The sequence below is a fragment of the Podarcis raffonei genome, chromosome 7 (assembly GCF_027172205.1).
Source record: "Podarcis raffonei isolate rPodRaf1 chromosome 7, rPodRaf1.pri, whole genome shotgun sequence".
NCBI classification, from domain to species: domain Eukaryota; kingdom Metazoa; phylum Chordata; class Lepidosauria; order Squamata; family Lacertidae; genus Podarcis; species Podarcis raffonei.
In genome coordinates, this window is record NC_070608.1 from 9,374,639 (window position 1) to 9,518,817 (window position 144,179).

The 144,179-nt window shown below is 44.0% G+C and overlaps 1 protein-coding gene across 4 annotated transcripts; it reads right to left on the minus strand.

Moving 5' to 3' along the window:
- Window positions 1-4,642: 4,642 nt before the first annotated feature.
- On the minus strand, window positions 4,643-116,241 carry KHDRBS3 (KH RNA binding domain containing, signal transduction associated 3). Of its 4 annotated transcripts, none has more exons than XM_053395252.1 (11): window positions 115,928-116,241; window positions 67,389-67,510; window positions 57,659-57,775; window positions 51,895-52,041; window positions 48,255-48,394; window positions 36,659-36,851; window positions 33,377-33,459; window positions 18,749-18,807; window positions 11,469-11,618; window positions 9,880-9,939; window positions 4,643-4,880 (listed from the first exon to the last, which is right to left on the minus strand). In XM_053395252.1, exons 1-9 carry the CDS (start codon window positions 116,013-116,015, stop codon window positions 11,527-11,529), a joined length of 1,041 nt encoding a protein of 346 aa, XP_053251227.1. In that variant the 5' UTR covers window positions 116,016-116,241; the 3' UTR covers window positions 4,643-4,880; window positions 9,880-9,939; window positions 11,469-11,526. The 4 variants fall into 4 exon arrangements, with proteins under 4 accessions (XP_053251227.1, XP_053251228.1, XP_053251230.1 ...); XM_053395253.1 differs by having other exon boundaries at window positions 10,386-11,618; XM_053395255.1 differs by lacking the exon at window positions 57,659-57,775.
- Window positions 116,242-144,179: the final 27,938 nt, after the last annotated feature.

Here is a 144,179-nt window from a genome sequence, read left to right on the forward strand (position 1 = left end):
CACCATCAGGGACTAATAGCTTTAGGAGGCAAGGGTTCTATAATCCTCTCTGAGCCAGATTAGAAGCATTTGCCTGAAGGAAAAATGGCTTGAGTTCCTTAACTAGCCTTACTGCAGGCACTTGGGAGGCCCAGCTGAGGACAAGATTCTCAGGCCTGACAAGCTGCCTTTTAAGAACTTCTTTCTTCCAGAGTATCACGAATCCAGTGGTGATAATAAGAGACAGCCGGACTTATTTCTGAACACAGTGCCTCCATAGATCTCTATAGGGCCGTGCTTGCAGACACAAGTTATTTCAGCTTAACAAATTCCTTAACAGTGCTTTAAAGGAAAAAACTATTTCCGATCTGTTCTCCCCAAGGTCCTTTTCTCACTTTGCATTTTCTACTTTGGGGTGGATAGCAGAGAACAAACTGCTAGGCATGCCTTGCTGAACGGTGGAAAAGGGGCAGCACAAATCTTTCCAGCTTGCCCACCAATAAAAATATAAAAGGCTGCGTTTGCAGCACAGAAGAGACCTTCTCAGGGGCGCAAGCCAGGGCAATGTGTCTGGAGGTCCTGGACTGCCCAGACGACGAGACCTTCCTCTTTGCCTTGCTGATGTGGTCCAAAGGAAATCAGAGCAATGCACTTTGCACCAGCTTGGCTGCAAAAGTTGCTGGAAGAAAATGTACAAGGTGCCATCCAACTGTCTTAGGGACTCCACTCTGGATTTGTGTAGAGTTTACTCCTGAGCCTTGCCTTCTCCCGATTGCCATTCTAGAGAAACCAAAGGTGTAAATATTTTGTGGTCTGGTACACAGTCACTCACAGGGACACTGGTGGTGCTGTGGTTTAAACCACAGAGCCTAGGGCTTGCCGATCAGAAGGTCAGCGGTTTGAATCCCCGCGACGGGGTGAGCTCCCGTTGCTCGGTCCCAGCTCCTGCCTACCTAGCAGTTCGAAAGCACGTCAGGTGCAAGTAGATAAATAGGTACCACTCCGGCGGGAAGGTAAACGGCGTTTCCGTGCGCTGCTCTGGTTCGCCATGCTGGCCACATGAGCCAGAAGCTGTCTGCGGACAAACGCCAGCTCCCTTGGCCTATAGAGCGAGATGAGAGCTGCAACCCCAGAGTCGTCCATGACTGGACCTAATGGTCAGGGGTAGCTTTACCTTTACCGTACACAGTCATTGAACACGTAGGCTTTATTTAACTACTTTGGTTAATAGCCTGCCAATAAGTTGCAGGCCTGCTGTAACCTTTTCTCCAAACATTGTACAAATGAAAAAAGAGCATGTGCATTTTTTACGGGTGTCAGAGAAAACATATCCCAGCCATTCTTGCCCACCTAATTGCTTGTTGCATTCAAAGAGGTGCACACAGCAATTGTGATTGCTTTTGGGAAACTGTGGGGGACCAACAGCAAACAGTGTAAATCAGGCATGGCCAAACTTGGCCCTCTAGATGTTTTGGGACTACAATTCCCATCATCCCTGACCACTGGTCCTGTTAGCTAGGGATGATGGGAGTTGTAGTCCCAAAACATCTAGAGGGCCAAGTTTGGCCATGCCTGGTGTAAATGAAGGCATACAGGCTTAAACACTCATGTTTATTAGCTCCCTTCTGCATCTATTTGGATGTGCTAAGGATGTGTGTCTGTTCACACTTCACACGTTTGCACGGCTGCCATAAATACAATCATTTAGCACAGCCTGGAACTGCTTTGTGTATATTGAAGTGCTGCAGCAAATCAGCTTATATTCCTTCAGAGAATTAGGGCTGCCTTAAGCTTTGCCTCCCACATAGTTTAAAAGCTACTGACGTAGGTCGAGTTGTGGTCTAAACATGTGGAATGGTCAACCACAAATACTTCGTCGGTCAAAGCTCTATTGGTGCTGGTGTATGATTGGGCCAGGGAACCTGTGGCCTGTCAGATGTTGCTGCTGGCTCCAACCTCCATCACCTCTGATCATTGGACATGCAGTTTGGGCTGGTGGAAATTGGCTTCCCAACAAGACCTGGAGAACCACAGGTCCCTCCTGCCTGGTCTATGACCTTAGAATGGTCCTCACAGGAGATGTGGGGCTCCAATCCTGTATGGTTACCTGGGGCCTAAGCTCCATTGAACTCAACAGGACTTACTTTTGAGTAGACTGCACTGCTAAAACATTCCGTTACATGGATTCTCCGTATGAGGAAAGACTTTTCAGCACTAACCACAGATGAACATCTAAAGTGGTTCTTAAAACTTGAGTGAGCCGCTAGGAGGTTGCAATCATTAGGGCTGTCACCAAATTGCATACATTTGCATGATTAAAATAATCATTCTAATTATTTTTCGCGTCTGGATGATGCATGTGCGTGTTGCAGCCGACACATTATAGGAGGCGTATTTCCCCCTTCTATGTGAGAAAAGAGTAAAGGACTCTTTTAATAACTGCTTGCATTAAAAATACATGCACGTTGCAGCCTGAGTAATCGAGGAACCTGTTGGGTGATCCTCCCCCCTTTTTGAAAGAAATCAATTAAATGTTACAGGCCTATTAATTATTATTTAGATTGTACCATCAAGGTGCATGCTATTTAGAACAATGGGGGAAAATGTATCTGCCCCAAGGAGCTTACAATTTAAAATTCAAACGCTGGAGAGGTCATTCAAAAAAGCGAAGGGCAAATAGAAGGGTAATGTGCATCCTATTCAAGTTAAGCACACTTAGGCCTAGCTTCAAAACACCAATGCAAGGCTACACCTGGAGACACGATTCTGACACTGTGGAAACATCACCCCTACGATGAATGAGATGCTAAAATCAGCAAGAGGCATGGGCAGTTCCCATACTTTCTTCTTCATACTTTTCTTCTCCAGAAAGCTGTTCCTGAGGGCTGGAAAATCCTCAAGATTGCTTGCACCCACTGGATTAACGGAATCAAATAATTATCTCTCTCTGCTATGCCACCGCGCTTTCGTTCTGGCTGCCCTGAAGTAGCTTAGCACAACCAAGTGGATTGGGGTATGTGTTTGTGTCCCCTTTACAACACGGAGGGCAGAAGGGTGGTGGCGTGGCTGACTCAAAAGTAAAAGGGGTAGATCGCTCAAGAATCTGATGCAGGAAGGTGGACTGTTGGTGTTATGTACTGAGTTGAATAGGATCCAAACTGCAGCAGTCTGATTGGTCCTAGAACAATAGGATCCAAAAGGCAGCAGTCTGATTGGTCCTAGAACAATAGGATTCAGAATGCAGCAGTCTGATTGGTCCTAGAACAATAGGATCCAAAAGGCAGCAGTCTGATTGGTCCTAGAACAATAGGATTCAGAATGCAGCAGTCTGATTGGTCCTAGAACAATGCAGCAGTATGATTGGTTGGCAGGAACTACCCAATCATGCTCCAGATAGAAGTGAATCCACAACCTGATTGGCTTACAGTAGAATTCCGGAATTAGCCAATCATGTGCCCATTGTGTAAATAATGTATATAAAGCAGATACTTTGAGGGGACTTTCATTCATTCCTCCTCACCACTATGAGCTGAATAAAGAGCATGAAATCACTTTGCGACTCTGAGTATATTTCAGTTGCAAAGTCAACTCTGCACCCCTGGAGTCCAACTATGAGTAGTATGTTGTGTAGAAGTTGCAATACACCCTTCAGCTTTTCAGCTTTAAGAAATTAACGTTGACATGTTGTCTGCTGTGCCAAAGATACCAAAGGGCCTGCCGAGAAGGTCTGCATTATGGGGAAGAGAAATACAGTGGTACCTCGGGTTACATAAGCTTCAGGTTACATACACTTCAGCTTACAGACTCCGCTAACCCAGAAATAGTACCTTGGGTTAAGAACTTTACTTCAGGGTGAGAACAGAAATCATGCTCCGGCGGCGCTGCGGCAGGAGGCCCCATTAGCTAAAGTGGTGCTTCAGGTTAAGAACAGTTTTAGGTTAAGAACGGACCTCTGGAACGAATTAAGTACGTAACCAGAGGCACCACTGTATCGGAACTGGCTTCAGAGAATAAAAAGCGGAATGGGCACTGGAGGAGCCACAGTGAAACTAGGCAACTTTGCCCATGTGGAGAGAGGTTGGAACGAGAAGGAAGATTGGCAGAGGAGTTTGGCAAAGGGAGATGACAGCTTGCAGGAAGAGTAAGGCACGTTACAGCACGAGTGAGGTCTGCCGCTGAATGAGAGAGCAGGAAGAAAGCCTGTGCATGTGAATTGCAGTTATGCAGGCTTAGCGTATGGCAGAGATTTCTCGCAAACTGCTCACCTTGAGTTAGGAACTGTCATGTCCTTATGTTTTGCAGGGAGCAGCATGCACTCATATTTCGGGCACATTTTGCATGCATAATGCGTAAATCAGAAGAATTTTAGGTCACCTGGTTGCAAGGAAATCAGGTGTGGCTCCCCTTCCCATTCCAAAATCCTTCTCCCTTAGCCAGCTTGTGCTCTGGGCATGTATGTTTACATTTAGACAAGTGCTTCTGCAACATTCTTCGGTTTACTTGTCTTATCAGCAGCTGCTGCGTGAACACACACACACACACAGCTGATAAGCCCTTTTTAGTAATGGGCTAGTTTGAAAGAGACTCCCCCAAGCTTTCTCTCACACTGTGCAAAAGCTTACAAGCGTCTGATAAAGAATCAATATTTCTTTGCGCGGGACAATGAAACGGAAAAAATCTTTTATTAATGTCTTCACAAAGTTACAGCGGTAAATGAATAAACATTATTATAGAGTTAAAACTGAGGTCTGAAAAACTATACATCTTGTCAAGTCTAGGGTACAGCAGGTAGCATTAAAAAGGAAGTCCAAGTGGAGTTTCAAAGAGCTGCTGGCTATTGTTTCTGAGGCACGTCGGTGAGGGGGGTGTTTCGAATCTGTCCGTAAGAGCGTGCAAAGTCCCTGGAAAACAGCAGAACAAAAGACACACATATGTATATATTCTTGGAACCAATAATTATTGGTGACGCTCTGGGGACGATCACGTTGCAGGTGGCGGAAAGCACCAATTAGAAATGTTACTGATTTATGCGGGGAAAACCTTTTATATCCGAGAACAAAACAATTGAGTGGGTGTCCTGTTAAGCAGAGATGACCAATCGCAAAGGGCAGGCTAAAGATAAATTTCGAGAAGAACAACACACCCTTTTCACACCCCGCTTGGGAGATGAAAACTAGCAGCGATATCCCACAGACAGGCCTATCTTTGCTCCAGCTGTCACACATTCAGCTGTGGCATAAATCAGCACATGCAAAACCTACAAATGCTACAGAGAGGTGTTTAACGCCATCAGCTCAGGCCTGACCTGCATATGCAACAGGATGAAACAGCAGAGGGGAACCTTTCACTTTGGGCTGCAGGTGGAAGGTGACATTTCTCCTTGCGTAAACTAATTCCCTGGACACGTAAGAAAAACAAAGGCCTAGCAACTCAGGAAGAAAGCTCAGCGGGGTTTGAGATGTACAAGTTTTCTACAAGATGGGTGACACCTGGCTTGAGAGCAGTACATGTGAAAAGGATCTAGGAGCCTTGGTTGACCACAAACTTGACATGAGCCAACAGTGTGACGCGGCAGGTAAAAAAGCCAATGCAATTCTGGGCTGCGTCAATAGGAGTATAGCATCTAGATCAAGGGAAGTAATAGTGCCACTGTATTCTGCTCTGGTCAGACCTCACCTGGAGTACTGTGTCCAGTTCTGGGCACCACAGTTCAAGAAGGACACTGACAAACTGGAACGTGTCCAGAGGAGGGCAACCAAAATGGTCAAAGGCCTGGAAATGATGCCTTATGAGGAACGGCTAAGGGAGCTGGGCATGTTTAGCCTGGAGAAGAGGAGGTTAAGGGGTGATATGATAGCCATGTTCAAATATATAAAAGGATGTCACATAGAGGAGGGAGAAAGGTTGTTTTCTGCTGCTCCAGAGAAGCGGACACGGAGCAATGGATCCAAACTACAAGAAAGAAGATTCCACCTAAACATTAGGAAGAACTTCCTGACAGTAAGAGCTGTTCGACAGTGGAATTTGCTGCCAAGGAGTGTGGTGGAGTCTCCTTCTTTGGAGGTCTTTAAGCAGAGGCTTGACAACCATATGTCAGGAGTGCTCTGGTGGTGTTTCCTGCTTGGCAGGGGGTTGGACTCGATGACCCTTGTGGTCTCTTCCAACTCTATGATTCTATGATTCCATGATTCTACTTGCAGTGAGACATCATTCTGCTCTGTGCACAGAAAGTGTCAGAGCGCTTTTGGGAAAAGCAAATCTTAATGTTCAAGAAGCAGTGTTAATGCCTTTGAGACACAGACACCAGGGAATTAAAGACCCAGTTCTTACTGAGGTTGTGGGAAGTGGTGCAGCCCTGGCACAGGTTTACCAATCCCATGCGAGCCAGGCTTTGGGGGAAAGACTGCAATGATCAGGCCCTGCTTGGGAACCTGTAACTGGACGGATAAAAACCTGAGCATCTCCAGATGTTGCTAAACGCCAGCTCCCATCAGCCCCAAGTCCCAGCGTCACCAATGGATGATGGGAGATTCACTCTAGCAACATCTGGAGGGCCCATAGTTCTTCTAGAGGTTTTTTTACTAGAAAATAGGATGCTGGACTTGAATCAGGGCAGGCAAGGCAATTATTGTGCTCCTGTGATTATGTGTTGACTGAACAAAGTCCTGGAGCATTAAACTTAGACCTGGATTGGCTTTCTGTTGTGCCAAAACAGAGTAATTGTTTTCACATGCTCCTTTCAAGCTCTTAAGTCTCGAAGAGTTGCTATATTCCTACTTTGAGGAAATGGAGATTTGCTGAACATCGAGTCTGATCTTCTGACTGTTTCCATCACAAGTGATGCTGCAATATCTTGTTTGGGGTGTACAAATACATAAAAAATCTTTTTCAAGGAAGGAGGAAAAGAAACCTGCTTTCTTTAATGCTAGACTTTTCCCCACAAGGGTTTGCTTATATTTAAAGTTTGCTTATATGTAATTCTTCCACACACTTAAGGTTTCAGAAACAGATCACACCCTGCAAGACTAAAAAACGTTTCTTAGGTTGGGGAGCAATGTCTGGTTCAAGTGATTGCCAGCACTTTTAAGGTTATGGGGGTGAATTTAGGCCAAGTTATCACATGCTAGCATTATTTCATGTCTTCAACCTCAAGTGATGGCTTTCATGTGCAAACAGCCATCCCAGGTGAAACACCAAATGTCAATTTGTCTTATCATTTTGCTTCTTCTTTAAATATCTATAGGGCTGTCACGAGGAAGAAGGAGCAAACTTCTTGTCCCCTGTTCCAGAGGCTCTGGAGACCAATGGCTTCTGGTTACAAGAAAGGAGATTCTGACTAAACATCAGGAAGAACTGTCTGACAGTAAGAGCTGTTTGACAGTGGAACAGACTCCCCGAAGAGGAGGACTCTCCCTTCCTAGAGGTTTTTAAGCAGAGGGTGGATAGCCATCTGTCATGTATGATCTAGCTGAGATTCCTGCATTGCAGGGGGGTCGGACTAGATACTACAATTCTATGATTCTCGAACAGACACAGAGACAGTTCACGTGTTCTACTGCAATATGGAAAGTATGCATGCATGGGTGAATCCATTCTTATTCAAAGGACTTGAGTCTCCCAAGTGAGATCTGAACCTTGGCTTAGAATCGTAGAATTGTAAATTTGGAAGGGACCACAAGGGTCATCCAGCCCAAACCCCCTGCAATGAAGGAATATTTTGCCCAACATGGGGCTCAAACCCAGAACTCTGAGATCAAGAGTTTCGTGCTCTCCCGACTCAGCTTCTTAGGATGTTTCCACATAGCAATGCTCTCTGGGGATTAGTCTGCTTTGACTATTAAAAAAGGTAAAGGTAAAGGACCCCTGACAGTTAAGTCCAGTTGCAGACAGCTCTGGGGTTGTGGCGCTCATCTCACTTTACTGGATGAGGGAGCCGACTTTTGTCCGCAGACAGGTTTTCTGGGTCATGTGGCCAACATGACTAAGCCGCTTCTGGAGAACCAGAGCAGCACATGGAAACGCCATTTACCTTCCCGCTGGAGCGGTACCTATTTATCTACTTGCACTTTGACGTGCTTTCGAACTGCTAGGTTGGCAGGAGCAGGGACCAAGCAACGGGAACTCACCCCGTCGCGGGGATTTGAACTGCCAATGTTCCAATCGGCAAGCCCTAGGCTCAGTGGTTTAGACCACAGCGTCACCCACGTCTCTGCTTTGACTATTAGACTAACACCAATCCAAGGTGTTTGGCAAACACCACATATATTGGCTGTGCCAACTGCTGCCAGTTCAAAATGCACTAGCAGCGGTTAGCACTGCAGCTGTCTCTCCAAAGTGTCAATGGTAACGCTGCCTTTTACCTACAGCTTCCAGAGAAATTCTGGTGATGCACATATTTACCCTGGCTTTTGACACCTGAAGTCGGGACCCATTTTTATTATTATATTTTGTTTTGAGCTGTTCTTTTAATAGCACACTTTAAGGTTGTAAACCATCTCTAGGATGAAGGGTGGGAAATAAATAAATTAATAGTTCCTTCCCCGCAGATACCCAAGGAAGAAACAGCATACGTAAAAGGAAGAGGTAGCAGAATTGATACAAGCCACAGAACTGAGCTTTCCTTGGTGCGTAAATTTTTAAAGCACAGCACAAACACAGAGATAGGATGTGAAAACAGGGAGTTAGATGGCCTGGCTAGCTGGTTAACAGCAACCTATTTTTATGGAATGAGATGAGTGCATTTCTACCAAGTGTGCTTGGCTAGATGGATTGCCCAAAACAGGGGTCGGCAAATTTGTCTGACCAGTGAGCCAGACTGTTATCTCCCCTACCTGTTGGGGGCCAAATTTGACACACTGGAAGGTACCTTTTTTGCAGAGTGCTATCTGGCAGGGTGGCTCTGTGGGTTAAATCACAGAGCCTAGGGCTTGTCAATCAGCAGGTTGGCGGTTCGAATCCCCGCGACGGGGTAAGCTCCCGTCGCTCGGTCCCTGCTCCTGCCAACCTAGCAGTTCGAAAGCACGTCAAAGTGCAAGTAGATAAATAGGTACCACTCCGGCGGGAAGGTAAACGGCGTTTCCGTGCGCTGCTCTGGTTCGCCAGAAGCGGATTAGTCATGCTGGCCACGTGACCCGGAAGCTGTACGCCGGCTCCCTCGGCCAATAAAGCAAGATGAGCGCCGCAACCTCAGAGTCGTCTGCGACTGGACTTAGCGGTCAGGGGTCCCTTTACCTTATCTTGCAGGGTGCATTTCAGGAGCCTGGACAAGACCCAACAACCAGCTGATGGTTCTGCCTTGCACAGGGCTATGTGGGCACTGCTGAGCAGTGGATCGGCAGTGCCTGGAAACCCCACTTTGGCTGACTCAGGTCATTACTTGCCCCATGCCAAGCATCAAATCACACACTTTATTGGCTTTCTTACCCTCCCTTTCCCCAAAAGGCCGCAGGGTGGATTGGAACAATCAACAATAAAAAACAGCCACTAACCATAAAACAAGGGTAAACACAAATAAAAAAAACAGTTCCATCTGTACAGACAACTTCACAAATTCAGTTCCCACTTGCACAAATTTTGGAGGCGGAGCAATCACCGTAACGATGGTTTGCAAACCAGCTCTAATATGTCATGTGGTGTTTTCGGTTGCCGTTCCCTCCCAAACCATGGCTTACAATAGACTCAGGTGAAGAATGACAGTTTGGCATATTATCCAAAAACAGGATACCAATGCAGTATCTCACCCGAGCCCTGAATAACAGAATTTGGTATGTAGGCTTACTCCATTTCCATTGTAAGGGTGGGTAAAAAGATGCAAAACAGATTGAAATGTTGTTTACTCGTTATAGATATTTTCCCCCAGCATACCATTAATCAAGTTTAAAAATAAGCACAGGTACCTACCAATGCGTCAACAGAAACATGTTTTTAATCTTCTTGGCTTCCCCTGGCATTCAGTGTTTCCTGACAAGAGAAAAGATTTCTTTTTACTAACTAAAACACCCCACAATTCTAAAATCTAAAATAGGTAGCAGTTCATAGTTATCATTATTAAAAGACATCAAACCAACAATTACAAAAAAGCTTTAGGGGGGAAAAACACACATTTGTAATGTTTTAAGTTCTTAGTTACATTAGTTGTCCATAAATTCTAGGATTACAAGTTACTAGTTATGAGGTTTTACATTTGTTTAATAGGGAATAATTTCCTCCAATTAAACTGACCGAACTAAGGCTTTTTAGATGACTAGAACAAATTAAGCTTTTTAATATGAAATTTTAGGTGGTGATCTTAAAGCCTCCCTTTTCTATAATCTAAAATAGAACTTGCTAATTTGTACCCTTCCCTGCTTTTATTGGTTATATTAAGATAAATTAAGTGAGATTAAAATCTTATTTGATTTATTTACCTTTGCAAATGAAGACCGTTTTAAGGGTTACACATCCTCTGCCTCTGACGAAAGCGACCTCAATTAGTCAAGTCAGAAAGTCTTTAAAAGCTTTGTGTTTATTGCTTCCAGCACGGAGTGAGGTGGTCATTAAGGTACCAAAATTCTCAAAAAACAAACAAAAATTCCGAAGTTGCACTAAGTGAAGAAATGCTCAACAAGATGAAAACTAAGTCACAGGTGTTTTGTTTTTTTAATTTTTTTTGTTTCAGAAAAAACATTAACTATTTTAAACCAATAATTTGTTTTTTAAAAAATGTGGAAATCCAGTAGATCGATACCATTTGGATAACTCCTTTAAAAGCCTTTAAGTCTATATTGTGTGTATAGGTGAATAAATATATGTATATCTATATATCTATAATATAATGAAATGCACCTTTAGGTTTATACCATTTTATTAAAAAAGCAAATAGTTGTACAGTGTTTTAGTAGGAGCAATTTAATATTGATCGCTGTTAAAAATCACTCCCTCCCTGGTTACTACTATTTATGAAGGTTTTTAAATAAATAATGCATACTCTCACACACACTGATTTTTCTTTCAAAAGTTTATTTAGTATCAAGCAAGAGTAATCTTTGCTTAACACTACAGAACATTTCAAGACTCAAGTTACAAAATACCACATTATTTGCATCTGTGATCTGCCTCCCTTTTTACGTAGGTTTGCAAAGAGAAAGACTAGCAAAATGGTTGAAAGATAAAAACTAGAAGAACTAAATTGTCGAAAACCTTTAAAATAAAAGGTTACGCTTAGGTTAAAATCATGGATTAACATATTTAATAAACCTAGCTGTTTTTAACACTAGTTAATCAAAGGTTATATTTTCTCTCTCTCTCTTTTTGTTTGTTTTGATCACCTATCGGTTCTCCCCCCACCCCCGCCCACCCAAATACAATCTGGAAATAACAAAGTTCCGCGTTTCAACGTGTCTTCCTGTCCAGGCTTTTCATTCAGCAAAAAATAGATTAAGCTCAGTCCGTCCATTCAGATTAAGCACTTTGATTTTAATAAAAAGGGATTGTTCATAGAAAAAAATTACTTTGAACAGTATACAGGACTGGTGGAGATTGGGCATTTCACAACATCAGACAGTGTAATCAGTATCTGGCATATGGCTGTTCTCTGTAGCCTCCTTTTGCTGTCCTTGCTGAAGGTGCCTTCTGTCTTGAACTGGTCCATTCTTCCTGTCCTGAAATAAGGAAGCGTAAACATGGTTCAGGCTTCTCCTAAATGGATCTGCGGCTTATTTTGGGGGGGAGGAAAAGGGTGGCAAAGGGGCATAGCTCAGTGGCACAACTCTAGACAGGGGAGCAGGCAGAGAGGAGGAATAAACAGACAGATGTGTGACGCGGCAGCTAAAAAAGCCAATGCAATTCTGGGCTGCATCAATAGGAGTATAGCATCTAGATCAAGGGAAGTAATAGTGCCACTGTATTCTGCTCTGGTCAGACCTCACCTGGAGTACTGTGTCCAGTTCTGGGCACCACAGTTCAAGAAGGACACTGACAAACTGGAACGTATCCAGAGGAGGGCAACCAAAATGGTCAAAGGCCTGGAAACGATGCCTTATGAGGAACGGCTAAGGGAGCTGGGCATGTTTAGCCTGGAGAAGAGGAGGTTAAGGGGTGATATGATAGCCATGTTCAAATATATAAAAGGATGTCACCTAGAGGAGGGAGAAAGGTTGTTTTCTGCTGCTCCAGAGAAGCGGACACGGAGCAATGGATCCAAACTACAAGAAAGAAGATTCCACCTAAACATTAGGAAGAACTTCCTGACAGTAAGAGCTGTTTGACAGTGGAATTTGCTGCCAAGGAGTGTGGTGGAGTCTCCTTCTTTGGAGGTCTTTAAGCAGAGGCTTGACAACCATATGTCAGGAGTGCTCTGATGGTGTTTCCTGCTTGGCAGGGGGTTGGACTCGATGGCCCTTGTGGTCTCTTCCAACTCTATGATTCTATGATTCTATGATTCTAGATCTCCTGAAGGAGGGGTGCAGAAAGTAGAGCCCTCCCCCCCCCAAAAAAAAAATCAGTATTGGGACCTGTGCTTTTAAAGTTGTTCATAAACCTTCTAGACTAGGGTTTCCCAAACTTGGGAGTCTCCAGCTTCTTTTGCACTACGATTCCTATCATCCATAGCTAGCGGGTCCAGTGGTCAGGGATAATAATGATAATGATAATAATTTATTAATTATACCCCGCCCATCTGGCTGAGTTTCCCCAGCCACTCTGGGCAGCTTCCAACAAAACACTAAAATACAATAACCTATTAAACATTAAAAGCTTCCCTAAACAGATGTCTTATAAAAGTTTGGTAGTTATTTTTCTCTTTGACATCTGGTGGGAGGGCGTTCCACAGGGTGGGTGCCACTACCGAGAAGGCCCTCTGCCTGGTTCCCTGTAACTTGGCTTCTCGCAATGAGGGAACCGCCAGAAGGCCCTCATCGTAGTGCAAAAACAGCTGGAGACTCCCAAGTTTCGGAAACCCTGGTCTAGAGTTAGGGGTCAGCAGGGAGCTGGCAATGTTTGCTAATGATACTAAACTGCTTAGCCTCTTTGAAACGAAAGGACCTATCCAAAGTGTGTGAGCGGGCAGCAAAACCAGAGCCGTCTTTCCCATACAGCTTAGTGGTGCGTCGCGCGAGGGCGCCGGCCTCTCAGGGGTGCGACAGCAAGTGGGGGAGTTGCACGGCTTTGCCGGTGGCCTCCCCTTTCCCTGCATGCCCGCCAGCTGTTCCCCATCAACCATAAGGCTGGCAGGAGTGCAGCTTCCCTCCCAAGCCTCCTCGGGAGAAGAGCGATCCTCACAGAGGCTTGGAAGGGAAGCTGCGCTCTCCTCCCATGGAGGCTTGGGAGGGGTGCAACTTCACCCCCAAACCTCTGGGGGAATCGCTGTCCTGCAGCGGCATGGGGGAGAGTTGCGCCCCCCCAGATGGCTAGAAGTGCGCAGCTACGGCCACCCCGACACTATCCATGGTAATCTGGGGGTGCTGGGTGGATATTTGCACCCCAGCGCCACATCTGCTAAAGACGGCCCTGAGCAAAACAGCAAACATTACACAAATCCAAGGTGTGCTCACACTGGTCGCTTCACCTTAAAAAGGTTATTGCAGAGTGGGAAAAGGGTTCGGAAAGGGCAACCCAAAAGATCCGAGGAGGTGGATCGACTCCCCCAAAGAGTTTGCAGCGTTGGGGACTTTGTAGTTTTGAGAAAAGCTGAAAGAGGGAATTTTACAAAATTATGCATGACATGGAGGAAGCTGGCAGAGAAAAGCTTTCCTTCCTCTCTCATAACACTAGAACTTCCAGGCATCCAACAAAGTTGAATGTTGGGAGATTCAGGGACAGATGAAAGAAAGTACTTCACACATTCACCCCCCCCCCGGCAGTGATGGCCACCAATGTGGATGGGATTTAAAAGAGGATTAGACAAACTCATGGAAGAAAAGGCTATCAATGGCCTTAGCTATACTCTGTGTCCATGACTGAGGCCAGTACAGGTGAAACTCGAAAAATTAAAGGCTCAGGAACCCATTGCAGGTGTTATGGATTGAATGGCTACTGCATCTTTTCACAATATTCTAATTGTCAGAGATTGTTAATTTGGGGTTTTCATCAGCTGTACGCCATAATCATCACAATTATAACAAATAAAGGCTTGACATATCTCGCTTTGCATGTCATGAGTCTATCTCATATATTAGTTTCACCTTTTAAGTTGAATTACTGAAATAAATGAACTTTTCCACGATATTCTAATTTTTCGAGTTTCACCTGTAGGATTCTGAATACTAGTTTCCAGAAAGCACAGCAGGGGTGTCTATCTTTGTAAGGCAATGTCCTGTTCCATTCAGTATGAAGGAGTAGGTGGGGGCTATGGGACCTCAGGTCTAGGGGTTGAAATATAGCCTTCCAGGCCTTCAAACCCTCATCAGGACATGCCCCTCACCATTGCAGGGGGTTGGTCTAGATGACCCTCGGGGCCCTTCCAACTCAATGATTCTAACCCTGCTTCACACCGCCAGTGTTTTTCCTGTCTTGAATGTGCCCTTGACCTTTTGGGGAGCTACATAAAAACCTTAGAGATAGCGTGTAGCTTTCAGGCGGGTTGTTTTTGGTGTGTGTGTGTGTTTGTGTGTGTGTTTCTTGAGATTCTCTGGTCCCAGACCATTTAAAGGTCAAAACCATCACTTTGAATTGAGCCCGGAGACGAACTGGCAACTAATGAAACTGGTGGAGGATTAATGAGTGTACCAAGATCCATTCTATCAGCCTCAGATCAAAGCTGGCAGCTACGACGACTGCATTAACAAAGAGGCAGTCGCTATAATTAAACAAAAACATCCTATGCACATAGCCTGAGCTTTCTCTCTCCACTCCTCCCTTATTGAAAAAGGGAAATGAATCGCAGCATGGCTGGGCTTAGCCTTATGCATTAAGATGCACACAGTTTCTCTCCATGCTCTGGGTTCAGACGTATTCTGTGGTTTGGTTCCCTGCTTGGCTAAGGCAGCAGCAAAATGGGCTGTGTGCCCATACTGAATATGCTTAACTCCTGCTAAGGCAACCTTCTCAAGCTTGCGCCTTCCAGGCCTGTTTCTTCCATCAGCCCCAGCCATGGTGGCAGGGGCTGCTGAAAGTTATGGTCAAAAAGATCTGGAGGACACGAGACTGGGCAAGGTTGGTTAAAGTCTTTCGATTACATGCTTTGGACTATCTTCCGCTTGGACTACTGCAATGCACTCTCTGTGGGGCTACCTTTGAAGGTGACTCAGAAACTAGAACTAATCCAGAAGGCGGGAGCTAGACTGGTGACTGGGAGTGGCCGCCAGGACCATATTAACACTGGTCTTAAAAGTCCTACATTGGATCCCAGTACATTTCCAAGTACAATTCAAAGTGTTGGTGTTGACCTTTAAAGCCCTAAACAGACTTGGCCCAGTATAGCTGAAGGAGCATCTCCACCCCCATCTTTCAGCCCGGACACTGAGGTCCAGCTCCAAAGGCCTTCTGGTGGTTCCCTGACTGTGAGATGTGAAGCTACATGGAACCAGGCAGAGGGCCTTCTCAGCAGTGGCACCCATGCTGTGGAAAGCCATCCCATCAGATGTCAAGGAGATAAATAGCTGTACAGTGGTATCTCTGGTTACGTCCTTAATTAGTTCCGGAGGTCCATTCTTAACCTGAAACCGTTCTAAACCTGAAACACCACTTTAGCTAATGGGGCCTCCCTCTGCTGCCGTGCGATTTCTGTTCTCATCCTGAAGCAAAGTTCTTAACCCGAGGTACTATATGTGGGTTAGCGGAGTCTGTAACCTGAAGTGTATGTAACCCGAGGTACCACTGTACAACTTTTAGAAGACATCTGAAGGCAGCCCTGTGTCAGGAGGCTTTGAATGTTTGGTGTTTTATTATGCTTTTATATGTGTTGGAAGACTCACTGGGGCAACCCAGCCAGATGGGCAGGGTCTAAATAATAAAATTATTATTATTATTATTACATCTGAATGCAGACATTCTGAAACAATGGGAGCTTCCAGACCACCTTGTTCCGTTCATTTAGATATCACTTCGGAAGCAAGGAGAGACCGCAAATCTTGCTTTGTGTGTGTTGCATTAAAGCCCATTGCAGGCCTCTTTGCTGAAACGTTTCGCCATCGCGAGGCAAGCTGAAGCCAGGCCTCCCGCTGCCAGGCAGCTCATTTTAATGCCGAAGCATGAAAACGATCAAAGCTATGCAAGTCCGTGGAGACCAATTTAGCATGTTGCGAGGGGGGTAAGAAGGAGGCTTAAAGCAGTCTTTCCCTTTTGATACTATCGTGTAATCGGCTGCTCCCCCTCAAGGTGACTTGCGGACATTTAAGCCTGTGACACGCAGGCAGCCTGTGTGGTAGAACGATTTATTATGACAAACAAACCCAAGCGGGGGGCCCGGTTGCTTCAGGTGGGAGGTGTGGTGGATATTATTTATTTATTTATTTATTTTAAGCATCAACAAGCATACTTCAAAGGTGTCCCCAGAAATGGTTTCCAGACTTGCCGCTGAAGAAGTGTCGCAACATCCATTAAGCGGGGGAAATTGTGAGTCACCTGCTCTGACAGCAGGCAAGTCGTGAGGGTGTTATTTGCGGCAAGACGGGGAGGGGTGCCCAGCCTCATGACAGGTCGGATCCTGAGCCCCTCTGATCTCCAGCCAAAGGTTTAACGTTATCCCCAAAGCAAAGGTGTCTCTTAACATGCTTTGTGTGTCTAATCCGACACAGATTTCTTTAATTAAACCTGTCACCTCTGCACTCCGGCGTGTGTGCGTGTGTGTTTTTAATTAATCTCCATCGAGTAGCATGTGGATTCTGCTCTGGAAATTATTCTTTATCAACAAGAACCCCAGCTCCTCTTTTCCCCTTCTGCCTACCTAAAGGACTTTTTTTAAATATATAACCTCTGTTTAATGACCTACCTCCTTGAATTCGTTCAAGTGGCGCAGAAAAGCAAAGCTAAAGCATTGGGGGTTGGGAGAAACCCCGCAGGCCAAGTGAGAAGCGTTAAAAATATTCAGCAAGGAACTTGAGTTAAGAATGAGGTCAAGGGCGCGTTCATACATCCAGACACACCAGCTCGAGCCAAGGACACACAGGCAGCGGCCTGGTATACCCAGAAGCTAGAGGGCAGGTTCTCAGACATCATGACACACCTGTTCTATAAAGGTAAAGGGTAAAGGGACCCCTGACCATTAGGTCCAGTCGTGGCCGACTCTGGGGTTGCGGCGCTCATTTCGCTTTACTGGCCGAGGGAGCCAGCATACAGCTTCCGGGTCATGTGGCCAGCATGACTAAGCCACTTCTGGCCAACCAGAGCAGCGCACGGAAACGCCATTTACCTTCCCGCCGGAGAGGTACCTATTTATCTACTTCCACTTTGACGTGCTTTAGAACTGCTAGGTTGGCAGGAGCTGGGACTGTGAAATGGGAGCTCACCCCGTCGTGGGGATTTGAACCGCCGACCTTCTGATCGGCAAGTCCTAGGCTCTGTGGTTTAACACACAGCGCCACCCACGTCCCATTCTATGCCCATGGCCAATTCATTCCACAACTGGGAGAATTCAGCTACTCTCTGTTAATCCCTACCTTTAATGGCTCCTCTTACGTGTATCCTTTAGCTTACGTCCTCCTCTCTCAACTGAAATGAAGCGTAAATCTGTGAAACTGAATTTGCACATTTTCATCTCTCCTTACGCTTTGCCCTCTATCAGGATTTAGAACGGTGTTCCCAAAACTTGGGTCTCCAGCTGTTTTTGAACTACAATTCCCATCATCCCTTGACCACTGGTCCTGCTACCTAAGAATCATGGGAGTTGTAGCCCAAAAAAGGAGCTGGAGACCCAAGTTTGGGAAACCCTGATGATAAAAAACTCCTTGAGGCTTCTCTCCCCTGCGCACTTCTTTAAAGCTTGTACTACTTTAAAAACATTATTATATACAGGGTATGGGTGTATGGGTGGGTATTAATAACATTATTTGCATTAGCACATGTTTGCAGTCTTCCAAGGAGATCAAAAGGAGGTGAATAGTAGCAGCAACATGGAAGGAGAAACCAGTAAGCTGAGCTCTGTTAAACTCTTTGTTGGGGACGTTCAGAGATACCTGACTTGGCTCAGTGCTACTCGTGAAAGGAAACACAGCACCGTAGGCTATGCGGGAGGCACCTGTTGGCTATGCTAAAGTTTGTCCAGCCGACATTGTGAACAGGCCAGACTGTTTGCCATGTGTGTGTGTGTGTGTGTGTGTGTGTGTGTGTGTGTTCATGCACGAGTGGGAAACTACCATGTGGGGGGGGGGGCAGTTGGCAAATGGCAACAAGGGAAAGTGAAAGAAGCATTTGCAAGGCAGGAAAACTCCAGATAGCAAGAACATAAAAATGCCCTGCTGGATCAGACCAAGGCCTGTCTGGTCCTGCATTCTGTTCTCACACTGATCGGCCAGATGTTGACAAGAAGCGAACTAACAGGACAAGAAGGCAAAAGACCTCTCACGCTCATACTCTGCAGCAACTGGAGTGCTGCCTGCGATTCTGAATGTTCAGCTTCTTTGGCCTATCCTGGGATGGGTTCTAGTATTATGAAAGACGGAGAAAAACGTTCTCTACCCACTTCCTCCATGGCATGCACAATGAAACCTGCCGCTTCAGTGGAAATGGTGTCTTGTAGTGTGCAGATGTGAGAGCAGATGTTTCTTTTTCATGCAAGGCGGCAAATTCAAAATGCCTGAGAACCATTCTCTTTTTACATGAAATTCGCTTCTCCCAGAACATTAAAGTTACTCACTGTAAGAATCGTATGTGTCGTCACTCAGGCCATGGGCGTAATCATAGTAATCGCCACCACTGTTTGGAAAGAGAAAAACAATCCAGCTGTTAATAAAAGAATTGCGATACAGCAGGAACACAGCTCACAAGAGCTTGGGAAAATGTGCTTTTTGCAGCCGGGCTCCCCCTGCCCACTCAAAAACCAATGACGAACCTGCTACCTGGGCAGGGGTCACCTATGTGGTGCCCTCCATATGTGGATGGACTACAACTCCCATCATCACTGACCAATGGCTATCTGCAAGACACCATGCTGGCTATCCTTGCACAGAGGTGACTAATAAAAAAAACCATAAAATTTTATCAACGCTTTTCGTAATACAATTAAAAATGAACTAATCTAAATAAAAACAGAATGCTCTTAAGCCTTATCTCACACAGAGAGTGGTGGACCATCCTAGCTCCCACCTGGGAGCTTTCCCTTCCTCTCTTCCCTTTCCTGCCTATCACCAATTTTTAAATAATTGCTTAGATCCTTCCTCCCACCCTCCAACCTCCACTTCCCCAGCAGAATTGTAAACACAGAAATTATTTATGCAACTAAAATATACATTGCCCTGGGTCTACTGAATTATATTACTAGCCACACATTTTTTTAAAAAAAATGTTTGGGATGTTCCTTGACCCAAACTTGGTCCACCGCTCAGGAATAAGGGCCATCGCATTGTATGCAGAAAGTCCCAGGTTCCATTCCCTACATCTCCAGCCCAAATTGGGAGTCTCATTGAACAGGGCTTGGGAATATTTTACCCTTTGAGATCCATTTCCCAGCTGATCAGACAGTTCTGGGCTGGGTGGAGTGATTATGTGGCTCAGCGTAAAACAGCTCTACAGTCATACCTCGGCTTAAAGTCGCTTCAGGTTGAGCATTTTCAGGTTACGCTCTGTGGCGACCCGGAAGTAATGGAACGCGTTACTTCTGGGTTTCGCCGCTCACGCATACGCTCAAAATGACGTCACGTGAATGCGCAGAAGCGGCAAATCGTGACCCGCGCAGGTTGCGTTCTGCTCTGGATGCAAATGGGGATCCAGAATGGATCCCGTTCACATCTAGAGGTACCACTGTATTATGTTCATAAGGGGTTCAAGATGTTTTACACGAAGCCAGGTCAGCTGAAATATGTTTGTGTGTTTTGATGTTTTTTTTACCAGAATTGGGTCCAAAGCAGTTCACAAATTTAATCCATCAACTCACAATAATAACAAAATACGCACGATAAAAACCACCGGCAGATGAAACAGAAGCGATCAGGCTACGTTTTGCAATACTCGAAAAGCCTGGGAGAATGAAAAGGCTTTCATCTGGCACATAATGGGAAGCAGCCAGACAAACCACCACGGGAGGATGGTGCCATTGATGGGAGGTCACAGCACAAAAGTCCTCCATCTCTGGCCTCTTAATGAGGGAAAGAGAAAGGCCTTTTTATACCTGCTTTGCTGATCTGAATTATTCTGCAATTAGCGGACAAATTGGTTCACAAAGGCAAGTTGTTCCAAGCACATTAGAAAGAAACAGAGGGGCTCTTGCATGCTGTTGGGTCAACGGCTAACTGGTCTATTATGACTTGGCCTTGACTGGCAACATTTTCTGTCTCTTCACCCAGCTAATTGAGATAAGAGAGCAGGGCCGTCCAACAGGTAGATTGCGATCTACTGGTGGATCACGGGACCTTCTCGCCCCGCAAAGAAAAGCTGTTGACTTCCTAAAAAAAGCCCAACAACTTTGGTAGATCACTGCCAGTTTTTTTTATAGTGGGAGTAGATCTCAAGTTGGACATGCCTCCTCTAGAGGATGCGCATTAAATGGAGGGTGATTGATAATTGTGGACAATCTTTCCTCCAAGCCATCTCCTCACTGAGGAAACCCAAAGAAGGTTTCAAGGATCATAGCCAGATCAAAAGGACCACCAAAAATCTTTATAGGAGGGCACGTTGCAGCATCACTTTTTAATTCCACGAAAGCAAACCGCCCCCCCCCCCCGCCCAATGCACACTCATATTTTGATAAGAGAATTTTATACTGACATTTGCTATCGTTCCATACAGTATCCGATTACTTATTGTACGACTCATCAAGTCTGCAGGCCTGAAAGCAGCTGAGCCCCCGTCCCTTTACCTGTCAATCCTGTCAGAATTACTTTGGCTGGGCTTCATTTTACAAACCTAAGTGCCTGTTAAACCGAAAGCGACTTGCCTTTCATGGCATGTAAACAGCAAAACCAATAATCCTTGGTGGGAAGGAAAAATTCGCTTATTTACATTGAAGGTATCTGGAGGGCGGGGGGAAATCCTCAAAACTTTATTAGCAGGCAGACCCTTCAGCACCAATAACCACATCAGAAAGTTATAACGCAAGGTGGCTGGAGCTGTTTGCTTGAGTGCGGCCTGCATTTACCCTTCTCAGCCCACCCAACATGTAATTGAATTGTGCTCCTGTAAGCCTCCATTTTGCAGGCAGATTGAAATGAACCTGGCTACTTCTTAAATATGGGAACTTTACGGAAGGTGGCAAGAGCAAGTGAGGCACAACCGAAATATATCTAGCTGGCCACAGGGGAAATTTAAGGGGTGCATCCTGGCCAGGAGTTCACCTACCAGGCCTAGGGGAAAAAATGGATGTTCAATGAGTGTATCATTCTCCTGAGGTATGTTTTCAAGATGGTGTTTATCACAAGGAAATGCATTCTGCATTGCACTTTAAAATGCATTCTTAATAGCAAATGTAGGTGCTATAAAAGTTTTTAGGGTTTGTTTTTTTTAAGCCTTCTGTCAGAAGGGGAAAAAACACACTCTGCACAAGCTAACATTAGGTCCCTTAAAACGTCTGGCACTCAGAAACTCAGATATAATTAGATTAGATTAGATTAGATATAAACTCTAATCACTAAATGGCACCTTAAACTTAGGTTATGGTTGCCAGAATGGAATGTCTAGGCACCTTTTTTTCTTTTTACATTGAGGTTTGTATGGTTGTTGTAGTTAATTTCATTTCTATACCGCTTTATATTTTAAAGAACAAATCTCAAATGCCGGCACATCAAATAAAAACATCCAGAATAAAACGAATTCAAGCTTCAAGGAAAATATTACAGATCCTTCTCTAAGGGATATTCTGCTTTCCCCAGTTGCCAGTCTGGAATCCAGAGATCTCCACACGGTCGCCATTGGACCCGTGCCAGTTCCAAAATGCGCCTGGCTAATTTCTAACATTGCTGGCACTCTGCACATGCTAAGAGGCACGGCTCCAGAACACAGAAGTGGGCAGCTTCAGGAAAACTTGTTGTGTAGGCTGCCAATCTTGAGAGTCACACAATGTGTAGCACTTGCACAATGGGGACTGTGCTGGACTGAGGACAAGCTCCAAGTTTTACTGAAAGCATGCAGACACCATGCATTCTAGACATCAGGCATGGAATATCATCTATCCCAAGCTAACCTGCCAGGAAACATTCACTGGGAAGAGAGTGCAATGTGATGTCCAGCTAGCTCGCAGCCACTCTTTCTGGGCACCAATAATCCTTTGGGGCACAAGGCTTAAAAGTGCTCAGAGACTTGCTGAAGACAACAAGGGACCTTCACCGGTTCCCTTCTACCCCACAACAAGTTCCTGTCCTTGGACCTCAAGAAATAATAGCAAGTTTTATACAGTGAGGAAAAGCTATTAGGCGGGGAAGAAAAACCAAGTCCCGCAATCATTCATGAGCCAAAGAGGGAGAACGATTGCTTGTTAAAAAAATTGCACAGGCCTAAACAACTTGCAACCTGCCAAGCTGAACATGCCCCACTAGCTGTGTACTTGCTTGGTGTTGAATTTTGCAATCCAGGGCTCATTTGTTTATTTAAATAACATATAGGGTTTCAGCCTCGGAGCAAGTGCCCGAGCAGAAATAGCGGTGAAGTACGGGAATTCAGAATGCGTCCACCCTAATCAGAAGCCTCTGTATAAAAATAATAAATATGCTAAAAACCACTTTGGAAACAAGCTGTCAGAATCAATGAGGTTTTATTTGTTCGTGCTCCTCGCGTTCTGCCTTTCCAACACATCGCCCAGGGTGGCAGACAAATCAAAATAAAAACAGTGCCGCAAAAAGCAAAGCCACCTCGGAGGAGAAGGCAAGCTTTAGAGGGGAGTGCAGTGCTACAGGGCTGAAATGGGCCGGTTTTCTCCATGGATCAGTCAACGTTCTCCCCTCAATCAATCCACAGGAAGAGTTGAATGAACAATGCTTAAGAGAAGATGAGCGCTGGGAGCACAGATTGGTTGCCTTAACTATGGAAGGGCTGTGACGGCTATCCAACCCAATATTAGGCAAATACATTCCAACTAGAGATTGCACTCATCAAGAGAGGCATGCTCTAAGGCACCTGTCCCAGTGTGGCACTCCCCTGATGTTTCACACTACAATGTCCATCATCCCACAATGTCCAGGACAAGGTGTGCAACCTGGGAGTTATTTTGGACTCACAGCTGTCCATGGAGGCACATGTCAATTCTGTGTCCAGGGTGGCTGTCTACCACCTCCATCTGGTATGCAGGATGAGACCCGACCTGACTGCACACTGTCTTGCCAGAGTGGTTATCTCCCACTTGGACTACTGCAATGCGCTCTACGTGGGGCTACCTTTGAAGGTGACCCAGAAACGATAGCTAATCCAGAATGCAGCAGCTACACTGGTGACTGGGAGCGGCCGCCAGGACCATATTAACACTGATTCTTAAGGATCTACATTGGCTCCCAGTACTTTTCTGAGCACAATTCAAAGTGTTGGCCCTAAAGGGTCTTGGCCCTGTATACCTGAAGGAGCGTCTCCACCCTCATCGTTCAGCCTGGACACTGAGGTCCAGCTCCGAGGGCCTTCTGGTGGTTCTTTCACTGTGAGAAGTGAAGCTACAGGGAACCAGGCAGAGCACCTTCTCAGTAGTGGTGCCCTCCCTATGGAACACCCTCCCATCAGGTGTCAAGAAGACGAGTAACTACTTAACCTTTAGAAGACATCTGAAAGCAGCCCTGTATTTAATGTGTAATGTTTTTGTATATGTTGGAAGCCACAAAGTGTGGTTAGGGCAACCCACACAGATGGCAGGGTATAAATAATAAATTCTTATTCTTATCCCTGACTACTGGTTTGCCAGCTGGGGACCATGGGAGCTGCAGTTCAATACTTAAAGCACTCTTCCTCTGAAGAGGAACGAAAACCATTTTCCCGGGGTGGGTGGGAAGCAAGCTGTGCTGCAGTGATTTTAGAATATGCTAAGTGAGGACAATGGACGCGGGTGGCGCTGTGGGTAAAACCTCAGCGCCTAGGACTTGCCGATCGCATGGTCGGTGGTTCGAATCCCTGCGGCGGAGTGAGCTCCCGTCGTTCGGTCCCAGCTCCTGCCCACCTAGCAGTTCGAAAGCACCCTTAAGTGCAAGTAGATAAATAGGTACCGCTTTATAGCGGGAAGGTAAACGGCGTTTCCGTGTGCTGCTCTGGTGCCGGTTCGCCAGAGCAGCTTCATCACGCTGGCCACGTGACCCGGAAGTGTCTGCGGACAGCGCTGGCTCCCGGCCTCTAGAGTGAGATGAGCGCACAACCCTAGAGTCTGTCAAGACTGGCCCGTAAGGGCAGGGGTACCTTTACCTTTTTAAGTGAGGACAATGCAACACTGCTTATGTATTATCAGAAAGAAACGGCCTGCATCTTCTGTACAGCTGCTAATCCAGCTGTTGGTAAGAGTACCTTGCTATTATACCAAGTTCAGCTCCTTGGGTCAACTGCTCTAGCTGTTTAGCTACTGTGGATCTGCTTGACCTTTGCAAAGGCCTCTGTGCAGTGCTTAACATGAGAGCTTGTGTGGTACTACTGGGAAGCTCAAGGTAAAAATATTCAGAGTTCTGGCTGAATAGAGCCTCAAGTCCAAAGCATCCAGTCACATAGAAAGAGAACTGCCTATTCATGTTACATCAAGAGCCACTGAGATGTAAACCAGGAAAAGTACTGGCTGCCCAATGGAATTCTGCTAAACCTGAAAACACACATTTTTCTAACACAACCCAAGGGCTTTTTCGTTTGATCTCATTCTACGTTTAATCTGTATACCGCCTTTCTATACACAAGGCCGTCTACAACAAGCTGGAGAACCAACAAAAATATGCAGCAAAGTTCTTGTAACAATCCGATCCAGTACAAATTAAGTCATAATAAAAATATGACTTTTAAAGAAGCAACTTTATATCAGATAAAGTAATATTCAACAACCCACTGCACTTCTGCAAAGACAAGTCTGTCTTCACTAGAACTTTGCATTTTTTTCAAGTACGCACTTATAATATTTTAGGTATACGCCTAAATAAAAGTGATGCACGAGGCAGCCGAAGTTGTTCAAATGAAGAGATATTTCAGTCTCCCCTGCCCTTAAACATGGCAACTTCCACCTAACAGTCACAGAGATCGTCCCATTAATTCAGCTTGCTGCCTTTTATGCTTGTGTAGTATTAATGATGCTCTTGTCTGGCACCAGAGATAACATCAACCTTGATCTTCGATTCTTCTCTGTGTTGGCAGTTCTACCAAACCCCAATTCCCCATGGTGGTTCTTCCACAAGCTATGAACATGAATGCGATTAGGACAGCCGCCAACCGAGTATTCTACTCCTCCCCCCCCTTTTTCCTCTGAGAACTGCAAGCCTCAGCCCCCTCCGCGATACGGCTTCATCAACGTGGATAATTCTTTGGATTGTTCGTTCTAAATCTTATTTTAGTTAAACACCCAAAATGCTCTGTCTATATCAAGTGTGAGGAAGGGGGCTTGAATACACTGTCCAGTACACCTGTCAGGCTTGAATACGACACAATGAAATGACAAAATTCTGTGCCAGTTGCCTGCTTTATTATGAATTAATTACTGCGGATTGGTGCCAAGGTACAGGAAGAGTGGGAGGCCGTAGGTCTTGATGGGCAGTGAATTTTTCTTTATTTCTATTATGTTTCTATTCCACCTTTCCTCCAAGGAACTAAAGGCAGTGTACACAATTCTTTCCTCTCCCCATTTTATCCCCACAATGACCCTGGGAGATAGGTTAGGCTGAGAGACAGTGACAGCCCTAGATCAACCAATGAGCCTCATGGCTGAGGCAGGATTTGAACTCTTGTCCCCCATGTCTTAATCAGACACTTCAACCGCTATACCACACTGGCAACTGGAAAGTTCTTCTCTCCTGAAAAGCAGAATCTCACACACTTCTTCAATCCAGAATGTGCGAGAATCATAGAATCGTTGAGTTGGAAGGGGCTCCAAAAGTCATCCAGTCCAACCCCTTGCAATGCAAGAATCTCAACTGAAGCATCCATGGCAGGTTCAACCTCTGCTTATAAACCCCCAAGGAAGAAGAGTCCATCCCTTCCAGAGGGAGTCCATTCCACTATCGAACAGCTCTTACTGTGAGAAAGTTCTTCCTGATGTTCAGTTGGAATCTCATTCCTTGTAACTTGACGCCACTGGCTCGAGTTCTACTGTTTGGAGAAGGGCTGGTTTTTCTATTGCAGTGGCGGGGAACTTGAGGTCCGGGAGACGTTGTCAGACACCCAACTCCCATCATCCCCAACAAGTGGCCATGCTAGCTTTGTTTAATGGGAGTTGGAGACCAGTAAAACCCGGAGGTGGTGGTGGGTGGTACTCATTGGGACTGGTAGGGTGGAAGGCAAAGAGAACAACAGCAGTTGGAGTCAGTGGCACCTAATTCTAGTTATGACACTTGTCCTCTTCCCTGCTGAATTCTACAAGGGGAAGGTGAGGGCTGCATGAGAATGCTAGGGCAGTTCCTCAGTTGCCCTAATGTACCAATTTCTGCTGTATGGGAGGGGCCACAGGCTTCTCAGCCTCAGTCAGTAGAGCACAAGACTTAATCTCAGCGTTGTGGATTCAAACACCATGTCAGACAAAAAGATTCCTGCATTACAGGCGGTTGGACTAGATGACCCTTATAGTCCCCTTCAACTCTACAATTCTACTAATGAAATACTTCCTTATATGACATGGAACAGTATTTACATATTGCTTTTTAAATGATCAAAATGCTTCACAAACATTGCCGCAATGGTTTCTACAAAGACTGTGTGATGTTGTAGCAGTTTTGTTATCCCTACAGTATATTGCATTGAGGGAGAGAGGGAATAAGGCTAAAAGAGTGGACAGTGGCTTGCTAAGAGACAGTATCTGCTGATACGGCAGCAGAGGAGATGCTCTTACTTAGACCACTACATCAAACTAAGTTTCTGCTGAGAGAAAGTGAGTCTGCAATTCCCAAACTTCTCCCTCACTACTGCAGAGGCTGGAATCTTTTTTGACCATTGAAAGGAAAGCTTCCGTTTTGTGTGAATGTTGTTGCATCTCATGCACAATGTTTCTAAGGAAGTAAGTCTTGTAAGCATCAGCCTTTCGGGTGTCAGAAGGGGATTAGATCTCAAGTCTTTCTTCCTCGCATGCCTAGCCAGGAAGGACATGTGAAGACCTGCATTGCTCCCCTGAGCCTCCTGTGATCATGAAAGAAGAAGCCCAAGCGTACTTCTTGTGACTCAAGCCTTCCAGATTCTGCTTATATCCACAGGACAGCATCTGCCGTGTGGAGCTGAGGAAGTCAAAATGCATATTTTGGTTTTAATATAGCACTGCTTTATTGGGAACAGAACATTTTCAAAGGATAGAGAAGGCAGATGGCTCAATGAGGCCAGCTCTTACCTCCATTACTTACTTTTCTGGTAAAAAGAAAAAGGCAACCAATAACCTAGGCCCAAGAACTAGATTTTCAAAGGCACATCTACACCTGTTTGCATACACATGTCAACTAAATCTTTACAGCCCCATCTCGCAAACACCTAAATTCATACATAGGGAAAAGAAAATACATCGTCTTTGAATGTTGTGGTTTTACATACCAGTACATAATAACAATCTGTTCCTCAGCAGGTCTCAAAATTAGGAAAATGCAACCTTGGGTGAACAACGCATGACATATGACACAGTGTCATGATTTATTGAACAGACAGCTAGGAGCTAAGCCATTAGCTATTCCCGACAGGGAAATCAGAGGAGGTAGAAAAGAGTCTTCCATTTCATGCTGAGTGGGTGAGAAAGGAGTGTGTGGAATAGATCAGAGATGGCTGGAGGTCTCATACTGGTTTCAGGGGTACTTGGAGCGACCAAACGTTTTGCCGTTTCCTGCTCCAAAACTCAGTACGAAGCCAGAGAAGAAACACCATCAATTCCCTAGTCTTCTATACATGCCAACAGCTACCCCAACTATGGCAGGCCTTGGTAGTCTTAACTGTTTGCTATGCTGACTGCCCACAGGGAAATGGCTCTTTCAGCAGCAAACTCGTCTGGCTGGCAACATCCAAATCAAATACCTACATCCAGAAAGCTCTCTCATTCATACAGGCGTATACTGAATCAGGTGCTTGGTCATCACATCATTTATATTGTCTCTCAGGAACAATCTTAGAAGGTTATTATTTCCAAGTACCAGGCGTTTCAGGAGTGATGCGTACAGATTTGTGATGACCAGAATGCCAACAAAATGCCTGTGTGTTGTGTCAAGTTTCAGTCCCGGTACTTTTTGCTCTACAACCAATTCTACAGTACATTCTGCTCAGTTGGAGGCCATCAACTATAATTTTGGATGTGATAGCAAGCAAGAGGAGCAGAAATTGCAACCGGCTTATGAGTCCTATTCCTTGCTGTACTCTATTTTGTCCCAAACCTATCTCGCACATTAATGGCAAGGCACAGAAAAGAGAAGTGTCAGTTGCACTGCCTCCCCACACCCTCAAAAGTCACTGCTGAAATGTCTAATGGCTTAAGGAATTGGTGTGGGATGTTGTTGCTTGCATGACATTATTCCCCCTGCAACAGTTCTATGCACAGTTAAGATGTGCTTGAGTCTCATTGAAGTTAGAATTAGGATTCAGCCCGAAAATGAAAGCAATATATCTAGTCATGTCCAGTGGGCCCTTCCATCATCACACAGATCTGGGAAAGGAGATTAGATCCTTTGGGTCAGAGAACTTAAGTTTCTTCTGATAGGATTGAGCCTCAACATCTCTCTTCTTAGGCAACCAAGGCTCTGGGACTTGTAACCGCATGCAAGATTGCAGCTTTAGTGCAGTAAGTATTTGGGTATGCCCTGAAGGTGCACAGTCGACTTAAATATAATTCAGCACACTGGAAGCACAATGCAAGCAATTAAATTTTAGTACAACTTTTAAATCTCAACACTACCACTTCTAAACATCTGCCTCCAATGAGTATCTCCAAAGTTGAATTTTCTAATTAAACACAGAGTAAAACAAAACAAGAAGAATGCTGCAGGTTGCCTCTGCAGCAGCACGAGGCCATTCAGACTGTGATTGATAACTGCAGGGTAGAACACCACAGCTTTGGTGCTCTCAGCCTCTCAGAAAGGTACTACGGCTTTCATGTGTGAAATCATTTCTCTGCAACACACTTGTTTTGCTTTAGACTACCGTCATTCTTTATTGGTCTCAGGTGCTTAATTTAGCCTTCAACTGTATGAGCCACCGTGGCTTCGAAACTTCTCCAGAATCACATCATTTGCTTATAGGTGCATTTGCAGAAAAAGATGATTCTGTACACATTCCTCCTACTACAAACAAACGAATAAAACCCACAGCCCTATTCGCCATTTGCAAAGAGTGGGTGATAATTAAGAGAAGGGCTTTATACCCCAGAGCATAGGTTGTATGGCACCAAGCAAGCTGTTGAGACCAAATTTTGTGATATGTATGTGTGTATAAGAGGTACATCTACAGGCAAATTTACAGGAGGGCAAATGGGGCACTTGCTCAGGGCAGCAAATCTGAGGAGGTGGTGACGATGCCCCAGTTTTCCCTACTGTAAATATGTCTCTTACTGGAAGTTCCCTTCCCACACAACAGGAAGGTGAAGATGCTTTGTGATGCTCAGTGCCATGCTGTGAGTTTGCCCTAGTCACTCTCTTTCTCCCGGCTCAACTTTGTCTCTGCATCAGAGTCACCTGGACTCCCTTGAAGGAATCCTCAATGCCCGTCTGAACTCCAGAGCAGGACAAACTCTGGACCGGAGAGAGGGAAGGAGAAGGGGAGCATTTTGTGCCCTGGCTGGGAGTGTGATCTGTTGGTCTCCTTTGGGCAAATTGCCTTGGGAGAGTGTGCTGGAGAAAACAGTGCTGGCCTCTTGTAGGCACCCTTTCGCCCTCGCCACTTGGGTGATATGCATTCCAGCCAAATGCCCAGTTTCCATTTACAGTTAAGGAACAGCAACCATCCCTAAAGCTACACTAATCACACACAAATATTAATTCTAGCAAACCATGAGGTCCAAAATTGTTCTTTGGAGACAGCGCCACCCAGTCATTTGGACCAGACCTTAAAATGGTTCCAAAACTGCCTTAGTATCCTGCAGCCATCATGAGTTGAGATCCCAGACTCTACAAAGCCAGCTAGCTGTTGCTCCATCAGTAACTGACCTGGCTTGAAGCAACAGTGTTAGCACAATCCTACCATGTTGAGTTTACTCAGGCAGCTCGTGTGAATACAAATCAACCTCAAAGTCAACATATCTGTACATTCCTTTAGATCAGTAAGCATTTGTGCAAAATGACTAACTCAATATCAACCAGTTTTGTAAAATCTGTTAAGCCTTTTCTCATATGGGATCAGATTGAGAACCTGGAGGGCAGCCAACAGTCAGGTGATAATGCAGTGAAAAGGAAGCCTTTCAGTGGCAATGGGCAGGTACGTAGCCACTCCTTCCCCTCCCTTTTTCTGTAACCTTGTCACATAATCCAAATTTTAGTAACAAAGCTCATTCTCTGCCATGTTAACTCTCTGCAGCATCTGTCACTGCTATGAATGGTTGATCATAAGTACCTCGGTAGTCATCTCAGTGCTATTAAGCAGATGGCAGTGCTAAATCCAAATGATGTAGTACATCTCCCCGGTGGACTTTGTTTCCATACTCTACCATTATTCCACAATTCCTCTGTGATAAATCTTATGTATTCTGGAGAACATTAAATAGTGAGCAGACATAGGCAATTGATTTATTAGCAGCAGTCTGCATTTGCCCCGTTACCAGTCTTTGGAAACACTTGTGTGGAAAACGTGGGAAGCCCTCAAGGCGCATAGACCGCTGGCCTCATTTTGTGTAACGTAATGTTTCTAAACAGATTCCACGTTTCAGCACAATTTGTCTTTGCAAAGTGCTAAATTGCAGTTTGCAGGGGTTTTTTAAACATATATATATATATATATATATATATATATATATATATATATATGTATAAAACAAGCCAAAGAGACCCAGACTTTCCATTTGGTTCTAGGAGGGATTTGGTGATTAAATTGCTCTAGTATGGTTACTAGACCAATTGAAGAACAGAATTCTTGTGGCTCTAAATCTTAGTAACATTACTGGGATCAAGGAGTATTACGGTGTCCCAATAAATATACTGAGCACAGGGAAGTGATCAAAGCAAGTGTAAAGGCATTCGGGATGCGTGCATCAACATAGGGAGGAGGCTAGGGTTTACAGGGCGTTTAAACTTCTCCAGTTCAATGGCCAGCTAAATTTTGCAGAAAACCAAGTCACCCATCTATATACAACAGTTTAAGATGAGACTTGCTCAACCCATCACACAAAACGTAACTGCCAATCTCTAATATAGCCATCTGGCTGTTTTGCTTTTCTTAACCTGGTATTGAAAACATAGCTTTCGACAGTCTGGAAATCAAACAGCTTGTCCCAAATCACCAGAGAGCAATGTAAACAAGTGCCTGGTAGTGTACAGCCTTCGAAATCTACACCAATATTGTTGTTCTCTCCTCTTTCATTGTGGCACACTGGACTGGCTTAGCACCGGCTTGTCTCATTAAACATGTGTAAATTGTTGCGGCTAATTTCCACTGAACGTTATCCCTCAACATTAAAGAGTTACGTCATCTTTCTCACTTTAGTCAATGGAGCTGAGTGACTACAGCCAGCACAAATCACAGCAGGCCCAATTTGCATTCTAATCAGCTGCCAAAAGTAATTCCTTCAGAAGTCCACTACAGTTGCCATGAATTATGTTGCTGGGAATCTACTTCCTTAGGGCCAGTGAAAAGGCGTACTGATAGCTACACTGCAGGAACCCAAAATGATGCTTACTTTGCAAGCCATCCCAATCTAACCAATGTGGGATCTCCATAGCTAAAAATACATGAATGGATTTTTAACAAAAGAGTCTTTCAGCTGAGTTGTACAAGGAAGCTTGCGATTAACTTGAAAATCCAGAGACTACCCCAAATTTAACAGCTATCCACCAGCACAAAATCCATGCAAGGTTGAAGATTTACGTATAATAAGGTGTCACATCTATTTATTTAGTTCACTTTAAAATAGTGTAAATTTTTTGCTTTTGCTGAAAATAAACCGCATGCAGGCTGGTTTAGTTACGTAATAGGGTGTCTACTATCACACTCCTGTCCAAAGGTGTGGTCACTAGTGGTTGCGGGGATGGGGGTTCCCATCTGACGTCCAGTCACCTGCACCACTGCTGCAAGCCACAACAGAGAGAGAGAGGTGGGGCAGGGGCAAGCCTGACATGGGGCAAATGCACTTGTGAGAGCTCTGAATTGGTTCAAATGGTGCATTTTCATCTTGCTGACTTCCCTGCTGCCTTGCCCCTCTTGTGTGCATCAGTGCTGTGGGCGAAAAGAGGTCAAGTGAGTGCCACGCACCCTCAGCCCCCGCACGGCCATCTGCTCTTCAATATGGTCTGCTCATATCAACCAGTGGGAGAGGTATGTTGGAAATGGAATATTTGCTTCTGTTGCATGTTACATTTGTCAAAAACAAATGGCAACCAAGACCACGCAGAGGTGGGCAGGATGTGACCTAGAGAGGAAGCACTTCATCTCATGAAGGTATCACAGCATCTCTTGTGTGGAAAAGGACCTAGATTCCGTTTTTCACATCCCCTGCTGAAAGGGCCAGATAGCAGGTGACAGGGATGGACAGATCAGCTGATTTCCACTTCATTTCAGTTTTGCATGTGTTGGCATGGAAAGGGGGAACCCACAAATATTCACATTGTGTGCCTCTTTCTAAAAAATAAGTTTTTTTAATGCTTTCATATGCATCCCCCCAATTAAAATGTAAACATTTTTTGAGCTTGAACTGCACCATAAAATTATGAGAACTGTGTAGTCCAGCTAACAACTGCATTCCAATTAGTGTTTAAGTGCGGGGACTGCAAATTGGATCTGTTTGCTTTAAAATGTGGACCGAATAAAATTATCCTCCATCCGTAGCTGGCGAAGGGGAAGACCTGAAATCCTGAACAGCCACTGCCAGAGGCAGCAGACAATATTAAGCTGTGATATAGTACTGAATGGACAGTCTTGAGTGGCTTAAACAGTTGTTCCACTCCTACACCAGGGATGAATCTTCTGTCTGTTATCAAAGATGGCTATTTCAAGACTGATCACAAATCAAAACCACTTACCCCAGTAATATATGGTGACTCATGCAACCATTCTAAATGAATTAAGCCATCTTCCTTACCTTTGTGCTGAAGTACTATAGCTGTTATCATAGGAATCGTAGCTCTGTTCATCGTATGAAGTGCCATATCCATCGTCATAGTCCTGGGAAAACAATTTCAATACAAAGGCGGCATTACAATTCAAGGAACTACTACAGAACTCAAAACACCACCTATTTTTCTCCAGTCAAAATGACATCTCCAGGAATATAAATTTACTGAAGGTGTTCTGGACCTTGGTTAAACAGGCCCTGAGCACAAGTAGGTCCACAACTGGTTCTGTGTACCAAAGGAGTCTCTGGACTTCTGTTTCTTCAACAGCAATCCCTCATGCAACACAGTAAACAGATAAGTTGGTGACATGAATTTCCATTCCAAGAAAAAGACAACATGAACTTGTCTGGGCAAGCCAAATAGTTCTTTGGCTCAACAATGGAAGGCTCTTGAACAGATAGTGGACCGCAAACTTTCTCACCATGGGCAACCGTCCTGTTTAATCTGGTGAGTAATCTGAAGATACGTACTTACTGCTCTCCCTGAAAACACCTTTTAATGGAGACACCGAAGTCACTGTAGCTGATCTCAGTCAAGAGTAGTGAAGTGTTCTGCTTAATCCTTTAGAGGAAAGGGCCAAACTGAGGTGGTTACACTAAACTTTGGGGTTGGGGATTATCAGAGGATTTACTGCAAGAACAGTAAGTAACCGTCTCTATAAGAGGGTGATTTAACTTAATGGTATTCTTGAACACAGCACCAAAACAGAATGTAAGAAACTCATCTCTCACGTTATCTTGCAACTCACAGACTCCCTTTAAATAGCAATCAAGTAGAGCTCAAGGATGCTTTAAAGTTTGCCCTTAATTAGATTTGACATCTTCCTGTTAATGTTTTCTGTGTTTGAGGTTTCAAGTGCAGCACGTTTATTCCTATTTGGCCAGTTCTGCATATAAATTGATATACTTTGATTTCTTTTTTTTTAAAAAAAATGTATCCCAGAGATATGAATCTGAGGAGAAATTAGACCCGCCACTGGGTTTCTGAAATGCAAAACAACCTGCAGTCCTAGAGAATTATGTCTACTTAGGTGTGTGTGTTGGAAGAAGGGAGAGTTGTATAATTCTGTTGCTGTGATGCCTTAGAAAAACTGAAGTGAAAATGTTTGGCTGTGTTACGAAAGGTCACCTAATAGCAATGAAGCTGGAATTCTGTGTTTATGGAGTGCCACACTGGTTCCCTCCTATCCTGCTGCTGCTCTCAATAGGAAATCTCTTTCTGTTTTTAGCTGAGTTAGTGGAGCTATGGGGAAAACAGGTTTTCAGGTTCCTTAGAAAGCCTCCTGTGGGACAGCCACCTCACACATTCCATTTTTAAACATACACTTAATGTAAAGTTACAGATAGGTAGCCGTGTTGGTCTGCCATAGTCAAAACCAACATTTTTTCCTTCCAGTAGCACCTTAAAGACCAACTAAGTTAGTTCTTGGTATGAGCTTGGTATGAGCTTTCGTGTGCATGCATGTGTATCTGAAGAAGTGTGCATGCACACGAAAGCTCATACCAAGAACTAACTTAGTTGGTCTTTAAGGTGCTACTGGAAGGAAAAAATTTTTTGGTTTTAATGTAAAGTGTGATGGTGATAAGCAGGTGCTCAGAAATGCATTACGCCACTGTATACAGGAAACTCAGGTTTAATGCTGCACGATGTGTGACAGCAGCCCTGGAAATTGCACATTAGGAACCCCTAATGACTGCCTGGGCTTGCAGAAGTGAAGGGAAGCATACTTGGGCTTCTGCCACCAGGCTAGGGGACCTAAGGCCACTTGAAGGGCTACTTCCCCAGTGTTGCAAGACGAATACCATGACCAGAGGAAGTCCGGCGTGATCCCATCTGTTGGTGAGAGGAGCAGGGAACTGGTTTTCTTCTTCCCTGCTAGGAAGAATACTATTCCTATGCTTGCTTTCTACTTCCTTACCCTGTTGCTTTTGCATCATGTCTATTTGACTGTGTACGTTTGGCCTCTGTGCAGCACTCAGAAAATGTTAGCCACTTTGTATGAGATAAATATAAATAGCAACCACCATCTCAGCTGATGGAGAGCTATAAACAGAAGAAACCCGCCCTCCAATCAGAATATGAGGTGGTTGGCTCCTTTCTCTTATTAACCACACCTAGAACGACCCATGTTCCTGTTGCATAAATGCTCAGGTTTCTATGAGTCACCTGACCGGGTTCCCACCAACTACCGGAGAGCTGAACTGGCCTGAGCAGATCTGAGGACCAGAACACCATTGCTGCATTTTTTACTATTGTGTCCTTTTTTATATATAGCTTTGCTACGTTGGGTCCTCATTAGCTGCTGTAAAATAATCATGTTTATTATAATAATTAATCATGCACTCTTATGAGTCAATTTACTTCTGCAAACTGCAGGTGGCTGTGCCATTTTCTAAGGGGAGCCATTCCTGGAACTGCCCACCATTTTAATTTGCCCAAAATGCAATGCCTATGCTTGTTTCCCATTCAAAAATGGTGCCATACACTGGGGGGGGGGGGCGACAAACCAAACCAAAAAACAAATAATAATTATAATAAACAGCCCGGCAAGGAGGGTGGTAACAGGATCTGTGTGTGTCATTGTTTTGCAAAGGCTCTCTTGTGTCAGGTTATTTCCTTTATGCGTCTAAGAAAGTCTTAATTTGGCTAATAACACAGTGAGGTATATGCTCAGTCTTAATGTTCAGTCCTAACAGGTTTGTTTTCCAACAGATGTTGCTAACAGTGAGGCAGAGTGTGCCATGGGAGCACTTTGTAAAAAATGGATCTAATGAGAAACAGTTGGTTTGAGCATCGTTAATAAACATCCAAATATATTCATCGATCACCTTGACACAGTATGTTAAGGCAGGTTAGATTTATGGTATGGGGATATATCCTGAAAATCACTTCCCTGGGGGGAACAGCCATGGGCTTCCCTGAAGCATCATGCTTCCCCGGAGTCTTCTAGCAGAGTAGGTACGATATAATCACTACGATATAATCCCATGGAAAAGTTGCCCCTAACAAACTTCTTAGGGAAGTGGAACTAATAAGAGGACCCCTTCCGTTGATTGTAACATCGAAGGGGGTGTGGAGGGAAAGAGGTTTGTCTTTCAGATATTTGGGGCCCAAGCCACGTAGGGCTTTAAACCTCAATGTGAGCACCTTGAATTGGGTCAGAAAACGAACCGGAGACCAGTTAGATGGACCACTGGTCTGTTTCAGTATAGGACAGCTTCCTGCAGTTTAAGGTGGGTTCTACTTACGTATTCTCCATAGGTATCTTGTGCTGGAGGAGGAGGAAGGGGTCGGTAGCCTGCAGATGGTGGAACCCCTCTTGCTCTGGGTGTTAGAAGACCCCGGCCACGAGTGATGGGACCTCTACCAGGGGGTATTCCTCTGGGTGCGGGTGCCCCTCTTGGGATGCCTGCAGGTGGGGGTGGCACACCCCCGCGAGTTCTAAGAACAAGAGAGTAACTTATATTAAAATGGCACGTTCCAATTCTTCCCTATCATAAAAAACAAAAACATTACGTGACTATCAGAACCAGACAAAGCCCCCTAAACTGGGAGCCGGCTTAAAGAACTTTTCTGGAGATGAAATTTGAAGCAGGAAATGAGAGTAAATTCAACACTTATTTGAAAGGAGAAGTAAGTGAACGGTGCTAAGTGGGCAAGCCTGTGCCCATGTTGCAACCAAGTGAAGGTGCCACTAGGGTAAGTAGGTCTGCTTTTAGGTAGCCGATGCCTCTGTTTGAGAATTGCTCATCATCATGAAGTTCTCCTTACGCTGTTTCCAGAGACTTGGGTACATCCTGTAGCTAGGATGGGCACATTCTGGAGCTTCCTCCCCCTGTGAAATCCTACTGGCCAGTAATGAACTAAAGTAAGTCCACAAGTTATATGGAGGTTACATTCCAGGGACTGCGCCCAAAACCAAAATTGTGTAGTCAAGACTTGTTGGGTTCAATGGTGGGTGGGACTGCCAAAGTCATCTTCCCAAGAACGCTGCCTCCTTTTTAATTTTTTGCCATGTGTGCAAATCTGGATGCAAGCTGAATGCACACTAGCTGCATGCACATAAGTTATGGGTTTACTGTAGCAGCAGAGTTCCCCCTTTCCATGTCATGCATGGAACAGAAGTCACAAAGTCATTGTTTTTGGTTTTTGCAATGCACACACCTACCCAGCCACCCACAAAAACACACTTAGGTGTCATGTGCATGCCCACAGGGCAATTATGTATTATTTTCTGCACAAAGGTTCTTCCCACTTAGGAATTCAAAATGCAAACAAAGGGTAGTACATATATTCAGATACAAAACACACATTCCTCCAACAGGGAAGCCACACAAGTGGTGACCTGTGCAACTGCTCAACAAGCAAGACACGGATAGATTTAATGGCAGGGAGCCAACCTTCATGTTCTTTCCTTGTCTTCAGAGTGCTTATTCTCCCTCCTCCCATTACAGAGTATATTCAATCACTTCCAAGTATCTGTTATGTGTTCTAATTCAAACCAGCATAATATTAAGTGTGTTTTGTGGGAGGGAGAGTTATTGGTTGGTTTTGGGGGTTTTTTAATGATGTATTTTGTGTTTTTATGTTGTGAATCTCCCTGCAATCTTCGGATGAAGGTCGGTATACAAATTTAATAAATAATCAACAGCAATTATGTAAGTCAGCAAGAGGTACTCATCTGTATGGCCATTTCTCCCGTTTTGACTGCTAACCTCATTTGTGAAACAGATGCAAGTGTCCAGCAGATAAATCGGCCACTTTATAATGAGATGCTGCTTGGAATTAGTATGCAAATACGCTAGTGATGGGCTCGTGAAATGTCCCCCTAATCTCAATAAGCAATCATCATCAAAACCCTTTTGGGGAGTTGAAAGCCTCCAGCTTCATCAGCCCTCAAGCATGCAACGTACATCAATATGAATACAAGATGTTTCGCAGATTTCAAATAATGTTTTATGTGTGTGCCACTTGCAACCATATGGTTCCCTCTCTTGAGCGCAATGGCACAGATGACCAAGAGTTAATTTTAATTCTAGTTTGAGATTTAAGCATTTCCACCTTATCAAGCGTGTTTCTGTAGGAGAACGTTGGAACAGTTGATCAGCAGCAGTTGCGGTTACCTTCTTTTAACTTTGACAGGTTCAAACCCCCTGAACATCATTATGACATCAGGTGAACTGCAGGTAGATGGATTGGCCTACGGATGGGCTGAGGGAGATCCAGTTCCCTATGCTTGCATCAATCTATACAATGACATTGGCCAGAGGACTACTTTAGTAAAAGGTAAAGGGACCCCTGACCATTAGGTCCAGTCGTGGCTGACTCTGGGGTTGCGGTGCTCATCTCGCTTTATTAGCCAAGGGAGCTTCCGGGTCATGTGGCCAGCATGACTAAGCCGCTTCTGGCGTACCAGAGCAGCACACGGAAACACCATTTACTTTCCCGCTGGAGCGGTACCCATTTATCTACTTGCACTTTGATGTGCTTTCAAACTGCTAGGTTGGCAGGAGCAGGGACTGAGCAACGGGAGCTCACCCCGTCGCGGGGATTCGAACTGCCGACCTTCTGATCGGCAAGTCCTAGGCTCTGTGGTTTAACCCACAGCGCCACCCGCGTCCCCGAAAACTACTGTATCACAAAGGCTGCTTCTCCATGGGCAACAATCAGATGTTAAAAATAGCATGCATGAGGATTTGAGCCTTGTGTGTGAAAATGCCCTGGTTTGCTGGTCTATAGCACACTCTATTCCTTTGCTCAGCTTCTTAGATGGCTCTAACTCTAATAGATGAAGACAACTTTGGGAACCAATCCAATTTGTTTCAACCACTTCAGCTGATTGGATCAATTGCTGATGCCTCTTTCATTCCCCTATTTTCTCCCTCCTTAACCTTTAACCAGAAAGGAAATCTGCCCTTTTTGCTTTTGGTTGTAAATAAATGCAGCACGGGGGGGGGGAATCCCCAAACTGAACTGAACCTAAACAATTTGTCCTAATTAATATGCACATCAGCATTATCTGTTCTATTTTTATATTGTTTCCTTTGATGTTCAAATCCAACTTCCAGTTACCTGTAATCTTATATTTTGTTCAAGGTTTCCGATGCATGCTTATGCAAGTTATGATACAGCTGTTCAAAATCTCCTTTGTTTTAGATACATTCCAGAAAGATTCACAGGTCGAGTATGGAGCCTTGTCATCATTGTATTATATTCTGCAAATTCGCCTCTCTCTTCCCAAACAAACCAAAACAAGTTCCTAGATCTCACAGTGACAAAAAGAAAGATGAAGTGTACCTGGCAAAGGCTCAGATGACTGAAGTGACATGGTCAGGATTTTGTGATACGTGTAGAGCATCTGTGGCATAATCCCCTCCTCCACATTGTAAGTTTTCACAGATGTACAATTTTGAGGGTGGGGGAATATCTATACAGATTTAGCATGAGCTATACATCCTGTGCAGTCTGGTGTTCCACTGACTTGAACATTCAAGCTTTCCTTTAAGCAACAGCAATGGCCTCCAGCTGCACATACTAAAATCCTGTGACGTTAACATCTGTGATGTTATCCTTTCATTCCTGTGAATGCATCAGGATTACAAAAAACAACAATAGCATCCTACCATTCATTTTATGTTCTACTTATTACTACTGATCGCTGCTTGCATAACTATCAAAACAGAGACAAACAAGCAGGTAGTCTTGACAATTCATGTGTATGTGTGTGTGTTTGTTTGTATGTATGTATGTGTGTATTTTGTGGACACAGAGGAAAAATCAGACAACCTCCCCAACATCTTTGAAATGGTGAAATGAGAAGGGCCCAGTTGCTGCTCTGAGGATCTTTTGGAAGGGTAGAGAGCTCCACTTCCTCGCCATCAGATTCAGGACTGAAGTGGGGAGGAGAAAGGTCACTCATTCTTTTTGTAGTTTTGGATGTGATCATGGGGCTTTGTGCCCAGCAAAATGGAGGCAAGCGGCAGGTTACTTGTTTATGATCACCTACCCAAACGCCCAGAACTGACTGGCTGAGAGCAGTTGGCCATACACATGGGGCCCTGCTCCACCTTGAGGAAGAAAGTGGGCTGTTGTTCTCTACCACCATTATTTTCCTGCAAGGGTAAAGGGTCTTCTTCATTGTTATAGACCCTCACCTAACCTTACTCTTCTGCTGCTCTCCATCGTTTAGGCTCAAGGGACATCCAACCACAGACAAACCACTTGACCAACATATTTTGACATCAATGTACCGTTAAAAAGGCGTTTGTTATGCTTCTGAGTGACCTTTATCACGCAGTGACGCAGCTAGAGTGCTCAACTTGCACTAGAGGCCTAATCATCCCTCCAGGTTTTTTGGAGTGCAACTAATACCAGTCCCAGCCAACACAGCTGGCTGGACCTGATGTGAGTTGTGGTCCAAGGTACCAGATCAGGGTCACCAGGCTGGCAAAGGCTGCAAGTACGCATGCAGGGTGCTTCTGGCCCCACAAACAAGGTGTTGGCACCTTGCAAAAGTGGCTTGGGTCAATGAGAAAGCTCTCGACGCTCTCTTGAGTTTGTGACTCATCTGACGTCCCCCAAGGCTCTTGTATTGTTTTTCCTAGGTGCTCTTGGAACTTTTGTCTGCGTCCAAGTTTGCTGTCAGGGTTGCCAGGCAAGCTGTGCCCCATCTGTTCAGGGCGGTCCTTTGTTCTCAAGACTGTGTTTTCAAGAACCAAGCTGAACAACAGGATGAGGTCACAGAGCCTGAAGGAGCAGCAGCAGCAACAACAACAAAGGTGTCTGTGAACCCCTGAAGACATGCAAATCTATCTGCTTCGCATTCAGGACCCAGATTCAATCTCTAGCATTTCCACGCAGGGGTGGGAAGACCTCCTGTGTGAAACCCTTGAGAGCTGCTATCAGTCACTATAAACAATACTGAACTAGATGGAACAACGGTCTGACCCTCAGGCAGCTTCCTATATGCCTGCTGTTCAGGCTGGTGTAAATAAAAAGGGATTGTAAGAAACTCCAAAACGGTCTCCAAACTGGGTGAACAAAATGGTAACGTGATTCAGTGCAAGCAAGCATAAAGTGATGTGCATTGGGATTAAAAATAAATAAATGCCCAGGTTCCTTTCTGTGATGGTTCCTGGTTTCTGGAGCTCTCAAATGGATTGATGGGACTAGGATTTGTGGGCCGCTGCCTTATAAGAATGCAAGGGAGCATTTTGATTTTATGAAGCAGCTGTCAAGTGGCCCAATACCACAGTCTCTATCAATCAAATCCTCAAACTATGCCCTAAGGGCATTAGTGGGGAATAATAAAACCGGAGAATATTTGAATGGTTCCAAAATGAGAAGCTCATATTGCCTCACGGAAGTCCAAGTAGCAAGTACATCTATTCATCATACCCAACGAAGGGTTCTGCCAAACTCAAAACGCTTGCAAGTGCTGGAAAAATCCCGGTTTTAGATCTATCACGCAAGATGTTGGTCAAGGGTTCCTCAAATATGACATATTCCTCTAGGAATTTATGGTGTTTCTCCCCCCCCCCAACACAGCTCCTGTGCTAATAAAACCTAGACCTATTAAAGAATTGTGTCCACCTCCATTCACATCCCCACTGCTAAAATGCGGCAAAGCTCTCCTCAATATAACTACGCTATCTGGGAAAGCATATGCAGTGGTACCTCGGGTTACATACGCTTCAGGTTACATACACTTCAGGTTACAGACTCTGCTAACCCAGAAATATTACCTTGGGTTAAGAACTTTGCTTCAGGATGAGAAAAGAAATCGTGCTCCGGCAGCGCAGCGGCAGCAGGAGGCCCCATTAGCTAAAGTGGTGCTACAGGTTAAGAACAGTTTCAGGTTAAGAACAGACCTCCGGAACAAATTAAGTACTTAACCTGAGGTACCACTGTATGGATGCAGCCATGAACAATGAAACCTGGACATATAACCCAAATTTCAAAATGTACCAAAAGTTGAAGTGCAATTAAAGCCAGTAATGGAAACTTGTGAAGAGAGATTATCTGCCACACATTTCTTACACTAAATTTAAAAGATCTTACAAATTCTAATTTGTTAAAGCACCAGAAAAAATAATTAAGTTTCCTCACATCCCCCCACCCCCGAGGTTGCAAAGGCAGCTGAAGTATTAAGAGAACATTTATTTTATCTAAGGGAAGGTGTGTGTTTGTTGGGGAGGGAAGTATGTTTTGATGGGCATGTTTTAAGTCCACGTTTTCCTCAAATTTAACAAATGGAAGATACGCGCTCCCTTCGCTCTGTTCCTGGCCCTAAAATGTAGTTTTCTCTACCATTTTGGCAATGGTATTAATTGTGCTCCAAAACACTCCTTATACCTCTCACCTCGTAAACAGCTGTTAAGCCTTTGCAAACAGGCAATACACTTTTCAAGGTGAGCATGCTATGTATGTACACATACACACCACAAAATCAAACAAAAACCATGCACCATAATGGAAACACTTATGTCGTCAGGGATTCAGTACACCTTTCACTGCCATTGGTCCATGAGGCTCAGTACTGTCTGCACTGACTGCAGCACACTGGAGACATTCCCAACCTTATCTAACTGGAGATAGAACCAGAGACTTTCCTTTTGCAAAGCAGATGCTCTACTACTGAATGAAGGCTGCTCGTGGTTTCTTCATAGAAAGCTCTATGTGGGGCTGCCCTTGAAGCTCTCCCAGAAACTCCAGCGGGTGCAGAATGCTGCAGTGAGGCTCCTCACAGGGTCTCTGCCATGGGAGCATATTCACCTAGTGCTTTTCCAGCTGCATTGGCTCCCGGTGGAGTACAGGGTCAGATTTAAGGTGCTGGTTTTGACTTTTAAAGCCCTTCCCGGCCTAGGACCCTCGTACCTACAGGACCGCCTCTCCCGGTATGCCCCACGGAGGACCTTAAGGTCCATAAATAGCAACACCCTAGTGGTCCCGGCCCTAAGGAAGTTAGATTAGCCTCAACCAGAGCCAGGGCCTTCTCAACACTGGCTCCAGCCTGGTGGAACGCTCTGACTCTTGAGACCAGGGCCCTGCGGGATCTGATCTCTTTCCGCAGGGCCTGTAATACAGAGTTGTTCCGCCTGGCCTTTGGCTTAGAATCAGTTTGATTCCCTCCCCGTCTTTCTTTTTCCTTTCTCCTCCTATGAAGAGATTGCTCCTTAATTGTTTTAATGTTGTATCTTAATCTTTTAAATTGTATTTTAATCAACTTGTTTTTATTATTGGTTGTTAGCCGCCCTGAGCCCGGTCTTGGCTGGGTAGGGCGGGGTATTAGTAATAATAATAATAATAATAATAATAATAATAATAATAATAATAATTGGCATCTGATAGACAAGGATGCTAGACTAGATGGGCATTTGATCAAACCCAGCAGAGTGATTCCTGTCTTCTTACAGCGACAGCTAATGCGTGTGTTGCTGCTGCACAAGGTTATGAATATGGTTGCAAATCGCGACTTGATATCGACTACGGTTAGTGAAACTGCTTGTGTGATCATGGAAGCAAGAAGAACTACCGACAAAAGAAGAATGGAGGACGAAATTGATGCACTATGCAGAATTAGATAAATTAACAGGAAGGATTCGAAACCTGCGGGACCAGAGATTCTTAGAAGACTGGAGTAAATATATGAACTATTTGAAAAGTAATAGTAATGAACAGATGACGCTAGTAGGATTGCAAGAAGTTTTGTAAGGATGACTATTTGAAATATTACAAGAAAGACTATGATGAGAATTATTAATGATAATTAAGAGTAATAGAGAACTTAACAAATGCAGAATAAGTGATAAGAACGGAAAATCATCAGAGGTGTTGACAGAAGTCAAAATATTGTATAAGAAGTTATGCTGTATGACTGTTGGAAATGATATGTCAAAAAAACTAATATAGATATAGATAGATAAACTGCTTGTGTGATGTAATGCTAATCAATAATAAGTGTGAAACTGAAAGATGGGCAGAACATGCTGTGTGAAGAGGGCGGTGAGAGGCTTCATGGTGCTCCCAATTACGTAGCCATCATTAGGAGAGAAGCATTACATCTGCCAAGAGTTCTAAACAAGTTAGCAGAGAAGTATCTCGGAGACGAGGAGTAGATATAAACAGACACACAGTGCAGAGAGATCCCTGCATTCTCAACAGGTGTTGACAACGCTTCTAATCTCAAATGCCCAATTGCAGCCCTTCCCACTTTATTTCATCATGCAAACCTCTGCATAAACAGTGAGGCTATAGTCTGTTTCTGGGTTCTTGCTGGGAAGCTGGGGGGCGGGGGTAAGAAAAGGGAGAGAGTTCAGCATCAGAAGTTCCAATAAAGGCAAAGCCAGGAGCTGCATGCATGCTGACTGGCGTGTGTTTTGCATGATGAAATGCATCGGGGAAAGCTGCAATCTTTTGTTTCAGAGAAGCATTTCTGATTAGCAATTTAAACAGAGATGGTGTTAAAATAAAATTGGTTTTCCTTCTCCAGTAAGGCATTTTGAACACACACATGCACATATTGAATTTCAAAATTTCTTCCTCTTGCAGAAGCACATGTGCAAAAAAAAAAACCCCTGCTACATCAGGCAAAGACTCATCTGGTCTAGTCCAGCATCAACAATTTTGACAACCCTGACATTCATTTAATGAAAAAGGCCTAAATGCCTTCAATGCAAGATATAGTACATTTATACATATATACATATATGTATAATGTATATGTGTGTGTGTATAATCTTTAGAGCAACCTTGTATGGGTAGGTGTTATAAGAATTGTAAGGTGTCAAATATAGAATATTCATAAATGCACACATATCTAAATATATAAACCATGTGTCTGAAATAGTACAGGAGAGCAATCCTGAAGCCATTTTGACTCACCAAATGACCTCAAATATTCCTCTGCACAATGGGAGGCAAATGGAGAAAACCTTCCTGTCAGGACTGGTCGTTGTCCTCTTCAGATCACCACACAAATGCTTCTTGTTCTTTTATAAAACTTTTTATTGCGTATTAACAAAACATTCTTATAAACGGTTCTTAAATATTATTCCTCAGAGTCACTTCTTTCAGATACCTTCTGAGCTCTGCTTCTCCATGACCAGCCACTCTCAAAATGGCGAAGGCGCCTTTCCCTTCGTTTGCCCGCTCTTTTTTCTAGCCTCCTGGCTAGAGCTGGCTTGTATCTCCCCTCCTCCGAATCTGAGCTCGAACTGAACCCTTGCCTTTCCTGGGAACAGCCGGTCCCTCCCTGTTGTTCCTCTTGCTCCCTTCTATTAGATTCACTGCTCTCCTTCCCCCCTTGGGGAATGCTTTCTCCCTCTGGGAAACTGGAATCTTCTAACTCTAACTCTTCCCTGACACTTCCCATTGTCTTTTACATTACAAATCCTGTCTTAAAGGCATGTTTGTGTATGAACAGGGTGAGTCTGTGACCTGGATTCGGGAACTAAAGTATTAACCATCACAAGAGAATGGCCAGGCTGCCCAAGTAATGCAATCAACGACCATTATCAGAGTATCCTGGCAGACAGGATTTCTGCTATGGACCACCTCCTACGATGTTTGTATAAAGACGTTGGGGTGGTCTTTGGCTAAGGGGGTTGGGCAATGTCCAAAGTCTTTAAAAGTCCCTGCACACTTTTGTTCAGGGTCTCTCCCTCCTTGGAAGTAGAGGAAGGAACTCTGTTGCAACAGAAAAATAAACATCTTTCTTGCTTTCCAGTCTCCATCCATTTTTCTCTGACCGATCATGGACTTAGGGGACTCAGAATCCCATGGGAGTTGGGCAGCAATCTACATCAGTAGGTTAACATTATCGCTCATGTCACAGATGGAAAGAGACACTGAGTTTCCTAAGGACATTTTAAAAAGTTTGTGGCAAAGCTAAGATTGGAACTGGGATTGTTTCAGCTAAAACCTCATGTTCCAACGAGTGACGTCCACACCAGATGGGCCATACTGAATGGTAAACTAGGGCAGTCACAGACCATGACAAGATGCTGACAGTACACCAGGAGGAGAAGTCAGACCGAAAAAGCCAGCCTGCTTTTTCAGCTTGTGAAGGAGTTGATTTAAATAATCTGCCTATACAGAATGTTACTTTGGGCAGCCTTTTTTGGCACCGTGCACTGTGCCAATTGGCCACTTTCAAAGAAGCATGTTTAAACTCACAGAAATCAATGGATCTAGGCATCCCTAATTCATGCGGGATTACGGTCCATGGATGGGCATAAAATGGGTCAGATGAAAGGCCTAAGTCCAGCATTCTCTTTCCTACGTGGTCAAACCAGATGTTCCTTTCCTATGGGGTCAACAAGAACACAAGCAGAACGAGAGCATGTTCTCACTGCTGCTCCAGCAAACAATATTCAGGCGCACGTTACCTCTGATCCTGAAGGCAGCATAAAGAATCAGGACCAGTAGCCACTAATCCCCTGATCCCCAATGAATTTGTCCAATCCTGCTTGAAAGGGATCTAAGTTGGCGACCATAGCTATATTTTATGAGAGCGAATTTCACCGTTTATCTGTGTGCCATCTGACGTTGTTCAAAGTATCACTGGGGGGGCTTCTCTACTTCGATTTTCTGAACACCCTGCATAATACCGTACACCCGTATTGTGTCCTTTCCCTTAAACTAGAGAGCCCCAAACATAGTTGCAACCTTTTGTTGTAAAAGATGTTGCTCCGGTTATTCCGGCTGCCCTTTTCTGCACGTTTTACCAGCTCTACAGTATTCCTTTTTGGAATGCAGCAAAAAGAACTCGAGAAACACAAGATTCCAAGTATAGTTGTCCCACAGATTTGTATACAGGCATTATGACACTGGTAGTTTCCTTTACAACCCCTTTCCTCATGACTCCTACCACGAAGTTTGCATTTCTCACAACTGTTGCAACCTGGCTTGATATTTCCACCACAAATCCCAAATCTCCTTCAGAGAGTCCAGCCCAGACCCCTTCCATAATAATAAAATAAATAATAACATTTTTTTATTTATACCCTGCCCTTCCCAGTTCAGCAAACCAGGCTGAGGGCTGCTAACAACAAATATAAAACACTTAATTGATGCTACAAAAAAACAGCATGCTGTTTTTGGACTGCAACTCCCATCATCCCTTGCTTGCTGGACCAGTGGCCAGGGATGATGGGAACTGTAGTCCAAAAACTGCTGGAGACCCAAGTTTGGGAAACTCAGCTCTAAATCATTTACGAACAGGAAGAGCACAGGTCCCAATACAGATCTTTGGAAGACTCTACTTCTTGCATTCCTCCATTGTGAGAACTGTCCATTTCCCCCCTCCACAGCTGGCACTTCCTCCCAAAATTAACATACGCAAAGTGCTGGTAAAGAGGTAAACACTTTGTAGGGAAGGTATGACCCCGTTCATTCCATGCTTTTTTCTAGTATATATCAACCAGCAAACCTGGTTTCTTTCTGCAAAAGCCTTACAGAGAGGCTGTTTCACATGTGTGGCTAAACGTGTAGGGCAGGGGCAGGCAACCTCATGCCTTCCAAGAGTTTTTGGACGATGCGAATTTTGGAAGATCCCCATGTTGGTTACCGCTGACTTTTTTTTTAAGACAGTTTTTAATTGTTTCTTTAAACAAATACAAATACAAAAACTAATGACTTATGGGTTTACCTGGGTTCAAGCCTGCATCTACCCCAAACTCACCAAGTGGCAATGCATTAAAGACAGGGTCACACAGCCACAGTTCCCCATCTGCAAGAATATAAATATGCCTGGAAGTGTGGCTTGAGTGAGTGGCATGAGGAGACTTGAAAAATGGAGCTGCTTAAACATTTGTGCAGAAGCAAAAAAGTGCAGCCCGCTACCTTGCCAATGCTGGAGCTGGCACTCCCCGTGCCCGCAAAGGAGGCTTTCCGCGAACTACTGGAACGTCTGCGTTTTCTGAGCCACCATTCAAATAAGTTAATTCCTGCAATTGTGCCTGTCTGATTTCATCGTTGTAGTCCTAGACAGGAAAGAAAAAATACGGTATTCAGTCGTGTCTGCAGATACTTATACCACATACCTAAGACATTTTAGATTTGTTCCTGCTACAAATTTTCCATACACAGTCTTAAAGACAGGGGCAAAGGACTGGCACAGACTTACTTTTACTGAGCTGATTTAATGGGAAAGTTTGAAATACATTCCTCGTAGGATGTAAGAAGTCACTTAAATTATTTTATCTCTGGCCTTATTAAACTGATGCCAAGATTGAGACGCACTATCTTCTCTTGAATCTTGGTCAGGGAGCTGAGGCAAGTGTCAGGAACTTAAGAAATGTATTGATGAATCAAATCAAAGTCTATCCAGCACAACATTGTATTTTCCATATGCCTTTGAGAATTCACAGGCTAGGCGTGACAGAGACGGGTTTCTCCTTTTTTGCAGAAGTGGTTAAACCACAGAGCCTAGGACTTGCCGATCAGAAGGTCGGCGGTTCGAATCTCCGCGACGGGGTGAGCGCCTGTTGCTCGGTCCCTGCTCCTGCCAACCTAGCAGTTCAAAAGCACGTCAAAGTGCAAGTAGATAAATAGGTACCGCTCCGGTGGGAAGGTAAACGGCGTTTCTGTGTGCTGCTCTGGTTCGCCAGAAGTGGCTTAGTCATGCTGGCCACATGACCCGGAAGCTGCACGTTGGCTCCCTTGGCCAGTAAAGCGAGATGAGCGCCACAACCCCTGAGTCGGCCACGACTGGACCTAATGGTCTGGGGGTCCCCTTTACCCTTTTACTGCTTCTACCAATGGATTGATTTTCCAATTACTTGTCATCGTTGATTGCTATTGATGGAATCGTTAATTCCAATACCCCTACACACAAACACCCCCCAAGAAAAAATACCCTTGTATGAGGAAAAGCACAGTTATGTCAACAGAATCTGGAACCCTCATGAATCTATGGGTTTGACATAATGTCTATGCATCAACGGATTTACAAATTAAACATGCACATATGCAGACCAAGTTAAAAGAAGTCCCAAACTGTATCACAAATCTACCCAAAAGAAGATATAATATGGTAGTAGTCATGTTTAGCATAAGGTTAAATATTATTATTATTATTATTATTATTATTATTATTATTATTATTATTATTATTACTGCTACTACTACTATTATTATTATCACTATAACTATTTCTAGATGGATAACCTGCCTGAATTCCTTACTCATATTCCTCTGAACTGTCAGTTTGAGAGTGGTTTGACTTAAAAATACCCAATACTCAAAAGATTCCCAGCCGGGAGCTCTAAGTCATAAATAAGATTCTGGCAGTAAACTTTCCTACTCTCCACAGAATTCCCTTTTCAAAGAGTATTACAAAATCCAAAACAAAGTTATTTCATAGTTCACAGGATTCCTCTCAACCGTATGGAGGACTTCAAAGCAATGAGCACTCTTCCATGTTCAAAGAGGACACACTCTTCCTTGCCCAGGACACACAAAAAAAGATAAGCAAGCTAATGTTAGCACTTCAGAGTTCAATTTCTATTCCAGGGGATTCTATAATTGAGTTAGATAGCGCTGTGTGAAGGAGTAACAGGGATGACAGAGTCCAATATAGCTCCTTTCATCTTACTCCAAACCTTGCTCTGTGTGGGTTTCCTTTCCCACTGAAGAGATTTATTCAAAATGCTAGTAATCCTGGCAGAATTTAGGGTTTTAAACAGTTCATTAACCAAACAACTGGAACAGACTGGATTTTTCTCCCTTCTTCTTAAAACAAATGTCTTCAAAGACTATTGGGTGAAGCTGAGAGAGAAGGAAATGCAGAGATCTAAAATAATCTCCCTAGTTTCCTATATATGGCTGCATACACATTGTTTACTGTGCATTTTTAAATAAAAAATGAGCAAACGCAGGTCTGTGTGAACCTCCTCTTTACTTGCTACCAAATGGATTATCTGAAGTGCAGCTAATTACCAGATAATTACCAGAAATTCTGGTGATGGGTTTGTGACCTAACACAAATCTCCTATGAACAACTTCATCAGCGCATCCTAGTCTAATAATAATTTTTAATAAAACAAAAACATTTTCACACCTTCAATACTGTATTCACTGAATGCGCTGGGGGAGGGATTATAACTGTGCCAACCCCATCGTAAGCTCTTAGCTATTTTCACCAGGTGTTAAAATGACTTGAAGTAGACACTCATATATCATAAACACAAACCACAACAACACAATAATTGCATTAATACAACAGCAAGTACTGAAGCACAGCTATTGCTTGCCAAAATATACTGATGCACACATGCTGGCTATTAATAACTGTTGCCCAATAGTACCTAGGAGTATGAATTTTAAAGGGGAACAAAGCTCTTAAGGATGCCACATAACAGATACCCAATGAGCAAAATTTCTGTGAAATTTCTTTAAGCAGAGGCTTGGGGCTACAGCTGGTCCATGTTTCGTAACAGGTTTGCTCAGATGGTCAGCTTTCCCAAACCATCATTTTAATGTGATTTTAGTATTTTGTTGAGAACAGCCCAGAGTGGCTGGGGAAACCCAGCCAGATGGGTGGGGTATAAATAATAAAAATTATTTTTTATTATCATCATCATCATCATCATCATCATGGCAGTTTACAGGAACTTCCTAATGAAAAACTGGTTAACCTATAAATCATTTCAAAATCAGAAAGACAAACTCTAGTGAAACATAAATCTTATTCCAACAAAGTGGGTAGCTCCAACAAGACTGTAAGCCTGGCAGTAAACACTGTTGTTTAGTCGTTTAGTCGTGTCCGACTCTTCGTGACCCCATGGACCAGAGCACGCCAGGCAGTAAACACTACTTAGTAGCAAATAAATTTCTTATCTGGAAGCTGACGCATTGATGGTAAAGTCCTGGTCCAATCTTTTTACGAGCAGGAAATTCCACCCAATGTGGGTAGACATTATTAAGCAAAATCCACGGAACCCCCACTAGTATGTTCCATCACTGAACTGACAGGGGCATAGATGGAGCACTGTGACATGTGGATGCGAAGTCCCCCAAAACTGCAATGGGATGAGGCACATTGTCTACTGCAAAGAGAACAGTAGCACGTGCAGAAATTTCAAGGGATGCTTTTGATTTCGCACAGGACAGTATCTTCTGCTCTTTGTCTTCCATGATGGCAGAACAGCTCTAATATGTTTCTAGCCATGAGCAGATGGTGCACAACACGCATGCCTGAATTCGTCCTGGTGACAGCTTAGGGCTTTGTGGGTTTGGTGGGGAAAATATTGTTATGCTATTGCAATGGAAGAAAATCACGTTTCTACCAGGAGTGTCTTGCGGAAATACAACGTCCAAGATGTTCACCAAAGTTTTGGCCAAGTGAGTCCTTTAAATTGAAATTTACATTCCAACCAGAAAATTTTATGGGGTGGGTGGGGGAGGAAAAATTCATGAAAGCTAAGGTGATTCTTCATGTGCAGTAAATATTGACATAAAAGAGGTTCCAATATGTACTAACAGGAATGAGGAACTTCTTGATTTCTTCCAGCGCATGCCCCATTCTGGCATATGCTTCTGCGGGTGGGGCAAATACTTCAATTAACACATGCAGGTCATCGTTTAGGTGGAAGTATTTTGCTTCTCCGCTTTTTCTCAACTCTTCTTCCTGGGAAGACAGAAAAGTTACATATAAACTCATCATATGGGGGAAAGAAAGCAAAAAGAGAGAGCAAGCCTTTCATTAATGGTTTCCATTTTCAAGACAGTTCATTTTTTATTTATTGTAAACGTACAACCGAAACGAGGCTGGAAATAAATTTACAGTATGGATTGGCACCTTATGGTTTAATCAAAGGATTGTCCCTGGGCCTGTTAATGATCTGTTTTATTCAAGACAAAGGGAAAGGCACATGTGAAAAACTATTTTCTAAAACATTTGCGACCTCTTGTCAGTACAGACTATACTGAGCTATATGGTCCAGTGGTCTGACTTCGTATAAGGCAGTTTCTTTTGTTCTTAACAAGTCCACAGACTAGCAGGTGTGGAAATTCCATTTGGTCCTAACACAACAACTATCAGAAAAGGCATTTCAGCACTACAGTTTATCTACCGTATTAATTGTTGTATGACTCTTCTAATTCAGTTCTGCATTGACTGTTTGAAGTCTGTCTATCACCGTACACGGTCACACATTATACATTACAGTGCATGCATCTGCATGACTGATGCAACCAAACACACATGTCTTACCCTAAATATGTACATCTAGTAGGAACCACAGTCAAGACACTCTAATCCACAATATGTGAAGGAGCTTCAGGTAATCTTTCAGATCAAGTCCAATGTGGTGAGTCTACAATGACTTTCGACCAACATGCAGCAGACATTAGAAAATAAATATCGAGCAACCTCCTTGATCTCTAAAGCAAAACAACAGGCCCCAAACAAGCGGAATCCTGCATTTATTTGCTCAAGCTGGCCAATGAAAATCATTAATGAGTATACATTGAGCTACTGTATCTATTACATCAACTGTGGGTTTCCCTACCTCCAAGCAGTTTTCTTGGAAAATAACTATTTGACAAGGTGGAAGGCTTTGATTAAATACAAGGAGAATGGGTCAGCGTGAGGATTCCCTTGTTTGGGAACTATTATTAACTGCTTACAATCCAGCTCAATAAGAAAAAACAACAACACATTAGACTAACTTTGCCAACCTGGTACCCTCCCAATGTACTGGACTGCAATGCCAATCAGCCGCAGTCAGTACGGTTGCGCTGGCTACAGCTGACGGCAGTTGTAGCCCAAAGCTTCTGGAGGAGCACCGGGTTAGCGAAAGCCGACTTTAATTATGTGCATATGTGAGTTACTGGATTTTTCTAAAGCTGTATTGTTTGTTTTCCCCCATATCAATGCAAGCTGCCTTATGAAGGCTTCCTCTAGTCTAAATCAATGATGGGTAAGTTGTGGCCCTCAAGATGCTGCTGGCCTTCCAACTCCCATCAGCATGGCAAATAATCGGAGGTGATGGAAGATGTAGTTCACCTACACCTGGAGGGATATAGCTTATTAGCCATCCCAGCTCTGAAAGGTAGGGGGTGGTACATAAAACAAAACAACCAGAACAAATGGAATCGATACACTCCAGAAGCAACCAAGGATTAGGGTTTAGACCAGCGGTTCTCAACCTGTGGGTCCCCAGATGTTGTTGGACTACAACTCCCATCATTCTTGAGCTCTGGCCTTGCTAGCTAGGGGTGATGGGAGTTGTAGTTCAACATCTGGGGACCCACAGGTTGTTTGACCAAACTGCGGGAGGCAGTGGAAGACAGAAGTGCCTGGCGTGCTTTGCTCCATGGGGTCACGAAGAGTCGGACACGACAAAACGACTAAACAACAACAACAATTTAGCACTGTAAGGGAAAGTTTTAAATAACTCAACCCAATCTATACTTTTTATATATATATATACTCTACTTTTAACACCAGTAATTCTGTTTTTCTTGAAACCAGAAATGGAAGTTAAATTTCTCTTCTGCCCTGCTGCCCAGTAAAGTTGCCAACCAGCCAAGCGTCTTACTCTTCTGGCAGTTCAACTAGAATGAAATACAGGCTTTACCACCCAAGACAAGATTGCAACACGCTTCACCCATGACCTGTCAGCTTGTATCTTGGCTCTGCTGCTAACTTGCCAGACTCTACCTGCTGATCCACCAGGTTCTGCCCTCTGCTTGATCCACAAGGAATGGAGCTTTTAAAACCAGAAGCTGGCAGCTCTGGGGAACTCTTTTTCCTATTTTTCTCCTGGGCTGCCGACGACTCCCCACCCAGCAGCTTTCATTCTGCTCCAACTTCTTCTTCCACCTTCCATTTTGCCAAGTACCTTACTTCCGCCCTGCTTCATCTTTCTTGCCTCTGTTGCTTGGCAACGGAGATGCACAGATGCTTTGTAGATGCCCCTGAGCCTCAGAATCCATATTGGTTAAGCAAAAGGTGAACCATGGAGAACTGAAAGGGTGGTGGCGGCAAGATTAAGTCTGTTAGGGTCCTACGTCCCTGTCTGTTCCACAGGAAGGGAAGAGAGGCAAAATAAGCAACCTCAGAACCAGGGGGGAAATGCTCCTGTGGACCTAGAAATCACCATCAGATAACTGAAGTTAGATGGGCTGGTCCATCTTTTTACAATCAAGTGTCTTATTTTGCTGTACCCATTGGTCAGAACAGTGTTTCCCAAACTTGGGTCTCCAGCTGTTTTTTGACTACAACTCCCATCATCCCTAGCTAGCAAGACCAGGGGTCAGGGATGATGGGAATTGTAGTCCAAGAGCAGCTGGAGACCGAAGTTAGGGAAACATTGGGTCAGAACAAGGTAAGGCAACAATAGCGTTTATTTCTTTACTGGGAACGGCAGTAACATACTGCCTGTAGATTTTTCCTTTCAACACTAACAAAAATGGATATAGATTTTAAGAAATAAAACTGAGAGAAGTGGGAAAGGGGTCTTGAACACTGTTCCAGAGTAGGGTCAAGGCTGCAGCCCTGTGCATAAAACCATGTACAACTCCAGACATACTAAGCAGAGCATATTTCACTATGCGCTGTGGCTCTCCAACTTACAACGAAATGGCATGTTTGTCTTTGCCATGTTAAGGTATCATAACAGTATCCCTTATTCTATTTAGCAAGTGTTAAAAATACTCTTGAGCTGGCATCTCTCACTTTGAATAGGTCCACAAATAGAAGTTTTGACTGACTGACTTTTAAAAAGCTCTTGTGTTTGCTCTCGGTGTGTCGTAATTATGAGTTACTTAGAAATGACAATCAGCACCAGCTTATTGCCACTAATCTTTTTGTTGTAAAATTTAGAGCATTCAGGCTGCCTAAATTGGATGGAAAAGCAAAGCAATCTGATTAGTTGATTAGCAAATTCAGAGCAGGGGGAATTAACACGCCATAATTAGCTGTCTGAAACTTGTCAAAGCTGGTAATAAAAGGAACAGCAAAACATATATAAATGAAAGCCTCCCTCAATATTACCCTTTTTTTGGCTGCTCCCCACTCCTGTTTATAGAATAAAGTTGCAAATTCTTCAGGCTCAATATTTGTATTCAACAGTTTTAGCAGCGGGTTGTCTTGTTTGCATATAATGACGTAAGCTTTTGAAAGATGAAGATAATTCTTTGCTTATGAGTAATTTAAGGACGTCCGGAGGCAGAAGAGGTAAGGCCAGCAAGAAGAAATTTAAAATTGAGAAATCTAAGGCAGCTATCACAAAATCCTTCTTAACGGTGAGATCTGTTAGACTCTAATAATCTCCCTTGGGAAGCTGTACAAGCTCCGATCTCCTGAATAATTTAAGACTAAACAAAGCGCTGGAAAAAGATAAGTCTAGTGAACGATCCTGCATGTCCCAATATTATCTGAAAGCAGCACTCAGAATTCAAAACAAAACTGCACATTAAAAAGATAATAAAGTCTTGGTAATGTGCATAGGCCAAGTAAATTGAAAAAAGAGTGGTTTTGTTTGTTTGTTTTTTGCAAAGACACTTGGCTTATTCATATGAAGGATAAGCATAACTATCGCTGAAAAGCATTGTATTTGAAATGTCCAGCCAATGAAGTGGGATTTAGACATCCGGTTCTATAATTGTGGCAAACCAGTAATAGATACAAGAGAGAACTTTCCAAGCATTGCTCTACTCGGGATTTTCAACCAATCCAACCAGGAGCTCTTCCATGAGAAGCAAATGAGTAGTAGGACTTAACACGATCGAGAGCTTAAGACACTCTCACACTCTAATAATCATAATGGCAATTCACTATATAGTGGTACCTCGGGTTACAGATGCTTCAGGTTACAGACTCCGCTAACCCGGAAGTAGTACCTCAGGTTAAGAACTTTGCTTCAGGATGAGAACAGAAATCATGCGGTGGCAGCGGGAGGCCCCATTAGCTGAAGTGGTACCTCAGGTTAAGAACAGATTCAGGTTAAGAATGGACCTCCAGAATGAATTAAGTTCTTAACCCGAGGTACCACTGCACTTCTGATATATACTTCTGCGAGCATGGAGCCTCTATAATTTGAATCAGTGCAGAATTCAAGCACATAGTATGGACACTAACAAGGCAGATCTCAGAAGGCATTGAACAATTATTCAAATTAAGCAAACTTGTACAGATGCTGCATAATTTCACTCCTGGTTGTAGATTGTAAGCCTGATAAGCCACTCTTAAGATCCCTTTTGGCTGAAGGGTGGGGTGTAAATGCTTTCAACACACCTGAGAGCGTCTTAGGACAATCACAAGAAATCAAGAATGCCCATTTTATGGTACAAAATGGTAGTGGGTGGGTGAGACTGAGATTGATAGGTTCCTAATGAACAGAGTGGATATAGGAACCTAGGAAGCTGCCTTATACAGAGTCAGACCATGGATCCAGCCAGCCAGCAGCTCCCCAAGGTTTTAGACAGAGGACAGTCCCACTTCTACTTTGTAGATGCTGGGGACTGAACCTGGGACCACATGCATATGGAAATGTTGCTCTACTATTAAGCTATAGCCCTTTCTCCTACTAACACTTTCTGCTACGGAATAGTAGTGGTGTTTTCACATCCGCTGGACATCTGTATTTTGCTACAAGCTGTAGCTCTGGATTTCTTGAACTGTGCAGGGGGGCTGGACTAGAATGGCCTCCGTGGACCCTCCAACTCTTCTCCCCAATACTCCGCGGAATAAACTTATGGGCTTCCCCACTCCTGGATACAGGAAGGAGTAACGTGCCTCAAACTGAAAGTAGCAGTCTTTCATTTCCTCTCTGCCAACCCCACTCACTCCCTTGGTAAAGCTTGCTAATACAACGTGTGCGATGTGGCATCACTGCAACGCAACTGTCTCCACCCTTCGCAAGTGGCAGACCTCGAAGTGGAGTAGACAGGAAAGAATGCAGCACAGTGACATCACATCACCTACTTCATTGCTAGATGTGATCAGGTAAAGAGGGCGGCTGCTGGTTTCAGAGACCACCATGAGCCTGCCATTATACTCCAGCGATACAGCTGCCTGAATCCATAAGAAAGGTATTGCCACAGGGGATTTCCTCTGAAGTGAGGAATATATACCATAGACGGAGGACCAGCATGTAGGAAGAACTCAAGAGAAGGGGTTATAATATACACCTTGATTTGTGTTTGCTTTGAATCTCCCCAGACTATACTAGAAACAGTGAAGAAAGGCACACACAGCAGTACAGTGCACACTAATGATCTTCAGCTAGCAATTTTACCTTTGCCTTGTCCCTCATGGATCCTTTTCCCAATATTGACATTTTTGTCAATGTCTCTTCTTGCAAGCGCTTCAGAGAATTGCCACGTGGGCCCAAAAGTTTCCCCACAAAGTTGAACTGAAAGACAAAACAAGCAACAACAAAAAAAGGCAATAAAAAACTACCCACAGTGCTGAGGAGCTGTAAGAGTGACTTAAGATTCATGCCAGGTATGAAAAATGTTGCTGAAAACAGCATTTGGCTGTTTCTGCAAAATAAAGAAGGGTATTGGGTTGTAAATTTTAGAGCCACTGGAAAAAGAGAAAAGGGGAGGGGGGAACAAGACGCAGAAAACAAAGCTACCATCATTTCTGAGGTTATTCCACGCTGAGCAGTAACTGTGTTAAAAAGTTTTGGGAGAGGAGAAGACTGCATAAGAGTACAGTTGACACAGGCAAGAAGAAGAAAAATGCAGGGACGTAAAAGCAGCAGCATCCATACAAGACCACAGCCCCCAATCCAGACAGCATTAGTCAATTCACACCCCTTTGCTTCATGGATTTCTATGGAAGTTGGACAGACATAGTCTTGGGATCATGAGAATTGGGATCATGAGAACTGGTGAGCTGGAACGTGCAGGGCTGCTGATATAGCTCACAGGTGGGCTTTGCTTTCGCAAGCTGCCTCCAGCTGATGTGGGAAAATTCCATGAGCTCCCTTCTACTTGTGGTTAAGGTTCCAAACCATTATGTTCTTCTCCAGCTTCCTTCCAGCTTTGAACTTTGGCAAACGTACGAAGCAGTAAACTTAAAACTGGCTCAGCAGTCAGCCTTGCTCCTACGCTCATTCCTTAAGTGTGAAACCAACAACAGGGCTATCAAGTGCGTCTGCATTTGTTTGGCAAAAGCAACATGTGCGTTTCTGTTCTTACATTTTTAAATTAAGAAACGAAAACACAAAAAAATTAAGCACGTTTGTGAAGCTTCTCTAGGGACTGGAAGGAGCTGCGGGAGGAACGGGCTGTGGGCACCACAGTGTGAACCAAGAAATACCTTTCACAGAAGGCTCTTCCTCATTCCAAGGGAAGCTTGCAGAACAGTTTTTAAGAGTTCACATTGGGGCTGAAGTACGTGTGTTTACAGCAGCCCCAAATAGCCTCAATTACCCTCAAACTAGTGTGCTAAGTTTAAGGAGATTGGAATTGAATGGATGCTGTGGCACTCGTTCCAACCCATTCTGCCAGATGACATTTCCCCACTAAATCAATGCACACATGCTCAACTGTGAAGTGCTTCAGTGCTAAGCGTAATTCAAAAATGCCCAACTCAGGCTGGGTACATGTGTGCATGCTCAAAACACAAAAGCATGAAACTTTGGAGGTCGGTGCCATCACTATAATGAAGCAATCTTAACCACAGCCCTCTCTGCTTCCAAAACTTAATCTTGTCCTTCCCTTAAGCTTGTTAAAGGTTAGCACATAACTTGACCACTAAGGGGACCAGGGTAACTTTTGTGTTAGTCCCTCACTCCTTTGTCACTGGCAAGAAATCCAGCCCTGAAACTTCTTAACAACTGATACAGGATTAGAACTAGCCTCTTCAAATTGTTCCCCACATCCAAGCAGCTGCTGGAAGCGCTCCATCAGGTTTAAAAGATTAGGAGATATCTTGCAATGAAGCTACTCTGCTGTTTTGTACACCAAGCCTTTAAGAGTGACTGATTGAGTTCAACTCCTTTCAATATCTGAGTAGATTGGAAGAGGAAAAGCCTCTGTGGATAATAGAAGTCAGTAAAGAGATCTCTGCAGATACTATACACTTAATCCCTGGAGGCTTCCTAGAGGAAGCAGGCTCAAAAAGGCTAGCACTGAGAGAGCTCTGCTCCCTTAACACATCAGGCCAATTTAGGCATGCAGAATTAAGGGGAAACGTCCATTAACTGCAGACACACATGCAATGGTTGGTAGCAACATTAACTGGTAACCGAATTACCGTGGAAAGAACATTATTGAAATGGGAGGTCATCTCTGCCAAGACAAGTATCAACCAGTTTATACTGCGTTGCACTTGCAGTGCATAAGCCTCTGACACCAGGGTGGTTGAGCTGGTGTGGTATTTGCCCAACTTACCTCCTCCCTCAATCCAAATAAGGTAACAGCAAGTACATGATCTTCACACTGGTTGACTTTCCCCCCCAAACTGAGAATATTTTAAACCATCCTTCAAGACAAGACCGTGAAAATATATACCCATCTGGGAGTAAACAGTCTGAAACAGGCTCAAAATGTATTGAAGAAAAAGGAGTCTCCAACATATAGAAAAACAAGTCTTGATGAATAGGAATTTGCATAGTTTCTGCAAAGGTCAATGCCATCTCACCAACATTTTAAGAGTTGTTTTTGGAAGGATGGGTTGTTTTGCTGTTCTGCTTTTCGGAATATCAAAATGCATTTAGATAGTGGTGACCTGGTAGACACTATATACTTGGACTTTGAAAGAAGTGGTTCAGAAAGTCCGTCACTCAAAATTATAACAAAAGAAGAAGACGGATCCTTTTGTGTATTGTTGTTGTCGTCGTTTAGTTGTGTCCGACTCTTCGTGACCCCATGGACCAGAGTACGCCAAGCACTTCTGTCTTCCACTGCCTCCCGCAGTTTGGTCAGACTCATGTTTAGTATTAGTAACTGGTTAAAGAACAAGAATCACTACTAAATGGAGAGTTCTGAGAATGGATCATTAACAGATAGTGCTCCCGCAAGAGACTTGTACTAGGACCAGTGCAGATGAGTCACTTTATTCAAGGGGGTAAAAAACAAAAAGGGACCGTGAAGATCTCCTAAAGGATCTCTCCGAAATGGGTGCATGAGCACTAAAATAGGAAATGTGGCTCAATGTTGTGAAAGTTAAAGTGATGCTTGATAAGACCAATAATAATAATAAATAAATAAATCCTAACTTCACATGCACCATTATGGGGCTTCAGCTAGGAAAGAATGGGAATGTTAAGAGTTGGAGGGAAAACAAGGCAATTAATGGACATCAGTTCCTTTGGTGCAAGCCCTGGTTCAGATGTCCATGCCCATATAAATATCAGCAGCTAATGAATCGGGGGAATGCTCAACTAAGGTAAACTGAAACAGGAGGGAGTGTAAACAGAGAAAGAGTGGTGTAAAATCGATGCCGAAACAGTATTCTCATGACCTATCACGACATACCAACAGGCAGTAAGTGAGGGGAAAGATTTGCAAGACGTCACCTGACTGACACAATACCTCTTAACAGAAAAGCTTACTTGAAACTGTGTCAATATAAGTCTGGTTATCAGTAATCGTTACGGTGAGAAATGCACCTGTGCATTTATGTTAAGAAACATGCATTCCTGTTAAGACTCTATGCATATGGAAGAACTCTCTTCTGCGTGCAGGTCTAGGATATTCTCTGCAGCCTCTCCACCCACACCCTAGTTTCCATTTTAAGCAGAATATTAAAAAAGGAAAAGGGGGAAAAACTGTTTGTGCCTATTCTCTTGCTCATGTTCTTCAACCAGTTCCTGGCCTCGTAGGTTAAAACAACTGGTTAAGGGACAGAGAGAAGGACAAACAGTTCTCACAGTGGTAATCAAAGGAATCCCCCCAAGATTCTGTACTGGGGCCAATAATATAAACAATGTGAAGTCAAGGGCGAGTAGTAGAATGGCCAAATTTTCTGACGCCAGCAAATAAATCATGAAATCCAAAGCAGTCTGCGAGACTCCAGAAGTGTGTATTCAAAGTGGGTGAAGATGCAAGAAGAATTGAGGTTCAAGAAGTGTAAAATGATGCATAGTGGGGTGGGGGGAATTGAACTTTATAGATGTAATGATGTTATCTAAACTGGCTGTGACTACCTAAGAAGATCTTTGAGGCACAGTAGAGAGAGCAATGAAAGTGTCAACTCCAACAGCGTTCCAGCAGTGAAAGATGTAATGAAACAGGTTTTTATTTCTACAGATTTCATATCTACAGTGTGACTGCATTTGGAATACAATATATAGCCCTGGCCACCCCCTCTCTTATTGTCCTGTTCCATTCAGGGTGGGTTTAATTATTGCAGGGGTTTTAGCTGGTTTTCATAATTGTATATTTTACTGTTGTTACTCTCCTTGGAACCTTACACAGTGAAGGTTGGGTAAGAAATCTTTTAAATGAATAAATCTCCAAGGGAGGATCACAGCACCAGAAGATATATAGAAAAGAGCAACAAAAACAAAGGGCTAGAGAACCTTCCCTATAAAGGATAAAGCGTTTGAAGCTTTTTAGGTTAGAAGATATGACTGTTGGGTTGGCATAATTAAGGTATAAAAATAACAATTGCTTGAAGAGAATTGATGCCAGGGAATCCCCTTCTTATATAATACTTGAAATTTGAATGAAGTTGATCAGATGTCTCTTCAGAACAGACAAAAGGAAAGTATTTTATTCACCCTATGGATTGTTGACCCTTCCACAGGATAATGCCACGTTTCAAGAAGAATGGGACAAAATTCACAGGTGACAAGAGGGAGATCTTTCATGGCCATTAGCTGAGATAACTGAATGAACACCCAGATTCAGAGGGGCAATGCCCAATTCAGGAAATGGAACACTAGACTTTGTGGATCTTCAGTTGAATCCAGAAGGACCTTTATGTTCTTACTAAGCTCTTTTAATCAGTAAACATTATGGAAGATCGATAGGAAGTCCCCTTGTATCCAAGCTTCTTGAGGAACTCAGACTATTATCCATCAACACACTGAACTAGCATCCACTGTTATGTAAAGAATCACATCCAACTGAGCTATCTAGGCTGCATAAGAATCCCTCTTTTGAGATTTCATGAAAAGGGGAATCGATTGTCACCATGTAGGAACAAGCTGTAAGAAAGGCTCACCAGGATAGTAAAGAAGTAAAGACTTTTACTGTGTCAAAAATGACCTGCGGAATTTACTTTCAGCCGCTTTTATAATATAAACCTAAACTAGTTTTAAGCTCATAAGAGGCTGACGCAGATGTAATTCTAGCATAGCCATTAAGCGACCATGAACATGTTGTAGGATCATGGGCTCCTTCCCCTAATTCCTTCCTGCTCACTCACAAGTTCCCCTTCTTCCTGTTTCATCAGTACTGCATGTGTCCAACATTAATCCTTGGCCAATGAAACTACAGGGTCACTCAATGCTAGCTTCTTCTTTTTAAAGAAGTTTTGACATTAACACCAGATGCCCTACTGACACAGGGTAAAGGGGAGTTAGGGCTGCAGTTTGGTCCTGCATCACTCCCACATTCCTCTTCCCTGCTAGCAAGCAGGAACAAACAAAATCCTTTGTTTAGCCAAGACCCAGCCTTGACTTCAAGTGTTTTTGGAGCAAAACAAACCATGATCCCTGGTTTGAATCCAACTTCAAGCCAAGGGTTGTGGTTTGTTTGCTCCTGTTCACTTCTCATAAGCCTAATAATTAATTATTATTATTATACCCCACCCATTTGGCTGGTTTCCCCAGCCACTCTGGGCAGCTTACCGCATATATAAAAACATAGTAAAACATGAAGCATTAAAAACTCCCTGATACAGGGCCGCCTTCAGGTGTCTTCTAAAAGTTGTGTAGTTCTTTTATCTCCTTGACAACTGACGGGAGGGTGTTCCACAGGGTGGGCACCACTACTGGTTCCCTGTAACTTTGCTTCTTGCAGTGAAAGAACCAGGAGAAGGCCCCTGGAGGAGGACCTCAGTGTCCGGGCTGAGCGTTTGGGGTGGAGATGTTCCTTCAGGTACACTGGGCCAAGGCTGTTTAGGGCTTTAAAGGTCAGCACCAACACTTTGAATTGTGCTCAGAAACGTACTGGGAGCCAATGAAGATCTTTTAGAACTGGTGTTAAATGGTCCCGGCGACCAGACCCAGTCATCAGTCTAGCTGCCGCATTCTGGATTAGTTAGTTTCAAAGGTAGCCCCACGGAGAGCACGTTGCAGTAGTCCAAGCGGGAGATAACCAGAGCGTGCACCACTCTGGTGACCCAGTCTGTGGGTAGGTAGGGTCTCAGCCTGCATACCCGACGGAGCTGGTAAACAGCTGCCCTGGACACAGAATTGATCTGAGCCTCCATGGACAGCTCCAAAATGACTCCCAGGCTGTGCACCTGATCCTTCAGGGGGAGTGATGAGGGAACGATCTGAATGATCATGATAAACCATTAACCATGGCCCACCATGGTGTGGGAATATGCCCAGTAAGTGAGCAAGGAGCAGTTAGTGGAGGGAATGGCGCGATCCCACAGTGTACTCTATTTGCACAGGCTCTTAACTATCATGACCTCTCCATGGGATTTTAGAAATTACAGGGGAGCCAACAAAACTTCAAGATTAGGAAGCTTCATGTCCAGGATTCTTTGAGGGAAGTAATGACAATTTGGTGAGGGCAGCTGCTGTTGGGTTTTATTTTTGGTAGGTGTAGCCTCAAACAATTAGTAAAAAGCACCGAAGCGGGGGGGGGAGGGGGGAGAACCCTCCAGACATCAGTATTGCCTTGTCAACAATTCCCACATTTTATTAGAAAACAATCATAGCTTAAAATGGTGCTCCATAGTTAACTTACATAAAGATCTGCTTTTTAGTTTAATGGAACAGTGGTCAATATATTTCAAACCCTGTCATGATTTAATGATTACAAGGCTTCTTTTGCAGTAATAGAGCCGTCTGAAATACACAGCCAGGTATGCTATTAAGGGAAAGCAATATAAATAAATCTTCAATGCATTCCTAAATGAGGAATTATTCATTTACAGTAAACCATGCAAGAAATCTATATCACAATGTCAAGTAGCTACTTTAAGATATAAATCTAAAGGCAGAACATTCATACAGACCCAAAATATCAATTAGGAAATATTAAACTTCAGCTCTGTTACTGATGCAAGCAATTTGGAAAGCCAAGACTTTTTCTTTTTCATTTTTGAAGATACACAGCAATAATGATGCTGCTCTTTGCAGTCTTCCCACATAACCACAGCCCTGTGAATAGTGTTTACAATCTAAAATATAGATTTCAATGCATAATTAATTGCAGTTGTTGAACTTGCATTCCCTTTGATATCAATAGAGATATCCTGTTCATGTTGCTCACTTGATACTTATTACTAGGATACATCAGATGCTACAGAAGCTGGAACTCTTCTTCAAAGAATGATGGAGAGCCATAGTACACATAACACTAAAACAATGAACAGTCATCTTGTGTACTCATCTCTTCAGGTGTCAGCAATATTCCTAAGAAATAACTGGCACAAAGGAAACCTGAAATAAGCTTCTGGGGTGGCTCAATTACAACATGTCTAAAGACCTAACAACTCTTAGGGTGTATCTGTACCATAGACCAAGCTTCCCCACCTGATGCCCTGTAAATGTTTTGAACTTTCAACTCCCATACTCTCTTATCATTTGGTAATGCTGGCTCGGGGCTGAAGGAAGTGGAGTCCAAAACATCTGGAAGCCAAGTTGGAGAAGGTTGCCAAAGACTTAAAACTGGCTTAATGTGAACTCTGGGAACTGCAGTTCTGTGATGTTGGCTAAGCATCCCCAACAGAGAATATTCTATGGGCCCTCACCAAAACTGCAAATGCTAGTTAAAACCAACATGAAAAGGATATAACTGTTCAGCATAGATGTTTCAGTTACTGGGCTGCCTCGCTGCTTAGTACTGACTCCAGTTAGTTAATGAATAAGTAAATAGTCTCCGGTCTCAATATTTAATGTATGTCCCATATTGCTATTATAAAAATGTGCTACACAGATCCTTGGGACACCCTAGTTCTTTGCTTTCCTGTACTGTGAAAACCATCCATTTATTCCAGCATCCTCAAGAGAGACTAAAAATGCAAGCACGAGGAATGACATGAATCACTGAAGGAAACTGAGGGAGCCCCTTAGATAGCAGGAGAATTGCTCCCGAATAATTCTTCAGCAAATGGGGAGGTTGTTTCCTCATTATGAGAGATTCTCTTGAGAGATCTGTTCCCTGAACCAAGGAGAGCCAAGGGACAGGCCTTCAACTCATATACTCAATCACCAGGAAAGAACAACCAAATCAGGAAACTCTACTGCCATGCAGAAGAATCAGTGTGGTGCATTGGTTAGAGCGTTGGACGAGAACCTGGGAGACCAGGGTTCAAATAGCTACTCAGGCATAAGCTCACTGGGTGCCCTTGGGCCAGCCACTCACTCTCAACCTAACCTACCTCACAAGGTTGTTATGTGGATAAAATGGGGAGAAGGAGAATTATGTATGCCACCTAGAGCTCCGGGGAGGAAACGTAGGCTACAAATGGGATGAATGAGTTTCATTTAATGATGGGGAAAGAGAATTTCTAAGGCTGGTTTAGGTACAAACCACTCTCTGATCTAACAACTCTTAGGTCTGCTGGATCCTAACCCGCTGCTCCTTGCTGACCTCGCTATAGGACTGCTCCCATATTAATTCCAACTGCATAATTCATCTGCAGTGTTCACTCGTCAACAGAAGTGAGCTTGCAAACAGCCTGGCACAGACACTCATTTCTGAAGCAGAGTCACTGTCCGCAAAAAGGGTCCCAAAGGCTGGTTTGTTTTTTTAATAAAACTAATATTCACACAAAAAATTATTTGTTACAAAGGAATCAGTACTTTAAACAGCTTGATACAACAAAATAGCTCTGTAAAAAAAAAAAGTGACCTATTAGGTTGTATAAGATAAAATAGCCTCATTTTGTTGTATCAAGATGTACATGTTATAATTTCACCTTAATTTTATTTTTATTGTAAACTGCCCTGTGATCCTTGGATAAAGGGTGGTATAGAAATTTAAATAGTAATAATAATAGTATTTTTAATGAGGTAGTAGCAAAAGAATACATGTGGCCTTACAAGTTTACTCTACCAAAGTGATTCCATCCAGCCCTTTGCCTAATGTCATTAAGAGTGGATAAATTGGGGGGTTTTTTTGGGGGGTGGCATAAAAAGCCAAAAAGGAACTGGGTGGGGGTGAAAGAGCTCTTTGCAAGCAATCAGTTCAGACCTGCCCCTTCCCAGTAGGGAATGGGAGAAAGAAAGAGGGGTGGGCCTCAACATAAGGAGGTTCCCCACTCTTGGGTTTAGATTACAGAACTCCCATAATCATGTAGTGAGTTGGATCTTAACGTTGCAAGTTTTTACACACCCAAAATCAGGCTCGCCTTTTCCTCCTGCCTACAGAACTTGAGGATTTCTCCCACAGTTTTGAGGGGCCTGGAAATGAACCTGTGCGTTTCGGACGAGGACAGACCTGTCTAATGGCCAGCTTTTGTATTTGCAAAGATCCAGGTGCAGCCATTGTAGTTTTGTGCGTCCCAAGAGGCGTCGGTGCAACCTGACACTTGAGCTGCACCTAACCCTGCTTCCTTTCTCACACCATCTTATTAAATAAGATGCAGACAGGGAGGGTTTCACTATCAGCAAAGCATGTTTTCTCTTTCTTGCTCTGTTTTCTCACACACCCACACCCATAACAGTTCTGCAAAAGTTGAACGTTCGCACAAGTTTGTGGCCAAATAAAGAAAATGGTGGATTTTTCTTCTTCTTGTGGGTCCACTTGGATGCTGCTGCTTTAATTAAATGAATGAATGAATGAATGAATGAATAAAAAAATAAAAAAATAAATAGCAAACTGCCTGTAACATCCAAAGTGATCAGAAGCAAAACAGGTGGTGTTTAATGACACTGAACTTACCTTGGGAAACTGTTTTACTGGAATTAATACTTTCTGTCCCAATTTCATATTTTTGTTAATCACTACATCAATGTACTTTTCTTCTTCCTTGCCTTCTTCTCCTTTTTGGAATTTTTCAATTTCTGCAACAGAGAGAACACAATTTGTTTTTAGAGTTAATTTTCCCCTAATCGCTTTGAACTTGTCTTCTGATTTACGTAAACGTTTTTCTTCAGGGCAATTTTGAAAAATCTCACAGTACGCAACACAGGAATCTGGTCTGTTTGTCTATCAAGTCAAGCGCTCTGTTCTGTGGCTGACAGAAGCACCTTCAGAAATCATTTAATACTTGGTCGTTTTAACAGGGGCTGCCGTGGATGTAATCTGCATGGACGCACCCTAGCACTTCGCTATGCTCCTTCCGCATATGTACATTGCCCTGATTTAAGCAATGGAGAGCAAAGTACAGCTGTTGAATCCCAGATTCCACTGCAATTTATGGTTGTCTGTCCTCATGGTTCCAGGTATACTTGGAAATCACATGAGCCAAAGATTTGAGGTTATATATATAAAAAAAAAGGAGGCGGAACTATGCCTTTATCTGGTTTGTTTCTTCACTGCTGCTCAAACTCGCATAATTTAATAGTCAGGGAGACGAATGAATCCTCTATCTTTCCTTTTTAAGAAGTCATCTAATCTAGCAGCTACCAAGTGGAACCTACAATGAAGCATAGCAATGCATTGTTCCTGTTAGGGGTTCAAGAATATTATATGCTGTAAAGGGCTCAAAATCAGGGCCTTCCAATCTCCAGCCCCCCATCCCCAATATCTGTTCTTTTCCAAGTGACCCTCAACATCCCATGGCTCCTAAAAAAAAGTCAGGATCTCACTGGGCTCTTGGAAGGGGTTGTCTGCTTAGGTCAGGGGTAGGCAACTGGATGTGGCCCAATCGCCTTCTCAATCTGGCCTGCGGACAGTCCGGGAATCAGCGTGTTTTTACATGAGTAGAATGTGCCCTTTTATTTAAACTGCATCTCTGGGTTATTTGTGGAGCCTGCCAGGTGTTTTTACAAGAGTAGAATGTGTGCTTTTATTTAAAATGCATCTCTGAGTTATTTGTGGGGCATAGGAATTCATTCATATTTTTTTCAAAATATAGTCCGGCCCCCCACAAGGTCTGAGGGACAGTGGACCGGCCCCCTGCTGAAAAAGGCTGCTGACTCCTGACTTAGGTTATGTGTTGTTGTTACTTCCTACAAAGCGCTGGGCCGGATCTGGGAGTAGCCTTCTATCATGGGAAGGGAACCTTTGGATTAAGCCCAACAAAGAAATTCTGGGACAGTTCCTTTCTTTTAGGTTTAACGCACGCTGTGTAAAACTACTTCCTTCCATACACTCTTCATCCTCCTAAGAGGAAAGTGTTCTATTCCTGGGCCTTAATCAGCTGCTGCCTAAAGACATTTAGGACTTCATACACCCTAAAAGAGGCAAGGAAAGTTGTCAGCACGTTCAGAACTTTGCAGTTCCAAATTAGAAGCAGGCGGATTTGAGAAAGGAAGGAATTAATCCTACACAACTCTTCAATTATTCTCAAATAGTTTTTTTCGCCATTTAACAAGGGCTAAACCTGAACACAGTATTCCTAAGTACCTCATTAATGACGCCGATACAATGAATATTCATTATCACGGAGAAGTATATTTAGCCATCATTTGTTCCGCTTTCTCCCAAACTCTTCATTAAACTCAAAAAGGCCTCTGTTGAGGCTTTGGTATCTTATCTAGAACGTAAAATATCCCATGTGAAGAGGGGCGGCCTTAAAATAAACCCATTCTGTACCTATGGAGGCACATTCATGATGACAGCACTTAGCATTTATAAGGCACATAGTCGTGATCAAAGTGCGACACATGCAATAATCCCTGCAACTGCTCTGTTAAGACAGATGGGTGTTATTATCCCCATATTGCAAACTGGGGGTTAGACACTGCTAACCTGCCTCAGGGCAATGAAGTACACAGCTGACAGCAACACACATATTCAGAATTTCCCCTCAAAACAGACGAGGCAGAGTAAATGGCCACAAATTTTTTATTGGCTACTTTATTTTAGTTAGGAATTTAACTTCGGTTTGGAACCCCACTGTCAAACTTGCAGGCAAGGCCGCTCTCCTAAAATGAAGTTAGGACTGCCAACCTCTGCAACTGCCAACGTAACTGTATTTGCCAGAAAACATTATTTTGGAAACAGGACCGAAATAGACACAAACGCACGCACACACACAAAAGCCATGTAATAAGCAAAAGTGCAAACATCTGCTGTTTTGCTTCATTATCAAGCTATTTCTCCCCCCAAGAATTCTTAAGCTGAAACCAGTTCCTAAATACGTTAAGGGTGAAACAGCTGCAGGTATGCAATTAAACTTAAAAAACCCCAAATCGTATCGGATCAGCATTCCCCCCCCCCCACAAAAAAAAGCAGCAGAAAAAATGTTTTCAAGAATATGATAGAAAACTGGGGGAGTTTGCATTTCCTTGGAAGAAGAGCAATCCTAAAATTGAGACAGCCCTACAGATACTAAAGAGAGAACAGTGTTAAACTGCAGTAAAAAATACTATAAGGAACAAACAATACTGGGAGCTGCTATAAACAGCTGCTATAGAACCTGTTCACTAGGTTAGGTTAGACTAAGGCTGCATACAAACCATTCCTTTAAAGCACATTCAAAGCACATTTCCCCCCTCAAAGAATTTTGGGTACTGTAGTAAAAGGGCTGCTGGAAACTAACTCCACAGTGTTAGAAACTGAGAAACAAAAGCTAGGAGTTAAATGGTATCTTTAAATCTAGGTTACGGGCGCAACAACTAGGCACGCTTTTCTAACAACAAGAATGCAAAGCTGAAAATGAATGAACTGCAGCTAAAATATTATGTTCATTTTTCACACGGTCTAGTCCTTCCCCTGCTCACCCCCCTCATATTCTTAAGAGGGTCTCTTTCATGGGTAGGCAAACTAAGGCCCGGGGGCTGGATCCGGCCCAATCGCCTTCTAAATCTGACCCGCAGACAATCCGGGAATCAGTGTGTTTTTACATGGGTAGAATGTGTGCTTTTATTTAAAATGCATCTCTGGGTTATTTGTGGGGCATAGAAATTCGTTCATCTGTTTCTTCAAAATATAGTCTGGCCCCCCACAAGCTCTGAGGGACAGTGAACCGGCCCCCTGCTGAAAAAGTCTGCTGCCCCCGGTCTCTTCTTTAGTCTTCGGAGAGTAGCCGGAAGTGAGGAAGCAGAAAAAGGTCCTCCTTTCCTTCCACTCTGAAGTTTTAATCTGAAATCTTAGGCGCAGTACTGCGCCCAGAGCTCAGAAACTGCTCGCGCTAATGAAATTCCCTGTCGCAAAATGCGCCTAGAACGATGGGAGTTTTGAACACTGTAACTCTGTGAAGGAGGGTAACCTACAGGGCCCAGAATTCTGTTTTTTTTTTACCATAATTTTTATTGAATTTTCCATGTTTCATTTAATTCAGTACACATATTCACAACTTATAATATTTGCTCAAAATGAGCTTAGACTTCCTTCTATCTCTCTTTCTGACATCCCTATAGTCTATAACTTTCCCTATAGTCTATAATTTTCCCAGTAGTGATGTATGGAAGTGAGAGCTGGACCATAAAGAAGGCTGATTGCCGAAGAATTGATGCTTTTGAATTATGGTGCTGGAGAAGACTCTTGAGAGTCCCATGGACTGCAAGAAGATCAAACGCATCCATTCTTAATGAAATCAGCCCTGAGTGCTCACTGGAAGGACAGATCGTGAAGCTGAGGCTCCAGTACTTTGGCCACCTCATGAGAAGAGAAGACTCCCTGGAGAAGACACTGATGCTGGGAAAGATGGAGGGCACAAGGAGAAGGGGGCGACAGAGGATGAGATGGTTGGATAGTGTTCTCGAAGCCACAAACATGAGTCTGACCAAACTGCGGGAGGTAGTGGAGGACAGAGGTGCCTGGCGTGCTCTGGTCCATGGGGTCACGAAGAGTCGGACACGACTAAACGACTAAACAAGAACAACATAGTCTATAACATATTTTTCGCATTCCCGTAATCATTTCTTTATCCTATAATCACCTTAAAATATCACATTCTTGTTTATAAATCAACATCTTAATTTCATATTGCAAAACATTTCACGTTAATGCTACAAACGTTTTTAAATGAGTACTATTTTCTTTCAGATAATTAATAAATTTGCTCCAGTCCTTTTGATATTTTTCTTTGGGCCGATTCCCGATTCTCCAACTCCACAAATTCTACCATTTTTATTCTCTGTGAAGGAGGGTAACCTACAGGGCCCAGAATTCTTTGAGGGGAAGAATGGGCTTCCAAGGTGTGATGTGTACACAGCCTAAGTTATGACTGGCTGAGCCTAGGTCAGTCTTTCTCAACCCAATGCCCTTTCCAGACATTTTGGGCTACTATTCCGGTCAGTCACAGCCAGCATGGTCAATAGGAGCCAAAATATCTGGAAGGTGGAGAAGGCTAGCCTAGGTAGACTTGGTCCAAATCAAATGGCACATACGCCTTCAGAATAGCCTGCACTTGTTTTGACTACAATGCCACACATGCATAGCTCCTGCCCAGCGCTTAGCCAGGCATGGACAAACTCAGCCTTCCAGATGTTTTGGGACTACAACTCCCATCATCCCTGACCGCTGGTCCTGTTAGCTAGGGATGATGGGAGTTGTAGTCCCAAAACATCTGGAGGGCCGAGTTTGCCTATGCCTGGCTTAGGCACTATGGCGACTCCTTCGAAGTATCTCAAAACACTTACAACGCAACACAACTTATGCAAACATCCCCATTTCTATCAGCTTGAGAATGGATATGATGCACCGCTCTTTATATTTGCTAGAGTGAAACAAAAATGAATATGCTTAGTTTAAGTTTGGGTTCCACGTGCAAGTTTGATATGAAGCAAGTATTTTAGCTTGGGTTTTTTATGTGAGCTGCACAACCAGTTCAATGAATCAAGACTTCAATTTGGATCGTTCTGTGCATCTGTTGTTTTGTTCTGTGCTCCTCGGGCTCTGCTTACAAATTAGTAAAACGTGTATGTATTCTCTCCTATATTTCCTATGGATGATAACCTGGATAAAGAATGTATTTTTTAAAAAAAAACTACCAAGCTTACATAACACTGTACTGGCATCCACCCACTGGTCCAACTGCATCAGCATTCATTGATTATGGCTAAAGAATCTAGCCTTTAAAAATGGAAAACTTTCCATGAATATATGAAGCACCGGGGGGGATTCATAGAAAATTTGCTATTCCCATTTTATGCTACTTAGCAGCATTCTTCTATGCAGCCATAGAGGGCTATCAAGATTACCATATTTTTCTGTGCATAAGACTATATTTTTTCCTAAATTTTTGAAGTTAAAAGTAAGGGGTCGTCTTATACACGGAGAGTGCATAGTGCATTTTCTTAATTTTGGGTTAAAAAAATAGGGGTTGTCTTATACATGGGGATGTCTTATACATGGAAAAATATGGAAACTCTTATAATTAATAATAATATTAATATTTACTTTTATTTGCTATTAACTGAGGACAAACTAGCATAGAATAGTAGAGTTGGAAGGGATTCAAGGGTCATCTATGATACAATGAAGTCTAAGAAGAGCCCATTGTAGACCCAGAAGTTGCAAGCTGCCTAATGTCACTTTGACCAGTTTTCCTGCTACCACAAAATAAATGTCAAAGGTGACCTTGTCCATTCTCCTTATTTCCGCTTCTGTTTTGAGGAAGCATGAAACCCAGGTGCTATCTAAGGAGCCCCAAAACTCACTTCAGGATTGTTTCCACTATATAGCATGCTAAATTAATAGTGGATAGCCAAGCCAGAGCAATGAGGAAATCCAATCAGATTTTCAAGGTCGAATGAGCAGGAGGATTTGCCTTCCCTTAATCCCTAGATTACATTCTGTACTACTAGTAGGCTTTGTGCGTCTCCTAGCTCAAATATAATAGATGAACATGTGATTAAGGTTTCTGATAATGCTAAGGATTAAAATCCCGTGTTCCCAAACCATGGACCCAAATGTTTATAGTAGCCCAGAAATTCATGTCAGTGGAGGAATTACTGGATTTTGTTCAGAGCAGAGTAGGCTAAGAAGGATTGCTTCCCACTGAACCCACATGGCAGACCATAATATAATTGAGTGCATTAGATAATGGAAAAGTAGACTTGTTTCACTTTAATCTCCAAGATAGAATTAAATCTTCCTCTGAGAGGACTATTATTGTCGGCTATGTTACTTCTATTAAAGTTGCGTGCAAAAGAATTTAGGGCCTTATTAAAGTGATGTGCTGCTGTTTTTTCCTGCCGCACGTACTTCCCACTCTATAGACTTCCATCAGTAGCCAAGGCCAAACAGGAAACACTTGGATCAAGTAGACACTTCTGCAAAACCAGGAGTCCTTCTGCTTTATCAAATACAATTTCCGTGAAAATGAGCTCCACATTCAAAACATTCTAACTGGTGGTGCCAGTGTCCTTGGTGAGGTGTGTCAGTCTCCATCACTAACTTTCAGGAGGACTTTGAAAACATTCCGGCTGACCCTGGCATTTGATGGCCGAAAGATACTCTTCCCAGCAATCTTGAAATGATTGGCTGTGAGGGTAATGTGGTTGTTTTACATCTTTTTAGACGTTTCAAGTATTTCAAGTTTCAAGTATGCTTCTACAATTAAGTGTTTTAAATTTGTGTGGGGTTTTTTTTGGGGGGGGGATATAAATTTTATTAGTATTTTCCACACAACAACATGAAAGATATCTTAAAATAACAATATGCCAAACACAAAAGTGTTTTAAATTTGTTGTTAGCCGCCCTGAGCCTGGTTTTCTGAACCGGGAAGGGCGGGGTATAAATAAAAAGTTATTATTAATAATAATTTATTATTATTACTATTCATTCTACCACTTATACATTTGTCACCCTGGGTTCCTTTCCGAGGAAAGCTGGGACAGAAATGTAAAATAAATCAATATTTATCGCCCTTTCGTTCTGACAGCATTCAAAGACTCTTCTCAGAACTCTGCCAGTGGGGTTTTATTTTAGCATGACAAATGCAAGCGGAGAGTTATGAGATGTCCCTCTGTTTGAAAACGAAGTTGTTCCAAGGAGTAGCTTAAGCTTTGCTTAGGACATTCATTTTGCCTAGTACATTATCAAGGTTATTATCACAAAATAAATCTGTAATGGGGTTCATAATGGTGCTTTAAATCACAACAGTGAGCTGTACCGCTTGATCTTAAAGTTTAACTTGTGATGGACTGCAATCGTAATGGGCTGGTTTCTACATACAACTACAGGCATACCTTGGAGATACTGTAAGTTTAGTTCCAGACTGCTACAGTAAAGCCAATCACACTTTTTTTGGTTTCCCAGTGCATATAAAAGTTATGTTCACACTATACTATAGTCTATTAAGCCAGCCCCTGCAAAACCCCAGCTCCAGCCCTTGCCAGGTCTACCCCTACGGCCAGAAGAGGGGTGGAGGTCCGTGTTAGAAACTCAGAAACATAAACAAGACAACAAATGGCTTCTTAAACCAAGGTTACAGTTGCCAAAACCGAGTGTCTAGTTGCCATTTTGGGGCAAGACCACTCTAAAGTCTTATTTTTCAAATGATGGGCTGACTGTGATTGATTCCCAGTTAAACATCTGGCTAGCTCAGATGACAACCTTGAGCTCGGTTAAGAACTTTTGAGAATTTAAAGAAGCAAAGTCACTCGATCCAGGGACAGTCCACATATACCGTATTTTTCGCTCCATAAGATGCACTTTTTTCCTCCTAAAAAGTAAGGGGAAATGTCTGTGTGTCTTATGGAGCGAATGCATGGTCCATGGAGCCGAATTGCCCATTGGGTCACCCCAAATTCACCATCAGATCACATAGCATGTCCATGGCTACAGCCTGCATCAAAAAAAATCACGCACCCACTGTTGTGTGGGGGCCACAATGGCGCAAAAACATGGTTACAAAGCACGGATCCACATGGATCCTCAGGATTTTTGCATTGGGTCACCCCAAATTCACCATCAGATCACATGTCTGTGGCCACAGCATGAACCACAAAAATCATGCATCCACTGTTTCGTTCAGAATATTTTTTTTTCTTGTTTTCCTCCTCTAAAAACTAGGTTTTTCCTATGGTCAAGTGTGTCTTATGGGGCGAAAAATACGGTGTGTGTGTATATATATATACATACATACTTATTGGCATTTCACTTTTTCTTGATGGTGACTGCTCCTGCTCAGAAAAAGCATTTTGGTTCAAGATATTCATTCTGATTGTGCAGATAAAATATAACTGACTGAATTCTACAGGATGTGGTATTAGTGTGTGAAAAGAGTCCAGATCCAATGATCCTCAGGCATGCATCTCCAGATGGTGGAGATGTCAGTCGCCATCCTGGAACCCGTACATCTTCAATTGGTCGCAAGTGGTCAACAGCCAGGTGCAAAATGCGCCTGGCGCCTGGCTAATTTCAAACAGTGATGGCGGCAGAGGAGGACTTCTTTTCCCTAGAAGTAGCTGGGCTGCCTGCTGCTGCACCTGTGTCCTTGTAAGGAGCAATGTCTGTGAAGTTCAAAAAGCAAAGCACAATAAAACGAGCTATGCCTGTAGTTCCAAACAAGATCTACACACCATGGGAAGACCGCAGAAATCCACTTCCAGTAAGATGCTGTTTATAGAGCTGCCTGCTAAAAAGGTAATTCAGGGCCAGTTACCAGGCAGGATTCAAATCACTGCTTAGGGCCCACACAACAGGCTTTGTACTAATTCAGTGGATGATTAAAAAGGAACAAAAACTATATTTAAATGCATCAAAAAACCCCATGGCTCATGCCATTATCAGTTTCAAAAGCAGTTTCTTTGTGGATCCTTCCCATGCCTGCTTACATGAATAAATCAATATTCTCCAAGTCAAATTTGGGACTAGCAAGCAAAATCTCACAAAATCAGAACAGATGGAGTTGCAACTCTCGGACACTCCAACTAAGGACATATTTACACTGTTACATTCCTGCATGCAACTGTGGAAAGTGGGTATCCAAGCCAAATCTGTTCACATGCAAGTATGAAGTGGCTGTAACTTACATGACAAACATGGGCAGAAAACTCAGAACGACGCAACTTACTTGATATAGGATTTAATGTGTGCCGAAGGTAAATTAATGAGATGATAAGAATCTGGGCAAGTTAGCCATGAACGCTGGAGCAGTACGCTGGAAGAAATATCATGTATGTAACAAACAAATCGTGTCTATATTTGTGACCTGTTCCGAGTTATATACATTGGTACCTCGGGTTAAGTACTTAATTCGTTCCGGAGGTCCGTACTTAACCTGAAACTGTTCTTAACCTGAAGCACCACTTTAGCTAATGGGGCCTCCTGCTGCCGCTGTGCTGCCGGAGCACGATTTCTGTTCTCATCCTGAAGCAAAGTTCTTAACCTGAAGCTCTATTTCTGGGTTAGCGGAGTCTGTAACCTGAAGCGTATGTAACCTGAAGCGTATGTAACCTGAAGCGTATGTAACCCGAGGTACCACTGTACTCCCTTTTGTAGATGCAATAGCAAACTGATTTGGCATTACTGGTTCTCCTTGCTGCTTCATAATGCCTGCTCTTTAGATGTCTGATATACACCTAAAGCCATCACTTTCATTTCTTTCTTCTCTCTAACCTCTGAAGAGCCCACCAAATTTAGGTATCTAAAGTCCTACTTGCTGGTTTATAGAACAGCTTCTAGCTATATTCTCTTCGTTTTATGGCTATCAGCATGCCCCGCTTTCATCTGTTCCACAATTCAGAGACATTTATTTCCCTACCCTTTCAGTTATGCTTCTTTCCACATTCAGCACCATTTCCCCTCAACAGGATTCCACTAACTTCCTAAGAAATCTTTTATTTTATAACCTGTTCTTCCTCCAGAAAGCTCAAGTCATTGATAGGACTCTCTTCCTTCCCCCCAAAAATGGTACACAACCTTCAAGTCTCTCCTATGCACACCTGGTCTTTACTAGGTCAAATTTCTTGTCCTTCAGTAGGTAACTGAACATTTTCCAAAAAAAGACAAAGAAAAATTCCTTCCCCTCTCTTCTTTGCATTTACACAATTCCAAAGCAGATTACATGACACAAATATTTATGAAATATTTATGAAAACGAAGCAGATAAAGTACAACCAGCTAATAATTTATATATATATATATATATATATATATATATATATATATATATATATATATATCTCAACCTTGCCACTAAACTCCAACCAAGACCTGGATGAATAACCAGGTATTCAACTGGTGCAAAATATTCAAATAAGAGTAGGTGTCAGCCATTCTCAAAGGAGGAAGATTTTCAACGTTATGCTCTGCTTCCAAAAAGATTCTTACCCACTTTGCTGTGCAGGAGATATCAACTAAAGGCACCATAGCCAAAAAAAAAAATCCTCTGCAGCAGATCTGGAACAGGATAAACTGTTCTCTTAGGAATCCAAGTTCCAAACTGTACAGGTTTAAGGAGCACATTGGCAGCGACTGCAGAATTCTGCTAAAGGCCATTAATAAACTGAACAAATCTAAAAAACTCTTTGCGATGGAAACTGGAGTAAGCAAGGCCTGAAGTAATCATGGACTCAGAAGAATATATGCCCATATCTGCAAGTATTTTGTAAGACAGCCGAAGTTTATTGCCTAATTTCTACATCTTAGGCATTGCTAATATCAGATGTATTTGATTTAAATCACGAATTTTACCAATTACAAGCAGGTTTTGTAACACCTATTTCTTTTTAAAAGTACTGTCAATATACTTCAAATGATTCGAGCTGTTCAAGACATAGGTAAAGGTAAAGGGACCCCTGACCATTAGGTCCAGTCGTGGCCGACTCTGGAGTTGCAGCGCTCATCTCGCTTTACTGGCCGAGGGAGCCGGCATGCAGCTTCGGGTCATGTGGCCAGCATGACTAAGCCGCTTCTGGCAAACCAGAGCAGCGCACGGAAACATCATTTACCTTCCCGCTGGAGTGGTACCTATTTATCTACTTGCACTTTGACATGCTTTTGAACTGCTAGGTTGGCAAGAGCAGGGACCGAGCAACGGGAGCTGACCCCGTTGCGGGGATTCGAACTGTCAACCTTCTGATCGGCAAGTCCTAGGCTCTGTGGTTTAACCCACAGCGCCACCCGCATCCCTTTGTTCAAGACATAGAATTCCACAAAGGACGAATACTATCTGACAGTTAAATCAAGACACAAAAACATACGTTGCAGCTCTGCTGGACAAGGACCCATCTTGTCTACCATTCCATTTCCAACAGTGGCCGGAAATATGCCTATGAAAGCTCACAATCAGGGCAAAGACATGACTCTTATTTTACACCCAGGCCCAGCAACAGGCATCTAGAGGCAAACAGGCATGGGTGATCAACTACTGCAGCCAATGCAATAGACTTCTCTAGCCATTTGTCCACACCCCTTTGCAAAATTTTCAACTCAGCAGCCCTCATGATGACATATGGAAGCAAAACCTGCACCATGGGAAGTAGCACATTTTGACTGCCTGACTCTACTGCTCCATTTCATGGGGCTGCACCAAGTCTTTTGCCCCCTTCCAAAGTATTGCTCCCACACTGAGTGGGAAGGTGCTTAGCATCCCCAAACATCCATGCACACAGTGCAAACGTCTACATCAGAAAAGCCTTCATGCATACAGCTGTACATGAAATAAGGCTTCCTTACTGCAGATACTGGTACTCAAACCAGAGCATGCAACATTGGGGTGGGGGTAGACCCAGCTTCTGGGGGCATCCTTACTCCCTGTGTGCACACACAATAATGCAGTCAACACTTCTGAAAGATGTTCCAGTGTTATTTGCAAGGAAGGGAGCTGCACGACCAGGGAAAAAACAATGTTGTCCAGGGTTGTACAGACTGCGGATAGAATAATTGGGTGCACTCTCCCTACCTTGGATCAAATCTATGCTTTCAGGTGCTATAAGAAAGCTGCAGAGATAGTGCAGGATAGTGCGCACCCTGGAAATGATCTCTTTCAGCTTCTGCCTTCTGGAAGAAGGTACAGGGTTATAAAGACTAGGACTGGCCGTCTGAAAAACAGTTTCTACCCAAATGCGATTTTGGTTTTAAACGCAGTGTAAGGTAGTCTCTATGGGAGTATATTGGGTTATCAGTTTTTAGGGAGTTAACCAGGCTGGGATAGCTGGGATAGCAGGCTTGTTGGTTTCTGTCTGATGTAGATTTTCAATTTCGTTGTTCTGTATGGGACAATGACAATACAGTGGTACCTCGGGTTACATATGCTTCAGGTTACAGATTCCACTAACCCAGAAATAGTACCTCGGGTTAAGAACTTTGCTTCAGGATGAGAACAGAAATCGTGCTCCGGAGGCGCGGCAGCAGTGGGAAGATCCATTAGGTAAAGTGGTACCTCAGGTTAAGAACAGTTTCAGGTTAAGAACAGACCTCCAGAATGAATTAAGTCCTTAACCTGAGGTACCACTGTAAAGATTATGGTATCATATCCGTTTTCTCATGATTTTCTCATATTTCTCATATTTCTCATGATTTCATAAATTTCTAGCACTGCTGAACACTCCTTATTCAGAAACAGTTCCACTGAATACAATACAGATTACACTGAAGCTTTTGCTGTCTTTTCACCATTATTGTGCAAGATGCATGTAGGATATTGTGTGTGCATGCCCACCCCAAAAAGCAAAACAAAACTACACCCATACAAACAGATGCAACTAAAAAAATCCAACCAAAAATAATACATGGAGAGGACTTCTCTTGGTATTAACCCGATTCAACAAAACTGCTTCCGTAACTTCCCTCTGTGTGAACCACAATTAAAGCAGTCAGTCACTAATTAGTCGTAGCTTCCCAACTCATCTGAACTGACCAATAAATTAGTTATCTGCTTTGGAAAAAGCGACTTTTGTAAACAAACTTCAGACTGTGGTTTAACATCCTGACTTGTTCGGAAGCTCCTAGCCAGCTTTCCAGTTCAGAGGAAGTCAGAAACAATGGTTGAGGATTTCCTGTTTTAATCAGGTTTTATACAATGGGGGCAAAAGGGGCTCGTTCATTTCTGTGCATAAGCTTTGATCATCAAACCACAGCCAGTCTTTTTGCCTCCCGTTGATATACTCTACTTTTCTGTATTTATATACAAAACCGAGTAAGAGGAACATAATATTGGCAAAACAAGTGTCATTAGGAAATAAAGGCAAAATTCGATTCTTTTAACAGAATGTGAATTCCTCAAGTTTCTCCTAGTAGAAGAGTTTTTTCATTTGCCCCAAGACAGACATACCAGGAATAAACAGTACGAGAACACAGCAAGATAAAAAGTATCAGAAAAATGGAACGGCTTGCTAGACACATGCAAACACTATTCCCACATAACTATGTTTTCCCTGCTCCCGTCTGTTTCTGTTCCATCTTTGTTAGTTATTTTGACATGCAGAAATCAAGGCTAGACATTAGCTCCCCGCCCCCCTCAAAAATCAAGGCAGCAAGAGAGTTTAGGTCCTGTAAATTAGCTTGATCAGCGCAGTTCGCCCTGCACTGCTGCTACAAACTCAGCAGAACCCAACTACAAGCAATGGATGTTTTGAATCAGCATTTTGATGCAGTCCAATAATTACTAAAGTTTCACCTCAAAGGTTACTTATCTGTGCAGATAAATATGTACTTTTTAAAAGAAAAGGTGATGTGGACAGAACTTGTGTTTCTTAATCTGGAGATGGTCTAGGGCAGGCATTGGCAAACTTGGCCCTCTAGCCGTTTAGAGACTAAAATTCCCATCATCCCTGCCCACTGGTCCTGTTAGCTAGGGATGATGGGAGTTGTAGTCCCAAAACATCTGAATGGCCGAGTTTGCCTATGCCTGGTCTAGGGCAGGGGCCTGTAATATATGAACTGAGATAGTGTTGTGCATTATTCTTTGGATTTCCTAAATCTAGACATCCCCTGGACTATGCAAGCACACACCCAAACATGGCCCCTACACTCCATTTCCAGTTTATTCTCAATGATTCGATTGTTTCAAGTAGGCCCAACTTTTGCTCAACTGACAATGACCACATACCAAGAGCCGAAACAACTGCTCAGATCAAAATGTTGGCAGAACAAGAGATAATAATCATCATCATCATAAATTTTATTTCTACCCTGCCCTCCCCAGCCAAGGCCGGGCTCAGGGCAGCTAACAAGCAATAATAAAAACAAATTGAACGAATACAACTTAAAAACAAGATTAAAATACAACATTGAAACATTAAAATGCAGCCTCATCACAGGAGGAGAAAAGAAAAAAGGAAGAGGGGGAGGGAATCAAATTGGCTCCAAGCCAAAGGCCAAGCAGAACAACTCTGTCTTACAGGCCCTGCGAAAAGAAATCAGATCCTGCAGGGCCCTGGTCTCATGAGGAAGAGCGTTCCACCAGGCCAGAGCCAGTGTTGAAAAGGCCCTGGCTCTGGTTGAGGCTAATCTGACTTCCTTAGGGCCCGGGACCTCTATGGTGTTGCTATTTATGAACCTTAAGGTCCTCCGTGGGGCATACCGGGAGAGGCGGTCCCATAGGTACGAGGGTCCTAGGCCGTGAAGGGCTTTAAAGGTCAAAACCAGCACCTTAAATCTGACCCTGTACTCCACCGGGAGCCAGTGCAGCTGGAAAAGCACTGGGTGAATATGCTCCCATGGCAGAGACCCCGCGAGGAGCCTCACTGCAGCATTCTGCACCCGCTGGAGTTTCTGAGACAGCTTCAAGGGCAGCCCCAGGTAGAGCGAATTACAGTAGTCAAGCCTGGAGGTGACCGTCGCATGGATCACTGTGGCCAGGTCGGGGCGGGAAAGGTAAGGGACCAACACACCATGATCGCCAGCAAACATGCCATGAACGCCGGCAACATCAACCATGCTGTGTGCCAATCCCTTGCAGATATCCACGGCGCCACGTTGTGTATTCACAGCATTGACGAAGCACTGTAACTCTCCAATGGTTTGACCTCCCCCCTGAAGACACTCTTCCACTGTCTCCCGAGACAGACAGATGCCAACCAACACCGAATGCAGGAAAACCTCTGAGCCTTGGGAATGCAAACCTCTTAAGGGATGGAGAGAGCAGAGCTACTGCCCTTGGTCATCATCTCCGTTATTTGTGGGGGATTTAAATGCCCAAACAAGGCCCAAGCTCCAGAGAGAATCCATTCCGAAGTCTCCTGCCTCCCACGCCCAACACAAAGAACTCATTTTCCGAGATATGAAAAATAGCTATGAGAAATGTAATTGATTCTTTCCGTAATTATAATAGTAAAAGATGGACCATTACGGAAGAAACGATAATAAAAGGAACAGCTTTCTACTTAGCTGCCTTTTACAAACACAGCAGGTGCCATGGTTTGAGGAGGCTTGACACACTAAACCCTTTTAACTAAAAAAAGAAATGCCACCATTTCAGAAATTTGAATACTGTACTTAATGAATATTTTCAAAAAACACAAAAAAGAAAGGTGTATTTTGATGGTGGCCACAGGCTTACTTCAACAGAAGCTAAATAAAATTGTGAAAAAAATATCCCCTTTAGAGAGCTGACCAAATATATTGCTACAGATTTGGGGTAACAGAGTTTGGGGGTTGAAAGGGCACCTTAACTGCCCTGCTTGAAATTAATAAATGGTAGAATTTAGATAATATTTGGAGTATTGAAGGGGAAATGCCAGGCCAGTAAAAAAAAAAAATACAGGCTAAGCTTCTTTTCCAGGTCAGGGCCTCAAACATGTAAGAAATACAATTGCTTTTGTAAGAAAGTAAAGTACTTTTGTAAGAAAGAAAAGGTGTTAGAAGCAAGTCATTAACCCATCAATGGAAACCATCAACCAGGCAGGGGACTCCACCGGTGAGGGGAGGAGGTTGCCAAGTTGTCACACAGGAAAAATGTGTCCTTTTGGAATTTAGAGGGGGGGGAGAGAGAGAACTCAATCAGCTGCTGTGAAAGCCACAACCATCTTGGCAGGCTGGCTGAAGCTGAGAGAGAGGCATGGAGATGTCTGGGAGCCCAGTGCTGGGCTGCTGTGAAGGACGGGGTCCTCCTGAGATGCGGATGCTGTGAAATTTCTCTCTACTTAAAACATTTGGTGTAAATAAATCATATTTCGTGCCTCGTTTTCCCCAAAGGAACACAGGCCCTGATTGGGTGCCAAATGGCTTGGAATATTGTGCCGGGCAGTCGGCAGAGATTGGGGTGGCCAGTAGCAATATTGTGAGACAGACTGAAGATATTATTTTTAGCAGTTCATGCTTACAGAGCTTAAGGCAGGCTTTACAACATCTAGGCACACAACATTGGTAAGGGATGGTTTAAGAGACAGCAAGAGGCAAGGCGCTCCATTAGAATGGGTACTCAGTATCTTTCTTAATAAGAACCACCTTAGGAAGTTAGACAATGAGCATTGAAGCCCAGGGCTCTCCAGAGAAACCAACAGAAGGCATGAAGAATAGCTGTGGTGGAACAGACCAGAGGTCTATCTAATCTAACATTGTTTTCATAGTGGTCAACCAAATGTCTATAGGAAACCACAAAGGCAGGAGATACAAAAGATACACCTATGTTGTACTCAGTAGATGCGCTATTTTATGAACCAGCTCAAGCAGACCCACAGCAACTGGTCCTCTAGCACAGGCTTCCTCAACCTTGGGCCTCCAGATGTTTTGAGACTACAGTTCCCATCATTCCTGGCCACTGGTCCTGCTAGCTAGGGATCGTGGGAGTTGTAGACCAAAAACATCTGGAGGCCCAAGGTTGAGGAAGCCTGCTCTAGCAGAACAGAGCCAGACCACAGAGTCCACTGGCACTAGAGAATCCCACCCACTTCCATTCATATTCTGGAACGGTGTATTTCCTCAAGATGGAAATGTTTCAGATGTGTACAGGGCCACACGCATGTCCCAAGCAAGTGTGATCACAGTTCTCTTGAGATCAGACTGTCATTGCACCATGAAAGTGGGAAATTATTGTTGTGCTCTTGTTATGTTCCCCGGCGTACCAGCAATAGTTCAAAAGCTTGAAATATTCTCAACGTTTTCAAGTACGAGCTGTTACCGAAGGGAAGCGCTCCATCTCTTTCGATCGTAATGATCTGGTCGCCAAGGACAGCATACAGATGATTAATGCTACGGCCCAAGTCAACTCCTCCTAGCAAGATCAGGATAAGGGTTAAGCTACATTTCTCACTTTTAATTGCACAGACCATTTAGGTATACTGTGTGAGACCAGCTATCTTCTACAATTATCAGACTCCAGAGGTCACCAATTAGAACCCTGCAAGGATTGGAATTAAAAAGAAGGCTTCGCGATTAGGTGAAGTAATGATCCAAAAAAGAGATTAGTTCTGTTCAGCCTGCACTCATTATAAAAACCATTTCCTTTGTGTGAAGATTCAATGTCTTGTTTATCCTCCTGGCGTTATCTCACTATGGGACAGAAGTACAATTGCGTGGATGTCGTCTAGAGGAGGCACAAGAGGGCATTCAGATATTGCTGGATGCGAGAGAAAAGCCTTTGGTTTTCACTATTTCTTTCTAACCAGGGATGTGGGCATGGCTGGCAGCGGTGTGGAGGGGACTCTGAATTGTAGGCATGGCTCATTGTTCTTCTTGCGGTGATGAATGAGAGGGGCTAAGGGTCAAGTCAGATGGCCAGAGCTTCCCAAATATAGTCAGAATAAATCTGCAAGGCATCTAACACATTGAGAGGAGCAGATGAGGGAGCTCAAAACAGCAGCCCCTGAGGAGACCACAAGAGTCAGAACTCAGCCCCCTACCCCACCTCTTCTCAGAGATACTTAAAGACACTTAAGCCCCAAGGTGATGCAAACCATCAGCAACCTTGTTTGGTCTTTTGTATCTTGCGTTTCCTCTTGGTTTTAGCATTTAATTTGTCAGTACTTTTATATGTTACCTTGAGCACCTAAATGCACTGATGAGTCTAGCTTGTTGGGTAAAATAAATGAACGTAGATTCTTCTGGCCTTGAAATATTATTTTTCTGGCACCATTAACAATCCTTGACTTGCCCAAGATAGGGCACCAAATGCTAAACTCCAACAACACACTTAACATTCCTGAAAACATTCCTCTTTTAAACCCAGATTTCAAGGTTGGGTGCCAATAAAAAAATATATTTGTGTTACTATGGGATGGAGCTGGTGACCAGGGGGAGGAAAAACATTTCCGAGTAACTTTTGCTCTTGTGTCATTACTGGAAAAATGGTTATTTGTGCTGATAAACATCTGTAACCAAATACACATCAGACTTACTGGGTCCTAATCCAGACAGGGAGCTCCGCATAAGGAAATTAAGATCTTATATTAAGATCCCTGTTGGATTAGATCATGGGTAGGCAAACTAAGGCCCGGGGGCCGGATCCGGCCCAATTGCCTTCTAAATCTGGCCCGCAGACGGTCTGGGAATCAGCGTGTTTTTATATGTGTCCTTTTATTTAAAATGCATCTCTGGGTTATTTGTGGGGCATAGGAGTTTGTTCATTTTTCTCTCTCCAAAATATAGTCTGGCCCCCCACAAGGTCTGAGGGACAGTGGACCGGCCCCCTGCTGAAAAAGTTTGCTGACCCCCTGGATTAGATCAATGGGCACAGCACAACATCCTTTGCTTTTTTGTACTCATTTTTCTCTTTTATTTTCCCTCTCCTTTTTCGCTGCTCAGAAATGCATGCTCATCTGATCACATGAGGGGGAGAAGAGGTTGTTTTGCAGTCGCAGAGCTGAAAATTGAATTCCTGGTTCCAACTCTGGGGGCAAAGGAAATTCACTCCTGAGAGTGACAGAAAAGAATTATAAAGGGCAAAAGAGAGTTGCTACCAATCTGCTTGAGTGACTGATAACACAATCCTGCAAATGCTTACTCAAAAGTAAGCACAACTGAATTTTTTTAAACGTGCTCAAAGGGAAATGTACAGGACTGCAGTCCAAGCATCTCTTTCTGCGCACCTGGTGATTGCAAGAAAAAGCAAAACATCCAGTAAAGAGCTCTTCCCTTCTTTTAGAAGTATTGCACAACACAGGGGTAATCAACATGGTGCACGGAAGGTCAAGAAAGTATTCTGCCCTTTTAAAGGTAAGTGTGGCCTTCTCAACATATGTGGTTTGCTCTTTACAAACCAATTGCCCTCATTAACTTACACAGCTTGTGTGCTCTTATGCTGTAGTTTTCAGTGTTAATAAAGAGGTCACCTGAGGAAGGCTTCTGTCACCCCCAGTAGGAATGACAAACATAAAACAACAGCAGAATACGCTGGACTCAACACCATCAGCAAACTAGGAACACACATGAGCAAGAGGTCAAACTCAATTAAATGAATTGCAAAAAAGTGTTAAAACTCATGTTGATATACGGATAAAATTAACCTTTTCTGCACTGTGAGGCGTTAAAGAACTTCAACTGCAATTTAATATCATACAGTAAAGATTATCGAGTTTAGCTGCAGCTGGGAGCCAACAGCCTGACAATGAATTAAGTCCCAGGTGACACAGAATTTCAGCCTATCATGTATGTTCTTTTTATAGCCATATAAGTAGCTGTCTTCTGAGCAAAGAAGATAGGTATCTGTTTTCCACTTTCAAACTTAGAGCAAGAGGCAGCTTGTTTCTACCTTGTTATATTGATTGAGACACGTTGACCTATCACTGGTCCATGATCCTTCAGGGAGTTCCGCATCTGCAATCAACTATATTTGGACAGGAGCGACTCCAAGTGCATGTGAGCCTTAAAGAAATGGGTCCATATTTGTTGTTTGCCAACCCTTTAACTGAGATAAAAAGGCTGAACAGAAATCGTACACTCCATGATGTTTTGAAGTGGTGCCTTGATTTGCGAGTAATCGAGATGGGGAAGCGAAGCTCTAACATGAAGAGACGCTGGAAAAGGCAGCGAAATGTAGTTTGTTTCTGAGGGTCAAGCTAGATGTGAGCAGGAGGTCGTCTCTCCCTCCCTTTTTTTAAAACACCACCACCTTATTATGGACCTTATGAGTTCCAAAGTGGATTGAAACAGCAGGAGGAGGTTAGACACACTGCCACAAGCTATTAGTGAAAAATTGCCCTCCCTAAGTCACTTTACTCCCTTCAGAAAAGGTACGTGAACCTGCAGCAAAGGAAACAGGCAGAGTGGTATTCCCTGGGGAAATCGCCTGCGGGAAAGGGGTGGTATTATTATTTATTGAATTTATATACCGCTCTATGGCGCTGTGGGTTAAACCACAGAGCCTAGGGCTTGCCGATCAGAAGGTCAGCGGTTTGAATCCCCGCGACAGGGTGAGCTCCCATTGCTCGGTCCCTGCTCCTGCCAGTCTAGCAATTCAAAAGCACGTCAAAGTGCAAGTAGATAAATAGGTATCGCTCCGGCGGGAAGGTAAACGGCGTTTCCGTGCGCTGCTCTGGTTCACCAGAAGTGGCTTAGTCATGCTGGCCACACAACCCGGAAGCTGTACGCCGGCTCCCTTGGCCAATAAAGCGAGATGAGCGCCGCAACCCCAGAGTCGGCCACGACTGGACCTAATGGTCAGGGGTCCCTTTACCTTTACCTATACCTGGAAGTCTCAGGGCAGGCAGAAAGGAAAACCATCCAGTGGTGGAGTAGAGATTCTGTTAATTTATTATTATTAGTCACTCATTTGACTGGGTTGACCCAGCCACTCTGGGCAGTCTAATTCCTTCAGAGGTGGAGTGCTGGGACAGCTCAGTCAGAGCATGAAACTCTTAATATCAAAGTCGTGGGTTTGAGCCCCTTGTTGGGCAAAAGATTCCTGCATTGCAAGGGGTTGACTAGATGACCCTTGTGGTCCCTTCCAACTCTACAAGCCTATGATTCTACGAAACCTGTTGGTAGCTGCATGCTTTTAATGGGTGAGGATGAAGCCAGTGGTGGATGTGGCCACCACATCCCCATCTTCCTGTCGTCCCCGCCGATATATGAACTGATCACTTGCAGGTGCCTCTCCCCCCCCCCCAATGTCTACATCAATTTTGATGACCTCCCTCCATTTCCTCCTCACTTCATGACTCTTGTCACCAGCAAGAAATTAGGCAGAGTACAACCTGTGACCCTTGGGTTGAAGATAGCCCCCTTCTAATAAATGCGAGTTCACTTATGGCTTTGTTATTACTATTTGAATTCATATACCACCCACAGGTCTCATGGTCACAAAATCCATAATCAAATTAAAAACAACCCAATAACACACACACACCCAAAAAACCCACATTTTAAAAGGGCATAGGATGTTAATCTAATCAACCAAAGGCCTGATTTATTAGAGTGAGCATGTACATAGGCATGCAAATACATAGACATGAGAAGCTTCATGGGTCATTATGTGCATTTTACCCATGGCCCCACACTTCAAGTTACCTTGCTGCTTCAAATGCCATAAAGTGAACCCTATATCCCCATTCTCAAAGCTGAGTGATAAACCATAAATCTAGGAGGAGTGAAATTGGGGAGATTCTAATAAAAATTGCACTAATGAAAGTAATTTAACAAAGTGTATTTTACCGATTTATAAAGTGCACAGAATGCTTTTTCACCACAGTGTGGTCCCCAAACAGCTTCCAATCAAATACAATAAAACCAGGACAATTAAAACTCAACACAACAAAGATCTGCAGGCAGCAGCTAACAGGACAGCAGCACAGACTTGGCCTGAGACAGGCTTCCTCAAACTCGGCCCTCCAGATGTTTTGAGACTACACTTCCCATCATCCCTGACCACTGGTCCTGCTAGCTAGGGATCATGGGAGTTGTAGGCCAAAAACACCTGGAGGGCCGAGTTTGAGGAAGCTTGGGAACAGATATGCTTTAGCAGTGGCGTAGCGTGGGTTGTCAGCACCCGGGGCAAGGCAAGTAATTTGCGCCCCCTAACCCGTGGATTTGCGCCCCCTAACCCGTGGATTTGCGCCCCCTAACCTGTGGATTTGCGCCCCCTAACCCTAACCCCTAGATGTTGCGCCCGGTGCGGCCAGCCCCCCCTGCACCCCCCACGCTACGCCACTGTGCTTTAACCAGGAAGCAGGAGCAGCAGATCATCAAAGGTGTAGCCATCAATATTTTCCTGGGCAGGCAAGTATTGCAAGTACTTTGCATATACTTGCAAAACCATATCGAAAAATCAGAACTCCTATTAGAATAAACAAGTTCCGTTTCAAATACTGAAATACTAAATAAGATGGATAACAATGTGTAATAGAAAAAGAAGTATGAAATTAGGCTAAAGGTGTGTGAAAGAAAGTAATAGAAGTGGAAAGAAATTGCAATTGAGTAGATTGGAAGTCTATCACAAAGGTGGGGTGAGGGGTGGTGGATGGTGATGGGAAAAGGAATTATTTGTGGGATTGAGTGTAAGTATGTTTGAACACTTTTAAGAACTGTATGAAATCTATGTTTGTATGCTTGTATATTTGTAATATATGTGTATTAATGATGAATTATTTTAACAATAAAAACTTATTAAAAAAATAAAAAAGAAATAAAGAAATAAAGTCATCTAATCAGAAAAAAATAAATATTTTCCTGGGCAGGGAGGGGGAAATTCCAGAGTTAGGGTCCTCTTAGTGATTGCATTTTCCCTTGTATCCTCCTGGACAGCAACATTCACCAGCAGGATGAGAAGGGCTGGCTCTGCATATCTGAGTCCAGGCTAGCTGACAACAGGGAAAGACAAACCCATCAAAAACCTATGTATGTAGCCAGGGCAGAACCTGCAAAACAGCTCTGCAACAAAATGCACCCAGCACTCTAACAGAAGAAGCCTGGGCTAGCTGCAGTTTAAGGTCCATCTTCAAGCTCCTTTGGTTATTTGCCTTAAATTGTTTTTTAAGTAACTGTGCACATGCATACACACCCAAGTACACCATAGCTGTCAACGTTTCCCTTTTTAAAGGGGAAATTCCCTTATTCCGAATAGGATTCCTTGCAAGAAAAGGGAAAAGTTGACAGCTATGAAGTACACACATACGACAGTTGCAATAATTGGTAAATTCTCAATATCTTTCAATTAGTATCTTTATGAAGCAAAAACATTCATATTACTGCTTTTTTTAAAAGTTCCATCAAAAACTGTACATTGAAATAACTTTGAACACAGTACAAACATTGAATTGTTGAGCTATTTTCACGAAGGAGTAATACGGGTTGCTTTTCAGTGAAAAGGACGGTGCCAAAACATGTGGGAGCTTACCAATCCCTGCAGCTGTCTCTTTTGTGTCTATAGTAAGTTACAAGTGTTGATCCTCTTTTGTTTCCTTGCTTATAAAAACGCCTCCCTGCTTTCTATGCAGCTATGCATTGCTAAAGGTCATTTATATGAACAGAATTAAATAAAAGGGGGTGGTGTGCTCATTTGTCCAAAAGAATCAGCTTTCTTTCTAACTGCTGTACTCTAGTGCCATCCTATCTGAAAAGGACTAAGAAAATGTGCATTGGCAGAGTAAGGAACACAAATGGTTGATCTAATACAGTGGTACCTCGGGTTACATACGCTTCAGGTTACATACGCTTCAGGTTACAGACTCCACTAACCCAGAAATAGTACCTCGGGTTAAGAATTTTGCTTCAGGATGAGAACAGAAATCGTGCTCCGGCGGCGCGGCGGCAGCAGGAGGCCCCATTAGCTAAAGTAGTGCTTCAGGTTAAGAACAGTTTCAGGTTAAGAACGGACCTCCGGAACGAATTAAGTACTTAACCCGAGGTACCACTGTACTGTTAAGGTAACTGAAAGCCAAATCCTATCCATGTTTTACACAGAAGCAAATACTGATTTCAGTATAGGACTGTAACAGGTTAGCATGCCTGAAGCATTTGCACATCTATCTTCTCCTAAGGCATGCAAATGTTTTCCTTTTAAAAGGGGGAAAGGAAATGGGTACCATTTTTTCTATTGCCACAACTTGTCATATTTTGAACTGTATTATTTCCATAACCAGCAAATAATTAGTTCAGAGAGAGGAAAGAGTGCATGTGAATCTATTCCAAAACTGACCTATCTGGGAAGGAGGAGACAATTTATCTTCTCAGACAGATTCTTGCTTCAAACTGAATGTCTCTGAAGCAGTGTATGTGTTAACCAAACCAAGCTGTCTCAAACCCTGTTGCATATACAGTGGTACCTCGGGTTAAGTACTTAATTCATTCCAGAGGTCCATACTTAACCTAAAACTGTTCTTAACCTGAAGCACCACTTTAGCTAATGGGGCCTCCTGCTGCCGCTGCGCCGCCGGAGCACGATTTCTGTTCTCATCCTGAAGCAAAGTTCTTAACCTGAAGCACTACTTCTGGGTTAGCAGAGTCTGTAATCTGAAGCGTATGTAACCTGAGGTACCACTTTATTTGCTTATTTCCTTCAGAACTTGCTTGATTCAATGTTATCATCTTAGTGTGTACGCACGCATACAGGTTTTGAAAACTCCTCGTACTAACCAATTGCAGGGTTCTACGGTAGGAAACTGGCTGAAGTTATTTTGGAACGGAAACGACATTGCATGTAGCAGAAGCCCACCGAAAGAATCGGGCATGACTTGCACTGCACAAATTCTACGTTGGGAGGTACAGCAACCAAACTGCATGAGGTCTAAGGGCCTGGGGGCTGTTGCTGACTCATGCACACGGTACCAGGCAAAATGCATTGTCTTGCTCAGTCACATGCCCTTCCAAACAATGAACTGGCAGAGTGGGGAATTTTAAAAAATGAAACAAACCTGAAGCTTTGAGCTATCGCTAAGCATTGAGAGTAGGTCCTATTACTCTGAAACTACTTCAATTAGCTGGAATGGTCGAACAGTCTCATTACTGGCAATTGCTCATTGCAACTAAGGTGCAATGGAAAGCAGGTGGATTAAAATAGGTGAAACTGGCTTCTAAGGCAGCGTGATTAAGATCAAGCTTATGTTTATAACGTGGATAGTCAATTTAATTAGCAGCATTTATATACACTACCTGTAATTTGGATGCAAACCTCTGCATCTTCACCAAAGTGACTATACAAGTAGGTCTGCTGGAGGGAGGGAGGGAGCACAGTTTCCTCCCTTTCCTATTAGAGTGAACATATGCATTGAACTACAAGAGTCAGCTGGGCATGTAGGTTGTATTGTGTTTGCAAGGTTTCTCCAAGTTGCCTGATTGCCAGCCTTCCCCAAGTTGCTCCTATCTAGCTGTTTTGAACTACAACTCCCGTTAAGTCCCAACCACAAAGACCAATTGTCAAGAATGATGTTTAAGTCCATGGGTCAGCAAACTTTCAGCAGGGGGCCAGTCCACTGTCCCTCAGACCTTGTGGGGGGCTGGACTATATTTTTTGGGGGGGAATGAATGAATTCCTATGCTCCACAAATAACCCAGAGATGCATTTTAAATAAAAGCACACATTCTACTCATGTAAAGACATGCTGATTCCCGGACCGTCCATGGGCCGGATTTAGAAGGCGATTGGGCTGGATCCGGCCCCTGGGCCTTAGTTTGCCTACCCATGTTTTAGTCCAACAGCATCTGGGGGTCACCAGTTTGGTAAAGGGTTACCTAGAGCACACATATTGATTATCCCATACAGTTTGACCCAAACAGGAGGGTCTAAAGACAGCAAAGCACCTGCAGACAGCTAGAGGCAACTGACAAACCACCCGTCACCACACACACACATTCTGCTCCACTACGCTCAGCAGTGTTGTGTGTGACCACATGTGCGTACACAGCAATAACTGTGTGCTTGCATGTCATTCAATGGGCAAAGCTCCAGCCAGATGTTCCTGTCCCACCGCCGCAACTCACGTGGTCCAACATCTACATGAAAATATTTTAATACACTTAATTGAGTAGGACGCACAGAGATTCTGTAGAAACGATCTGTACCATTCCCCTATGCTTCTTTGCTGCACTTAAGCAGCACACAGACACAATGCACTTTGCTTGAGAGCAACCTTACCCCCGACTTCCTTTGCAAGGTTACGGATTGATGAAAGTCGTTTTGGCCAGCAGCCACGGTCTTTTTAAAAATCACTCCATAATTACAGCAAATAAAGACTCCCCAAAGGCACTAATGTTGAATGTTTGCTATACAAGCTATTAACATAAGTGGCATCTGTAAAAAAGGATTCTCCATTACTGTACATTTAAAGCTGTATCCTCGGGTCTCTCATATTCCTGTTGCCTGCTGCTTGCAAAAATGAAGTGTCTTTTTCTCCATCTCTCTGGAAAAGCAATTTTATTGACTATTTGCTTCATTTTAATACAACTTTAAGTCTTAAGGACAACACCTAACCACCTTGAGTTTCTTCATAAAGTACAAGGGCAGAAAATTTCTGTCATTTATTCTCTTCTACTTCTAACCCCCTTCATTATTTTCAAATGGCGAGCTATACTTTTAGTATTTCTCATGATCACAGGCAATTGGCAGACTTAGTTGACAGCCAGGAGCATCTATTCTCTAATCTATTTTTCTGAAGGGGCCATCTGGTCCACTCTCTTAATTCCCCCACACGCCACATGCCCCCACACTCTAGATTACATTCACTATCCTGGCATATTTCAATTACGTTTTTTTTTTTATAAAAAAAAACATTTCCATCATAGGATAGCTGCCCTGACTGATGCAAGGTAAAATTTTATTACTGAAACCTGATGCATTAAACCTTCCCACAGCTCAAATGGCTAATTAGTTTTCAATAAAACTGAAACAGAATCCCCCAGTTACACTTTATTATGCTCTGCAGCCCGACATCCATTACAACTCAATGCGGTCGGCCTTCATCTCCTCTCTCTTTTTAAGACTCCCAGCATCAGTGAAGGCAGATGAAGGAACTCCCATGCAAACCCATGGGATCTTCAAGTACCAATCAGCCCATTGAGGAAGGCAGCTAACCAATACTAGCTGGATAGTTCGGTTGGTTAGAGCATGGGGCTGATAACACCAAGGTTGCAGGTTTGATCCCCATATAGGTCAGCTGCATATTCCTGAATTGCAGGGGGCTGAACTAGATGATCCTCAGAGTCCCTTCCAACTTGATTCTGCCTACTACTCATGGAAGTAAGGTCACCGTGAGGCCAGAGAGAATTCCCAAAATCAACTACAGTGGTACCTCTGGCTGCGAACGGGATCCGTTCCGGAGGCCCATTCGCAACCTGAAAAGAATGCAACCTGCATCTCCGCGTCTGCGCATCGCGATTCGCCACTTCTGCACATGCATGTGATGTCACTTTGCGCATCTGCGCATGTGCGAGCGGCCAAACCCGGAAGTAACCCTTTCCGGTACTTCCGTGTCGCCGCGGGACGCACCCTGAAAACGTGCAACCTGATCAAACGTAACATGAGGTCTGACTGTATAGAATACAAGAAAACAAGGGGCTGCTGAGTGTTATTTTCTGTTGATGCCCATCGTTGCTGTTTCAGTGTAGGCTTAAATTCAGACTAATTTGACAGAGGAACAGCTTGGGCCTCCTGCCAGCCAGCAGAGGCAGGAACCATTTAGAAGTCCGGCTCACAAGAGGCAGCGGTTTGGAAAGTGGTCTAAGAGAGGGAAATAATGTGTTACATCCTCTGTAAAGAAAACCTTCTTGTTTTAGCCTTTCAACTGATAAAGCATGAAGATAAGTCCAGATACATATTTCACTGAGATAAGGCACCCACATTTGTAAAGATCTGCAATGCCTGTTAAGCCACTCTAGCATATTTCTGTGGGCTAAGGTTAAGTGAGGTAGAGGCAACATTTAGTCTGATATCAAAAGGGAACATATGAATTTGCATTATTGTCTAATTCAGGCATCCCCAACCTGCGGCCCTCCAGATGTTTTGGCCTACAACTCCCATGATCCCTAGCTAACAGGACCAGTGGTCAGGGATGATGGGAACTGTAGTCCAAAATATCTGGAGGGCCGAAGGCTGGGGATGCCTGGATCCCCAAAGTCATCTTTGCCAAGATTCAGCCTGTAAATAGCAAAGCTGTTAAGCTATAGGTGACCCAAAGCACAGGGTGCTTTAGTATTTAAGGGCAGGAATTTACCTGCATTGCGCTTGAAAATAATGGGGGAGCAATGCGCACATTGAAGCCCTACTGCAATATAGTTCTGACAACCCACACCAGAGAAGTATGGGACCATCCCATTCTGCCCTGCCAGTGCCATCGATGACCCCACTCAGGCATAAAGATTTATCACAATGTGAGTGATAAGTTCAAAATAAGTGGTTTCTCTCTTTCTCTCTCTCACCCCTCATCAAAAGTGAAGCTATAGACAAGAAACAAAAGCTTTAAACTATTTAAATGAAAAACCACACTTAGCTGGGTATGGGAAACTTATCAAGCATAGGAGCTCCCATGCACCATGAATGCATTGCCCCACATGTTGTTGTTTAGTCGTGTCTGACTCTTCGTGACCTCATGGCCCAGAGCACGCCAGGCACTCCTGTCTTCCACTGCCTCCTGCAGTTTGTTCAAACTCATGCTGGTAGCTTCGAGAACACTGCCCAACCATCTCGTCCTCTGTCGTCCCTTTCTCCTTGTGCCCTCCATCTTTCCCAACATCAGGGTCTTTTCCAGAGAGTCTTCTCTTCTCATGAGGTGCCCAAAGTATCCTTCATGGGTCACTGCCTTGCTGTGGCGAAGGGGCTTGAATAACTCAGAGAAGCTATGAACTATACCGTGCAGGGCCACCCAAGATGCACAGGTCATAGTGGAGAGTTTTGACCAAACGTGATCCACCTGGAGCAGGAACCGGCAAGCCACTCCAGTATCCCTGCCAAGAAAACTCCACGGACAAAGACAACAGGCATATAAAAGTTATGACGCTGGAAGATGAGCCCCTCAGGTCGGAAGGCATCCAACATGCTTGCCCCACATATTTTTCCTTATTTGAACAGAGGAAATGTAGATTGAGGCAAAACTACGTGAGTTGACTGTCTGGGATAAACTGTAGCGCCTTTTTTACAGCAACACACAAAAGCTTTACTAGGATACAGTTCTTCTGTATAAGTTACTCCTGTTGCTTTAACGCAGCATTACATTTTTAAGTCCAAGAATTAGCTGCAGAAAACGCAGCTAATTAGCTGAATGAGAGAGCCAAACAGATGGGAGAGGGGAGGGATTTGCTTGAAATTCTGAACTGGAGAGATGACGAAGATGACGAATAGAAGCAGGAGACCAAACTTATAGGGACTTGTTGGATTTTACAGGGAGTGAATGCACATCAAAACCAATGGAAGGCTTAAGGAGCCTTGTTACAGATTGGTTAAAGTACCACCAGTTACATGACATGTTTAAATCAGATTTTAAAAACGGATTTTTGGACCAAAGCTCACAATTTGAAAGAGAATGATTACAGAATAAGGATAAACTATTGTCTAAAACGTATAACTTCTTATTAGAATGGGAAACAGAAGACGAGCTAGTCAAAGCTTCAACGACACACTGGGCAATAGATATATATAGTACACAATATAGATATAAACCTCTGGGAGAAACTTTGGAAGAATGATTTGAAATTTACTTCATGTTACTCATTGAAAGAGAATTATATGAAAATGATTCACAGATTGTATTTAACTCCGAGTAGGTTGGCTAAGATGTATAAAGTAGAGTCAGATATGTGTTGGAAATGTAAAGAAACAGAAGGGACCTTTTTTCATTTGTGGTGGAAGTGTAAAAACGTAAAATAATATTGGAAAATGATCTATAATGAGCTGGAAAAAAAATATTTAAAATGACTTTCCAAAAAGACCAGAGTCCTTATTGGAAATAACCCAGACATAAATTCCGAGGTGGCAGGAAAACTCATTTAAGTATGCAACAACAGCAGCTTGAGTTTTGATAGCCCCAAAAATGGAAAATGAGGGAGGTCCCAGGCAAAAAGGACTGGCAACTAAAGATGTTAGAATATGCAGAAACTGCAGGTTTAACACATAGAATAAGAGAGCAAGAACAACATATATTCAAAGAAGAGTGGGGAATGTTTATTAAGTATATGGAAAATAATTGTACACAGCTGCAAACTCTGGCAGCACTAAGATAAATACAACAGTGTAATTGATGTTTAAGTGACGTAAGAGCGGGAAACTGATTAAAATGATTATAGTAAAATCGCAGGAATGAAGGATAAGTGGAATGAACCATGGAAGGAGGGGGTAAGGCACAGGATACGTAACAGGATGTAAAATGTTTGTTTTGAGATGTAAAATTGAAAATTACTTTTTAATAATAATAATAATAATAATAATAATAATAATAATAATAATAAATTTTATTTATATCCCGCCCTCCCCAGCCGAAGCCGGGCTCAGGGCGGCTAACAACACTAAAATAGTGCAACATTATAAAAACATTATAAAAATTAATTAAAATCAAAATTGATGGCAACTATAAACTAAAGTTTTGTAAATATTGCCAAAGGAGGGAGTCAGGCTGCGCCCTGACCAAAGGCCTGGTGGAACAGCTCTGTCTTGCAGGCCCTGCGGAAAAAGCAGGAGACCAATCCGGTCAGGACAGACCTACTTAAGGAACAATGATCTGGCTACTGTTAAATAAGCATTGTACTGATCTTGTGCTTTCCATTAGGTTTACAATTTAAGCAGGCTGCTCTTGCTTTTTAGAAGACTTCAAAAGTATTTCTAGCCTCTGAAAATTATTGAAAATGTACAAAAATCAATTAGGCGCAACTGTGCACAATAGTGCATACACTGAGTGAAATACACATACAAAGGGGAAATGTTGTGTACACTTTTATAAAAATTGGTGGAGAAATCAGGCAAACTCTAGTTCGGAAAAATCCAAAGCCAAGAAGCAGAAACTGACAGATCCTGTTTGCCTCTATTCAAAACAGCTAACAGGAGAAATAGACAGAATTAAAGTCCAGTTTTGTGACAGCCATGCTCTGGTCTGGTGGCAGCAGTGCTTTATGTTCTGGAAATGTATTCCTAATGCTGCAAACTGGTCACTGATGGGCTACTCCTAGCAGCAATAGAAACAACCAAACCGGGAGTGGGATGAGAGTTGAACGGAAGCAAACAGTGCAAGATCACTGTTGTCCCAGGGTGGGTTTTGCCTCGCTGCCAGAGATTGCAAAACTGACTAGAAGTACTTCCTTTTCAAGAGCATTGGAATGCTTTAATTTTAGAATCACTCATTACATGATCAAGAAGGCAAGCACTTCAACTGAGACTCTGCCTGCCTAGGCTGTTCATGAGCTGCGGCTTCGTGCATTAGAGCAAGGAGGCTTGAAGTAGATCCTGTGAGTTTTCAGCCATATGCATCAGTATCCCGATGAACATTTCTGTGTCAGCATCCTGCTCCTCAAGCCTTAAAGCAGGGCATTTCACACTTCAGCATTTCTGTACTCCAGGCATTCAAAAAGTCTATGTGAATGCAACAAGAACTAAAGCTATGATGCCACACACCACTCATTCATTAATCTGAGACTTAATCCCCTCAGCTGCAGGGGAGACTTTGCTTCCAGGGTTGAGTCAGTGGCAAAGACCAATAGCAACAGGTAAGGAATAGAGCTGGACAAGTCTTCCCAGCAAGCCTTTTCTCCTGCCCTCCCCATCGCCACCACACAGAGCAGGAATATTAAGCCCCTCCTCAGGCCAACAGCCCCATGCTCCTTATAGGTTCAAATGCTCCATGTGATCCTTCCCTCTCAATAATTAATTTGCATTAAACTTTCACCCAAAGAAGCACAAGGCAGCAAACACATTAGCAATAAAATGTAATAAACTTTAAACATTTTTTAAATATTTCACAACATTTAAGAACCTCAAAAACATTTTTATAAATTAAACGCCTAAATATTTGAAAGACCTCCCGCAATCAGTTAGCACTGGTTTAAACATTGGTGACACAAACTGTTATTTGCTGCATCTTTAGTGAAATAATAATAATTTATTTGTACCCCGCTCATCTGGCTGGGTTGCCCCCAGCTGCTCTGGGTGGCTTCCAACATACATAAAAACATAAAACAGTATTCCTTAAAAAGCTTCCCCATACTTCAGATGTCTTCTAATCAGGCATAGACAAGCTCCGGCCCTCCAGATGCTTGGGACTACAATTCCCATCATCCCTAGCTAACAGGACCAGTGGTCAGGGATGATGGGAGTTATAGTCCCAAAACATCTGGAGGGCCAGAGTTTGCCTATGCCTGGGCTATATAGCAACTCATCTGCCTGACATCTGATGGGAGGGCGTTCCACAGGGAAAGTGCCACTGCCGAGAATGTCCTCAGCCTGGTTTCCTGTAGCTCCACGTCTCAGTGAGGAAACCGCCAAAAGGCCCTTGGAACTGGACAATGGAGGTGGAGACACTCCTTTGGGCATACAGGGCTGAGGCCCTTTAGGGTTTTAAACAATCAAAACTAACATTCTGAACTGTGCTCGGAAACATACTTGGGAGCCAATGTAGGTCTTTAAGGATCGGTGCTATATGGTCCCAGCAACCACTCCCAGTCACCAGTCCAGCTGCCACGTTCTTGATTAGTTGTAGTTTCCGGGTCACCTTCAAAGGTAGCCCCACATAGAGCCTCTTGTCACCAGTTAGTTAACTATGGCCTATTGAGGAGGGACCACCACCATCACCCCCTCTCTATGCAACGATAGGTTAAAAAATAAAAAGGTAAAGAGCAATAGATCCATGTATAAATGCATGGAACTGTCACCAGTCTGAGAGTAACCCCAAATCTTCAGCACTGCACAAAAGTGCTATGTCAGACATGCTGGCGTATCTAGGCGGACAAATCCATGTAGTAAAAAGCTCTCTGAAGGAAATTTGGAAAAAGAAAAAAACCCAGAGCTATGTTGTACAGGTGCACCAGCATAAAGGAGCACCTTTACTAGAGGCGTGGTTTTGGTGTTCACCATCACCAGTCATGCATTTTTGCAGCCTACAGGGGAGGAAACAAGTACTGTATTTTTCACTCTATAAGACACACCAGACCACAAGACACACCTAGTTTTTGGAGGAGGAAAACAAGAAAAAAAATATTCTGAATCTCAGAAACCAGAACAGCAAGAGGGATCGCTGCGCAGTGAAAGCAGCAATCCCTCTTGCTGTTCTGGCTTCTGGGATAGCTGCACAGCCTGCATTCGCTCCATAAGATGCACACACATTTCCCCTTACTTTTTTGGAGGGGAAAAAGTGAGTCTTATAGAGCAAAAAATACGGTATCTGTATTTACTTCTAGAGAGATCTGGAAACCAGGTCTAGTCATATGACTTTTCTATTACACTTTAGCCTGTAACATCTGCTAACTAATCTACCCTTACATAAAGCTCTTAATGGGACAATCTCTTGCCAACATTATTCCATTTCAAGGCAGCTAGATTTATTCTTAAATGAATGTGGACAGGTATTCAGGGACTCCTATGAAGGCAAGCTTAGATGACTCACAGGATTAAGATTAAAAGCTTGTTCACGGGAGAGAAAAACCATGGATTTTTAGTACGCAGAGTTAAGCTTACCAAACGAATCTGAAGTGTTTGCTATCTGCACATACTAGTTACTTTTCTGGAAAATACCTGCATGGACTCAAAGGCATGATTCCATCCATAAAACAGGGACAGGACTCCACTTTAGAGAAATGCTCTGAAGTACATGGAGAGAAAGTTGAGGGGTTCTGATGTATCTACGAAGTTGTCCAGTGAATACAGTTGTCCAACAAAATGTTGCTGTGTATCCCCAAGCCCCAAGAGTGGTGCTCCAGGCATCAAAGATCCAGGAGCCTTTCAAAGGATGGAATGGCCCACATTTCCTTTCCAATGACCTTCCCTTGCTGGGCTAAGGTGGTGCAGAATTATTTCTGGTGCTCTATTTTTCAGGAGTTGCTTGTTCTGCAGCCCTATTTTGCCTCTACAGTGGTACCTCGGGTTACATACGCTTCAGGTTACATACGATTCCGTTTACAGACTCCACTAACCCAGAAATAGTACCTTGGGTTAAGTACCGTATTTTTTGCTCTATAAGACTCACTTTTTCCCTCCTAAAACGTAAGGAGAAATGTGTGTGCGTCTTATGGAATGAATGCAGGCTGCACAGCTACCCCAGAAGCCAGAACAGCAAGAGGGATCGCTACTTTCGCTGCGCAGCGATCCCTCTTGTTCTGGCTTCTGAGATTCAGAATATTTTTTTTCTTGTTTTCCTCCTCCAAAAACTAGGTGCGTCTTACGGTCTGGTGCGCCTTATAGAGCGAAAAATACAGTAGTTTGCTTCAGGATGAGAACAGAAATCGTGCTCCGGCGGCACGGCAGCAGCAGTAGGCCCCATTAGCTAAAGTGGTGCTTCAGGTTAAGAACAGTTTCAGGTTAAGAATGGACCTCCGGAACAAATTAAGTACTTAACCCGAGGTACCACTGTATTCCTGCCATACTTACCCCCCCCCAAGTGCACTACTGAATGAATTCTAACCACCACCACCACCAGAATGTTCAAAAACATTGTTGTTCAGGTACTACGTTCTCCTGTAATGGCTTGCCTCAATGCTGAAGTTACAGAGTTCTCCTAATATTTAACTAATGTCTCTTGAAATAGGATAGCAAGCCTGAGGGTTCAGACTTAGTTTAAACTAGAGGAACTAAACACAACTGTGGTGGCTTGGTCTATGGGAATTGTAATCCCAAGCATCCGGAGGGCACTAGGATGGTGAAAGCTTCTTTAGGCACTGTAGAAGCCTTCAATGACTCCACTGCATCAGCAGATAGTAGTATTTAATACGCTACCAGCCTCTCCCCTTTTCTCTAGCTGTGTGTAAGCCACCTAAACAGTCATTTTCTGAAAGGGTGCACTGGAAGTCACTGCCCAGAGAGGCTACTTTTCCAATGAACAAGCTTACTGACTTTGCTTGGCTAAATTTTCTCAGATGCTTGCCTGAGCAAACATAATTGTCTTCATATCTTAAAGTGGATAGATTTGCTAGGCTAGTAGATCATTACTTCGGGAAGTGAAGATTCTGACTTTACTCTTTTTTTAATGTACTTATGGGGTGGAATTCTCATCTGAAGAGCCTTCAAGCCAATGCGGGATAAACAACTTGTCTCTGGGAAACATTCTGTGCCAAAAGCTTGATTCAGATAAATATGACCCATCATAACCAACTGTGTGAAGCCTCCTGTTCTAACTGCCCTTCTCCCCAGCTTTCCAAAAAATGTTGCGCAGTCTGAACTCTGAACTATTTACCAAATGAACAGGCTACCCACTTAAGCCTCCTTCCTAACTTCTGAAATGCGCATGGATTCCAGATTTGAGGATTGAATTTCAGGAAAACAACTTTTCTTCTCTGGCAACTTTCTCCTCAGCGCAAGCTGCTCTACAGTCAGCCTATGCCAGCTGATAAACTTCCAGTTAATTGTGGAAGGAATTCAGAAAAACACAGTTATGCAATTCCACAAACAAGTGCAAGGCCATGATGGATAACAATGATTTTTTAAAAGGTTAATCATTTTGAAGATGCCACTTTTAAGTGGTAATGGTTTTAAAATCAAGTATGAAGTGAATACAAAAGAGTTAGTTTTTATACTGCCACCACAATTCTTTAGTACAATGAATTACATTCTACGCTCCTTTAAATAAAAATTCACAGGCAGTAGCAAGTTGAAATATTCAAGTATGATACACAATTACTGCAGACCATGATGAATATCTGACATATCAACAAGACAATGTGGGCATTTTGCTTTCTAGGAAAAACTGACTTTGCTGCTTGAAAGTTCTGGACATATTTCAGGCACTTAAATTACAAATTTGTGGCTGTATTTTAATTAGTTTTCAAGAGCCACTTGTCTAAGCAAATGTAGCTCTAATACAAAAAAGGTACATGGGCTGAATGACCAGACACTTTTTATTCTTTTCCTCAGAAATATATTATTTATTTAGCTCCAGTAAATATGTACTGATACAACAACTCTTGCTCAGGGAAACACTAAATAGACTAACTCAGGAGGAAGCTTGTGATTTGAAAAATCACCTTGTACCAGCAAATCAAAATGATGTTTTAAATGAACAGACCCAGTGAACTTGGGACAGGACTGCAAAATATTGTGATTTCCAGGCAACAACCAATTTAGACACATCCAAAATACCTGAATATTTCAATATGTCATAAAGACGTCATAAAAAGGGGTACAGCGGGATTATGTGCACTAACGGATAATGGTCAAAAGGCACAGTTCTATTCCTATATAACCTTCAAAAGCCTCATGGATGGGAGATTATCTGGGCTCCTCAGAAGAGTAGCATTTATGCCACAAATGAGCACACAAATAGCATGAAATGACTGCTTGCACAGGCATGTGCTTTTTGCACGCAATGAAAAAATAACTAGTAACCTTCATTTGTGCTCAGAGATGCTTGTTCCTTCCTTTCTGTCCTTGTTGCCTCTAGTTTCTATTTCCCTGCACAGAAGCTCTAATCACACATCACCTGCTTGTCATCAGGTTTCCCAACCAGCTTTGCCTGACGTTTACGACCACTTGAATTTCCTCCACACCTCCAGTGGATAATGCCATTTCTTCTCCCAGCCTCATTGCTCACAAACAATTTATAAACTGCTTAAATTTTGTTTAGATCTTTAAAGCAGAGTACAACAAACCATGTACAGTGGTACCTCGGGTTACATACGCTTCAGGTTACAGACTCTGCTAACCCAGAAATAGTGCTTCAGGTTAAGAACTTTGCTTCAGGATGAGAACAGAAATTGTGCTCCGGCGGCGCGGCAGCAGCAGGAGGCCCCATTAGCTAAAGTGGTGCTTCAGGTTAAGAACAGTTTCAGGTTAAGTACGGACCTCCGGAATGAATTAAGTACTTAACACGAGGTACCACTGTAATTAAAACCAAAAGTGCAACCTAAAACCAACAAAACAGCCAAGTATTTTGGCAAATATCTTCAGATGTCCTACATGAATTTCCTTAGAACATATGATAGAATCACTCTTCACATATCTTCCATAGCCATGTAGGCAGAAAGCAAGCAGTGCAATTCTGCAAACCCCTTTGCCAAAATCACCAACTGTAAGTAAGCATGCATGCATAAAAACCCATTCTAGCTGCCTTGAATAACTTCTACTATTGGGAATAGAGTTAGAGCAGTTCAAACAGCTTATTCAAAGTAACCGGACACGGTGCGCCGGTACCACAGAGCTGTTGCATGATTTATGTAGAGGGAAGTCTAAATTACTATCAAGGATTAGGTGCACAGGATTAGAACAATGAAGCAGAGACTAATTTTAGTAAGAACCTGATTCTTAGTATTTTAAATTGAATTAAATCAGCCATTTCAAACTGAACTTGCACCAAGTTCTTGGCAGTTAACTTTGCAGAATGCTGGGCAGGCATTCTTTTCAGCACCGTGACAATACTTGCTTTTAACTAATCCCCTGATTTCTGCTACTTAAAAGCAACTGCGTGCCAAAACCGAAGACTCCAGTGTTTGCACCTTTTGTGATTTCTATGCTAGTTAGCTGAATAAAATTAGGGTGTGTGTTTTTTTTCCTTTTGAAAGGGTTTCTTTTTTCCTCTCTTCAAGGAAAAGCAAGGTATCCAACTTAAAAGTGTATTATTCTCTTCTCATTATCTCCTGCTGGACCCCTACTGTTCTACAAAAAGTTAACAGCAGCAGGTTTCAAGTTTTTAACAATACTTCAGAAAATCTTTTGCATGCATGCATGAATTTCTGTTCAATCCACGTTTTAAACAAAGGCCCAGTTAAACTATTCTTTAAAACAAATCATGGCTTAATGTGAACAAGTAACATACTGGTACACATGGCTCAAAGGCTCCTGCTCTGTTCCTCACCAGGTCCTGCCAACAAGGTGAAACAAGGTAGAAACTGACTTGTTTTATTGCCCAAACCTAGACTTGTTTACTTAAAACCAGAGGTGAAGAAACTGTGGATCTCCTGTCATGCTGGACCTTCAGCCACACTGGCAGGGGCCAATGGAAACTGCAGTGCATCGCCACCTGGAGAGGCACAAATTCCCTGCTCTTAAGAAACCATGAGAAGTAAGCATTTTCTTGGTGCTGAAAACTGTTTCAAACTATTGTCTGATGTGATGTGTAGACCAGACAAAGACCATAGTTCACACTTCCTGGAGGTGAACATGGAACATAACTACACCAGAGTTAGGTGTTGCTGGGTTTTCTTAAGTGCCATTGATTTCAATGGGAGCAGTTTAATGAAATGCTTAATTCAAGAAGAAATCAATAGGACCCAGATGCCCTATTGTGGCTGAAATAGGCTGACTTTATACCCAAGCAGGGAATGTTTCAGATCCTTTAAGCATCAAAAAGTAGCATCTCTCAAGAGACAGGAATGTGGAATCCTAGATCTTGTGCATGCACTTTAACTATGTAACTCTGTGAATCTTTTAATTCTGTTTGTCTCACCGCAGTTGAGAAGCCAGTGAATTATCAGAAGTGACCTTCTAAATACACCACAGAAGAGACAGGGTTTTCTATAATACTCTTTGTCAGATCAGGCTTCTAAAAGCCAGTCCTGCATATGCATAGGCATTTGTGCTGGTCCCAGAAACTACTCAAGCAATATTGCCTACTGACATAATTACATGCATGCAACCATTAAGATACAGAGTTCATCAGGGGGAGCGGGGGAATCTAGTTTATTCACAGCACACCAGCCCAACTAATCCAATATTCCTCATCAGATAAACTGCCCAATTTTCCTTTTAACCCCTCAAACCAATGCATTCCGAAGTTGGCTATTGCAATGAATCAATATTTCATCCAACCTGCTGTTCTTTGAATTCTACATAATAAATCATTAAACATGTTATTTACTGTTAAAGATACAAAGCTCGCCTTGTAAGACGCATGAAAGACTACACAACGTACAGTAGTACCTTGGGTTACAAACGTCTCAGGTTACAAACACTTCGGGTTACAGACTCTGCTAAGCCGGAAGTAGTACCTCGGGTTAAGAACTTTGCCCCAGGATGAGAACAGAAATTGTGCGGTGGCAGCAGGAGGCCCCATTAGCTAAAGTGCTGCTTCAGGTTAAGAACGGACTTCCAGAACAAATTAAGTTCGTAACCAGAGGTACCACTGTAATAATAGTAATGCATAACAATTGTACAAAGCATGCAATTGCATAAACCAGGTCATACAGAGTTCAGTTCTGCCTACTCCCAAATGGCAGGGTCTCTGGTAGAAGTTTTCCCTATCAGCTAATCCTTTTAGAAAATGTCAAGGACTGGCGCTAGGACTTCCCACATGACTCTTCCCAACAAGAGTTGCTTGAGCATGGGTCGGCAAACTAAGGTCCACGGGCTAGATCAGGCCCAACTACCTTCCAGATCCGGCCTGCGGACAGTCCGGGAATCACCAGCATGCACATTCTTTCCTTCTCCCTCACACGGCGGTGCTTTTCTCCTCAGGGACGGAGCAATCTCATCCCACACCAGGCGCCATCGACGGCAGGAGTCGGCTCGCCCACCTGCCCGCCTCAGCAGGGTGGTGCTGTGAAGGGAAGTTCCAGCGACGCCCCGCTTCCCCTACCTCCATCCACGGCTCCTCCGTTGGGGCTGCTGCTTCCATCTTCGCCAGCCAACGCAGTCTCCTAGCCCCACCATGGCGCCTGGCTGGCTGACTGAAGTCCAGCTGTGGCTATTGGGACGGCAACTGGGACAGGTAAAGCGAAGCATCTTCAGGCCTCTTTGCAGGCGGGCGAAAATCGTTTGTCCCCCCCCCCCCAAAAAATATAGTCCGCCCCCTCACAAGGTCTGAGGGTCAGTGGACCGTCCCCCTACTGAAGAGGTTTGCTGACCCCTGTGCTTGAGGAATGTAGCATCTGGCAATTATGCTATGAACCGGCCTGATCTGAACTTCCCAGTTTAACGCACAAATCACTATTCAGAATCTATTTGCTTTTGTACTTTGCAGAAGTCACCAGACACAAAAAACACCATCAACAAAACTATCTAGAAAGTCTATCTTGAGAGAAAACCAGGCACATATTTAAATGGGAAAGTTTGTATGCGTTTTTTTTCAAAAAAAATGCAAGCCAATATACAAATGAGATGGAATGGACTTTAAACCAGGAATGGACCAATTAGTCCACCACCAATGTAACTCTAGAACAGGCATAAGTTAGAATATGATCAGCAGGGTTGCTGCTACGCCAGAACTTTGGAATATTATCTTCAATTGTCATTTTTTAGGGGAGAGGGGGAGCTTAGCCTGCCTTTGCATGGAGTCTCCTCCAAACATTACACCAAGAACGAACCTGTTTTGTCATTAACCGTCTATCCTCCAACAGTGAAGGCCAGGGTTAGCAACTTGCCCTGGGCACCAAAGTAAAGCTCAGTATCTGAGAGTACTGTCTGCGGTGAGCTGTGGTGAAGGTGAGAAGTAGCTCTGGGCATGTTTATTGGACATTGTAAAACTTAACAGCTTAACAGATTTTTCTTTGTTTCTTGCAAACTTGAAAAGGCACACAACTTTGCAAGACTACAAAGCTGACCACTGCGTGAGGGAGGAGGTGGCGTTTTCACCTAAGGTTCTATTTATCTTGCGGCCAGTCCTTGAGAAAGCAAATACAACAAGGCCACCCTAGACTGACAACAGGAAATGTGCAAGGGAAATTGCCTTTCCTAAAATACCCAGTGCCCAAGCTATTTTAAGTTCTCAAACTTGGCACCTTAAAAAGTTGCGCCCAAGCGTGCAACTCACACCAGCTAAAGTCAGGCAGCTTCCCACAGCAGACTTCAAGAGGAGACCATGCAGCGCAAAGGTGGACAGGAAGTAGACTGGAATCTGTTAACCGTAGGGTCACTGTAAATGATGACTCCCGATTACTTAAAAGCCAGCATCAAGACAACTACTTTCCCCTGCTCCAAATAAAGGTCCTGGAGATCTTGATCAGTAGTAACTCAAGATGTGATTTGTACTTGAATACACAGGTTCCATTCAATGACTTATGATGTCCATCGTGATACAACGTTCACCCTCTCAGGCACCATTTTGCATCTGACTGCACCTGAGCAAATATCTGCCCCAGCTCTGGCCAATGGTTCTAGAAAAAAACATAGGTCCTATAATCCTGAGTTCTGCTCACCCATTTTGTCGAGCAACCAGCGAGTCAGGATCCACATCCCCAGTGAGTCGAGGTCACATCCTGATCTAAGGTTGGTCACAACAGCAGCACTCTCACTATACAAACAGGTGGGAGGAGATCCTAGGGTGGGAGGCTGGGGAAATACAGGTGAGCTTCTAGGTGACAGCTGGGAGGGCTCACTTTTGTGTGTGTGGAATAAGTTGTGCAAACTTAATTTTGAGAGAGGATTTTGTAATTTCCCTTTCTTCTTATCTTTCTTTTCTTCTTTTGGCTGGTGTGCTTGGGTACATAGGAGCAACCCATCTCCAATAATTCCTACACAAAACAGATTCTGAGCTTCAGTCAGGTTATTACAGGCCTGCTTCGGGAGTGGGGAGCCTTGGCTGACCTAAGTTGACTACTTTTTTCAGGGAGAAAGAGCAGAGCATGTTCCTGTTGCTCCAGTCTGCTTCGTAATGGAAGGGGCTTCGGCTGTCCTTCCTTGCAGGCATGTCTCAGAAACTACTGCTCAGGAACCAGTTCAATCTTATCCCCATGCTGAGGAAACACAGCTCTGCATCTCCTTGTCATCTCATTCCAGGGAAGTTCTGAAGCCGAGTCAGTGTTAGGCTGAATGAGGGTTTAACGTACTGAAACTATCAAAACAAGGCAAAGGTGTTCTTGGTCATTTCACCTACTGGTGCAGGGACAGGAAGTCAGTCTGTTCCAGAAAGGGTTGCACAACCCTTGAAAGATCAGCATCGTAGCTAGAGAGAAATTCTGAGCCCAGTCTTGTCATCAGATGGCCATGTGTCACATCTGGCCAGGAAAACTTATGCCCTGTTTTGGCTGATGTGCCAGTTGCACCTGCTCCTGGCTTGTATCGCATGCAGTGTTAAGTAACCAGCGCAATGATTTACACTTCCCCAAGCCCTTAAATCTATCCTGGGGCTTTAACTGTGGCAGCACCCAATGTGAAACTCCTTGCCCCAAAAAGCTACGCCATCTCCGTCTTCGTGTGCCACCAGTGTTTTGAAGGCATTTTGGTCTTAAACAAGCCTTTGATCCTGTTTACTACGTGACCTAATTTAGTCTATTATTAGTTCTGGCTATTTGTTTTATTGGTACTATTTTTGGTCCTGGTTTGCTTTGTAGAAGGAAGAGGACGAGTTTGGATTTGATATCCCGCTTTATCACTACCCTAAGGTGTCTCAAGGGACGTGGGTGGCGCTGTGGGTAAAACCTCAGCGCCTAGGGCTTGCCGATCGCATGGTCAGCGGTTCGAATCCCTGCGGCGGGGTGAGCTCCCGTCTTTCGGTCCCAGCTCCTGCCCACCTAGCAGTTCGAAAGCACCCTTAAGTGCAAGTAGATAAATAGGTACCGCTTACTAGCGGGAAGGTAAACGGCGTTTCCGTGTGCTGCGCTGGCTCGCCAGATGCAGCTTGTCACGCTGGCCACGTGACCCGGAAGTGTCTGCGGACAGCGCTGGCCCCCAGCCTCTTAAGTGAGATGGGCGCACAACCCTAGAGTCGGACACGACTGGCCCGTACGGGCAGGGGTACCTTTACCTTTAAGGTGTCTCAAAGCGGCTAACAATCTCCTTTCCCTTCCCTCCCCACAACAAACACTCTGTGAGGTGAGTTGGCTGAGAGACTTCAGAGAAGTGTGACTAGCCCAAGGTCACCCAGCAGCAGCATGTGGAGGAGCGGGGAAGTGAACCCGGTTCACCAGATTACGAGTCTACCGCTCTTAACCACCGCACCACGCTGGTCCTGTTTACAATCACATCATTAAAAACAAGTTATCTTTTGCTGTTGTTGCCTGTCTGTTTACTTTGCAAGCAACTTTGAGTGACTTCTACTGAATGTAAAAATTGGATATAATTTCTAGGATAAATAAAATGCACGCCTAGTTGTGACTGCCACTTGGGTATACTGGCAAAAACCTGGAGCTACAAAGCCGATTGCCACTCTAAGACCGAGATACTTCAGTGGAGTGAAGGCCTCAACAAAACAATACAATTATTCCAACAGCTTGTAAATGTAAACAAGCATTTTATGTTACTGCTATGATGTTCTTTAGGAAGAGCTCATCCTCTTCTGTGCAAAAAGAGAGGGGGGGAATACCATGCAAGGAGTTTGCTTGTCATTTCTTTTCACCCAGTAGCTGCTTCACACTCTTAAATCTGAAACATGTACACTGGGTCAGCTTGCAGGCAGGCAGTTATAAAGGTTACATAAGCCTGCCTTTTAATTGAGACAGTACATTTGCGGCTACAGTGCTTTGCTCGGTACATAGTAGGTGAAAATCTTCAGTGATTCATCACTGCAAAACTGCTCTTGCAGAATCCTAGACAGATGCACAAACAGAGCTCTCCACACTCTGCATGCCTCAGTGAGGGCATTAGAAGTGTCATTCTGATATTATTAATAGAGATCCAAGTACATGCGGCTCTGGCTCAGCAGCTTGGATGTGAAAATTCTGTCCAACATTTTTTTGAAAGACCTTTTCAGATTTGTATTAATCCCCCGAAAGATAAAGGTAAGCAGTTATTGCCAGCTCTAAATCTCTCTTTTCCATTCTTAATTTCCTATTGCTCCTACACCTAAATCAACCTACTTTTTAAGTTCTACTGGCATGTCGTGCAGCCAATGTGCAAACTGAGAGTTGCATAGCCTGCTTTCAAGAAACACATACTCTTCATTCCATTTTGGTTCACTTGACAAAAATAGCCAGAGCTTAACCTAGTATCACAAGCAACCTGATAAAACTTGATTTGCTAAGTTATCTTCCTAGCCCACCATTTGCTTTTAAAAAAGCAGCATCACAAATTAAAGTGTGTGTTGTATAGGGTCCTGGCTTCTATCCATCCTGAAGCTACATGCAGTGAACTTTACTGGGTAACCTCAAATTCTAAGGTGTAGAGACAGAGGTTAACAGTGTTAAAAATACACCTTATTTTCACCCATTGTTGCTTTAAGGTTAGATTCCAGCAGAACCAAAAGTTTTCATGGGTGCCCAAGTCATACTGAAAGCAGTAAAAATGTACAGTACTAACCTACAGCTCAGGTTACCTGTTGTGACAGGATACCTGCTGCAAGTTGCTCACTCTTGGAAAGGTAATTTTCAAAAGATGCAGATTTAATTTCCAGAGGAGCTACACCTGAATCAGTTTTTTGGGGGATAAATAGGTACTTCCTTTTTTCAACTCCCCAACTGCTCAAATTAAATAGCAAATGTTATCAACGAAGTGTAGGGGTTCTAGCACTGCAGAAGGGAATGATATGATGTCTTCTGTGACGCAATTACACCGTGCTTTGTGCAGTTTTAATAGCCTGCATCTGAATGAACTGTCCCATAACTGAGCAGATTTTGGCATCAGTCTAACACAGAAGCCCCACTAGATCATGCGAAAGGTTTATTGTTTTTTAAATGTATATCCTGCCCTTCACAGGGACACAGGAAACTGCCTTATACCAGGTCAGACCATTGGACCATCTAAGCTCAATATTATCTACATTGACTGACAACTGTCTCTTCAGACTCCAGGATCTCAGACCAGAAGTCTTTCCCAGCCCTACTTGGAGATGCTGGGGATTGAACCTGAGACCTTCTGCATGTGAAGCAGATGCTCTACCAGTGAGCTGCAGCTGTTCCCTCAATCCCCAAGGAGCACAGGGTAGCAATCACAAAGAAGTCAAAACAATGCCAATTGAAAATGAAGCGTAGTATCCAACTAAGTTTTACTTGGAATAGATGCACTGGAAATTAATGGCCTTAAGTTCATCAGTGCGCCTACTTGGAGTAACACAACCATGGTATACAACCAAGAATATGTAATCCAGCATCCCATTTCCACAACACCGGCTAGCTAAACGCTTCAGGAAAGCCCACATGCAGGGCACAACGGCAAACGGCATTAGCAACCATTGCTCCCCAGCAATGACTATTCAGTGGATTGACACCTCTGAAGATGCTATCACAGCAGCTGCTAGACCTATTTCCCACTTTTCCAAGCTATGTCCAGGTATTAGCCACACATCATTATGGACCTTAAAATAACTGGTTGTCTGTCACAAGCATGTCGCAGACAGATCACACACAATGAAGCAGCACCTCTCTTCTGGCAGTTCCTACTGAGAGGCGTCAGGAAAATATGCAAATCCCAAGTTGTGTGAGCCATCAGAACATATTGCCATTGCCCATCATTTGACTTTCAGAGATGCAAACCTGTCCTACAGGTTGCAACCATCCTAAAGATCCTAGCAAGCATCATGGGGCCGCAAGGTTTGTCTGGAATGCTCAACAGCCCTATTTCAGCCTTATTACATAATAATTTTATTATTTATACCCTGCCCTTCCAACTGTTATAAAGCACCCTTTTAGGAACATAGGAAGAAGCTGCCTTATACCAAGTCAGTTCCATGGGGCCATCTAACTCAGTATCTACACTGGTGGCAGCTCTTGAGGATTTCAGACCAGAGTCTCTATAGATGAATGGGACTGAAACTTGGGACCTTCTGCCTGCACAGCAAATATTCTACCACTAAGCTACAGCCCTTTCCCTATTTTTTAGAGCCTTGTCTTAAAACTAGAAGCTCAGAAACAAGCACTGCTTGCCAGATTTGTGGGATTAGTTTTAATATGAGCACGATGTCAATAGGAAAGCATCACTTCAAACTTTGGCAGGTCCTGGCAATCTATTGTTTATTGCAAGTCCCATCTGCTATTCTCAGCTTCCTAGCTAATGAAGGCCACTTTGCTGGTGATCAAGACATCCATCATGCTTCTCCCATGCACACGCAGCCCAACAGCAACGTGAAAACATCAAGGTCAGGAAGAAATCATCCAACTGAAAATTGCTATTTTTTAAGCGGAGGGAGGGGGGAGAGAACCAATACTTAGTAAACGGAAGCAATTCCATGTCCACCCCCCAAAAAAACAACCTTTCTAATGTCAAGACACACCTTTCTTGGTATATATACAAGATGCCTCGAAAGAGCAAATGTCAAAAGAGCTATTTAGTTGTGCAGTTCAAGTACGTCGCTAATATGTGATATTTAGATGCCCTCTCCACCAAAATGAAAAAAAAGCTACTGACCAGAAGATGTCAGATTCCCTTTTAATGTAAAGGTGACAGACTATAGAAAAAGATACCAACTTCACAGCTGCACAATTTGCCAAAGCAACTCATATTCCGAGGTGCTATGGGAAAACAGGGTTGGGGAGTTTGGTTCCACTCCAAAGAAATTGGACAATTCAGAGAGGGAAAAATTCCAGAGGCAGCAGGAACATCCCTCTGGGACATGGTCCACTGAGCGTGAGACACACTTGAGGGTCACGGGCATACAGTGGCTTCCTTCCTAAGCAGATGCGAGATCAAAGGCAGGAAAGATGAAAGCACCTGCCCAGACTAGCAAAGAGGGAGGGTGTGTGGATCACTGATCTCTCAGCCTATTCGAGTGAGTGAATAACTCACACAGACCCTAGTTTCGGGGGGAGGGCAAGGTATCATCACCTGCTGCATGCTTGTGTTGTTTCCGTGCACACCAGTTTCTAGAACACAACTCTAATGACCTCTCCCAAACATCATGGCACTGTACTCCCTCCTTTAGCACTTAAACCACTAGAGCTTTGGGTGAAGAAAAAGGTTATGTCGCCCCCCCAAAAAATCTATTGCATCACATGTTCATTCAACTCCCCAGAGAGCTCAACACCATTTCCTCTAGTGTGGATGGGGGAAACCAGTTTTTTATCCACTGCTGTCCACCCCCTAAAGGACTTTCTAGAACATAAGCTTGCTTGCCTTGCCCCCTGAAGAATCCTACAAATCTTTTGTTCCTACAGAGCGCTCGTTCATCCTCACTTCCAAAATCCATTCCCTGCCCCAAACCCTGTAAATACATAATGCCGACCCCAGAAACACAAAATTTCAGCAATAATCAACCAGTTCTTTACCAAGAGCTGCTTCCCCAAAATCAGTACCAGAGAGAACATCACCCCTCATGTAGCACATTTCTAAAATGCCTGTTATGAACAGTTGTCTGTTAAGATCCATCTGGTGAAAGCCTGTAATTGAAGTTTCCACACAGGGAACTTTTGTCTGAGAACTCCCAGATGCATTCAAGAACCTCCAGCTCCTTCTGCTAAAAGGCACTTGTCAACAGGAAGGGTGTGCTGCTGTCCCGTAAGGACCCTCACGACGTGGCCCTCATTTCCCATACTTTTTAAGAAGCCCTCCAGTCCCAGACAATACAGACTCCTTGCACCTGAATGAGGCTGCCTATCACTCAAAACCCAAACACACCATCTCCGCTTTTGTTTCACACTGGGAGAGCCAGTCACTCAAGCAGCTTTTTACAAAATCCCAAGCCGTTCGAGCACGCTTCCTGCATCCATCTCAAAATATAACAAAGCCAGCCTTGCCAAATCATACCAGAAGGCCAGGACCACTTTCACCTCCAGCAGTGGCAATCCAGGTGCCTACAGGAAGCTTACAAGGAAGGCTACACCCCCTTGTTGCCATCAGCAGCTGGTGTTTAAAGGCATGCTGCCACTGGATGCAAAGGACTAACAGCCAATATCCTACCTTGCTTAAATCTACAAGCAGGAAGAGCCCAGCTGGAAGCAAGGTGCAGCAAGACTCTGATTCCAAATCTCAATTCTAGTTGGAACTCATTGGGTGCATAGCCACAGTTGCAACCATTCTCTCTCTCTCTCTCTCTGCAATATAGGGATAAGCAACACAGAGCTACCTTGCAGAGATGCTGCTAGGATTACCGAGAGGACACCCAAGAAAAAGCACTTTTGAGCACCCCGAGGTGCCACGTTAACGCTGGAGAAATGCAAGCTCACACTCACACACACACTCCGAAAGATGCAATTGCCTTTGCAGCTCATGAGCTACCCATCCAATGCAGACTTACCCAGAAGCCCCTACCTAGTTCACGCTTCGGAGTTGCTTCCAAAGTCTGCGGGCAGCCAGTTTAAAGGGATCTCCAGCACTTGCAAGGAACTACACCCCAAACACAAAACCAGCCCCTTTCCAGGGTGGGCAGCCGTGCCCTGGCACCGCCCCTTATTTTTCTTACCAAGTGCCTATTGTCTACCTTTCCCATTATTCGCGCAGAGTAATGCAACACAACAAGAACAAAAACAAATGGTTTAGGGTGGTGCAATCCTACTTCCGTACGACTCATTTAATTGCTTCCGAGCGGACATTGCACCCGATTTGCAGTGCTCCGTCCAGAAAATAAGCTTGCATTTTGTTTTTCCCCGCACCCCAAAAATCAAGACAACCCCCACCCCACCCCGTTTTGTTTTGCAAAACGCCCATTCCCTCCTCAATGCAAGTTGCAGGCTGTCTATGTCCGCACCTTGGTTAACCAGTCTCAGCGCGTGGGTGAAGGACGGATCCAGGGAGTCCTTCTCCGCCATCAGCTCCGGCAGGTACTTCTCCTCCATGGCCTGCCCGCCTGCCCGAGGGAAGGTGGGGGACCCGGGCTCGCCTAACACGCAGGCAGAAGAAAACAAAAAGAGGAGAGGGAGGAAAAGCGGGAAGGAGACAGAGGAAAAGAGAGGAAAAACACGCGCGCACGAATGGCGGTGCAGCGGCAGCCGCGCAGCAAATAAATCCTCGCTTGCAATGCAGCCTCCGAATGGAGAAAAACGGAAACAAAATAATATATATATATATATATTGAGGAGGAAGGTAAGGGGAACGCAGCAAAAATGCGAAAAGGGGGGGGGAATCGCGGAGGAAGCGACACTTGTTACGCCCTCCAAGCCGGGCGCATCCAGGAAAAGCCACGCGCGCCTCTGCTTTCCCCACTAAAATCCTGCTTATCCAATCCAGCAGCGCAGCAGCGCCGCTTCCTTTTCCAGATGCAGCCGCCCGCACCGGCTACGAGCCGCGACTGAGCGTCTGAACGCCGGCGCAGTCCTCTTTAAATAGCCGCGCGGCCACGCCCCCGGCTGTCAGGAAGCCACGCCCCCTGCCCTCCCTTCTCAGGCAACTTGGAACAAGGCGGAGGAGGAGCTTCTCGAACCCGCCCACCTTTGTTGCCTACTGGGTAGGAGACGCGCTTGTCTACGAAAGAAAGTGTAACTCGCTCTCCGATTGGTTGATTCCCCCCTCACCCCAACCCGCTGCGTTCGGCTGGGGGACAGCGGGGCGTCTCCTTCTGCTCCTCGCTGGTGTTTGAGACTCGCGCGCCAAAGTCAACGGAAAAAGGGCGGGAAGGGAGCTCGGGTGCAAGCGTTTCCCGCTGCGGCGATTGGGCGGAGAGAAGCGAGGGGCGGGCATATTGCGCGCGAGGCTGCTGTCATTCATTGAAGCGGCGCGCTCGCGCCAATTGACAGTGGGTGGAGCCGTTCAAAGCCGCCTCAGGGCGCATGAAACACCTTGTTCGCTCGCTCGCTCCCTCAATTATTCACAAAATTTATACGCCGCTTCATTGTTATTTTTAAAGCAACCTCAAAGCAGTTTACAGAAAAATAAAACAGTAAAACTGAGGGGAAAGTCCGCAGTCATGTTTTAAGACAAAAATCACGAAAACAGGTTAAAATCACCTCAGCTTTCTAAGCTTTTTCTAAGCAGGAATGTTTTGAGATAGCCTCCCTTCCTTATTATGGAAAAGCATCCCTGAAGCAAAGATACAAAATAAAGGGCATCAAGTCTATAATAAAATGCTGCTACAATGCATATGGACCATAGCTGCCAACGTTTCCCTTTTCTTGCGAGGAATCCTATTCGGAATAAGGGAATTTCCCTTAAAAAAGGGGAAACGTTGACAGCTATGATATGGACGTACATTTCGTTCTATTTTAATACTTGTATTCTGCTTTTCCAACATCCAAGCTGAGCTCAGAGCAACTCAGGACAAAAATAAACACTTCCTAATCATATATAGGGTGGCGCTGTGGGTAAAACCTCAGCGCCTAGGATTTGCCGATCGTAAGGTCGGCGGTTCGAATCCCCGCGGCGGGGTGAGCTCCCGTCATTCAGTCCCAGCTCCTGCCCACCTAGCAGTTCGAAAGCATACCAGTGCAAGTAGATAAATAGGTACTGCTTTATAGCGGGAAGGTAAAACGGCGTTCCGTGTGCTGCGCTGGCTCGTCAGATGCAGCTTCGTCACGCTGGCCAAGTGACCCGGAAGTGTCTGCGGACAGCGCCGGCTCCCGGCCTCTAGAGTGAGATGAGCGCACAACCCTAGAGTCTGGCAAGACTGGCCCGTACGGGCAGGGGTACCTTTACCTTTAATCATATATATATATACACATACACATATACATATCACAATAATGAAGCCATAAGTGCAATAAATTAAAACAGTATAAATCACACTAGCTAGTGACCTGCAGTACTATATAAAAGTAAAACCCAGAGAAGAATGATTAAAATCTAAATCAAAAGAATGAATGCAAGCCAATTTAAGTAACAAAACCAAAGTCTTGCTGGACACCTGTTGTTGCTGGACATCAGCTACATATATGAAAAGGGTTAAAATTGCATTAGACCTCATGGTAAATCCAAATAAGTGCCCTGCCTCAAATTTATTTGGATTAAAAAAAAAAAAAGCTTTAGAGCAGTAACACAGAAAAGACAGTCAGGCTTGGAAGAAGAAGAAGAAATGACACAAAAGGAAGATGGATTGGAGGGAAGAGGAAAAAAGGAAACTTAGTTCTAAAAGCCAGCTGACCTGGAAAAGTAAAGGAGACACCAATTTTTTTTCTGTCTCTCAGTTGCATCATCCCTTCTCCATATGAGATTCCTATGATAGTAATATAAAAAAAATATTGTTTATATGCCACCCATCTGGCTGGGTTTAATGTTATGTGTGAACCAGGTCACTGGCAACTTCAGAGGCAACTTAAATTAGGAAAATGTTTGTCAGGGAACTGACATCGGAGCCAGGAGTGGAGGCAAGGCTCCCAAGCGATGCCGGAGAAGGGCCCAGCAGGGAGAGAGGGGACTCATCGGCTGGGTAAGGAAATCAGCGTAACACCAGGGATAAAGGGGGAATCGGAGAGGGGGCTCCAGGACTCTTCGCCGGAGACCAGCGGGGAGAGCACAGGTCCTCCGCTACCCACACCCACCCTGCGCAGAAGACTTCCGCGCAGGGAAAGTAGGCGTAGACTTGGCGTCAAAGAACTTCTTTGCTGGAAGAAGTTCAAGAAACGCCCACTGACGGATTCTGCTAGCGACTGAAACAGCCACAAAGTGAAGGGCTGTCCAGCCAGGAAAAGGTTTAACCAGGCAACCTTGCCAAGAGTGGCGGCAACTTATGCACGAGCAACCCCATATAACCATTACAATGGTGTTCAAGGAAAAGACCAGGTTTCTCATTTTCTCCCTCGTTTCTCACTTCTCATCTTGATCAACTCTCCAAAAACGGAATATCTTCTTTTCTTTTTTAAAGGACAGACCATCAGAACACATCTGTTAATTAAGTGATCCTAAGGAGTAGTTTGTCCTGCTTATAAGCAGCAAAAGGAAGCCACTGGAAATAAGATAACTTAAGATAACGTTACCCATACAGGCCACAGTGGGTTCATTTGGGGAAAGGAGAGATACAATTGCAATTAAGAAACAAGAGGCTGCTATTATCAGGTACATAAGTTTACAATGAAACTGAACACTCTGAGTTGGCCAAAATGGACTCTGATCTCCATTCCTTCCACCAAACCCATCTGGCACTTGATAGATTATGGCACTATTTTTACTTAAGACCTTGGATAATGTTCTCCTTGGCCTTTGTGAGTTCTATCAATGAATCACTGTTTCCTGTGTTCCAAAGAGAGAGCGAAAACTAAAAACAAACGTCTTTGTAAGTAACATTTCTGGAACAGCAATGCAAGTTGTCAACAACGTTAAATAAAGTGGCCAGTAAGAGCAGATACAAGCACTATTAAGTTTTACCTGATTTGCACAAATTAACAATTTGTGTGACATATCTACAAACTATGGAACAGCATTAATGCTGGAGAAAAATACGGTACTCAAGGAAAAGGCACTGGAAACTTCCACGAGCGCAATGTGCTGGGTGTGCAGTAGTCACTGCTCACAAATGTTTCCATTGCTCCCTGTATGTATATATTTAAATTATTGTTACCATGCTCATACATGTTAAAATACTTGGGTGAATGGTTATAAACCAAAAACAGAGCCACTACATTGTATATACCGGTATGTGCTCTGGGTGGTCTAACAATAGAGCAAGAAAAAAAATGCATTGTTTATGATAATTCTGACTTCCAAGTATGTTTGCAAAGTAAACACAGCTACTGTACTTGATAATCAGAAAGAAAATACTAGTTCATGAGGTAAAATGCAAGTACGCTTCTAGGAGGGGAAAAAAGTTTTAAAGGGCCTGTTGGTATGCTTTCACATAGAAAAACCAACCTCCTATCATCTCTTTACCAAAACTAGAACAATCCATAGATTACTGAAAAATGTTTTGGAAAGCTAACTCTAACAAATTCTCATTAAGACCTTTGCAAACATCAGGTCAAGGTTTACTGTGTAAACCAAGTGTTAAGCAAAATTCTGGAACTCTGGGTTCAATCAACCAGCATCACCAAAGTGAAAACACATTTATGTACCCTTGAAGCACATAGCTTTTGCACAAAAATGGTTGTAGAAATGCTGAGATGTCCTATAGACTTCTGCTGAAATCCTGCTCATCAGTGATTTCCCTGTATGCTCCATAAAATGTAGCAATAGGTCCCTTTCTCCTCTCTCTCCCATTGACTGTCCTAAAATAAGTTGCTATAAAACCGTGGATCCAATCTGAGCCAGGCCCAGCCTCACAATCTGTTTTCAGTGTTAGGACTGAACCATGTTTATTTTTTGATTATTTTAAATAATGTTGTGTGCTATGTGACTGATTGTTCGAACTAGTTAACTGTTTTGAGTGTTCTCTATAGAAAAACAGAGTATCTATGCCTTTTAAAATAAAATAAATCATGCAGTGGTAGGAACAGATGGCAAATACATATATTTTTAATCCCTGAATCATACCTAACAAAAATAATTAACACATATACTTTAACACACTCGGTTCTCTGCAAGTTGGCCATCTTTTGGGATGCCACACCACACCAAAAAAAAAATCAAAAATAGCATTATGAGACGGAAATAAACTTCAGCCAAGGGCACAAGAACAAACACGCCTTGTATAATAACAGCATTGCCATCTGTAATGTCCTTGTTGAACAAACTGAGCTTTAGTCTCAAGTGTGCACAGTGCGTGCAACTCAATTAATCTACCCTGAGAAATGGAAAATCAAAGTTCTGAGTGTTTAAAAACAGAATATTGCTATTAACACAGGAAGGAATCCTCAGAATGTGCATATCCTCTTCAACACAAAGGCAGGTGGTGGCTTTTCCTTTAAATCCATGCATCCACCTTTCTAGTAAAGATAAAACTTGCACGCAAAGGTTATTCCTGTCCTTACTGTGCATTAAGTAAAGAAGCGGAGGATGGAGTTAAGACTTGATCATTCAATTACTCCACCTTTCCTGACGCACATGCTGGGACTGGAGGATCGAGCAATGCATGCTGTTCCTGGCATGTTCCTCAACTCTCGTGCTTCAGAAAGTGAGGGCAGCAGAATTCAGAACTGACTGACAGAGCTCTACTCCCACAGCAGTGCCAAATCTGTTTGGAACTGCTAAGAAGCATGGTGCCAAAATTTCTGAATTTAGATGAGTCTTACATTCCAATCTTAAAACACCTTCCTTTTGAAGTCCACGTTGGCCCCACACAGAACAAACCTTCAGCGAGAGAATCAGGGCATCTCCAGATTGTCAGCATGTTGAAAGAAGGCATTCATATCAGGCAGGAGATTTAGGTTTGCACAATTAATGTGGATCAAAGCCCTCTGTCACCCTAGCAACAAACTGATTTTAAAGAAGAAACAGCCTGTTTGCAATTTGGAAAGTGATAGGGGAAATGCATTGACAAGTGTGGAAGGAATAACTAACAGGAAGATGTACGAACACCCAACAAGGAAACTGAGATGACTACAGGATGAATGCTCATATAACCTCCCTGCAAACAAATCAGAACCAATGCTCAGTAATGACTAGGTGCAACTAACTTCTGTGTAAGGTTTAACTAAGCAAATCAGAATAAATGTTCAATAAATAGGTCATATGAAGTAGCCTTCTATCCTTTTATTTACATTTAGCTGTCCTGTGCTAGGACCACAGAACTCAATGGAGCTTACTCAGGAGCCGTAATCAAGTGTCTACACACGCTAACCTAGTTCCTGGGTTCCCCCTCCACTTACACACTGAAGAAATGGGCTTGCTTGCTGGCTTCCCCTTCCCCTTCTGAGTTTCCTTTGTTGCAACTCCTAGGTAGATTGTTATCCTGCATTTGCAGCTCACATTTGTGTTCAGAGTATGATGTTAGATTAATATAGCAATACATTGGAACATTTAACTGATCACATCTTAGTTCCTCCGCTACTTTCAGACTTCTTCATCATTTCTTGCTATAAAAGACATTGATGGTGTTTCTATGGCGCGGATGATGCTATAGCTATCACTGTCTGCTGCTGAGCAGTTATAAATACCTGTCTGCCTGCAAGAAACATGCAGCTTTCCTGACAGTATCCAACGTTGTTTAAATAGGTCAGGCTGAGGGCCTAAATTGTAAAGTACTCCCGTAAGATTAAGTGGTCTGCTGCAAAGGATAAACACCAAAAGTAATCCATAAGCGGTAAGAAAGCTTATGAAAAGCATGTGTTTTAACATTTATCTGAGGGTTTATCAACAATACACGGGCACAGATATGTTATATGAAGCAATCTTTGGAATAGTAATGCCTTCTGTTGCAAAGTACGTATTTGAAGCTGCAGGATCAGCTGTTCTTGTCCTTTTGCAGTAGCTTTTTGTAGTTCGTGAAAAGCCGTGCAGACGTAGGTTATAGTGAACACAGAGATGACCAGCTAGCCTTCCCTAACCTGCTACCCTCCTTCTGTTCTGGACTACAGCGCCCTTCGGTGCCTGCCAGCACATAGAATCATAGAATTGTACAGTTGGAAGGGACCTTGAGGGTCATCTAGTCCCACCCCCTGCAAAGCAGGAATCTTTTGCCCAATGTGCGGCTTGAACCCACAACCCTGAGATTAAGAGTCTCCTGCCCTACTGACTGATGGTGGCCGTAAATGAAGGCTTAAATTCTAGGCCCTAGCAACGTTGGGGAGCCTTTCTCAGCCTAAGTCAGTGATGGCCAAATTTGGCTCTCCAGCTGTTTTTGGACTACAATTCCCATCATCCGTGACAACTGGTCCTTTTAGCTAAGGTTGGTGGGAGTTGTAGTCCCAAAACAGCTGGAGGGCCAAGTTTGGCCACCACTGGCCTAAGAGCTATATCCCCTTCTGTGTAACTTTGGGGGGTGAGGGGGCACATGTCTGTGGTGGGCAGGGCCAGAGGCAATTGAGTAGCAAATGCTGATTTTGTCTGAACCAGTGGCGTAGCGTGGGGGGTGCAGGGGGGCCGGCCGCACCAGGCGCAACATCTGGGGGTTAAGGTTAGGGGGCGCAAATCCACGGGTTAGGGGGCGCAAATCCACGGGTTAGGGGTGCAAATTACTTGCCTTGCCCCGGGTTCTGACAACCCACGCTACGCCACTGGTCTGAACACAGTTGGTTTATTTCTACAAACACTCACTCATCCCTCTCTATTCTGCATCCAGGCAAGCAAGAAACATTATCAGTTTCAAAGGACACATTCCAGCCGGACAAGGGCACTTCAGGAGAGGACAAAGTAGAGATGGTGAGAGGTGTGACCTAGGGGGAGAGAGTGCAGCTGAAGAGGTGTATGGCCTGTGAAAGAGATTTGAAAGGATCATACAGAGAGTACTGTACAGTGGTACCTCGGGTTACATACGCTTCAGCTCACATACACTTCAGGTTACAGACTCCGCTAACCCAGAAATATTACCTCAGGTTAAGAACTTTGCTTCAGGATGAGAACAGAAATCTTGCAGTGGCAGCGCAGCGGCAGCAGGAGGCCCCATTAGCTAAAGTGGTGCTTCACGTTAAGAACAGTTTCAGGTTAAGAACAGACCTCCAGAATGAATTAAGTTCTTAACCCGAGGTACCACTGTATAGCCACATTCCCTCCCCCTGCCCTTGCCTAAGATCCCCACATTCCTGCCCTGGACTCCAGGGCAAGCACTTTACCAAAGGTGGCACCTGGGCTTCCTAACACTCTCAACCTGCCCCTTTGCTGGAATGGCTGCTGGAGAAGGCATTCCACCAGTGCCCCAGCACCAAGCTTCCCATTGCGTTTTCTCGGCATAATTTAAAAACTACTGGTTTTGAGTTATAACAAGAGATGCTTGAGGAATTGGGTATCTGTGAATTCCCGCGTGAAATGGATTGATCCACACCTCTTGGGCCAATGTGTAAACTGGAACATAAGAAGATAGCTCAGTTGGTTGGATCGTCGTGCTGATGATATTGCCAAAGTTGCAGGTTCGATCCCCATATGGGACAGCTGCATATTCCTGCACTGCAGGGGGTTGGACTGGATGATCCTCAGGGTCGCTTCCAAATCTACAGTTCAATGATTTTAAGAGTGTGCTGGATCAGGCCAATGGCCCACCAGCATCCTGGCCTCACAGTGGGCTGCCCAGACTCTTCTGGGAAACCCTCCAGCAGGACCTCTCCTGCAGTTTCCAGCAACTAGCACAAAGCATTACTTTGAAGGCAGAACATAGTCACCATGACTAGGAGCCATTGATAGCCTTTTCCTGCATGAATGAAGCCTCTGTTGTCATGGTCTGAGCAGCGGTCAGGACATAAATGCCACATGGAGTTTGACCCTCAGGGATATGGTGCTCCTGGAGGTTCCAATTAACTATCATGGTTAGCGGTTGCTGACAAACCTATCCTGAACACGAATTTGTCTAACCCATTTTTTAAAGAAGATTGCTGCTTGTCACCACACCACCTTGTAACAAATCCCACATATTAAGTATTCACGGTGTGCTTCCTTTTACCTGTTTTGTACTTATTGCCAATCAATTTTACTGGGTACAGGCAGCCTCAAAGGCTTCTCTACATTATTTATGACTTTGGGAGGGGGGGAATCCTTTGAAGGCTGCTAGCATCCAAGTATGATTCTCAGAAGAATCCCAACAGCATGGGAAGAACCCTCACCCGAATTTAGGAAGCAGAATTGCAAAAAAAGGGGGGGGAGTTTTCAGGAGCAGGACTTATTACAAAAATCAGGAATCCAAGGGAGTCTGAATTCATAATGCAAGCAAGCTGGAAAGCAATTAGGTATCAGGGACAAGAAGATATCGAAAGACCATGAGCAGAGAAAGGCTGACAATGGCCACACACACCTAAAGGTAAAAATAAAGGATCCCTGGACTGGTTAAGTCCAGTCAAATTCAGCTATGGGGTGCAGCGCTCATCTCCGCTTTCAGACCGAGGGAGCCAGCATTTGTCTGCAGCTTTCCCGGGTCAGGTGGTCAGCATGAAAAAACCACTTCTGGCACACAGATCACCGTGACGAGTGCCAGAGTGCATGAAAACAACTTCCCGTCGCAGTGGTACCTATTGATCTACTTGCACTAGTATGCTTTTGAGCTGCTAGGTTGGCAGAAGCTGGGACAGAAGAGCAGCAGGATTTGAACTGCCGACCTTATGATTGGCAAGCCCAAGAGGCTTGTTGGTTTAGACCACAGCGCCACCCACGTCCCTAGATCACACTTGACTTAAAGCACTATGGTAGCACTTTAGAGAGTTATGGATTCCCCCAAAGAATTCTGGGAGCTGTAGTTTGTGAAGAGTTGTTAGGAGTCCTCGCTATTCCCCTCCCAGAGCTACAATTTCCAGGGGGATTTAACAATCGATCCCTCTTCACAGGGAACTCTGGAAATTTTAGGGAGGGAGTAAAGGTAAAGGTACCCCTGCCCGTACGGGCCAGTCGTGTCCGACTCTAGGGTTGTGCGCCCATCTCACTTAAGAGGCCGGGGGCCAGCGCTGTCCAGAGACACTTCCGGATCACGTGGCCAGCGTGACGAAGCTGCTCTGGCGAGCCAGCACCAGCGCAGCACACGGAAACGCCGTTTACCTTCCCGCTATAAAGCGGTACCTATTTATCTACTTGCACTTAAGTGTGCTTTCGAACTGCTAGGTGGGCAGGAGCTGGGACCGAAAGACGGGAGCTCACCCTGCTGCGGGGATTCGAACCGCCGACCATGCGATCGGCACAGGGCATTTCACCACTGCAAGCAAAACAGAAAATGCCATCCCCACCCACCTCTGCCTCCATGCCTACCTGCTCCTATGGTCACCTCTGTACCTGCCTGCCTCCTCTGCCATCTCCTGCTGCCGCTGCAGCCTCCAGCTACTGCTTACGGCTTGGCTGGCCACATGCAAAGTAAGGAGATAGACTGAGGGGGCACAGAGCTGGAGTGCTGCAAAAAGAAGAAGTCTAGAAGTAGTTCTGGAATTCGAAAAGTGAAGGTGAAGATGAAAAGGCAAGGAAGGTCAAAGCAAGGGAACGTGCACTTTAATGCTCAGAAGGGAGCCAGAAGAAAGAAAAGCCAGGTCCTCATATGAAAAGCAAGCAGCGAAGATAAGATACTTCTTTGTGTAGCCCTGACCTGATTTATGTTTTAAATTTAGAGTCGTGGGATTCAGGGCTTGCAATATTCATTTCCCAGGTCTTACCTGCACCGTCGAAAATAAAACCACTTCTTGCCTGTGAAATCTCACCATGGGATCAGACTGAGTAAAAGCGCTGTCAGATCACGGAATATAAGCAGCAGGAATCCAAGCCTCTGCAGGTTCTGGCTTCCTGGGCCAAGTGGGAACAGCAGAGCTGAGGGCTGTCACCTGACAAAGAGGGCAAGATAGGTCTTTCTGCACACTCTCCCATACCTTAACCTTTCTCAAGTGGACAGACAGATTCTGTCCTGAGAACCATTCACCCCTGCACTTGCCAGAACTGTTGGGCTAATGACCATCTATCTCCACCCAGAAACCACTCTTGCACCCGAGGTCCTCCAGTGTTAGTGGAAATGATGAGGCCATGAGGTGGCAAGGCTAGGGAGAGCTTCCTTCCTGTTTTAAATTCCTTGGCCATGTGCTCTCCCTAATATATGAGGCTTTGAAGGGGAAAGGAGCTCAATTTAACGTGCTTTCTTTATTGCAAAAAGAATGGCTTTATTGTTATTGCTATTATTCATATTATCATTCTTCTTATTATTATTATTATTATGAAGTATTATTGAAGTGCAATGGCTGATGGTTGTTGTAGTCCAGCACATCTGGAGGTACAAAACTGTACAGCTGTTTTACAGCCAGTCAGACAATTTGCCTATCTGGTGAGTATCCTTTACCCTGACTGGCAGCTGCTCTCAGGTCGTGGTCTTTCTCAGAACCTCATAGCTGGTCCTTTCTTTTAACTGGAGATGGCACCAATTTGGCATATAGCAATGGCAGGATCACAGAGAGCATGGTTTATCTGATAAATGAAGCCTCACACCTCATTCCTAACACTGGATGGCTCAGTGAAGCAGTATAGTGGAGACTCGTAGAATAAGAACCATAGAATCTTAGAGCTGGAAAGGACAACGAGGGTCATCTAGTCCAACCCCCTGCAATGCAGGAATCTTTTGCCCAGTGTGGGGCTCAGACCCATGACCCTGAGATTAAGAGTCTTATGCTCTACCAACTAATCTATCCACAAGGCTATTCATAACATGAACTGGAGTAATGGTTAGTGTGTTGGGACTATTGCCCTGGGAGACCAGGGTTGGAATCGTGACTGGGCCAGTCACCATCTCTTAGCCTAACTTACCTTGCAGGGCTGCTGTGAGGATGAAATGGGGAGGAGGAGAACCCTATATGCCACCTTGAGCTCCTTGGAAGATAAAGGTGGTATATAAATGTATTAAATTGTGATGGCCTGGGACTCGGACTCGGACTCAGAACCAGAGGAGTCTCAGTCTACACTGGATCCTTTGCCTCAGGCATCATCTGAACCTAGTCTGGGGCCTGATCCTGAAGAGTCCCAGTCTCCACAGGTTCCCCTGCAGCAAGCACCAGCTGGGCCGAGTCAGGGACCTGAGCCTGCCCTGGCTCCAGATGCGGGGATTACCTCGTTGCCTTCAGCTGGGCCATCACTTACAGCTGCTCCACTACCGGTTGGGTCAGGGGAGGCTGAGGTGGCCTCTGGGTCTAGTAGCCCACTGACGTCTCCCGAGCTGCAGAGACTCAGGTCTGAGAGAAGGAGAGACCTGAGTACTTGTAAGAGGAGTGCTCGCCTTCGAGCGAAACAGGAAGGTGAGTGGCTGGGAGATCAGGACCAGCCGTTACCCCAACAAAGATAAAAGGCTGTCGGACCCCGCCCCAGGTTGCGGGAGCAACATTGGTGTATGCCAGACCCTGCCTGAGATCCTGTACCTGTCCTTGCCTGGTTTCCTGCCTCATGTCCTGCCTTGACCCAGTCAGACTGACTCCTAGTGGAACCTACCGATTCTGGACCAAACCTGGACCACGGTTCTCAGGTTACCCCCAGGCCCAGCTCATAAATAACTCAAAAATAAAATTGCAGTGGGGCTTTTCTGTATGTGAAGCATGAGTTATGTGTCCCTTCACTACTTTAACAGCTCCATCTTGTACATTTGTTTGTCTGTTTGTTTGCATTTATGTCCCACATTTTCCTACAAGGAGCCCAAGGTGCTACACATGGTTATCCCAGTAATTTAATGTCCATGGGAATTCCTTGAGGTAGGTTAGGCCGAGAGGCAGTGACTAGCCCAAGGCTTCACCCAGTGAGCTTCATGGCTGAGTGAGGAGCTAGGGATGATGGGAGTTGTAGTCTAACAACACCTGAGGACCCAAGGTCGAGAAAGGCTGCTCCAACCACTACACCAAACTGGCTTTCTCTTTAAGTTCCACTGAGTTTACTGGAGTTTGGTCCAAATAAAGCGTTGAAAGGATTTCATCCCTACAGTTATATTTTAAGGCAGTTGCCGATGACGGTGATTATCATAATTCTGTTCCATTCTCTGGATCTCTGGGACAAGGTAGTCTGGAAAGCTAGATGCATATAAAACATACAGACCAAGAATCACATAACTGACTGACTCTCTCCAAGCCCTCTGCCTCATGAACGCCAAACAAGTGGACATTTCCTGCAGCAACTGTAAGGGAAAGAAGTTAATACCTCAAATCCTTAGCCCTATTGATAAACCATTAGTCACTTTTCCTTAGCATTAGTAACAAATTAGAACATGAAACTTTCCAAAGAAATCACTCTCAGGCTTGAGGCTCCCTAGCAAAAAAAGCCATCCTCTGTATTGACTTTTGAACAGTTTACCTTTCACGTAATGTCGGCAGAAGTGCAGCGCTTGAAAAATAGGATATAAATGAGCCTTTTAAATTAGCTGAAGGAGCTAAGGATATCTTTATAGCATCAGTAGTTAGTAATTGATGCATTCCTCCTAAATCTCAACTTTGCTGCTGCTGCAAGTCTGCAAAATTAGCATAACAATCTCAAGGAAAAGAATGGGTCCCTGGCTGCAAGTTTTTCTGCATCTCCCTTTCTGCATTCATTACCAGAGCTGGTGTCTGGGGCTTTACCATAAATGTTCTGTTCACATGATAAAATGCAACACTTAACATTCTTCCTCCCCAACCCCCTCTGATGCTTTTCTTCCTCTGCAATTTGAACGTGTCGCACTAATGCACTCTGATGCCGACAATACTGTAAAGCCAATAAGGACTCTATAAATGACACGTCCCATTATGCCATTTTAATGTTAGTTTTCTGCTCCTATTACTTGAGAAACCTCCCTTTGAGATGGAGAGGGAATCATAATTTTATAGTCATTCAATTCACTTTTCTAATGCACTGTATTAGAAGGAACAATTTCCGCTGTGGATTATGAAACAATTGCCAGCAAATGCTGAAAAATACCATTTTGGCTCTATTTATTTAGCTGTTTTGTATTACGCAAATAGCACAAACATAATTTTATAGCTACAAATGAAAGCTGAGCAGCATGTGGACACCTCAGATGTGCTGGAACAGGGGGAGAATATGGTGCAGTTAGGTAGTTTTAGACTGCGGAATTTAATGGTCTTACAGGGGAGGGTTTTTGAGCTGGTGTTTGGGGGATCTCCCACTCCTTCTGACGAATGTGTCCTCAGGCTTCTGCCATAGTGCAAAGATCAGTTTTCAAAATAGCAATCATACAATAAAAATGGGGCAATGGGTGGTATTCAACTAAGTTTTACTCTAATCAGGGGATCCGCTGAAATCAGTGACTATGACTATTAAAAAGTTAGCTCCATTCATCCCAGCGAGTTCTACTTTGAGTAAAAGTTAGCTGAAGACCAATCAATGAATCTTAAAAATCCAAACAAGCATAAAACCCAAAGGCAAAAAAACCCCCAACCCAATAAAATAAAATACAAATCACAGAAGTTAAATAACGACCAGAAAATATAGGAGCTAAACCAGAGGTCAGCAACCTAAGGCCCATGGGCCGGAAGTGGCCCATGAGGGTCACTTAACTGGCCCATGAGCTGCTCCTGAACCGAGACACCCACTCGGTGAGTCCCTGCGCGCTGCGCTAAACTGGTGCAGCACGGTGTGGGGACTCTCTTCCATTGCTTCGGAAATTGCTTCTGCTCATGCCCAGACTCCAGAAATCGTGTCTGCGCATGTCCGTGGCTCTGGAAATCGCTTCTGCGCATGCCCAGATGCGAAAAATCATGCCTGTGCAGGCGTCTGGGCATGCACAGAAGCGATTTCCGGCACTGCGGACATGCAAAGATATGATTTATGGCATCGCAATGCACTGGTCCGGCCCATGGACTATCTCCATGGGAGTGATCCAGCCCAGCCCAGTAAGCCTTGCCAACCCCTGAGCTAAACCTACTAGCCGTTCCACAAGGATAAAAGAACACACCCTTGGAAGGACAATATTTTAGAGTTGGAAGGGACACGAGGGTCATCTAGTCCAAGCCCCTGCAATGCAAGAATCTTTTGCCCAATGTGGGGCTCAAACCCATGGCCCTGAGATTAAATCTCATGCTGTATCGACTGAGCTCTCTGTTAATTCTTAGCCAGGGAGCAGGTGGGCAACAATGTAGACACCAGGCAAGATTTCTTAGGGAAGGCATTTCGTAGCTAGATGAACCACCACTGAAAAGGCTCTCTTTTTAATGGCCACCCATCAGATTGAAGGGGCACACAGAGAAGGACTTCCATAGATGACCTCTTTGGTATGGGTAAAGGTAAAGGTAAAGGTGCCCCTGACCATTGTGTCCAGTCGCGGACGACTCTGGGGTTGCAGCACTCATCTCGCTCTATAAGCCGAGGGGGCCGGCGTTTGTTCACAGACAGCTTCCGGGTCATGTGGCCAGCATGACTAAGCCGCATCTGGTGAACCAGAGCAGCGCACGGAAACGCCATTTACCTTCCCACCAGAGCGGTACCTATTTATCTACTTGCACTTTGACGTGCTTTCAAACTGCTAGGTGACTGAGCGACAGGAGCTCACCCCGTCGTGGGGATTCAAACCACCGACCTTCTGATCGGCAAGCCCAAGGCACAGTCGTTTAGACCACAGTGCCACCTGCATCCCTTTTGGTATGGGTAGGGAGATGCAATAGGAGGTGTTCTGTTAGGTACTGAGATCCCAAGCCATGCTGTGCTTTATTGATCAAATCCATCACATTGAAATGAGTCCAGAAATGAATAGGAAGTCTGTACCTCCATAGTAAGGGACGCGGGTGGCGCTGTGGGTTAAACCGCAGAGCCTAGGACTTGCCGATCAGAAGGTCGGCGGTTCGAATCCCCGCGACGGGGTGAGCTCTCGTTGTTCGGTCCCTGCTCCTGCCAACCTAGCAGTTCGAAAGCATGTCAAAGTGCAAGTAGATAAATAGGTACCACTCCAGCGGGAAGGTAAACGGTGTTTCTGTGTGCCACTCTGGTTCGCCAGAAGCAGCTTAGTCATGCTGGCCACATGACCTGTACGCCGGCTCCCTTGGCCAATAAAGCGAGATGAGTGCCGCAACCCCAGAGTCGGCCACGACTGGACCTAATGGTCAGGGGTCCCTTTACCTTTACCTCCATAGTGCCTCTTCTGAAAACAAAATATGCCTCTGGCCTGCACACATTGTGTGCTTCACTGTGGGAATCCTGAGTGCTGTTGCACTCAGTTGCTGCTTGTAGCATTCCCATAGGTCAGCCACTGTGGGAACCAGATGGGGGACTAGAGTAACCTTTGGCTTCATTCAGCAGAGCTCTTCTTATGACCACCAAGCCAAAACTGGCCCACAGCTGTCGTACAAGCTGCCTGATAACCTTGCTTTTTTGCAACAACAAAATCATGATAGGAGGTTTATTGATTCCCCTGGTGGACTGTATTTGGCTTGGTGGGGGACAAGTGTTGCAACCTGATAGAAATTAAGCTCAAGTCTTACAACGTGGTAGCTCTTTGGAACTGAAAGCATTCCAATATTTATACACAGCTAGAAAGTTTATCCAAATATTAGTACTCAGCTCCTTTCCTAATGGGATTGGCATTCTTCTCTGTTTGAGTAGCATCCAACAATAGAGTAGATGTGGATATTTTTCTGTAGAGATGACATTTTTTTTTTAATTGTTGTTCCATTCCATTTTTGAAGCACATTAATGGACTAGTCCTGGAGACGCTGGGAATTTTTTTCCTTCCTTGCTTCTGCAGACACCAGCACTTCCAAACACGTTTCAGTAAGCATTGAGCCCAGATCCATTAAAACATCTGTCCCAATGTGATTTTGCCTTCGTGAGGATTTCACCTTGCAAACAGAATTCTTTGCAGACATTCTTTGAAACAAGTCATGCAGATTTAACTTTCCTCTACCCACAGTGGCTTGGGGATCAGGGTGTACTATAAATAAATGACTTTTACAACTTGTAATGTTAACAAATGTGTCATTATTTGACTAGAGCAGGCAAGTGCCAAAGAAGCAAATGTGTTGAACAATGCGCTTAGATTCTGTTTAAAAAAAACAAAAACAAAATGAAAACACTGAACATTTAAGTGCTTCTACAGTGCTTTGCATGTTCAGAGCACTTTACAAACACTAGCTAATCCTTATCACTCATGTGGGCAGGTGAGTGTTACTGTGGATCAGACAAGATAAAAATAGCCTCTCTGCTTAAAAGAGAAGTCAGGATAAAAATGTCAGAGATGGATTATTGGATCTTGCGAGTGGCATCTGCAGGATTATAGCCAGACAGGTAAGTGCAGGAAGCATCATATCTAGGGTGAGATTGGGTCTGAGGCAGAGCAAGGCTCCTGTTCACACAGACTGCCTACACTGTGGTTGAGATGGTGCTGCAACATTTTATTAGATGCGTCGGGAGACGCTTCACACCAGGTCTCAAAGAGTGAGCCGGCAGTAAATCACACCATTCCAAGTTGGAAACAACTATTAGCAAAAACACAGTCTTCACAGACTTGTCTGAGTGTCAGGCCTAATAAGTGTCAGCAGCAGGTCTTGCCCCATGAATCAGTTGCTGACACTGAAAGTCCCCGCCTCTCCACAGCTGTCTAAGTTCTTTTCTCTCCAGGGCTTTCTCCAATCAATCACAGACTGTGTCTGAATGCCACCTTCTGCTGCTGCTCCACCTGTTTCATCCCTCTTTTGGTTCTGGGAGACAAGAAGGGAGAGGAGCTTGTCACAGCAGGAGGGGGAGTCCCCCTTGACTCTTCACCAGCCTGCTTCATCTCTGCCTCTTGGCCTCCCTCCCACTTGCCTGCTTCAGCTTCTGCCCCTGATTCTGAACTTCTTTCTGCCACTGATTCTCTCAGCTCACTAAGCCCTGTTACCAGCTGGAACTTGCCAGAACTCAGTTCTGGCACCTCCCGTTATAAGAGAACAAGGGAGGTGTTCATAGTGAGTTTTGGCATCCCTTTTTCTAGAAAAACAGCACTGCGTGTTACCCATTCATCTTCGAACACCTCGTCTTCTCAGTCTTCTTCATCTGACCACTCATCAACGTCCCACCACTGCTTGCTGGGCTGAGAGCCAGTGTGGTGTAGTGGTTAAGAGCTGTAGACTCGCAATCTGGTGAACCGGATTCGTATCCCCGCTCCTCCACATGCAGCTGCTGGGTGACCTTGGGCTAGTCACACTTCTCTGAAGTCTCTCAGCCAACTCACCTCACAGAGTGTTTGTTGTGGGGGAGGAAGGGAAAGGAGATTGTTAGCCGCTTTGAGACCCCTTAGGGTAGTGATAAAGCGGGATATCAAATCCAAACTCTTCTTCTCTTCTTCTTCTTCTTCTTCTTCTTCTTCTTCTTCTTCTTCCTTTAGTGATTCCTCAGCTGGTTCTTCCCAGCATTCCTCTGCATCCAACCAGTCCATGATACCAGGTCAGAACACTGGCCTTGTTTATCCAAGGGGTAGCTAACATACTGACACCCAGGTATTGGTGCATTACCAATGCCATGGGTAAAAGGTAAAGGACCTCTGGATGGTTAAATCCAGTCAAAGGCAACTATGGGGTTGCAGCGCTCATCTAGCTTTCAGACCGAGGGAGCTGGTGTTTGTCCACAGACAGCTTTCCGGGTCATGTGGCCAGCAGGACTAAACCGCTTCTGGCACAACGGAACACCGTGATGGAAACCAGAGCGCATGGAAACACTGTTTACCTTCCCACCACCTATTTATTTACCTGCACTGGCGTGCTTTCAAACTGCTAGTTTGGCAGAAGCTGGGACAGAGCAATGGGAGCTCACTCCATCGCAGGGATATGAACCGCCGACCTTGTGCCCTGGAGGTGGAATAAATGGTAATGTGTACACAGCCTTAGTCTGACTGGGTATAAGGCAGCTACCTATGTTCCTGCACATTGCGTCCAACTCCTTAGGGAATGTAAAATAAAAATGTAATAAATAAAAGAAAGATAAAGTCGTACAACCCTGCCTGCCGTCTTTTAAGTGTGTAAGACTGTAAGTCATTGCAGGGGGTTGAATGGGTCCCTTTCAACGCTACAGTCCTATGATTCTGTAAGTAATTAGAGAAAAGAAATAGGTAAAACCAAGAAATTGAACGAGAAAGTTTCGTGAGGCATTTGAAAAGACAGTCTAGAGCACTAACTCTCACTGAGACAGGACTTCATGGGAGAATGCAGGACAAACAGAGAGAAGTTGGGGTTTTAAAAAACTCTCATATAAGATTAAAGTAACTTTACTGAGAGAGGAAAAAGAAAACGCTGTTCCTTTAGGCATTGGCTTTGTAATATGAAAAAGTTTCTGCCAGCAGCTCTTCCCTCCCCCAGCTGGAATTCATAAACCTCTGAGAATAATATGGCATTAAAACTAAACAGCAATAAGTCCACAGTACAAATGACAACCGGCATCACCTAATTAAACTGGTTTCAGCCTGAAAGAGGCAGGAGGTAGACGTCCAATTTCTTATTTAAGGTCGACTTTTGCAATATTGTTGCACAATAATAGTCTTTATTCCCGATAAATGTCAAGGCCCAGCCAAGGCACTGTGGGAAAAGTTAACATAAGAATTACAGGCTTTTTTGGGGAAGGAGAATCAGCTGAATGGCCAGCTGAACATTGTTACTTTCTTTTTAATTAAGAGCCTGTCGTGTCATAGCTCAGTGCACTGCATTATGGGAGACATGGCCAGAAACCAAATTTTCTCTCCTGGTCTCCCAAAGAAGAGCCAGCACAGAAATTCTCTTTCTGGAAAAGTACCCAAAATAGTAGTAAACCGGACAAGTATCCAGTCTGCAAATGCAGCACATTTGAATTGTTTTATATACATGGAATTGTTTCGATTGCTTTTTACATATGAAACCGTTTCGTTTTTATTTATGAAAATTCTTTATGTGTTTTTAGTCTGGGTCTCATTAATCCATTCAGTCAATTTTATTGTATACAGCCAAATGCCTTTACAATGGACGACAGAGAATAAAAGGAAAACTTTCATCTAAAAGAGATTTACAACATTAAAGTTAAGATTGGATCGCATTCACATAGCTGGAACTGAGCTTCTTGACTGCCAGTGCAAATTTGGCTCCCTGGTGTGTAATGTTTGGATGTTTATCTGCTAGGAGTTCAACTGTCACTTCCTGTGCAAATTGACCTGGAAGCCAATTAAGAATTGGCGATATAAATTTTCCTCTGGGTGTTGTATACAGGGGGCAAATCTGTTAGGATATTTCTGTTCCACCTTAAAAGGGAGCAGGCTTTGTGAGTCACAGAGTCTGCGTATTTCCTGTTCACAGGATGTTTATGTTTTCAGTTGCTTTCGTTTCTTCTTGTTGCCTAAGCATACCGATGCAGGCGGTCATGTTTTTCTTTGTTCTGATCAACGCTGAATAAACTTGTAAATATGCTCTCCTGCTGTGCATCTTTCGCTGTGTGAATTCTGCTGATAGAGTGTGCACCAGCCTAAGAATGTGGCAATCTATTTCTGAGGTTTCGTGTCGCTAATTGCTGATATTGCCTGTCTACGGGAGGTCGATGGATCGTCCGGCAGCTGGCTTGGGGGCTATGATGGACTTTGTCTCCCTGGCAGTATCCCAACAAAATCAGCAGATAGTAGGGAGAAGAACTGATGGAACAGGACTGGAAAAAGTTTAAGGACTATTTACAAAAATATTGCAAAATGTTTGAGTGTTAACATGATGTGGGAAGTGAAGGTAACAGGGCATGTGGGATTTGGTTAAAAGTGAATGAAAAGAAGAATTTTGAAAAGGAGAAGGGGGTTATGAAAAGAATAATATTATGTCATAGTATATAAGATGAGGAATGGGCTAAGATAAGGGAAATTTGGGACATAATAACTAGAAAAATATAATTTTAAGTATGGTTTGAATAACGGTTTGAACTTGCTGAATTTGATCGGAATAAAGAGGAACACAAAAAAGAGAGATGCGAGGAGGTCAGGACAGAGGGATATGGAATTTTGTAATATAAAAAGTGGATTTTTCTTTTTTCTCTTCTTCTTTTTTGTTATGTATTTTTGTTTTTTGTTTTTTCTGTGGGCTCTATCTAATGGATTGATCTATGTGAAAGGATGAATTTTTTGATTTGAAAAATTTTAATAAACATTTATTTTTTAAAAAAAACAGCAGATAGTGTGTGATGTCCTATACCTGATTGCATCCTATATACATTTGCAAGCCCTAGGGGGAATTCCCCATTATCTCCCCTCCAAATATGCTGAGGGCGTCTGTTGGAATCTTAATTCTACAAAGGTCCTGCATAGTTGTGGAAAGGCCAGAGTCTGAAGGTAATGGGGCCTTGAGTGACTGGTCTTAATTTGGGGGTATCAAGTAGAGTAGGGGAAGGCTCTGTCTTGGTTAGCATCCTGATCAAAAATCCAATTTGTAAGGTCATGTGGGCTAAGGGCTAAGTAGTTCTCCATTTGAAAAAGAACTGGTCTTAAAAAGCAGAGACACCACCTTACCAACAAAGGTCCGTATAGTTAAAGCTATGGTTTTCCCAGTAGTGATGTATGGAAGTGAGAGCTGGACCATAAAGAAGGCTGATCGCTGAAGAATTGATGCTTTTGAATTATGGTGCTGGAGGAGACTCTTGAGAGTCCCATGGACTGCAAGAAGATCAAACCGATCCATTCTGAAGGAAATCAGCCCTGAGTGCTCACTGGAAGGACGGATCCTGAAGCTGAGGCTCCAATACTTTGGCCACCTCATGAGAAGAGAAGACTCCCTGCAAAAGCCCCAGATGTTGGGAAAGATGGAGGGCACAAGGAGAAGGGGACGACAGAGGACGAGATGGTTGGACAGTGTTCTCGAAGCTACCAGCATGAGTTTGAGGCAGTGGAAGACAGGAGTGCCTGGTGTGCTCTGGTCCATGGGGTCACGAAGAGTCGGACTAAACAACCACAACAAGCCCTAAACTTAACTTGGCACTTTTGTGCCCACCCCCCTGTCCTTACTTGCTCTAACCAGCAGAGCTTAGCAAGAGTATGATCCTCGAAGGCATTTAGCCTGTGCCAGTATCTTAGATAGGCTAGATCAGGGATGTCCAACCGGTCAACCGCAATCGACAGGTGGATCCTTGAGTGATAGTGGTAGATCGTGTGCTCATTTTCCTCTGCAGGGGGAAAAGAGTATACACGCACATGCTGTCCTGCCCTGGTGAGAGTTGGCCGGCACTTGGCCGCCGGCGCCCTGTTACGCGGGCGTTTTGGAAGCCCCTGCTGGCAGGTTGTGGCAAGTTAACTCCAGCAGAAGGCTTCGTGGATCCCCAACCGTGCTGGTCTACCCATGCGATTGGACAGCGTTCCTAGCGCTCGTTCTCTCCTTTCCCGTGACGGTGCGAGCGGAGAGGAGCACGGAGCGGGAGCATTCTCAGGGCCGAATGCACCGTGTGGTGGAGTTCTTAATTATTATTTTTTAGCGAGTTATGGCAGAATAAGTACTGCTGCCCCCCCAAAAAGCTCTACAAATTTGGCCCAGCTCAACAACTTTGGATCCCCCCGCCCCGCAATGGGTAGATCACTGCTAGTTTTTTCCAGGAGTAGACTGAAGTCTCTTGGGAGTTGGACGACATCCCTGGGCTAAATCAATTCTGGCTGCTAGCGAGGGAAGGCCCATCCCATTTTTTTAGCCTTTGTTGTGTTAGAGGGTCTGAGATTCAAAGCCAGCAGTGGGAGCCCATTGGAATCAGAGTAAGTGGAATAATAATAATAATAATAATAATAATAATAATAATAATAATTATTATTATTATTATTATTTATTTATACCCCACCCATCTGGCTGGGCTTCCCCAGCCACTCTGGGCGACTTCCAACAGAATATTAAAATTCAATAACCTATTAAACATTAAAAGCTTCCCTAAACAGGGCTGCCTTCAGATGTCTTCTAAAAGTCTGGTAGTTGTTGTTCTCTTTGACATCTGGTGGGAGGGCGTTCCACAGGGAGGGCACCACTACCAAGAAGGCCCTCTGCCTGGTTCCCTGTAACTTGGCTTCTCGCAGCAAGGGAACTGCCAGAATGCCCTCGGCGCTGGACCTCAGTGTCCGGGCAGAACGATGGGGGTGGAGACGCTCCTTCAGGTATACTGGTAATGTGTGGACATGGCCATAGGGAGCTGCTTCTTTGAAATCAGACCAGGCGCAAGTAAGGCTGGAGCTAGACTCCTGCCTAAAACCCCAGAGAGATACTTCCAGTCAGTGAAGGTAGTATTGAGCCAGACTCCTGTGCTCCAGGTGATTTGCCTGGAAATACTTGGAAATGTTGTTGCTTCTCCCCCCCGCCCCCCGAGCCAGAGGAACATGGCAGAATTGCAAACAGGATTAAGACCTTTGTTTGTTTTCGCAGACCCTTTTTGTGTTGAATTAATGAGGATACGGTATAAAGTTAACTTTCTGGGAATAGAAGCAAGTGCCGTACATCGCCGCTCATCTGAAGGGCTCGGCGGGCGTCCAAGGCAGGCAGATAAACAGAAAATTAGACAAACACAAATGGTGTTTGCACAGGATTACACCAACATGCCGGGTAAACAATGAATTTGAACATCAAGGAGTTGTGGATGACAGATCGAGTGAGATGCTGCTGCAAAGGCTGGAGCACAGGACTATCTTGTTTTCTTTTTAATTTTTTAAAAAATCACTTTTATATCCCATCTTTCTCCCTCAACCCCTCTTCATTTGATCGCCACAACAACCCTGTGAGGTTGGTTGGGCTGAGAGAGAGAGAGACTGGCCCAAGGTCACCCAGTGTGTTTCACCGTTGAGTGACGGATTTGAACCCTGGTCTCACAGGACTGAGATTGAATTCTTACACATGTAGGGTTGCCATGTGTCCTCTTTTTCCAGGACACGTCCTCTTTTTCAGGGATAGAATTTTTGTCCGGGTGGATTTTTTAGATTTGCCAAAATGTCTCTGGCTATACTTTCTGGATGAGACAGATACATAACTGGTGGTTGAAGACTTGCTTTCCTCTTCTCTTCTCCTACCCCTCTTAGCAATATACCACAGCTTCTATAGCCTACATGTAAAGGTAAAGGGACTCCTGACCATTAGGTCCAGTTGTGGACGACTCTGGGGTTGCAGCGCTCATCTTGCTTTATTGGCCGAGCCGGTGTACAGCTTCTGGGTCATGTGGCCAGCATGACTAAGCCGCTTCTGGCAAACCAGAGCAGCGCATGGAAACGCCGTTTCCCTTCCCGCTGGAGTGGTACCTATTTATCTACTTGCACTTTGACGTGCTTTCGAACTGCTAGGTTGGCAGGAGCAGGGACCGAGCAACGGGAGCTCACCCCGTTGCGGGGATTCAAACCGCCGACCTTCTGATCGGCAGGTCCTAGGCTCTGTGGTTTAACCCACAGCGCTAGCCCCGTCCCTCTACATGTAGTAGGGGTATTTAAAATGAGAGTTGTCATAGCGTCCTCTTTTTTGCTCTTCAAAATATGGCAACCCTAATCTGGGATCCCAGACCCAGAGGAGAGCAGGGGCACCTGGTGAGCAGAGGAATTTCTGTGCATATTCCCATACTCTACATAGCACCAATCCCTAAGAAGGATATGGTCCTGCAATACATCAGCTTATTTCATCTCAATGATTTATACACTGCTTGACACTGGAGTCTCTCAGCAGTGTGCAATAGGACTGCAAAAGATGCAATAAAAAATAAAACCAGAAAACTTACCTCTGCTGAAATAGAAAGGGCTTTACCAGGAGCTGAACATTCAAGAGGCAGGGGAGCTCTGCCTGATCTCAGCTGGGAGGGAGCCCCACAGAACTGGATTCACAATACAGTGGTACCTTGATTCTCAAATGCTGCAAAACCGGAAGTTAGTGTTCCAGTTTGCGAACATTTTTCAGAGCTCCTGCAGCCAATCGGAAGCCACAACTTGGTTTTCAAATGGTTCTGGGAGTCAAACGGACTTCTGGAATGGATTAAGTTCGACAACCAGGGTACCACTGTACTGAACCCACAGCTCTTGGTAGATACAGTGGTACCTCGGGTTACAGACGCTTCAGGTTACAGACTCCGCTAACCAAGAAATAGTACCTCGGGTTAAGAACTTTGCTTCAGGTTGAGAACAGAAATTGCGCGGCGGTGGCAGCGGGAGGCCACATTAGCTAAAATGGCACCTCAGGTTAAGAACAGTTTCAGGTTAAGAACGGACCTCCAGAACAAATTATGTTCTTAACCCAAGGTACCATTGTACAAGATACGCACCTGAGCCATGCAAGGGACAACTAACAGTGACCTCCCTGAAATCTTTTGCTGCATCCCCCAAACCTCCATCGCCTGGGAAGCAAAAGAGATCACAGTGACAGACAGGATGTCATGAGGAAGCAAAGGACTGCAAATATAATGCAGGCAGCAAGTGAGACGTTAACAAGGCATGCTGCTGATCTTTCCTGAATACACCTTCCTATCTTGGGGTAACCAGTTTGGGGTATCACTGGCTGAGCATCCCCTGAGCATCATTATTACAGCGGAACTATTGTTTTGTTTTCTGGACAGTAAGATGATTCTTTCTCTCTCTCTCTCTCTTTTTAAATCATTATTTCTCTGTGATCTATAGCAAAGCCATATACCGAGGAGTCTATCCTCAGAACTAATCAGGGCCCCAAACATCTTGCCACTGCCTGTTTCCACTCAGCCCCTACAGGAGCGCACATTACTCAGTTTCACTATGATTGATTGCTGGCAGATGAATGTCTCCGCTGACTCTCTGGAAAAGTAGCGAGATGCATGTCTCCTGGAAAGAATGAGAAATCAAACCAAATGATGTCCCTTTGGTTCAATTTTCATTTATCGCCCGGCCCCCTCCCCCCCCAAAATGCCATGAATAATGAATGTGTTTGTTGTTTTGTTCCAAAACCAACAAAAGCGAATTTCAATAGGGACAAATGTAAGCTTCTACACTTAGGGAGGAATATTAATCAGGTGCGTAAATATCGTATGGGGGACACCTGGCTTGACATCAGCACATGTAAAGGATGCAGAACACAAGCTTAACATGTGTGAACAGTGTGCGATGCTGAAGCAGCAGCAAAACACTCAAACTCAAAACAAAAAAAAATTGAATGTGGTTCTAGGCTGTATCAAGAGAGGTAAGTATATTGTCCAGGTCAAGGGAAGTAATAAAGGTAAAGGGACCCCTGACCATTAGGTTCAGTTGTGACCGACTCTGGGGTTGCAGCACTCATCTCGCTTTATTGGCTGAGGGAGCCGGCGTACAGCTGCCGGGTCATGTGGCCAGCATGACTTGCCGCTTCTGGTGAACCAGAGCAGCGCACGGACACACCAGGGAAGTAATAATGCTCCTCTATTCTGCCTTACCACACGTGGGATATTGTGTCCAGTTCCGGGAGCCACAGTTTAAGAAGGATATTGACAAGCTGGAATGTGTGCCGAGGAAGCTGACAACAACAATGGCAGTAGAAGTAGTTGGCTCCCATAAGAAGTAGTGACAGTGGTCAACTTTGGATGGCTTTAAAAGGGGATTAGACAAATTCGTGGAAGTTCAGGCTTTCAGTGGCTGCTAGCATGATGAGTATGCTCTACGTCAGACTGCATCAGCAGGGAATCACAGGTGTATGGTAAGATTACTGTTATACTCACATTTTACCTTTGGCTTCCCATGAGCATCTATTTGGCCACTGTTAAGAAACCGGTGGCGCTGTGGGTTAAACCACAGAGCCTAGGACTTGCCGATCAGAAGGTTGGCGGTTTGAATCCCCGCGACGGGGTGAGCTCCCGTTGCTCGGTCCCTGCTCCTGCCAACCTAGCAGTTCGAAAGCACGTCAAACTGCAAGTAGATAAATAGGTACCACTCTGGCGGGAAGGTAAACAGCATTTCCGTGCGCTGCTCTGGTTCGCCAGAAGCCGCTTAGTCATGCTGGCCACATGACCCGGAAGTTGTACACCGGCTCCCTCGGCCAATAAAGCGAGATGAGCGCCGCAACCCCAGAGTCGGTCACGACTGGACCTAATGGTCAGGGGTCCCCTTTACCTTTATAACACTTTTTAAGAAACCGGTGCTGGATTGGATGGGACTTTGGCCTGATCCAGTAGTGCTCTTCTTAAGTTCTTAACTGGCACGTTATGCTGGTTTGGGGGCTGAAACGAGTTGTAATCTAAAACCTCTGGAGGGCACTAGGTTGGAGAAGCCTGTTCTGCTGATAGACCCTCCTTCTTCCCAGGCAGCCTTACACAGGGACTCTTCCCAAAAGCAGATAAGGCTTGCAGCTTCCTAAGCGCAACCTCTGCTTTCATTAGACCAAGAGTTGCATCTGATTAAGATCTGAGGCCGATGAAGGGGAAATGCAGCCCTGGAAGAAAAGGAAAAGGAGGAAATGAAGGGGAAGAATGGTGAGCAGAGCCCACCTTAGACGTGGGTCAATTGCAGTGGCGTAGCTCACCGCTTCAGTGGAAATGCTTTTCGGTACAGTTCCAGTGAGATTCAGATAAACCGGCCTCTAAAGATCAGGATGCGGTATGTTTTTTGGCGCTTTGATGTGTTTATTTGGGAGCTGACCTGCGCGCTGCACCCCTCTGCTCCTCTCATCTGCCTCCTGGATAACTCGCGCTGAAGGAGAAGGGAGGGCAGCCTGCTTTAGACAGTGACACAACACTGACTCCTAGTGGGGGCTTTCGCTTATCATTCCCACATCAATTAAGACACACACACACACACACACACACACACACACAGGACAAACTATCATTTTTTAAGAAGGAAAAATATTTGCTCATTAAAGCGGTTCTGGTGAAGAAAACTGACCACTGTTGCCACTGTTTGTTCTTATTAGAATTTGTAAATTACGACAAAAGGTGAAATAAATTACATGCAAACAGAATGAAATAATGAAAAAGGCCCACACCAAAATAATACGTGACGTAAGATTCAGCAGGAAAAGACAAAAGAGTTACACTATTTTCCACAGAAATAGGCATTTCCTCAAGGAGTTCACACACAGAGTCCCCAGATGAAAAAAATAATAATGAAAGAATGTTTCCCTTTCTCCCCAGTGAACAATAATCTGATTTATATATAAAGAGCATATGTCTGCCTACATGTACTTTCACATAATCCACACCTTGACATAAACAGGAGGGAACCTGTGGCCATGGGCTTCTTCACTTCTAAATAAAATAAAGTCATACCATATTGTGAAAAAAATGGTGTCTTATAATCATAGAATCGTAGAGTTGGAAGAGACCCCTTCCATCTAGTACAACCTCCTGTAATGAACGAATCTAAACTAAAGGATCCACAATGCTACTTTCAACTTGTGGGAAATATCTTAGAAGAGGAGTTTGCTAGGCTTGTGAATACCAGCAATCATTGTCAGTATTCTTACACCAATATAGCTATACAAAAAAAATACAGCAGTAGTGCAATGAAATTTCTCTGCTCTCTTCCACCTGTGGGAACCACATGCCTGCTCTAGAGGGTTGGGGGAAACCCCAGAACAAATTTAGGGGGTGCACAGGGGAGGAGATTTGGTGGAGTCCCAATTCAGAAGCATAAAACCTCACACTAACAGAAGGATTGGCTTAGTGCTGCATTCGATGCAAGCCTGTGTTTCCCCCTGCCAACCCAATCCCGATGCCATCAAGACAAATGGGGT

Excerpts from the sequence above, each read along its gene's own strand:
- KHDRBS3 (XM_053395252.1), bottom strand. The coding sequence starts at position 116,015 with ATGGAGGAGAAGTACCTGCCGGAGCTGATGGCGGAGAAGGACTCCCTG. Across the intron at positions 67,511-115,927 it reads GCTGAGACTGGTTAACCAAG|AAATTGAAAAATTCCAAAAA; the intron begins GTGCGGACATAG and ends TCTCTGTTGCAG. Across the intron at positions 52,042-57,658 it reads CCATGAGGGACAAGGCAAAG|GAAGAAGAGTTGAGAAAAAG; the intron begins GTAAAATTGCTA and ends CTGTCTTCCCAG.